We start from the raw sequence: 144,179 nt of genomic DNA, 5'->3' as shown, positions 1-144,179 counted from the left end.
TAGGGATTACGTTAGCTCCCACGTTGCAGGCCATGGTTTCCCTTAACTATGAGGCGGCTGGCAAAAAGGTGAGAGACGAACTAGGGAGATGGAACAAAGGCACGCTTTCCTGGCTTGGTAGAGTGGCGGCGATCAAAATGACGGTCTTACCCCAAATTCTGTATCTATTCCGGGCACTGCCCTTGCAACCACCTAAGGGCTGGATTCCACAAATGCAAACTGACGTATCCCGATTTGTGTGGCAAGGCCGTAAACCCCGAATGCGCCGCACTCTCACGACATTGACACCGGAAACTGGAGGACTGGGAGTTCCCGACCTCCGCAAATATTTCCAGGCGGCCCAATTAAGATATCTGGTGGAATGGAGCAGGTGGGAGTCCGATAAACACTGGCTCTTCCAGGACCAGGCGGTGGCCGGACGCCCTTTACAAGAGATACCCTTCCTCCGCCGCCCACACCGCCCCCCGAATCTCTATGCTTCTTACATAACGCGGGTCCCGTTGAAAGTATGGGACGCCACGAATCGCACATTTGACCTCACCACGTTTCCCTCGCCTTTCACACCGATTGTAGACAATCCCGACTTCGCACCGGGGATGGAACAAGGGGCCTTCTCACATTGGAGGGACAAGGGCTGTAGGGCACTCTTCCATATGTACGCGGCGGATGGAATTATCCCCTTTCACAGCTTTAAAGATACTTATCAGTTAACCGAATCTGACCGCATGAGATACTGGCAGGTATGACACTGGGCCTTGCAGCCGAGTGTGAGGGATTCTGCAGACAGGAGGCTCCTCCCATATGAGCGATGGCTAATTACCCGCACCTCGGACTCCAAACTTATCACTGACCTATACAAACTGCTTCAGCTCCCGTCTTCCCACTTCTACATTCCCGGTAGGGAGCGATGGAATAGAGAACTGGGGAGAACGCTTAGCCTTAAAGAATGGGAACGTATTTCATACAGAGCACGACACTCAGCCTACCACGTGGGCCTCACAGAAACCTTCACAAAAATATCCACCTACTGGTATCACACCCCAGAAAGACTACACGACATGAACAGGCTACTTAGCGACAGATGCTGGCGAGAGTGCGGGCAGGTTGGCACATTGACACACATCCTCTGGGACTGCCCAGTACTGCAAGCCTACTGGTCGACAGTGATAGACGAGATTGATAAATGCTTCGAGATTGAACTGCCCCGTTTTCCAGCGTATACCCTACTGGGTCTACCAAATGACTTAATGTATCCACTAAAATCTAAGAGGGGGAGGCAGATTGCCATTATGCTGGGTTCTGCGGTACAAAACATACTGATTCATTGGCGCACAACTACCACTCCCTCACGCACGGGTTGGCTGCACAGGTTGTGGCATGTTCTGGGGATGGAAAAAATGTCTCTCACGCTAGCAGGAGATGTGACTGGTTTTGAGGAACTGTGGCAACCCTTTCACTCGCTGCTGGCTTCAGAATTCACCGAAATCACATGCCCGAGGTACCTCAGGTTACTGCGGCTTACACCCCCTTTGTGAGGCATGGTTTCATTTGGGATGAGACTGCCAGGGACTCACGGACGTATGCGGGGTGGGTGAGAAGAAGGATGATTGATTGCTTTCATGCTACACGGCACTGGACGGGGAGGGTGGGGAGGGGGAAGTTTGTTGGGGCATGTTGTTCTATTAATAGAGGTACAAGCCCATAGGGCAATGCTTTTTTCTTGTTCTCTTTTTCTTTTTTATCTTTCCTTGTATATGCCTCTGTGCGAAGAGCAGGACATTGAAACAGCCCTGGGGCTGGGTCATTAGCATTTCTGATCTTGAGTTGCCTCTTACAGTACCCATTGTATGTTTGTAAACTGCTTTCTATATGAGCTGTACCTTTCTAATAAAATGCTTTAAACATAAAAAGGGGCCGAGGGCTTCCGCGGGGCGGGAGCCCGTTTTTGAACTTACCGGTTGCTGTTTGGGGACCGCTGTTCTTCACCCGTTGTCTCTGGGGGTCACTCGACCTGTAGAGCCACAAACCTGCAGGCAGGCCCGAGGTTTCTGTGATCCGCCATTGTTGTCCGCCTACCTGCCATAAACTACAACCCCCAGCGTCCTGTGCAGCGCGCATGCCGCGCACCGCACCGTGAGCACCAGGAGGTGCTCAAAAGGGCCCGAGGGCTCCCGCGGCGCGGGACGTGCACGGGCCAAGGACGGGCCAAGGACGGTCCCGTCCTTGGCCGTCATCAACCGGAAGAGGCTGGGCTGGGCCACTGCTCTTGACTAATTTTTTCTGATAATCATCTAAGGTACTGTGTATTATGCACGTAAGGGAATTTCACTTAAGGTCTTCTCAGTTTGCAAGGGAACCTGAACTTGTGTGGGTTTAAGGGCTAGTTTTTACTGTTTGTATTAAGTGTATAAGAAGTTGTCTCTGTATGACTAAACTAATATGGGGAAACGAAAAACTGCAACTATTCTGCCGTAAAAGAAACAGGTAAAAATAGAGGAGGGGCCTTGTTTATCGCTAATGAACTATCTTACTGGCGCAATAAGTGCCATTGAGAAGCAAATATCAAATGTTGAAGAGGCCATGACCTCAGATAAATCTAATAGCATAGAGGCTCCTATTGTATCTACTAGTGTTAGTAATAATACCAACATACTAATTGATTTGAAAATGGAAAAGCCAAGTAGCACAGATGGATCTGAAGTTAGAAACGGATGTGTGGTAAATATCTCAGAGAGTGACCACCAGCCGCCCCCGAAAAAACAATTCCCATAAGCAGAATATGGAACATAGTTCAAAGGATACGGCTACAGTAAACTTAAAACAAACAAAAGTAATAAAAAAGGGTAGGATATCGGCACAAAATAAGATTTTTGGGTAGGAGCAAGCCCTAGCCAGTTCTGATGCACGATTGCAGAATGAAGTCGTAAAAGTGAAAAATAAACTGGAAGCCTTAGATACTTACCTTAGGGATATCTTAGGAAATCTAAGTGGAAGACTGGGAGCAATTGAAGATGTGTTGTTTGAATCTCACAGTAAATGTGAACCACTTCCTAAATTCACACAACATGTGAGAAAGGACGATACCATTTTAAATTTTGGTACACATTTACAATCTCATAACCGAAGTCCACAACGAATAATGGGAGGTGGGACTTAAAACACGACGATCAGCTCCAGATCAATGACACACAATGGTTGTAACAATAACCAGAGTGAGGGGCATAGTACCTCTGATGTATGGAGAGGTTTAGAGTTTGAGAAACAAGTGCCATACATAGATCTACCTCCGGCTGTAACTCCGTACGTTGTGGTACTAACTAACATACCGAGGCTCCGCAAAGGGACCAAGGAGAAATGGGAAGGTCCAGAACAGGCTTGACAGACAGTTTATTTAACAAGTTTATAATGGCTAGAAGGGTGTGTTGTATTGGAAGGGGACAAAAAGATCATGAGGGAGACTGTAATTCTGTATTTTAAAACCCCTCAATTAACTGAGACAATCCTGGGCAGGGTGCTTAGTAACCCAATCAGTGAAGACAAGATTAATATTGTTCCTTTGGGTTATTTTGATAAACCTAGCCAGTTTGGCTTTGATACCCAGAGAAAACCCGCTCTGCTGATATTTCCCAGTACAAGCTATGGACTACCCACTTCTAACCGTTTTAACACGTTATTGAATTCTGGAAGAAGTAGATTGACAAAATGGGTCTGTTATTGCTAGTCTGAGGGGATCTCCTACGATATCTAGTGTACTTAGTGGGATTGAATACAAATGAATCATATTGTCAATGCTGGTATAGGGACTAGTGGAATTACGGGAATAAACAAGAATGATGCGCTTGGGAATATTATGGAAAATGACCTATTACTAAGTGTTAAATCTGGGAATCTTGATAATATCGATATTGCTCATAAGATATTGAGGGATCCTATTCCCGGGTCCAGTACAGCGGAAAGCTTATATCCGAAAGAGCCCCTATAGGGAACGGTAGATGCAATTATATGTTTTGGAACGTAGCTGGGTTAAAATCAAAAGTGAATAATGTGCTATGGTCCCACTTTATTCAACAGTTTGATGTTTTTAGCTTGCAGGAAACATGGGTGACAGAACCAATTCATATTAATGGTTACAGAACCTTTCACACCAATGCGATAGCCTCCAAACATGGTAGAGCAAAGGGGGTGCTAAGTACGTATATTTCAAATTTAGTTAAGTTTGAAAAAATAGATTTGGTGTGTGAGGATAGTTTTTATCAAATCATTAGTTAGAAGGTGGATACTAACTGTTTAGTAATACCTATGAATTACAATAATAATATTCCCAATGATTCACGACAAGGGGTTCTGAAGGTTAAACGTGGACATCTGTATAAGTTGCAGGACTTAGGAAATAAAGATGTGATCATATTATGGGGTGGAGATTTCAATTCTGCCCTCTGTCAACATTCGGAGAACGGGAACTGTGGTGTTACGTACGATATGGAGATTTTTCTACCCCATTTCCCACAATAATCTATACGGTGAATGTTTAAATGAACTAATATTTGAGCTTGACCTGGGTCTTGCAAATACCCTAATTAGTCACCAAGCGCCTCTGGGCCCTACGTTTATTGGACATTGATCCTCCTCCATAATAGATTTTTTGTCTCAAATCGCTATGGGTCAATTGTCGAAGATTTCTCCCAACATCAAATTGTTCTGAGTGACCATCTCCCACAGAGCGTAGGATTATTGTTATTTAAACAAAATGAAGGCAAAGTTAACAGCCAAGATATAATTCTAGAAAATATTGCTTTAACTAGACAAAATGGCTATAGCTTCAGTTGGGAGAAGGTGAAACCCTCAGACTTTCTGGCCGGGTTGGTAATTAATTGTAACGAGGAGTTTATGACATGCTTGGAGGAAAATGCTCCATCTAAGGATGTTATCGATAGCTTTTCTGTAATTACAGATTACATTAAAAAGGTGCTTACCATCAATATAAGGCGTAGGCATAATCACAAAGGGAGAAAGGGTTGGTTTGATTCCAATTGTACCAAGACCTATAGAAATTTAAAACATGCTTTGCATAATGATGTCAAGGATAGAGATAAAATTAGAGTGGCACAGAAAGAATATAAATTGGCCCTAAAGGATAGAAGAGAAAAATTGAAAGTAGAGGCCTGGATTACTCTTCACGAAGCATCAATTGCTAAAGATCTCTGTGCATTTTGGAGGGCAGTTAATGCACCATTCCTCAAAGATAAGGCCGTAACAACAATTGAGGTTGCTATCCCCGAGAATAGATGGAAAGAGCATTATTCGCTTTTATATGATGTTGCATCTCCACAAGTACATGAGATCAGGGGTATTGAGTGTGAGCACGATATATTAAATTGGGACGACATAGAGGATCAAGGTCCGGCGCTTAGAGATCATGGGAATGCAACATTATTCGAGCTTAGTAAGGTAAATCTGGCCATTGCTTCTAGCAAGGGAGGGAAGGCCGCAGGGCCGGCCGGACGGTGTCCCTATTGAAATTTGTAAAGCAAATATCGCTTTATGTGGCCCCTTACTCACGCACATTTTTAATGTATCTATTTCAACTAGTTTTAGCTCAACATGGTATGAATCTATCCTTGTCCCAATTTTTAAAAAAGGGGACAGGAACAACCCAGCCGGTTACCGTCCTATATCGTTGTTAGACTGAACCGTGAAAATTATAGGCCGGGCTTTATTGAATAGGTTACAAGACTGGGCAGAAGAACGGTCAGTGATAACTGGCCTACAGTTTGGTTTTCGTAAAAAGTTAAGCACCATAGAGCAGGGTCTAAACCTAAATATTTTATTGAATAAATATATTAAGGCAAAAAAGTGGCCCCTATACTTGGCCTTTGTCGATTTATCATCGGCCTTTGATTGTGTAAACCACAATAAACTGTGGCTTACTCTAGAGGAAATGGGTGTCGATTCTTTTTTAATTTCTTTTATAAGAGTTTTATTTAGGGGCAAGGGCACGGGTTCGGGTTGGGACAGGTGGTGAATGCACGAGACACTTTAAAGTAAAACGAGGTGTTAGGTAAGGGTGCGTTCTTGCACCCTTCCTTTTTACCCTGTACATAAACAGTGTTGAAAAGGTTCTAATTAAAGAATGTAGAGACCTACCAGAGGCTGGTAAATGGCCCATCCCCGCATTATAATACACGAACGATGCGGTCTTAATGGCGCGCACTCTCCTGGGATTACAAAAGGTGGTTTCCAGCTTTGCAAATTTTATGTTAGATAGAGGTCTTACAATTAATACCTCTATAACATATGTAATGATTGGTGGGCCAGTATGTTTTAAGAAAAAAATCGATTTTTATTGATAGTAAGAGGATAGAATCTACAAATACTTTCTCTTACCTTGGAATATTGTTTGATCGTACAGGGTCATGGGTGCAGGCTGTAAAAGCAAGGAGGCTACTTTACATTAAAACCCTATCTGCTCTTTCCAATTTTAGCAGGAAATTGGGTAGACGTCCTGTTGTGGAACTAATTGAAATGTATAAAGCGAAATGTGTTAGCGTAGCTACATATGGAGCAGGCATATGGGGGTATGCGGACGTGGTGGGTTCACTCCAGGTAGCTGAAAACATGTTTTTAAAATACTTATTGATGGTCCCCAAAAGTACCTCCTACTTTGTGTGCCATACTGAATTAGGTTTGACCTATCTTGAAGATATTATTAAGATTCAACCGTTCCTGTTATGGCACAGGATATGGATAACAGAGGAGACACATTTTAACAGGGATGTTTTAGTAGATAGTAAGGGCCTGGATGTGGCAATAAGGATTGGATGGCTGTCTTATGTCAAAAAGTTTTTAAACAATTTAGGACTTTATGAATTTTATGATAAGCCATCCTCTATGGCTGATATGAGTAGAAAAAATCTTAAGATTAGGTGTCTGAATTTTTTGGCAGAACGGAGACTGTGTGCTGATCTAAATAAAACCTCGGTTCAGGCACACAATCTCACATTAATCCCCTTCTGTCTTCAGCCATACCTACAGATGCATTTGCGCGCAGCGTTCACGCGCAGCGATCGCTCCCCAGTCGCGCCGAAGGTGCGCCAAAGGTAAGCCCGTCTAAGCCCATCCACGCCAAGCCCGCGCCCAGCGCCAGACCCCCTGGCCCCCGTCCCACCCACCCCACCCGCATTACATACGACGCCTCCACCCTCTTAGCCCTTAATCCCGGCCGTCTCCCCACCTGCGCCCAAGCCGCTCCTGGACACACCCATGGACCCTTCACATGCAACTCCTGCAAGTATGACGGCACCAAGACCAACTCCACATCCACGAACACCAAACAGAGATCTGACACCAACCACCTAAAATGTATCTTGCTCAACACCCGCTCGGTCCACAGACACGCCATCGACCTTTGGAATCTACTACACACCATCTCTCCGGACGTCGCCTTCCTAACAGAACCATGGATGAACGCCTCCTCAGCCCCAGACATCACCATTGCCATCCCGGACGGCTACAAGATCATCCGTAAGGACCGCACCAAGCAAACAGGAGGAGGCATTGCCATCGTCCATAAGAATTCCATCCGCATCTCAACCAGCTCAGACGTCAACCTCGCTAGCGCCGAACACCTTCACTTCCAGATCCACACCGACCCCAAGACCACACTCAGAGGCACCCTCCTCTACAGGCCACCTGGACCCCGTGCACAATTCAGTGAAGACATCACTGACTTTATCACCCCACACGCCCTCCCTTCCGAGGACTACATTCTACTGGGAGACCTCAATTTTCATCTGGAAAAGAGCAACGACAGCAACGCCACCACCCTACTGGACAATCTCGCCAACCTTGGACTCAAACAACTTGTTACCACCCCCACTCACTACGCAGGTCACACACTCGACCCCATCTTCACCTCCAGCAAACATATCTCCTTCAGTCACACCACAGTTCTCCATTGGACGGACCACAGCTGCGTTCACTTTGTCTACAAAAAGACCACAACCCACAACCATCCTCAACCTACTCTGCGAAGAAACTGTAACAAAATCACCATCGACCAGATCTCCTCATCGCTTCTTCAAAACCCCCCTGCCCACTCTTTGAACCCCAACCAAGCAGCCATTAAATTCACTCAATGGCTAACCAACAGCGCCGACAACCTAGCACCTTTGAAAAAACGTCAAAACAAACTAGGCTGCAAAAACGCTCCCTGGTTCAACGATGATCTTAAGAAATCCAAGAAACTCTGTCGCTCCCTCGAGAAGGCCTGGAAAAAAGACCCAAACACCAGCACCAAGGACGCCTTCAAAAACGCCACCCGCACACACCACCAACTGATACGGACTGCCAAGAAAGCTGCACTTAAAGACCGACTAGACAACAACGCCCACAACAGCAAGGAATTATTCAACATCGTCAAAGAATTTACCAACCCCTCTGCCAACTCCAACGACATCACTCCCTCTCAAACCCTTTGCGACTCCCTAGCCTCGTTCTTCCACGACAAAATCGCAGACATCCACAACAGCTTCGACAACCAACCCGGGGACCAACCCTCCCAACCTTCTGCCGTACCCTCACCCCCCTCGAACATCCTCAACGACTGGAACCCTATCTCCACCGAGGACACCATCCGCCTGATGAACTCCATTCACTCTGGTTCCCCTACAGACCCATGCCCTCACCATATCTTCAACAAAGCAGACTCCATCATAGCACTACACCTCCGGGACGTCATCAACTGCTCCCTCAACTCCGCCACTTTTCCGGAAAGCTGGAAACACGCCGAACTCAGCGCCCTTCTGAAAAAACCCACAGCTGACCCCACCGAACTCAAAAACTACCGCCCCATCTCGCTCCTTCCATTCCCGGCCAAAGTCATCGAGAAAGCTGTCAACAACCAGCTCGCCGCCTTCCTCGAAACCAACAAATCCCTCGACTCCTCACAGTCCGGCTTCCGAGCCAAACACAGCACTGAGACCGCCCTCATCGCAGCAACAGACGACATTCGAACTTTACTGGACAATGGAGACACAGTCGCCCTCATCCTCCTTGACCTCTCCGCAGCCTTCGACACAGTCTGTCATAGCACCCTTTACAACGCCTCAGAAACATCGGAATCCAAGGAAAAGCACTTGAATGAATCACCTTGTTCCTTACCGGAAGAACTCAGAGTCCGCCTTCCACCATTCAAGTCAGAGGCCACTGAAGTCATTTGCGGCGTGCCACAAGGATCTTCACTCAGCCCCACCCTCTTCAACATATACATGAGCCCCCTCGCGGCCATCGCACGCCAACACAACCTCAACATCATCTCCTACGCTGATGACACTCAACTGATCCTCTCACTCACCAAAGACCCGAACACCGCCAAAACCAACCTACATGAAGGAATGAAAGAAGTAGCCGAGTGGATGAAGCACAGCCGTCTGAAACTGAACTCAGACAAAACAGAAGTCCTTATCTTAGGTACTCCCCCCCCTCCGCCTGGGATGACTCTTGGTGGCCTGAGGCCCTTGGAAAAGCACCCATCCCGACGGACCACGCACGGAACCTAGGCGTCATCCTGGACTCCTCACTCTCGATGAACAGACAAGTCAACGCCGTTTCATCATCCTGCTTCAACATTCTTCGCATGCTCAAAAAAACATTTCGCTGGATCCCCACCGAAACTAGAAAAACGGTCACCCACGCACTGGTCACGAGCCGTCTAGACTACGGTAACACCCTATACGCCGGTACCACCGCTAAACTTCAGAAAAAACTCCAACGCATCCAGAACGCATCAGCCAGACTCATACTAGACATCCCGCGTAAAGACCACATTTCTAGCCACCTGAAAAACCTCCACTGGCTCCCCGTCAATAAGAGGATAACATTCCGCCTCCTAACCCACGCACACAAAGCACTTTACGAACTTGGACCCGAATGCCTCAACACTCGACTTTCCTTCTTCACCCCCTCCCGCCAGCTACGCTCCTCCAACCAAGCCCTTGCTACTGTACCTCGCATCAACAAAACAACCATGGGAGGAAGATCCTTCTCCTACCTGGCAGCTAGGACCTGGAACTCACTTCCCACTCACCTTCGCCTCACTCAGAACCACCTAGCATTCAGAAAGCAACTTAAAACTTGGATATTCGACAAGTAATTCCCCACCCCTCCTCAAGCGCCTTGAGACCCTCTGGGTATGTAGCGCGCTATATAAATTATTTGACTTGACTTGACTTGACTATGCCTGTTGATGAATGATTATGACCGATTCCTACTTATGCGTTTTCGCTTGGGTTCCCTAAACAGATTAATTAGTTTCCCATTAGCTAATGATTGGACAAAACAGCTCTGCAAATGTCAATGTGATGACACCTATGAGCAGTCTACAATACATGTGTTATTCTTTTGTAAATCCTATTCCATTCAGAGAAAAAAATTGATTGTCCCTCTTTTAAAAGAACTAGGAATGAGGTATTGCCGCCCTGCGCTTTTGGTACTCCAGCAATTAGAGTCAATTTATGTTGTTTTTTCCATCACGATCTTTTAAAAAAAATGTTTTTAGATTGAGAAAAACGATTATATTGTGACAAAGTTTTATGATGTTTTTTTAAATGAATATATTCTAATAATAATGTATGATGATATTATATGTGCTTTTATGGTTATATATTTATGTAACCGAATAAAGTATTATTATTATTACTAGCAGCCCGCCCCAGCGTTGCCTGGGGCAGAAAGGGGCTGGGGGCAGTACACCCGCTCCCACCCGACCCCCTCCCGCACCGACTCCCTCCCGCCCCGACTCACTCGCGACCCCTCCCGCCCAGACTCACTCGCGCCCCTCTCCCGCCCAGACTCACTCGCGCCCCCCTCCCACCCAGACTCACTCGCGCACCCCTCCCGCCCAGACTCACTCGCACCCCCCTCCCGCCCGACATTTTCATTTACTGCTGCCTCCTTCTTTCCTCCCCCTGCATCACAGTCTCACTTTCCCTTTCCTTACCTGTGCCGCCGCTCCTCACTGCACAGCCGCTCATCACTGCACCGCCCTCCTCCTTGTCGTCATCACGCACGTCGCGTCGCGGCCAGCGCTAGGTCCCGGCCGGCGCTACTTTCAGGGGACTACTTTGTTTACAAACGTAATTTTTTTAATTTACTTTTTTTTAAAAATTATATAGCCTATGTCCATCTACACACCCTGACATTTTCATAGATGTATCGGGTGTGTAGATTGGCGCTGTGGTTCCAGAGTTTACCTGGCCAAAAGGTGCAAGTTCTCCCTTTATAATAGTAGTATAGATTGAGCGCCGGCTGCTCATTTATTACTATTTCCCTCTTTTGTTTTTTTGTGGGTGTCCTGGCCCCACTAGGAACCCCCACAGCTTGTCCTTTTTGTTGGGGGCTGCATGGGGACCCCCTGGGATCCCACGGTCCTGCTGGCTCCTAGCACGCCGCCCCAACTGTAGGGGTCGACACAGAAGATGCCACACTTTTCTCTTAATTTTAGTTTTTGAGTGGTTGCCCGGTTCACCCCAGGGCACCCACAGTGTTTCCTTCCACTGGGGGTCATAGGGAGAGGAAAATGGGCCCTGCGAGCTCCCATGCCAGCACCCATCCTGGGTGGGGCGGGAACTGGCTTGATTCGCAGGCTCTTGCCACAGGAAATAACAGTGTACCGGTGATGTGGTCCCCAGGACACTGTGCTGCTTCAGGCCCCTAGAGATAGGGTTCCCAGTGCCATTAATGATTTCGGGGAGGGGGCTGCACATCCCCTCTCTCTAAAAAAAAATATTAATTACAAGCACCCAGGGGATGGGGTCTCCATGATGATTAAATGGCTCAGGGAGGGAGCCATAAGGCCTGCCCATTAAACAAAAAATGCACCAATACCCCAGGTCGTGGCCCACCACAGGGCAGGCTTCAAAATGCAAAGGGCAAGAGCCCATTTTTTTTTTAACATTTGTTTTACCATTACAGAAAATTGCATGGGTAAAATGTGTTTTGGGACCCCTTTTTTCTCAGCCCCAGCTTGAAGGATCACCTCGAAACTTTCTAGGATGGAGCTGAGTTGGGGAGGGGGCCCTAAAGGGTGCTATAGGGAGCCTATCTTCCTTTATTCTAAGAATGTTTTTACATTATAAAAGTCAGAAAAATAGATCTTATTTACACCACAAAACTACTTATAGAAAGCAGACCCAGCCTCCTTCCACGGCCAAATAAAGTAGAATAGGGATCAGACTCAGAGGTCCTTTAAAGTAGGCAGAGCCGAGGATATTTCACACCAAAAGCTCTTCCCTCCAGTCCAGGATACAACCAACTGGAAAGTTGTGTTTTACATAAAGTCAATCATAGGGAAGGGGAATCCCAAAGATCTACCAGCTTTTCTCCATATACACAACTCATGCTATCCAAAGCAGAGATACCTAAAAGTCCACAGAAAATCACGAGCCCTGGCATGTCACTTCCTCATTCAAGTGGGACCCCAGGTGGGAAAGTGAAGATAGGTTAAATATTGAATATGGTTTAAATAATTGGAGAAGAACCCCTCCGAGTTGACTGGAGAAGCTGAAACCTGCCTAATTTCATCCGCAGAACTGAAATCCAATGAGAGGTGATTGGAGCCTGGTCAGAGCCCATCAAGAAAATGATTAAAAAACTCTGGGTGAATACCTGATGAAGACAGTTGATCGAGGATTTAAATACAATAATCCTTAATTAGCAGAATAATATTTTGGGTTTCATTAGATTTCATATGAAATAGCACAGCGTGATCAAAGCCATCTTTGCAGTTCTCACAGTATCACATGTTAATTCAATCTGGCTTGATATAGATTTATAAAATGTCAAAATGACTTTCTTGAAAACATTACAAAATCAAGTGTAAGGGAAGCCAGGAGACGTAAAATGGATAGAGTGAATTACAAATAAAAGAACAACATTTACATCAATTTGCAAAACACAGAGAGGACTCGAGTTGCCTCACAGGTTGCTCTTGGTTCACAGGTCTTTAGTGGGACGTGACATGCAGTTTAGCTCGTCGATAGCACACACAGCACAAAAGCATCTTTTTAGCAGCACTGGGCATTGCGTGTTTCCCTAAAAAGGATGGAATGGTGGGGATGGTTTTGTAGTGGTGGGGGCGGGATTTGTTACTGGGGGCCGCTTTTACAGCAGTGTTGCAATATCGGCCCCCAGTAACAAAAGCTACTTCAAACAAAATGAAAACACTTTACACCAGTATCATCCAAGCTCCACAAAGGTAGAAAACTGCTAGACTTTCACGCTACCCCATGTAATGTGCATACAATTTAATTTGAACCATTTTCCGTCAGTGATTACCTTAAAAAGTTGGTCTGGCTTGGCCCTCCTGGTGTAACTGTGGACAACCCCCTTTTACATAGCCTTTCAGGGTTTCATTGCTCACAAATCACTTTTCAGTAGCTGACGTTTCCCACCAGCCGATCTGAGCATTGTGATACAACTAAGGGGTCTATTAGAATGGCGGTCGGAAAATCACACAGCGCGGCATAACCGCCGGTCCAATTAGTATTCTCCGCAGTCGAAATCCGACCTCGGCGGTCAGATTGCAGCATTTAACATTGCTGCGGTTGCTGCTGCCAGCAGCACCGCCGTGATGTCCAAAAAAGCATGTTCTGCATATCCCTGCACAGCGTGGCAGGCTCTGCACAATGCCTACCACCTGGTACAGGTACATTACCCCACTAGTGTAGCCACACCCCCCCCAAACACATTGGGGGCCCGCAATGGGCCCCCAGAGACATTCTCTGCATGCCTTTTCATGGCGGTCCCACCGCCGCGGAAAGGCTGGCTACCGCCGGCATCATAATCATGGCGGCGAAGCCTGGCACTGCACCGGCCCCATTTTAGCGGTCCAGCTCCGCAAGCGTGCGGACTGCTACCAGCGGAAAAGTGACGGACGGAAAATCTCACCGGCGCGGTCGTCACCGCCATGCTAATGGGACCGGTAGTTTTCTGAGTTGCGATCGCGGGTGGATGACCACCGCCGCCGGCCCGGCGGTGGTCATCCAACCGCCATCCTAATAGACCCATAAGTGTCTACCAAGGCACTCTAGATCACCAGTTGAAGTAAAATATTGCAACATTTACTACAGCAGCAAACTAATGGAAATTTGGCACCTGTTCCACCTTCCTATTGCCCCATCCTTCCTTCAAAATGCCATAAAGTCTCCATTTCTAACACACGTTGCGGTAGAGCAAGGGGATGCTGATCCCATCCCACTGACGTGTATTTTAACGCACAAACGTCCCAGACTGCACGATCATGACATTAACCCAGTGAACACCACGATAGATGCATGGAGGACACTGAGTAGAATGGCACGATGCACACCAATCTACGCCCCAACACTTCCCTTAGCTCACCATCCGGCACTGTCTGTCACACAAGAACAGGTGGGAATGGACCTTCTTAAACGTGCTGGCATCGATACCCTAGGCGATTTGTATAGAGACGGGCAGTTTATACCGCTGGACCAACTAACATATATCCAAAATCCAACTCTCTTGTTTAGTTTCAACTATTACCGATTACAGAGGGCGGTGAAAGAACATTTTCAAACATTCCCAGCAGAACCACAAGCTCTTGCACCACTGACACTTGTCCTCACCACCCCCTCAGCATCACACTTGGTATCTCGATTATACCGCAGTGCGCAATCTAGCATTGGGGGTAACACGACAAGAGCCAGGGAGAAGTGGAACACAGCGCTGGGGGACACCCTCACGGAAGAGGAATGGGAGGCTTCCTGCATGCTAACGGGGATGCTGACACCAAACGGCAATCTCAGGCTGATCCATTATAAATATTTGCATCACATGTATCATACGCCTGAAAGACTACATAGATATGGTCTAAGGGACAACTCCAACTGTACTAGGTGCGGACAGGAACACGCAGATTTCATACACTTGGCATGGCACTGTGATGCGGTGGCGCGTTACTGGGATCAGGTGGTGCAGACACTCAACACTATCTTGGGGGCCTCATTGACATGTACTGCTAAAGTCTGCCTCCTGGGGTTAGTGCCACAATTGAGAGCGAGGCGACGTAAACTGTGTGTGATTGCACTACTGATGGCGAAGAGGAGAAGATCCTTACATTGGAACAGTAAGCGGAAACCAAGGGTAAAAAACTGGCTAGAGGACTTGACCTATTGCAGAGATACTTTAGTCACATACGAGGAGGAGTTACCTATGGGATCCCGCCCCAGAGACTATTGGGAGCCTTTCAGACAATATCTGGTGTCAGTGGCATCTGATGATGAAACGTGCTGAGCGCACAATTACTACGGGACATCTGCAATTCTGTGAAATACATGGCGGGGCGATGAGGGGGGGAGAATGTTGTGACACAGTGCCTTGAGTTTTAAAGGGGGTTATTGTTTTGTTGTTTTGTCATTCCCCTAAGGTTACAGGGGTTCTGGCTGAAAATACTGAAAATGTGAGACTGACCAAGCATATACACCATACTGATGCATTGTCAAATAATGAGCCTACACTGACACAGAACAACGCGCCGCCGGACCTATGGTTGTCGGCTGATGGGCTGTGTATGGATGAACCTCTGATTTACTATTCTGAAACATGGACAGCCGGCCTTCTCAGGATGTAGGCGATATGTTTGTACTATTTCTATAACAATGTGCAATAAATGTCTTACACAAAAAAAAAAAAAAAATGCCATTCAGTCGTCATGTTTTTTTATACGACAATATCGCCCTGCTATTTTTAGCAGAAATCTCTTATACTTGATGGCAGAAGTAGTGCACAGATTGCCAGATTAAGTTATTGAAACATTAGTAAATAAATGTAGGTTTGTGACAGATTATCAAATGTAAGAATCTAAATGAATTACTATGTAGAGAAATGAACTCATTCAGTTACAGTCGTAAAATGGAAGAGTACTGAAAATACTCCAGTAAAGAGTTGCATATTTAACATTTTCTATATAATCAATTTGTTTTTTTTAATCAATGAAATGTTTACGCACAAATGTTTTTCAGATACAATTTATCGAACAGGGTATTAAAAATGCAGAAGTGAAAAATTTGTCAACATACATTTTTTGCAAGACACATGCAGACTATGTCTCGACAAGTCATTATGATGGCTCAAATAACAAGCATTGGCAATCCCGACGGGTCTGGCTTTAAGGGAATGTTGTACGGTAAATATGAAGCATTACAACTAAGGGCCTGATTCTGATGCGGTTAGGAAAGCATTCCCATCTAGGGCCCGACTACGATGCGGTTAGGAAGGCCTCCTAACAGCATTTGCTCCTTCCATATCGGATCGGGAACTTGTTTTTCCGACCGAAGACTCAATTACGATGCGGTTAGGAACATATGCTCCCATTGAAGTCAATGAGAGTCCAAGCAAATCGTATCTGGAAGCATCTGGATGCATTGTACTCGGTCAGTCGGACTCTCCCAATCCGAGTGGGTCGGAAACCATTTCCAAACCGATTCGGTCTGTAAGCTTTCCAAACCGCATCAGAATCGGGCCCTAAATAGAATAGTAATGGGTATGTATTTGTGTGGAAGCAAAGAACTGTAAAATACCATTTGTGTAGATTAAAAGGTCAAGTGACAGTTGCACTGTCAAGCAAGAACTAAACATTCATTTAGATTAATGACTGACGACCTCCCATCTGTGTTGCTGAAAATGAAAAAAACAGATCATCTAATACAATAGGATGTGTGTGCCGCTGAAAATTCTAGCTCAGACACCTGGATAAACAAACAAAATGACCACAGCTGTGTGGAAGGCAAGCACTTTTTTGTATAAGCACACAATGTCTGCCTAATCACTCCTGGCTATCAACATGTGGGCAGAGGCAAAGCCCCTCACTAGTAATGCTTACATAATAGTCTGGCCAGACCATAAAAGCCAATTCAAGACACTGACTGGTGATGCACCGAAGAGGGAAGGCTTGCCACTGGCTATGACCTAGTGTAAGTTGAAAAGTGCCCAGGTAGCAATGGTTAGTATTTCCAATGCCTTTGTGTTATATTCCATACATGATATGAATGCACTCTAGCAAATATTAAGCCTGCTCATTTGTAATTTTAACTCTTTAATGGGTAGCCTAACTTACCTGTTGCCCCCTAACAAATCTGAAAATGTCTTTGAATATGTACTATTTTCTTTCCATAGCTGCAACTGGCTTAAAACTGCCCCACTTAACCAACAAAATAAGCCCAAAGAGATAATCCAGAACAGTTGCGTAGCTAGAGCTTTTGCAGCCCGGGGCGATCCCTGAGTTTGTCGCCCAGAGACCACATGTAAAGGTTAGTGGGGTTGGGGTGGAGGGGGGAGGCGACAGACGACAACGGCAACCAGGAGAGGGGAGGCGACAGACGACGAGGGAGAATTAAGTTAATTAAAAAAAAAAGAAAAACATACTTTGCGCTCGCCGCCTCCAAAAAATGCCTCCCGGGGGGGACCACCCCCATAGCTATGCCACTGACCCAGAACTTCCCTCCTCTTTGCAACATTTCTGTTCACAAATTTCAAGTTGATTGAGTTTTATTATTATTTTACCTCTCAAAACCAAAATGTATTTTTGTCAACATGCGTTTTCTTAATTTTATAGAAGTTATTTCAAAATATTAGTGTTATGAATTGTTGAACCTTGCTGGTTCGTTTAATAACATGTTCGCCTTAGGCTTTCTCTACATCTGTGCATTAGAAGGGGAACCACTATTGCACCATAGATGTGGATGAAGAATTCATTTATTCTGTCGATCAGAGTATTTCTTATTCACTCTGCAATCGATCTATTTAATTAAAATGGGCTATAATGTTTCCATTCTGAATTTGTGTGATGTACACTGTCGGGACCTAAGTTTGAAAAAAATATTAGCAGGGGAGTAGATAGCATAGGCAATGAATGCAAAGTCTCACAGAAAGTGACGTACGAGGGAGTTATATCACAAATGTGTCATACCTCTTTAGGTAAATGTTTTGGATACACTATATAACGAACAAGCTTTTATCATAAACTAGTCAGGCTTTCCATCATAAAGGTAGCAATGATTTTGTTTCCTACAAGTATTCTTTAACTCGAGTTACAGAATAAAACACATCTCTCCACAATAGTGAAACAGACTCAGTGCTGTGGTTAACTGGAGAGACATTGTCACCTGTTTAAAGCACTAATACACAAATCAATGCGTCCAATCTTGGCAGGTCCTACCGGTTGGGAGCACAAAAACCCAATTTGCCCCCCCCCCCCCCGACCTTTTTGTGCCACTGTAAGTGATAAAGTGAAAGCACTCAGAGGCCTTAAATACAGCCTGTGAAGCTACATTGGCAGGGTATGCCTTGCCATACAATGGTTGCAAGGGCGCGATGGTCCACTGCTCAGTGCATGTTATAGGGTAAATAAAGTGTACCCGCCACTCTAGGACGTGGGAAAAAGTAACACAGCACTTCCCTGTCGAGCTGAATGGGGAACACATCTCATGTCTGACAAAAACGAGATAAAAGCATTGGAAAAGCCAATAGGTCTTCAATGTGGGATCAATGAGCTTTGCCAATGACTCTTGGCAATGCTAAAAGCATCATCACAATGCATGGCCAATCAAATTCAAACAAATGCGCAATGACACAGCTGCATTGGCTGTGTCATGTTGTTGTGGGCATGAATGATAACGTGTGTGTGTGTGTGTGTGTGCACAACATGATGCAGGGCCATTTTTTTTATTCAGGAGATGGATCGGTAGATAAAAATTAAGTATAGTGAAAGAGTTTTTTTGTTTTGTTTTTTTAAGGCAGAGAGGGTGGCAGCAATTTACTGCCCAGTCCTCCCCAAAAAACAAATGAAGAAATACATTAATTTTTTTAAAGGGCATGGGAGCAGCATAGGAGAGGATGCGGGGCAGCCACGGGGAGTGGGCAGAGGAAAAGCAGCATATGAGGGAGAGCAACAAAGAGATTTAGGGGAGATGAACACACGCAAGAAAGTAACACAGCACATAAGGTGGTAGATAATTAGGTAGTGGGAGAAGCACATTCGAGAGCTTGCAACACAAGGAAGACAGCAACATGGACGGATGGGGACAGATATTTGGTTGGGAGAAGCACACAAGGGAGCCAATTGGAAAACATACACACTCTCAAGGAGTGTTTAAGCGTAAAGAAAAAAGTAGTTCCCTAAGAGGGAGTAGTGGATAGAAGTGAAAAAGATTAGAAGTAGACCAATAGGAGAGATGTTGAAGATACTGTGCTCCAGGAGAGCTATAAACACAAGATGGAAAAGATGAGACATGGAAATCCATTGAATAAGAAGCAAGCAAATGATAGCGACAATAACACCAACAATGGTATGCGACGAGCCGGCTGTAAAGCCCCAGTAAGTGTTTGGTGTGCCCGCAATAGGTCTTTTGCAACTAGAAAGTTTGCGCTGTCTGATAGGCTGACCTAAAGGGTGGAGAGTGGTGTTTACTTGTGTCCTCTTTTGCATATGTACAATTTTGTTAACTTTATTCTTTAGTTGACAAAACTGTCTCTGATTTTGTGTAAGTGGTATAGTGACCAATGTGAAAGACTTCTGAAAGTTATTATAGTTAGGAAGAGGTATTAGAAAATATCAGTAAGCCTACAGTTTCTTGTGTTGCTTGGGAAATCTGATGCGGACTTCAAATTACTATAATGCCTCAGATCAGCTTTGTTAACCTGTAGTATCAGGAAAAAGCAATGAACTGTGCTTCTGCCTGAATCGAATATAGTCAAAGAGGTGTATAATACATATTATAAGTACCCAATTATCACTTTGATTTTTGAATAACAGTGGCACTATGATTTCAGTAAATAACCAAAGTGCAAAACAAGATGATTCAAACTGTACAATTATCATATATATTGGAACACAAAGCTTGTATGTTTGGAAGAGTTAAGAATCAATCATCCAGTCTTGAATCTGTACAAAAAAATTAGAGTATATAAAGAGATAAAATGCAACTTAAACTCTGTAAACTACAACCTGTAACAATCAATCGTTGTTTCTTTGCTCCATATCTTTTAGACTTTGAACTTTTTTACCAACTTAAATTCTTAATTTCCTATTGGTCCTGAAAGTCTTCTAAGTCTTCACTTAGTTCATCTTCTTCCTTTAACACAACTTGGTGTGCTTATGTACAGTTTATTTATTTTTCAGAAATAGATGTTATTTCTCCACAAACCCAAGGTTATACATAAATTCAACAGAACACTGCCTTACAGAGTAAAGAAAGTCCCCACCAAGTACTTCTGATGCACTTCCTTAAAATATGATGAGTATTAGGACCACATTGGCCACACAGCTTTGCTATCATTTACGAACTTCCAACAAATTTCCTCCACAGCAACATAGTGAAAAACATTGATGACATCATTTCACATCAAAAGTGCTTTCAGCTAATGGGCCGCAGCGACATAAGGTGTATAGAAGAAACATAACTGAAAACTGAACTCGGTTTGAAAGTACAGAATACAACAACAAACACCTGGAGTTATTATTCAATATCTAAATAAACATAAAAACAATGCTAAAAGCAACACTATTGGCTTACAAACATCACAGTTTGCACCAAGTTTGGAGTGGAGCACAGCAACCCTAGAACTTATGTGCACACTGGAGGCCCTTAGAAACATTTAGTAATTACATCAGAGAGGACCAGGTGCAGACACTGCTTAACAGGAATCATCACACAAAATCTCTATTCTACAATATTTTAAAAGTCGAGGATATCACTGTAGTACTTCACAATACACTTCAATAGCTGCTCTTGCTTTCGGTGGATGGTTCCAAGCGACTTCTACCATCTTGCCTATTCTGAGCCTCTTCCCCTTCCATTCTGAATACTGTGGGTGATTGCTGCCGATTCCTGCATTTTGTCTGGCTCAATTTCTTGCAAACTGCCAGTCTCTTTGGCTTCCTCCTCCTCCATTTCCTTAAGCATTTGCTCTTTCCACCTTGTTCCAGATCAACCACATTTATGCTAATCTCCATGACTCTGTAGCAGTACAAATTGAGGTTTTTCCGAACAAGAGCTGCTAATTCGCAGATGAAAATAAACCACTTGCTCTGCGTTAATTCAAAATGGGCAACCCCTTCAATACAACAGTTGAGATTTGAGTTGCTTGCAAGACAGTAATCCAAATGGAATGGTGCAATGGGGAAAGTGTTCTCATCCAAAAAAGTTTCCAGGCAATGTTTATCAGTAGCCCTTTTTATTTCTTTTTGCTTCACTTGAAATCCAGCAATGTACATATAACATCCAGCCAACATGTTTAGTTCAAAACATCTCTTTTGAACTTCATCAGGTCTCATATATGTCGTGCTCTGGGATATTCACATCTCATATTGAAAGAAGGAACTCCCATGTTGTCCCAATTAATATAAAAGGTTAGTACGGGATTCAATTCCTTCTAGAAATGGGTCATATTGGATCCAATTATGATTTCCAACACATTGATCCATCAGTACGGAAACAGGAATTATTTGCCCGTGATTGATACCATAATGAATGAATGACTGACTGAATGAAGTCACTTATAACGGGCACCTATCACTCCGAAGAGCTTCTTGGAGCTGAGTGGCGAGTAAACTGAGTATCGAGGAGAGTGTTCTCTGATAGAGTTGTTATCAGATGATAGATAGAGCCAGGCTATCTGGGACTGCAAAGATCCAGGTTTTCAACCTTTTCTTAAAATGGCTTCTGACTGCTTGAGTCTCAACTGGATGGGCAATTAGTTCCAGGCTTTTGTTCCTCCTCGGGCTTCAACCAGCAAACAGGGTTTCTTCAGTTCTGATGTCAGATTAGAACAGAGGTCTTCAATCTGTGGGGTACGACCCCCAGGGGGGGCCTGGAGTCCTTAAAAGGGGGTCGCAGATTCTGTCAGAGCAAGCAGTTCCTGGCGTTGTGTTAAAACCTGGTTTGCGATGTCAACATAATCGGCGCCACCTTGTCCCCACTCAGGCCTGTACGCTCCAGTAATCAGCAGCCATTTTTAAAGCCATGACCCCTCTGCCCCTCGCCGATCACCAGCGCGTTCCCCTAGCGCTGCGAAAATCCCCCCTCCCCCGCACTCTCTGACCACCCCCGCTCTCTCGTGCATGGACCATACACCCCCCCAGCGCGACCCTACCTCGGAAGCGCATTTCACCCCCGACCAACACCTCCCGTCCCTTGATGAACCCCCTTCCTCTGCCCTGCCCCGCTCCCAAAACACCACCTGGTCCTACAGCTGCCATTTATTGGCCCCCTTACAGTAAGCAGCTGCCCCGATTCAAAGGATCCCCGACTAATCAAGGCCCCCCCCCCCCCCCACCCCGTGCGATCCGATCAGATACACCCATTCCGGGAATCGACAAGGTATCCTGCTGGGGAATAGCCATCACCTACTGTGACCGGGGTAGGGACCTTTACTGAAGATATGTGTGGGAACGGGCTCAAAGTGGGGATTCCAAGGATGTCTTACCGTACATCAAAGCCTTAACAAGAATGTGCCACACGTAATAAAGCTATAAACCTGTGTATAAAAGGCCAGGCCTCAGAGACGCAGTTAGAGCACCTACCGAAGACATTCTGTGTGCGTGTCCGAAATGACAGGCTCTCCTCATGAGAAATAAACCCTGTTCTTGCATTCCAGCTTCCAGGGCCTGTCTCTTTATTTGGTAACTATTTGCTATAGGAAATTAGAGGCGTCCTTGCACCAACAGAGTGGGCATTCGACAGTAACTGGCTGCTTTTCCTCAATTGGCGTCCCAACGCGGAGCCCATCAGCGACATGTGGGTTCAGTGAGAGAGGTCCTGACGACGGGGTGAACGTCTAAACGATTGGAGTATACCTGCCTGGAGAGGACCCTCGTCTGGCTGCCGATCGAATGAACTTCACCGATTCTGAGCGAACCTCTCTTGAGTGACCTGCTGTCCTGACTGGGACCCCACAGGAGAGCTACGGTAAAACTGGAATAAGAGGACGATCGGGCGCTGGAAGGGGAAGGCGAAGAACTGTCCACGTGGTCCGGGTAAGGTTAAGTAGGACGTTTTATACGTCTGATTGGCAGGATGGTTTTCTCCACCTGATTGACTATTTGATTGATTATTTGTATCGGAATTGTTTGAAAATACTAGTATTACTCTTCGAATTGTTGGTTCTCTTTGGAGATTCTCTGCCTGCAAACGGAGAAGAACAGAATAGGTTCTCTCTTCCTTTGCAGGTAGTGAAGGGTAGGTAACGCAGACTTTTGTCCCCGTTGTAATCCGTCGTGCCTACTTTTCACTCCCACTGATTGATTGTTTGCCCGAACATTGTTTGTTCGAGGATTGTTCTCTTGAGATTCTCTCTGTCTCCAAACGAGGAAGAATATAAAGGTTCTCTTCCTTTGCAGATAGTGAGGGGTAGGTAGCGCAGACTTTTGTCCCCGTTGTAATCCGTCGCGCCTATTTTTATCTCCCCACTGATTGATTGATTGTCCGAACATTGACTGTTTGATATTGGTTCTTTGGAGGTATTCTCTGCTTACAAATAACGTGGAATAGAGATATTCTGTCTAGTCTTTGCAAGCAGTGAAAAGATAGGTAGTGCGGACCTTTGTCCCCCCTTTTGTAATCTGTCATGCCTATCTTCTCCCCACTGATTGGTAATTGGTTCTACCCGTACCGTTTATTAGAGGTAGATCATCCGGCTCCACCGGAGGGCACCCCTAATAAAAAGGACATGTATATAAAATACGGATTAGCTGCTGTATCTTTCTAGCAAACTATAACATAAAAATCGCTAAGAAAAACGAAAGAAATCGAACAAAATCAATAGGCCACTGATGAGATCCTTTTTACCCCGCTAAAATAGAAGTACTAAGAATAGCCCCTTACGAGAAATATGAAACTAATGGGAGGAGCCAAGTTCGAAGCCGCGATGGACGCAAAGCAGCTCGACTCCTCCGCCCCCGCTGCCCAAACATGTCTGCCCCACCGCCCACCACGCCCAATAACGGCAAAACGGTACAGATAAAAGTCAACAGATACCTACCCCCATTCCGGAAACTCCCGAAGTACAGCAGGTCCGCGGCTACGCCCATCCGGAAGACGAGGCCCCCGGCACGTATAGGGCGGGGCCTTGCTGGCAGCCATCGGCCGAAGAGGTCGTTGGGTGGATGGCCCCGAGGCACCACGGCCACGATGTTGTTGTACTGGCCTTCCCATTCGTCCATCCTGAGGTGGCATCCAGCGAGCCACGGGTGGGGGGGGCGGGGGGGTGAATGCCTTGCTGATGACCCCCCACCCCTCTTATTGCCTGATCCGACCATAACATATACCTGCGCCGGGAGACGGCGTGGGGTGCACTGGGAGGGAGAGGTGGCGTGAACGAGCCTCCCCCACCTCCCCAGGTGGAGGTTCCCTCAGCTGCACCTCAGCGCTTCACTCGGCCAGCTGAGTTGCGCCCGCTCTTGCGGCACAGTGCCTCGCTCGGCCAGCTGAGTTTCGCCCGCTCTTGCGGCACAGTGCCTCGCTCGGCCAGCTGAGTTTCGCCTGCTCTTGCGGCTACAGCGTCTCACCCGCCATTCGGCTGAATTGCGCCCACTCTTGCGGTGCAGCGATAGGCGGCTGCCACGGAGCTCACGAAATGGCGGTAGGCTCCACAGAATTGGGCCTGGCCTGCAAGGATGGCTCTGGGCAACCCTGGAACTCGGACGCTTGCCTGCTAGGGCATGGGCCCCATTCCCGAAAGCGTCCCCTCAGCCTTGAAGATTCTACAAAAGTCACCGGGGCCCCCGACTCCCGCAGGCTTCCGGTGGGGAGCGGCTGCCATAATTGCTTGCGGAATGGCCACGACGTAGCCACGAGATGGTGGTGCTCTCATGCTGACGCCAGCTTCAGTCTGAAACATCCTGAAACACTGTAGACTACCAATTCGATCAGTTCCGGTGGAGCCCTAACGTGACCCGGTAGGGAAGAACTTGCCCTCCCCTCTTTTGACTGATGGTTCTTGTTGCCTGTCCCTTCTGTTGTCATTTAACGGAACTTTTTTGGACTGCCGAAAGGGGTTCTGGTCCGACCGCTGGTTGGTGGAGACATTTTGACTATATTCTGGACCTGCCCGGCCTCGCCCAAAATGGCGCCGGTATAAATGAGACTCGCAACTCCTTGTTGTGTACTGGTGGCTCAGCCTTGATATCACGAGATATGTATGCAGTTTTGAAGCACATGGCGGGCGGGGACGGGTACTGATTGAACATTTGGACATCCCTATTGATATTAAGTTCTGATGTATTATTGATTACTGTACTATTGAAAATTCGAATTGACGTTACTCATGGTACTTGCCCGCAAATGTATATCTAGATAATTTTATTGTAACTGGTCCTGTCGTACTTTGATTATAAAATTTATGTCCACCGATTCCGCAACTGTTAGACACCTTAGTTCCTGCAACCTAATGGCCCGCCCGTTACGTTTTTCTACAGTGTAAATATCCCCTCATCATATACGATTCCAGTTTGCTCCGTGGCCGGCCCACGTGGTTATAGGCCCGTATTTGTATACTGACATTTTCACAATAAAGGTTTTAAAACAAAACATGGTAGTAGCACCTAGATTGGTAAAGTTTTGAATAATAGCCACTGTTTTCGAATAAGTAAAAGGTAAGTGAAATAAAGCAGTCCGATTACATGACGGTTAAAAGGTACAGTACGCAGAAATGCTGTAAAGATAAATGGTCAAGGTCTGTTGTGTTTTTCACTCCTGCAGCATAAAGCGATCGATAAGAATCCGCTATTTAGACCTATCAGCAACTAAGACAGTAGACCGAGCCTCTTTTGCTCAGCGGCCCCCTCGTGGGATGAAGAAACGCCCTTTTTTTTCGAAATAGGAATATTTACTTGCAGGACAGTTGTAAATTTTCCGAGAAAATACATTAGCCTGGAACATTGTTAGTGATAAACTCTAAATGCATCTGGGTCCTCGGAACCCAAAGACTTCGTAGTCTTTGCTCTACATGCCACGTGTATCAGGGAAGTTGTTTCAGATGCCCCTAAACCACTCCTAAGGAATACCATCTAACCCCTCTAGTTTCCATGCCCGGCGAATAGGAACGACCCTGTACTACTGCAGACCATTCCTCTTCTCCGAATGAGAACATGGATCCGTCACCCCCTCACTTTACACTGACCACCTCTGGTTTTGACCCTTCCCTGCACACGGTCTGTGATACCACACTCGAGCGATCTATGTAATAAACAGCCTACCATTGATTGTCTTTTCCGCACTACCAGTTCCTCTGGGCTTAAACGTCGAGATGCCAGGGACTGCGTCCCGCGGAGATAAGTCGAGTACGTGGTAAGTAAAGACATTTTTATGTTTATGCGCGCTGATGTGCTTTGAACGCTGCCCCCTCCCCTTCTCTCCCCCCCCCCCTTTTCTGCAGGTCGCATCAGTACTTCGACTGGACTATGGAGAAGACCTAAGACTCACCATGTTCCGCGCGGAAATTAGGCTAGCACTGTAAGAAGGTACATTGTATGCGGGGGCTACCCCTAGGAACGTGAAGAATTTGTGTGGTATGAATGTGCGCGTGAATGCCCTGATGCGTATAGCTTGACTAAATAAGTTTTGCACACGTCTGGATCAATAAGAGAATGCTTTGTGTGTGACTAAAGTAGTGATCGAACAGTCGATGGAATGGGGAAAGTGGGCCTGGACATGGTGCCTACATACAACGAACAAACAAAGACATAGCACTTCCTTACTCAGAAACGACTGTCTTTCTCTGAAGCTAGCGACTGGGAGGATGGCCTGCATCAGAAACTTGACGGGTTACCGCAGTATGACAGAACGTGACTCCAGCTGGCACCCCAAATATGCAACCAAACTAACGCACGCCAATGAGTGAATTCATACGCTGACTAAATAAGAAAAAGTCAAGGAGTACCCCGGGTTGAGGTTCATCCAAGTCCCCTCCACCTAGAAACTAGGAATGTTGTCAATGTTATAGATTTACCCCCTTCTTCTTGCACCCTCATAGACATAGAAGTGAAAGCTGCACCATTGCTCCCCCGACTGACCCCCTCCTTTGCCTCAGCTTGGATCATCATTTGCTAAAAAGTTCAAAGACCCCACCGTGAGTATAAGCACAACCGGATTAGTCCCGACCAATTGACAAAGAGTAAGTATTTTCAACAGAGGCCACCAGCTAAGGTTGCCGACAATTAGGGAGGAAGAAAAAGGTAAAAAGCGACCCCCAAATGAATTACGGAGAATACTGAAAATACGCAGCACGTATAGAAGGAGGAAAGGAAAAGAAAGGTCCCCTTGCCCAAAATGGCTCTGTGTCTTCGTCTTAAGTTTCTGTGTTTGATGTATGTACTGTCACACCCTATCCGGTATATGTGTGTACGTGAACGTTGAATTTATGTTTTCCCTCGGCTTGTGTTCTTATACGTAAACCTGACCCGTGTTGCTCTATGTTGTGTGTGCACCAAGTAGCCTATTATCGTACACGTTTGTCTTTCTCTCTCCCTCGTTTTATGTCGTTCGTGTACCAAATAGCCTACTTGATGCGCACGTCTCTCTCTCTCTCTCTCTCTCTCTCTCTCCCTTTCTTTCTTTCTTCCTCACTGAAGGCCCCTTGCCCTCTTTTATATAAATAACGACACTGTACCTCCTCGGTATATGTATAATTGGCTTAAACTCGACCAGGGTTCGAACAAATTAGCAGAAGCAAAACGACCGTATCTTGCCACACTACTACCTCTCCTTTCTGTAAAATGATGGAACTTAATTGGCTGAGAAAGAAAGGACAGGTAAGACGACTGATGTCCCCCAATCTGCCCCTTATTACGGGGACTATACGTCAGTGGTTTTTGTTGTTTTAGAGCTCTAACAACAACACCTCCATCGCTCAGATCGCCCCGCCCATTGCCCAAAAGTAAAACATCTAAACACCCCCATTCCTCCAGAATAGTCCCAGTTCTGTACTAGCCGTCCCTGGATATTTTAAGAAATAGCTGATTACCTTGTTTTTGAAGATGCATCGCTTAAAACTGATAGAGGTTAACCATCGTCTCCAGCAAGAAAAATATTTAGCTTGTGTTCCTCCCCGAACAGATACTTGTGAGCCCATGACAATAGCACCTCACACTTTTTCATAAACTTAGCAGTCCCTGGAGAAAAATATGAATCAACAAGGCTTGTGCTAGAAAGACGAGTCTCTACCGGAGAAGCCGGTTCGAATTTCGATAGACCAGGTAGTTGATAGATGTCAGACTTCCTGCCACGTTTGTGAAGTACAGGAATCAACACCTAGCCGACCTGATGATGGAAATTTGCAGGAGCACTCGCAAACCTGCGTCACAGCAATGATTTATGAGTCAGTAGCATACACCGATGTAAGAGTTAATAGACATCCACCATAGAGTGACCGATAAACGTTTCCCCAACTACTTGGGGTTGGGAGAGAGAATGAAGTATGTAAACGTCTTCCCTACCAGTTCCCTAAGATCTGTTTTTTTTTACTTATTCAAAGATAACATGCGGTCATCGGAGGAGAGGGGACGGACGTGACGCACAGCCTGGCTGCGGATCGTGGAACACCTATGGCCTCGACCAAGGGGGAGCCTCGGATTAAAGAGATGCGGGACGAGGCACCATTCTCAACATGGGAAGTGGTAGAAAGAAGGGCTATCCAGAAGCCCCCTGCTCATTGGTCAGCTCGTGCTTGAAGTCCCAGCCCGTTGAGCCCGATTAATGGACTCATTCATAAAAGACTCTGCTCTCCTTGGTCCGCTTTTGATCCGATCCCACTCCACCCCCCTCTTCCCTCGGCCTCCCAAAACACACCCCTATCCCTCCCCCCCTTTTTTTTAATGGGATTTTTTTTAACTTGACTTAACGAAAGAAGAACAACATGCGGGTACCCCGTCTAAAGGTACCTATGATAAAATTTAAGGAAAAGGACAAAACAGGACTGTGATCCGAGAGCAAAGAATGGTCAGACCCTGCAACGTGAAAAATTGGGGTTGAGCTGGACCTTAGCTCCACCGCCGGTGCTCAACAGTGCCAACGAAAGAAGAAGAACAATGAGAGCCTACCAGTGATGGCTCGCTGTAATAAGGACACTGGAAAGAAGAACTCCCTTTTTGGACATTACCCCCCCTCTGGCTGTAACTCATGTTGAGTCTAATTCCTCTTCCAACCACTTTCATATTGACTATCTCCCAATCGAGTTTGAGATATTACATCGGTCACTTCCAACTGTACGGATAACTTTGTATAATGACATTTGTATAACATCAGCCGTGCACCTGAATATGCTGTCTAGTTTGATCCACACGAGGTCTAGGCCTTAAGTAATGTACGTAATATCCATTGTTCTGCCAGAACGTTTTACTATCATGTTTTTATTCAAGCGAGTTTCCCTCCTCCTACCTCAAGGTCTGACGTATGACGCAGCTGATGTAATTTTGTATGCGCTACCTCCTCGCCTCTCACATCAACTACATGTAATTATGTACAATGCTGTCAAGATTATTTCTGTCCGTCCTAAGACTCTGAATTGAGAAGAGAGAACGCATGAAATCATTTACGATGTCGAGGTTAAAAGTTTTAATGAAGATGGATGCCAGCTAGACAAGCTGGCTAGATATGTTGAAAAGGGAGGACTGTTAAAACCTGGTTTGCGATGTCAACATAATCGGCGCCACCTTGTCCCCACTCAGGCCTGTACGCTCCAGTAAGCAGCAGCCATTTTTAAAGCCATGACCCCTCTGCCCCTCGCCGATCACCAGCGCGTTCCCCTAGCGCTGCGAACACCCCCCCTCCCCTGCACTCTCTGAGCACCCCCGCTCTCTCGTGCATGGACCATACACCCCCCAGCGCGACCCTACCTCGGAAGTGCATTTCACCCCCCGACCAACACCTCCCCGTCCCTTGATGAACCCCCTTCCTCTGCCCTGCCCCGCTCCCAAGCCACCACCTGGTCCTACAGCTGCCATTTATTGGCCCCCTTACAGTAAGCAGCTGCCCTGATTCAAAGGATCCCCGACTAATCAAGGCCCCCCACACCCTGTGCGATCCGATCAGATACACCCATTCCGGGAATCGACAGGGTATCCTGCTGGGGAATAGCCATCACCTACTGTGACCGGGGTGGGGACCTTTACTGAAGATATGTGTGGGAACGGGCTCAAAGTGGGGATTCCAAGGATGTCTTTCCGTACATCAAAGCCTTAACAAGAATGTGCCACACGTAATAAAGCTATAAACCTGTGTATAAAAGGCCAGGCCTCAGAGATGCAGTTAGAGCACCTCCCGAAGACATTCTGTGTGCGTGTCCGAAATGACAGGCTCTCCTCATGAGAAATAAACCTGTTCTTGCGTTCCAGCTCCCAGCGCCTGTCTCTTTATTTGGTAACTATTTGCTATAGGAAATTAGAGGCTTCCTTGCGCCAACAGCCTGGGCATTCGACAGTAACTGGCTGCTTTTCCTCAGTTGGGCTGACTGAGGGTGCTCACGGCGGAGGCCTCCCCCCCCCCCCCCCCGCCCCGCCCCCAGCAGGGAGGGACAGAGATGCCCTCCCATGAGCGGGAAAGAAGAAGGAAGAAGACGTAGAGAGATACTGACCCCCCTCCCCCCATGAGAGAGGCACAGAAAAGGTGGGTGGATTAATGATGGGTGGAGGATGGATGAAAGGGTGGACTGATGAAGGATGGATGGATGGATGTAAGGATGAAGGATGGATGGATGTGTGAAAAGGTGGGTGGATGAATGAGGAGTGGATGGATGAAAGGGTGGATGGATGAAAGGGTGAATAGATGAAGGATGAAAGGGTAGATGGATGAAGGATGGATGTATGGATGTATAAAAGGTTGCATGGATGAATGATGGATGGGTGGATGTGTGAAAAGATGGGTGGATGAATGATGGGTGAATGGATGGATGAAAGGGTGGATGTATGAATGGAAGGATGAAAGGGAGGATGGATGAAGGATAGATGTATGGATGGAAGGATGAAAGGGTGGAAGGATGAAGGATGAAGGATGAAGGATGGAAGGATGAAAGGGTGGATGGATGAAGGATGGATGTATGGATGGATAAAATTTTGCATGGATGGATGTGTGGAAAGGTGGGGGATGAATGATGGGTGGATCGATGGATGAAAGGGTGGGTGAATGGATGTATGGATGAAAGGGTGGATGGATGAAGGATGGATGTATGGGTGGAAGGATGAAAGGGTGGATTGATGTATGGAAGGATGAAAGGGTGGATTGATGTATGGATGGATAAAAGGTTGCAAGGCTGAATGATGGATGGGTGAAAAGGTGGGTGGATGAATGATGGGTGGATGGATGGAAGGGTGGATGGGTAAAGGATGCATGTATGGATGGATGGAAGGATGAAAGGGTGGATGGATGAAGGGTGGATGTATGGATGGATGAAAGGATGATGGGATGGATGGATGAAGGATGGATAGATGTGTGAAAGTGTGGGTGGATGAATGATGGATGGATGGATGTGATGAGGTCTAACAGGCGCATTTATGGTTGTCAAAAGTTGATGATGAGGACTACCAGTTTCTAGAAACTTTTGTCGGAAGGGGGTCCTTACGCCTAAAAAAGGTTTTACAAGGGGGTCTCTGCATCAAAAAGTTTGAAGACCTCTGGATTAGAAGGAATTCCAGTTTTTAGAGACCAGGACAGCAAATAACTAGGTTCCAATTGTAAATTTTTGGGAATTTGAGTGGACGAACGTGACTAATCGCATTCACCTATTGAGACATTTGTAGTGTAGGTCTTCTGGTTTAAGACAGCACTTTTGAAAGCAATCCTAGCCTCAAAGGTTAACCTGCAAAGTTGTTCTATGACAGATTGGCCATGAGTGAATGTATTGCCTCTGGTTTGTGTTGTTGAACTCTGGGTGTTCTGGGATTTGAAGTTTAAACTCAGTCACCGTACGGTAGTAATCAAGACTGGATGAGAGATTATTGGCCTTGCTGATGGCCAGGCTTTCGTTAAATTGTTGGACTTCTTGGGAAAAAAGTAAATAAAATAATTGAAACTACCAGAGACTTGGTTAATGTGTACCCCTGTTGAAGGTTATTAAATAAATAAGAGGTTCCCATTCTAGCTACCTAACGTGTAGCATAATTGGAGTCTCTATAGTTGCTTTGTGGTGCTCCACTCTGCCCTGGTAACAACACTCACATACCAAAACAACAACAGGGAGAGTGATGATACTGCATGCCAAAAATGCTGTTTGCCACTACAGAGCTAAATAGTAGAACCCAACAATTTCATGCATAATTGTTTGTACAAACATGGTCTCATTCCAATGTTGAAGCTGAAAAAAACTGATTAAGGGGCAGAAAGTTATGAAGAACGTGCATTTTCACACAACCAACAGATAGCATACCTTAACGGCCCGAGGAAGAAAATCAGGGAAGAAGTTTTAGTGATTGGAATTGCAACCTGGTTGGCCAGCGATGTACATTGGAGAGGTTATGCGTCATATTTGGACAAACACCTCAAGTAAGGAGATTTATTTTAGAGCTAGCAAAAAGAATCTTAATTTATCAGAGGTCCTCATGCTTAAAGACTACGAAGGCCACAGGAAGCTAGAGCTGTGTAATGCAGCCTGGTGGAGAAGATGCAAAGTGTGTAAGATTGTTTGACCAGCCCAAGAGGGCCGGCCAAACAGACCTGCGCACTTAGGGAATGTAAACCACTCCACCCCCTGCTCTTTCCAGCCCGACCCGAGAGCCACTGGCTCAATAGGAAAACTAAAATGATAATAACAATATTTGTTATCATTTTGTTTTTGCTTTTGTTTAGCGGAGGATCCGCCAGTGCTTAGCGGGATAGATTTACATGACACCCCAGCCTAGAGTAGTGGACACTTTGAAAATGGTCATTGATGCTTGCTGCCCTTGGCAAAAATTGGCATTCTGCCACAACTTTCTTTCCCTCTTTGTACAGAGCCATACTTGATCGTTGTAGCAGTCATCAACTATCACCTATTCATCTCCTCAAATTGTTGCCACCATTGGAGGGCACTTGGCATTGCCAACCCCTAAAACTGATCAATATATTTGGATTTGAGTTTCTTCTATGACTGGTGCATTTAACAGGCACTCAAATTCTTCTACTGAACATCGAGTGACAACACAAAAACTTGATCAAAAGTATTCACTGGGGCAGTGCTTAATCGGAGGTGAGGGTTGCCCAGTGAAGCCCACAACCACCAGCACTGATTTTAGAGGACCAGCAGGTATTTTACCTCAACAAACTTTGAACCAGGGCCTCAGAGATGAAAAACACAAAAGGGGGAAAGAACAAGGAAGAGAAAAACGGAAAAACAATGACAAAGAGAGAGAGAAAGTAAGGAAGAAAAGTATCCTGCACGAGTGAGATATAGAGGCAGGGAGTGTCTGGTGGTGGATTAACTCCTTCGATGCACGTGACAAGGTCAACTCGTCATGGGCGTTACCTGCGCTGTGCATGTGACGAGTTGACCTTGTCACGTAACACAGGATTTTTCAAATCGCAGCGCTCTGCGGGAAAACCGCTAGCGCGCATGAGGTTAAAGAGGCTTGAGGTAGAAGCAAGAGTCTCAGTCTTTGTATTTAGCACCCTAACCTTCCATGACTCCGGCCGAGTTTGTCTGAGGTAAAGTTTGAGCCCTGGCACTCAATCTTTTACAAATTAAGCACTGCACTGGGGCCATCCTTTTCATGTAGCACCCAGAAACAAGACCGACTGTTTACATTTTGTTCTGTCTCGTTGTAGGAATGCACTAATTCATAACGCCATGATGGAATGTGCTTGGACAATCACAGTTTATAGAAATGCATTGTCTTCATATACATTGCACTATGTCTCTATATACACAATGGGGCAGAGTATCAGTGTTTTTTTCTCCAGCATGCTGTACCTTACTCCACGCTCAGGTGTTACTAATATATTTCCATAAACATGACGTGCTTACGCGAGCATTAAAAAAAAAAACGTTGTCAATCAGAAAACATTTTTTTGTGAGGAAGCTAGAATTTCATGAGTAGTCACCCACAAGCCTGGACTACGAGACAACTATTCTCTGTAAAAGCTTTGTGAATTAGGCCTCCATGTTCAGGAAAAAGGAGCAAGGCAGAACTACTCATAGATAAAGCTTTGTGAAGATGAGCAGAGTATTGGTTCCAGCCTCCACAGCATGCAGAAATGTGATGTGCAGAAATACAACAGTTTCTGATGGGCTTGTCTTGGTTTTTGTATGGCTGCAGGAAGTTAAAAATGTTGCTTTTCCCTCGCACACACGTACACATTCTTGATCCATAAGGGAGAAAAATGCAGGCAGGATTTGGATTTCTATTTGAATAAATGTTTGCATACGAAATGGATTTGCCCTTCTGAGCCTAGGCCAAGGGACCGAGAGCACAACAGCTCACGCGTTTGAAGTGTCAGTCATGGCAAACATGATACTCAATAAGCAAAGGAACACTATTCATGAAACCAACCCAGAAGAGTGGTTCCTCTGAGAAATGTTAGACTGTGGACAAGGGCCCCAGTTACAGAACAGGCCACGGTCCCGGTCTGCGCCAGGTGCATCTTTCAAAAAGGTGTGCCTGGCACGGACCGGCATAGTGTACCCACAGCTGGCCTGAGGGCAGGGCATTCAGTGAAAGACCTCCTGGTCACTTCCAATCCACTCTGTGTTTCACAGTGCAGGCGGCACGCACCTTCAGGGAACAGAGACCCCCCCCCCCCCCCCCAGCAGGCAGGTGTAGCGAGCGATTGCACCCGCTTCAGGGGGATGTCTGTTGGGGGGGGGTCTATGGGACCCCCTCAAGAGGGCTGCTCTCAGGCAGCCCACTAACAATGCACCACCTCCAAAAGGCCTGCATCCTATTAAGCTTCATCTGTAATAGGATGCGGGCACAGAGAGAAAGATGTTCCCTCATTGGTATGGGAACCTATCCCCATACAAACAAGAGAACGCTGTCTCAAGATTGTGCTGGCGCCTACATGTGCGACAGTTCAATCTGTAATAACGATGGGGCTGCAGAAGTGCCTGTGACCTCTTCTAAAACACCATAGTGCCCAGGGGACGCACAAAGCAAGCGCACACGCCCATTGCAGCCCTTGGGGCACTGTGAACAATACGGCCCCTGTTATGCTTTAACCTCACACTGCATTTTTGAGGAAATGTTTGGGTCACATTTATACACACACAAACTGAAAGAAATTTTTAATAATATTTGAAGTTAGCTTTGCCCAACTATCCTGTTATGAGAACCATATGCATAGTGCCCAGCCTGATTTAACGTCCCTGTTAGGGCTCTACTCTTGGGCAACCATAGACCTTCAACTCAGAGCTGAAACCTTACTCACTCGGCTATCATGGTCAGTGAAGCTGTTGGGAAGACGACTTACCTTCTAGAAACCAATCCCCGGCTCCCACCTCTGGCCTGGGAAATAATTGTGCAAATGATTCACCTTCCTTACCCACAAATTACTACGTTGAAAAGCATAAATAAACTAAGACCGTGATGCCAAACAGATTAACGCCAACACAGCCAAAAACCTTAAAATGATCTTAACCACTCTACAGTGGGCTATAATTTAATTTTTGCTCACTAGTTTGATGCACTGCAAGCAGTAATTAACTGTAGGTAAATTAATGACTATCAATCTTTTATGAAGACACTATTGCAATTTAACTTAGTGATTGGTGAAATACTATGATAATGGAGCAATAGAAGTTTAAAGGTCAGCTGTACTAACATTAGTAACAACGGTTACCAATTAGCAATTCTTTGCAAATCGCTATTACTAATGTACTAAAATTATATCTGGCCCTTATTTCCTATTTACCGATTCGTGGTGAGTCACAAATAGACCTACCTCATGGATATTAATGACGTAGGTAGTAATTTGTGACCGACTATGATTCGCTACCATCACAAGGATTGTGGCCTGCTGAGGTCAGCAAACCACCATGTCTGTAATTGCTTTTAAATAAAGCATTTTTTTTAATGCACTGCGCTTTCCTTAATGGTAAACAAGATGAGTTAAAAAAAATATTAAAACTTTTCGTTTTTCTTTTTTAATAGTAGGCAGTTAAGAGTGGTCTTGAAAAATATTTTGACAAACATTCTCAAAGGGGAAAGCATCCCAAGGGCTGCCCATGTACGCTTTAAACCTATTACCTCACCGCTGTAACCTGCAGCGTAACCATTGGAATCTAGCACACACACAGTTTGTGTGCGGAATTAGATGGTCTTTAAGTAATCTATTGTGAGCCCCACAGGTGAAATCAATTTAGACTGCAATGAAGTTTGAACAAAACATGTGACTGCAGTAGCTGGTCCGAGAAATGAACATAAAAGAAATGCAAAACCCACATCATTAATGCATATTGTGATCTCCTGTTCAAGCCACAGGGACACAACAAGCTACAAGAGGTCTTTCCTGCAACTGACCAGCTGGCCATTTCCAACTGGAACTACCTTGGACCCTACCAGTTGCTTTCAATGGAGTGAGTCTTGACCTCCAAGTGCTGTACCCGAGGTCTTGGCTGTATCAAAATGCACACTGTTGTGTTTTGACTTTATTACAGTTTTGGAACTTCATACATATTTTACGCATTGCATCTAAGTTAAGCCGATTTGCTCTGTTCTATGACTACCAAGGGGTTGAGCTCAGGTTAATTTAGTGACGTTAACAATCCACGCTAGCAAGCATTGTGGTTATTGCTTGAGGTAGGCACCTACCCACTGAACTAATATCACAATTGACATCCCTTAAACAACAAGGTAAAGGCTGTTAGCATTTTTGAGTTGGGTGTTCATCTGGTAATCTCTTCTAAGTGATACAAGCTGCTCTAGTCAGTTATGCAATAAACCGAAATTGCCCAGGTTTCAAACCATAGTGCTTCCTAGCTTCTTTAAATATCAAAAAAGTCCCCATTGAACAGATCGCCCACAATTTCACAACCTTCTGTATCCATGTAGTCTCCATTTCCACCTACAAATGTGTTGAAGGACCCATAACGCAGCTCAAGTTGAAAATGGGAGCAATTTTTATCACTCTCTTTGAGGCCCAGACCAAAGACATTAGCATGACCAAGAGGGTAAAGCAGATCAAGGAGTACCTCAGGGGTACAGCCCAGGGTAGCCCGCTGACATTAAGTTTTCCTTATTATGGTGGTAATCTAGCAAGTTTGTAGGACATTAAGATGAGATGCTACATAATACTCAAAATCCAGGTGGAAAAGGACTCCCTGATCCCGCAGCAGCTTCAGAACGCTTAATCTGATTCTAGGAAGACAACCATCCCAAATCCAGTATCGTGTGTATCCCCATTACCTGTTTGTCTGAGCTTTTATCTGGAATGCTGAGAGTGAATGATGTAATAGGCTGTTGGTGTGGAGTGGTACCTGAGAGATAGGGACGGCTGGAGGGAGGATAGATACCAGACACCACCGACCTCCTGTTGATGTAACTTCAGGACCTAACATGAAAAAAGAACTTACCTCCTACCACAGTGGCTCTAGACCCTTATAAGAAGCCCATGTCCTATAACTTACACTGCACTACACTAGTTAAATACCAATTGGTGGCAGTTAAGGGGGTGTGTGCTTATTTTTTAAAACACTGCCTCACTCGGGAAGGTGTTCGAGAAACCATCTTCTAACTATAATTTCAGGAACCTCAAGGTTGTAATTGACGGAGTGCTAACATAACGGAGGAAATAACCCTAAGACGAGTCGGTGGTTCAGCAAAGTAAATTAATGATGATCACATAACTTGATTGATGATTTTTTCATTGGCTTCCATTTTGGGTATTAATAAATTTAGCAAGTAATACATTTAGCAAGAATCAAGAACACAGAATCCAGTTGCTGAGACAATAGAAATGAGGTGTATAGAGAAGGCTTCTGTATGAGGACTTTGCAGAATTTGGTGCAAAAGCCTTCACAGCCAAGTACGACAAAGAACAGTCTCTGATGCCTTTCTGGTCCAATGTTTGCTAATAGATGTGCTGAACAATGACGCTTTTCTGTGTTAGCCAGTAGAAGATGAAACCTTTGAATATGCTCTCATCATTAATTGTCTAATTTCTTTCTCCTCCCCTAAACCTCCGACTTACTTGTTCTGTTACTCTGCGAAAAATTCAGTAAAAGCCCTTCACTAGGCTCTCATGGGAACAAGGGGTCTAATTAAAATTAGGGCTCCCGGTTTTATGGTATTTATTTTTTAGCCATTTCCGCCTGTATTTATCCATATTTATTTTTGGGCCATTTTATCTGTATACATCCATATTTATTTTGTGTTTAGCGTATAAATGAAGTTGTAAAACTGTACATTTCCATATCTATTTAACTGATAGACGTGCACTCATACTTTGATGTCTGTCGTGTTTTAGCTATTTAAGTTGCCAAATATTATATAACAGTACATCCCCTGGTAAATAATAGCATTATACCATAATTGTATGACATATGACATTATATAAAGAAATTCCATCCTGTTTTTTTAATTTCCAATGCTGTCCATCTGCTCAGCTGCTGGCCTATAATTCATGTAAGACAGCACAGAAATTCACTTAAAAGAAGCACAGTTTTCTGTATTTATCTACTTTTAAAAATAAATTCAGACAGAAAACACATTATCTTCTGGCTGTATTTATCTGTAAAAATCCGTAAAAACGGAAAACAGGCAGCCTTAATTAAAATCCATTATGCCGTCCACAAGACTTACGGCAACAAAGGAGCTACCTTCACAACCTCGCCCCAAGTCACACTCCAGGGGGCAATGTTCTATTGATGACTCTGCACCTTGGAGAGCAACAAATATTCAAACAAAAAAACTGAGACAGGCCGCTGAGTGTCAGGGCCCCAAACTTTACAACAACGCCTCTTACTCAGGCTTGAGAGCAGATTCAAACACTCTCCTGTTCAGAACACATTTGAAGACCGAACCCTTTATCTGTACACTGGCATCAACGAGAGATGTGGTGGTGTAATACAGAACAGTGGCGTTCCACCTTGAAGTTTCACCCTGCACCTAGCTCCTGTTTCTATACCTTTTATGACACCCATTGTATATTTCAGTCTTCTCTAGGGGCTTCAAGGCGACAAGCTCAGTGCTTTAAAACATCTCACTCAAAATAGTCTGTGTATGTGTATAAATGTGTGTTTTGTTAGTTATTTTGCATTGTTGATTGCCATGGAGTGTATGGTTGCGTGTGCACTGAAACATGTCCTGAATCTGTGCTTGGGCAGGCTGGAAGTGCACTCTAGCACACCGGGGCTGTATTCTGTGATGAGATGTATGTTGTGGATATACATTCTGACTTTTTTTTATACAATCACACGGAGCCACATCCAACAATCACAGCTATGGATTCACACACAAAGATCACATCTGTGACCATGATATTGATGTTTAAGCAGCCGAGTATTTTGGTTGTGTGTATCTGACAAAAGTACACACAGGTCACCTTCCACTTCCACACACATCCTTAGGCGTGCATACACGCTGGTACGCACTGTACTTTGTGGTTTTAAGTTATTATTAATTTTGCAAAGACTCTATGACCTGTCTAGCAAGCTTGTTATCCATTTTATTGACTGGCAATGATACTGCTCGATTGATGTTCGAGCTGCACACAAACAAAGAACCAGGAAACAGCACTAACGATCTGTTTTCATAGAAACAATCCATTTCTGTATTCTGTTCCCGTCTCTCTATGGACAAATATTGGCTCCTGGGACAGGCAAAGTGTAATGCTCATAGAAAAGTATCAGTTGAATAACCTAACTGGAGAAATACAGGGTTTTTATGATTCTCGTGTCTCAGAAATAACTTGAGCTTAGCCGAAAAGTCTGGACTGGGTGGGGAGTGATATAACTCTTCCCACCTCTAGTAATGAAGGAACTGCAATTCGAGGATGTTGATTTGATTAAAACATGTATATTAATATCAGGTAGATGTATTGGCTGCCTTAAATTGGTGCTTTTCCATACATCAGTAGGTTACCTGCTGCATTTTTATCACCCACTTCCCGCTGTCTACAGTTCAAAGCAGACTATGACAAGCTGGTATTGGTGGGAAAAGTCACAAAGAATCTTATAACCGTATCACTGGGGCAGTTTGATGAAAAAAAGCCCACTGTGTATATGTATATCTTCACATATCAGATAACAAGTTCAGATAATTAAATGTGAGAAGGCATTAATTGCGCTGTGGGTCCACAAATGTGTTTTTCCCCGGAAGCACAATAGTGGTAGAGCAAGACCAAGCGCCATTCTGAGTCACAAATGGATGCAGATGGATGCTTACTTACTGGTGCATACCCAATTCCATTATGCAGGGATGGCACAGGGGCATAAGGAATGCCGATAAAAAGGCAGAAATATACCCTGCCATCAATGTTTTGGGCACCACTACCTATATCCGTCATAATATTCCAAATGGTAGACGTGCTATGCAATCCAAAAACCACAGTATAATATAAGATAAAGTTGGAGAAAAGTAAGACAGCCTAATGCATGATGAACAACAATTTAAATGCATGTAGGCAAAGCACCTGTTTTGGGGGCCAAAAGGTGCTCTAAATTCTGTTAGCCTCCCTGTAACTGGAGATGTAGGCTCCAAGCTTTCTCTATCACTGGGTGTGGAATTCCAAAAGAGGCCCCTTTCAGTTTAAATAGATGAACGGTCCTTAATTCAACATGTTAAGAAGTAGGAATGTTTAAGGAAATATTCAAACTGTCAGCTGGCGTGAAAGGAGAGGTGGGCAAGCCACTAAAAGTGCGAACCTGAGGTCTGGCTCAGCTCGAGGTCCTCTAGGAACCTCGAGCCCATAACAAGCTGAGGTTTCATGTGGTTTCTGGCCCTCCCTGTACCCTCAAGCACAAAGAGGTCAAACAAAGCATTAACATTTGAGGTAAAAAGGAGAGACAAACAGATACCCATTTAGTGGTTGATTGGTACAAAGTAAATCCAGAAAATCTAGATTAATTGCTGCTTTACATCTTAACCCAACTGTGCGATTTTAAGCCAATATTTGATTTCAATGACCCTCTAATTACTGCATATAAAAGCATTTTCAAATACGTGAGTTCAGAATACCAGCTGTTCAAAAGCTATTGAGTTTGATTTTTTTTAGTCTATGATGTTGCTCTGTCTATAGAATCTTCCCAGATACAGGATTCACATGAACTGTCTTGCCTCTTTATTCACTAATGGCAAAGTCGCCAGGGTCGGGGGCAGGAATGGTTCAAGGTTTGAAAACTAGCGGGGCAGGAATGGTTCTAAGTTCATATTTAAAAACTATTGCTTATAATAAGTACTGCTCAGTATAGTGCTATAATCTGACGCATTAATGTAATAGTTTACACATTTTAAAGAAATACACTTTATTTTTTATTTTTGAAGAGACTTTTACATGGTCTGTTGTATGATTAGCATGGCAAACATTTTCAGGACTCGTGCACTGGCTGTAAGAGCCAAACCAGACCCTTGGCTTTGCTCTCCCTGTTAATTTATTGGCTTGCCCATCTCAAGGGCCCATCCCCTAGACCATGTGTGGCATAGACACCAACACCTAACACCTACTAAAGTAATGGGAGTATGGCTCTTTCTCCAGTAGCACACAAAGAAAGCTCCTACCCCGGCCTCCACTAGTCTCGGTTCTGGATCAGAAATTTCCAAATATGCCTTTGTGAGATGCAAGTTGCTCCTAAACATGCTTCCATACTTTTGTAAAATTAGCCGCTTGAACGCCCCTCTTGCAGCTCTTAAATGAAAAATTCTAGTGCAACATAGATTCATGTCCAGGTCAGTAGCTTGGTAAATTGCGTCCAGTGTAGGGGCCTGTGTCTGACCACCCAGTCACAAGTTCAAATTCTGGCAGGTCCACTCAGCCTTTCATCCTTCGGAGGTCGATAAAGGGTAACAAGAAACATCTGTTATTCAGCCCCAAGATACCCTTCAGAGAGAACTTGCGCGTTACAAATACACGTTATGTTATTCTAACTTAGAGAAGCCAAATTAATACACATTTGTCCCAATGCATTCAAAGTTCAGTATAGTCAAAAATAACTGCATTAAGAGGCCCCGGGGTGGTGCACTAAATGTGATATTACACAGTCCTCTGGTGCGCACATTTAATAAGTCCAATTACTTTACATGACAAAAAATATTTTGTCAGATTTATTAGAAGAATAGTCCGTGCTTGTAAATTTAGCGTTTCATCGGAAGCAAAAATGGCAGGTGTGAAGCAATAACAGGCTTCCCAGAAAATCGTGAGGGCGCGCAACAGCGCTCGCGCGCTTCTTTCCTGGATAACGCCGCTTTGTCAATTGATAAGGTGAAAAAGGCCTTAACAAATCTCCGAACACGTCCCCCGAGGCCGCCCCATTACTTGCCAGCATTGGCTGCTCGCCTGTGATAGGAGCGGGCCAGGCGGCGCGCGGAGCCAGCAGGCTCGAGCCTGCACGCGGAGAGCTTGCAGCCAGCGTTATTATTACCCAGGGGAGCCAAATATATTATCCGTCACGGGCAGGATTGATATTCAAAGGGGATTGAGGGGGAGAAAAGACAAAAAAAAGAATACATTTAAAAATAAATGACTCCGTGGCTGGCTGTTAACATTGGATTTTCCTCTGATACAGCTGAACTCTGCTTTAAAACAGGAGACCATTATATGCACAATGTTAGCGGATAATGCCGAAATAAAGGGACCACGGTGGCATTATCCTCCCCCATCCCTAGTAGATTAGGAGAGGCATAAAAAAGGCACTGTTTTCATAAACCGAGAAGCTGTTACTGGGCTGCTGGGAGGGGATAGAGGGAGCCCACAGGAGAAACCATGTCTGTCTGGCCTGTTCATATGAACAGGATGCAGACAAAGTTAAAATATAGGAAAAGGGAGTGAATTCAATGAAATGCGACCACTAACATTTACCTCAAAAACGAAGACTTATTTCTGGCTGCATTTGACAAAAAATGAATGCAATGAAACGCGATCACTAACATTTAACTCAACGCCAAAGACTGATTCCTGCATTTGACATACATAAAGAATGAATTTTTAGCACACTGCGCGTGCCATGAGCAGATGGGAGCGAAAAAAAGCAGAACTGCAGTTTTTTTTTTCTCTATTTCCGGACTCAGCTGCATCTGAAAGACAGGCTGTCAAAAAAGCATCATATTGTGCTGGAGAATCTGTAAGTAAAGCTGTCATTCATCCTTACTGGAGAAAATGGAGGCCAAATACACAGAGGGTGGGGGCGTCAGGAAAATGACATTGTACATGCAGCCTGATAACACAGAGTGACCCGGCCCAGCAGGCTGCACTGCCAGCAGCAGCCCTCTGCTTCGAGTCTCTGGCTGCCTTTCTCTCCTGCTTCCCCCCTGCTATCGGCAGGACCTTACCTCGTCAGCATCTCCTTGACCACATACAAAGAATTTATGAGGGGGAGGGGGGCTGAGGACAGCTCTCATCTGCTCGGTTAAAATGCCTGTCTGTCTTGATTTCTTTTCAACAGCCACCTTATTACCAGGCAGAGCGAATGCGGTGGAGGGGGGTTGTTGGAAGAACGAGGGCGGTGCAAAAGAAATATCTGTTTGCGGGGTGATTTTTATCGCCACGGATAATATTGTGCCATGAGAGCGCGCATGAAGTCGCCAGGACAAGGCTGATTGCTTAATTCTTGAGCTGAAAAGGACTGCTTGCTGCTCCATAGCCCAGTTTCACGGGGTCTTTAAGGGCGATGGGGAATCAGGGGAAGAAAATGGTCACTTTTTGGAGCAATTCACGTGCATCATGAGCCTAGACTAACTAAATACCCTAATGAGCGCCTAGACGCCTTAGGGTATTAGTTGCGCTATATAAATAAATAAACATACATTTAATTTTGTAATTCTTATAATTTACAAACCGGGACCCAGAGTGCATCAGACTACGGTACAGAGTTGTATGTAAACAGCAGAGCAACCACTTTCAATTTACAAATTACTTTATGAATATAGAAATCCAATTATGGACAGATCGTGTTTGTAACTTAGTTCGTCATACGTTAGGGCATGTTTTACGCCCAACTGCGTCAGTATAGTTTCTGGAAAAGTAAAAATTCGGATATTAAATAAAGGAATGCAACTATGGGGATTTATTTAGCACAAGCCTTCCCGCTGGCAATCCAAAGAGGTTATTTTCTCAAGGGAGAGTGTTACAAAACAAATACATAAATAAATACAGACAAACTAAGGGCTGCACACAGGTGGGACAAAGGGGACACGTGTTTATGAGCTTGTAACTTACTCTGCGTATTCATTATTTATTTTTTTAGGGTGTTAGCTGCATTAAACAGGGCTGTAAAACGTGAATAAAGTTGAGCATCACTGCTCCTAAAATCAACTGAGAAAAAAAAATAAAACGCAATTCAGAACATGGAGAGTAGGGACTTTAGTGCTGCCCAATACGAAAAAAATATGCTACATTTCACCAAGGCCACGGGGCAAAGCCATCCTCGTATAGTTCCTTCGACGACAACCTGACAAAAGTGAGAATTTACAAGTTCTAAAAAATAAAAATAGAACAATCCTGTTGCTTCTCCCCAAGCTACAACCCGTGTTCCACGCTGCACAGAGTTGAAACAGCTCCTGGCCTGCATACTACGGATTTCTTACAGAGCAATTTCCATACAATGGCCCGCAAACTTTCAGTTTTCTTCAATGCAAGCTGAGGCACAAAGGTCATAAAGCGGCTCCCGAGCCTGCGCTGATGAGAGCGTTGATCTTAATTCGAGAACAACAGCATTCATATTTGTCCTTGTATGTCAAGGATTACTACTATTGAAAGTGTTTTCTATTATCAGCTGTCGCTCTCTCTGCCTCTTAATCTCTTTATTTATGTCGCTCAATGGCTCCCCTCTTACTTTCTTTCCCACTGCCAGAGTGGTCCACCCCCCTCCCTTTTCTCGCCAGCCTGACCACCTGGACATAGCAATGGAGCTTTGCCTGGGCCTTGGCTCCCTGCCAGCCACCAGCTGTGCCATTGTGCGCCTGGAAGCTCACTGAAGCCCCTGTACTTGGATTGTACCGGTTCTGTTTGCTGCAACCTCCCACCCCTCCTGTGTCCAGTCCCAATTGTCCATGCGGCCTCCCTTGTGGGATACTGTTTTGCAAATTAGTAAGCACTGGAAGTCCATTAATCACAGTTCACGTCCTGTGTAAAGCCCACACAAGGGATGGAAAGAAGGGGAAACGGTAGGCACGCTCGTCGCCATGAATGGGCTTGGACGGTGGTCCATTCAGATCTCTAACGAGATCATTACCGCTAACTAAATACAAACCTGACCCCTCGACCCTCTGGGAAATTATGAGAGGCCACTGCAGGACATTTATATGTACCCCGGCTCGCCCCGCTCTGCCTAGGTTAGATTTAGGGCCTACGATCGGTGGGCCTATGATCATCACTGGTATTGCTGTAGGGAAGAAGGGGTAGCGCGCCTGGAGGCCTCTGTAGTGCACCCCTTACTCATTTGCCTCCCAGACCCAAGCCCCCCTCCAGGCTGTGCACCCTTTACAATTCCTTCTGGGATGTGAGTCTCCATGGCCGAGACCACCTGGGTAGCTACGCGGCTTCAGCGAAGCACTCAGCAATTGTCCCGTTGTCTCCCCCCTCAGACTCTCAGGCTAAAGAAAAACTGGAATGTTGCCTAATCCACATTTAAACGACAGAGGAGGCGTGCTGCATTGCTGAACCGCCTTACGACAAGGACTGAACGAGGAGATCACCAATTCTCACAACCATAAGCCTATGAGAGCGTACAAAACCCTAACCCATCAATCATATTGTATTGTATTAGTGTGGCTCATATTCTAAGCAAAGCCCAAAGTACTTCTTAGATTATTGAGTAAGTAATCCATATGTATATCTTGTGTGGGACTTTTAGTGTGATGTTCATTAACATTTTCTTCTAGCACAGTACAATTATCTCAATCTACCACTGTCGTAAAGCTTCCACCTGGGTTCTGAACTAACGCACTATGTAACTCAAAATCTGAGATTACAATTTTATAGCAGCACTGTTCAGAAATATATACTAAAGCATCGCCTTGTCTGACTCTTCCATGCACCCACTCCTTTAAGAGAAGAAATTAAATTATTTTGTGTATGATCTGGGTTATACTGGATTCCATGCTTGGCCACAGTGACGGATTCAGGGCAAATGACTTAACCTCAGTGTCCCACTTTCTTTAACTGCTAGAATTTTGTGCAAAAACATACAGGAAATTAATCCAGCTGTTAGCAAAAACACTTCTACTAGCTGCTGTTTTTACACCTGCTTTTTCTAGTATATTTTTTCATTCATTTAATTGTAAATATCGACTACAATTTGCATTACATTTCGACATATATTTTCCCCCAAAAATTTTAATGTAAAGATTTGTGATTTTTTTAAATCTTTTGTTCACCTTTAAGCCCCCATTCCACTTTCTGAACCCTGCACGTTAAAAAAAATATATATATATACGATGTTGTTTGTGTATTAGAAAAGAGAAGCATTGTACGAACTGAGAACAATGAACCTCCCCCATCAGGAACGAATAACCTTTGCTCAGCTCATTGGTAATAGTAAATGGCCATCCACTTTTACCTCCCCATTTCTCTTTGAAAATCGAAGAATGAAGGGACATCCAATGGCAGTGATGCAACTGATTACCAGATGCAATATTCCTTGCCCTTTCCACTGAGGCACGATCCAATTAATTTCTTGAATGGAATGAAGTGGCAGAGTATCTGTTGCAATTGGGTCGAACTAAAACCCAAACACACAAAATGGACACTAAAAAAGCAGGTCTTAGAAAAAACACCAAACATATTTTGCATAGTTAATAAGAGCAATCCCCAGCAGAGGCAATAACTAAACCTAACCTGCGGTGAAGGGTAGATAGTACTGAATCAATTCGTGCTGACACAGTAATGCCTTTCAACTTAAATGAGCTTCGCCGAAAAGTAGATCAAAGTGCAATGTGATAAAAGAGACCTATGGTTAATATTTACATACCATGAATCCACATAGTACCAAGAGAACAGTGACAATGCTAGAAGATTTGGACACTTTTTAATTGTATTAATGGTTATATAGTTTACCTCCTCATAATTCAATATAGCTAACTCATTCAGAATGTAAAAGCCAAAACTCGAATGAACAAGACCTATGGTTTATAAAATTACATTTTGCAAAACTTTTAACTACAGGACACTTTGGATAAATGTAATGTTTAGCAATGCAGGCTGGGCGGGTCAAATATTATGAGAAATGAGACATCAGTTTCTCAGGGGTTCAGTCCTTGGCTAAAAATACTTGTGTCATTTCCATTTTTTTTAGAAACCTTTATTTTTCAGTTTAATATTAAACAAAGATACAGCAGTAGATAGACTAGAAGACATGCAACATAGCGGGCATTTTACGGGAAAGTACTTCAAGAACTAATTATCATCGAGCACACAATTTCTGAGAGCCCAACCAGAAGACAGTCAGTCACCCTCCATACGTAGGCACTTCAATACGATCAATCCCCCTGATTGGATTCCAGTTACCCAGCCACATGAGGCCCATCACCCCCTATGCTCCTAATATCAGAAGAGGTGGTGGCGGTCTCTAGGTCTAGAAGCATATCACAGAGGCCCTGCCAGACTGTGAGGTCCTCAACCACCTTATTGTCTTGCCTACTGAGCTTTATGTGAAATTCCTCCACTAATGCCCATTCCTGGAGATCGCCATGCCAACCGTCAATGGAGGATGCTCACGTCATTTCAAATTAATCCTCAAAGGTGAATTCTGGTTAAACATAAAAACTATTAACTCATGGAAAACATTTTATGTAGGTGTGCCTGCCCAGGGTGCAAGAGAGTTAGCGGAAGTATGAAAAATTAGTTTGCAGAGATTTAATGAGTGGTGCATTTTTTGTAACCAAAATATGAATTCCAAGTAAGAGTATACATGAAAAGCACTTAGGAATTAAATGCCAAACTTGCAAGAGTTAACTTAAACTGAACATGCGCATGGATAGGGATATACAATGTTTAATCTTAAGAAACATATCTCTCTTCTTCTCATCACAAACCCATCCATTTTGGCGAATTAGAGTGGCAAACGGTAATCCAAACAGGAAATGTAATTGTTTCTACTAATAAAAGATATTATCAAACCAGGTTTAGTTAAATGGCTTCATGTTATGCTTTGAATACTTTAAATTTAAATATAAGTTTAGAGATACAGAAAATATATGAGTTGTTAAAGTAGATTACAGCATAGTTAGTTTCTAGGTAAAATGTGGGGTTAGCAAAAACGAATGTAGTAGCCCTGATGAAATATCCAAATCTTCCCAAATCCAAAGAATATAAAATGCCGCTACAAGTCAACTTTGGAGCCAACTGCTCAAACCCATGTAAAACGGTCACCTAAATACAGTATACAGGACTGCAGAGCTTTTTAAGTTGTCATTTTAAATATCTATCTAAAGCTTGCAGAGATTAAACTAAATATTTTACTAATTATTGAGTGATGTGGTGGCCTTTTGAAAGTGTGTTCACCCTTCAGTTCCATCCAAAAACATATGTAAGAAACATTGGCTTCCTTGTTAGATGACACGACTGAGGGCAAAGGAAAACACGGTTCATTAGCTCATCACTTTAACTGCTAGACAGGGCAAGTTTGGCACAAAAAGCTGGAGTGTGTGTTGAAGCTTGCACTACAACAGAGGAATTCATTTCCTACTCCATACTGCAGAGTTTTAACAACAACAGTAGAAGTTGTACAATATACACCATGTAGTATACAAATGTATCAACTGTCTTCCCTGTTCTCACCTCTTATCTGAGACTCAGCAAACATTGCTCCGCTTGGCATTGTGTTCACAGGCCTGCTCATGTCGCCAAAGCTAACAGTGATAGTCTCACTGCAATACATTCAATCAAACTTGATCATCCTAATATTGTTTTATGATCCTCTTGACTGGAGGACCACATGAAAATGAACTTTGCCCTGAGATGTTCTATTTCCTAATTCCAATACAATGTTGTTTGTGTCTGCCTAAGAGACGTGAACAGAGAGTCAGTTTATGCTTCAAAATGAAGCTTATACTGCTACATAATAATTTTCTCTTTTGCTTCTTAGCACTTGCCCCAGTACAATGTACTGGAAGAACAATCTTTACAAATCTCTGGCATACTATTGAAACTTCGTTTGAAGACCGGGAATTATAGTCATATTGCTGTAATCTGTTAACAGAAAAAATGCCCACAATCTGAGCAAATTTCTGATAGTGTACCTACGACGTTTCTACCATAATTCAAGAGTTTCCATGACTTTTTAAGGCAAAATCTAGCAATGCAAAATTGCATAAGGAGTCAGCAGAACAAAGAAAACACTTCCTAATAAACAAATCCAATGGATGCGAAAAAGGAATACAGTGCTAAATTAAATAAAGGGCATGAAAAACAAGCAAAGAATGATTTATTTATAAAAACCGGTTTCACCTTACTTGAAATATATTGAAAATATGATTATGTTCAAAAGGAGAACAAACCTAGAAGTACACAGTATTCGAAAGTACCAGGGCAAAAGACTTTGGATTTGTTTTGAAATCAAAAGCGATGAAGAAAGACAACCTAATGGCTTGAATTTAGAAAACAGCAGAAAAAATGTAAAATGCAGACACATCAATACCAGGCAGAACAGTGCATCATATAAACGTAATTCGCTGGTAAACAGAAATTGTCATCTATGTGATGTCACAGTGATTTTGATCTGCATGAAAGGCAATCACCTTGAGGAGGAAAGTCAATGCACGTGCATGATTGGGAGTAAAAGAAAATATACACTGATTACAGTGAAAAGAGTGTGGTATTAAGATGATGTTGACTGCACAAGCAAGCAGTGTGTTGCTCAAAGTAAGACACAGGAAAACAAGAAAAATGCAGTTCAAGGGATAAGCTAGGTGTTCTTTTCCCTTCCCTTGGTTCACAACGCAGCCCATATTGGGGGAAACCAGTGAGTGGAAGCCCCTGTAGCCCTGGGTTGCTATGACAGTGGAAAGTCAACTTGCATGGTCTGTGATATTGAGTTACAGAAGCACCAGCCCACTTTCATCGTCCCCATCATCAAGTAGATACTAGCTTGAGCAGGCCATTCAACCTCTAGATGAAACACAATTTTTTTTTAAAGATACAGTAGCAGCTGTTCCTTTAGCCTCAGCATCACATTCTAAAAAGCACATGCATGAGCAACACAGGGGTAATCACCTGGCCAGGCTCTCATTTATTAGGACAATACCAAAAGGTCTTTGTTTCTAGATATTAAGGATCTCAATTGATGATTGTTCTGCAGCCTAATTTTCTAATAGAACAGGACATTACTTTGCACAGATTTGGGAGTGAGAGTCAACACATTAAGTTCCATCCCGACATGTTAGAAGCCAAAGTATATTTTTGCAGTGTTATGTAATATGTGCCCTCCTCAGAACTTTGGTAACAGAAGTCTGCAGGACTTGCAGATTCTGGAAGCTACAGTGTTTTCCCATTTACTCCCAGGACCTCTTTAGCTGCATGGCAGTGGCTGCAGGTAGGATGAGAAGGATGAGGCTTGTAGTGTCTCTGCCTTCCTTTCTCATGCTCTCCTACAGGTGGAGCACATACACCTATTTATTGTCTTCGGCTCCCTTCACTGCCTGCCGATAAACTGGCATGGGTGATCGGGCACAAAGTGTTCGGTCAATAAATCAATGTATTGTACCTAGTGATTTTGAAAGGGCTGATTTGCGGTTTCTGTCTCACAGTTGCACACCATCGGGTAGCATCTACAGTATCTGAATGAAGTAGGTCCTAGGACACTGTTTCGTCAGGCTCTGCCGGCTTATTAAATATTGGATTTGATCCTAATTGTCCACGCAGCCACTGGATCAAGAGGATGTCTTCAAGGCGAAAAGGGAGTGACAGAGTGAAAGAAAGAAGGGGGCAGAGAGATACAGAAAGATAGAGAGAGACAGCATGTGTGCATTTGTGGCAGTTTCAATGGTCTTTTCGATACCATGAAAACAATATTCAAATAACAGTACAATAAACTAAACACAGAATAACAGTAAGCAAACCACCACATTTACTTCATCAGTAAATGGAAATCATAGTCAATTTGAGGAGTATTGTTGTCACTGCTTTCATGGTGGAATCTGGTTCTTGGATTAACCTACTACAGAAGGCTGATAAATTTAAAGTTCCATGCATCTAGAAATATTTTTTCCTTCCAACGTGTGGTGATGGCATTTTTCAGGAGTCAGTTGTGTGACTTGAGTATCTGTGCCTTTGATAAAGCAGCAAGGTAGACAAAATGTTGCACTTTTCTGGGCCTTTTCCTATCCAATCACATATGATATATCCATATTCACTACCAGGTGGATTACAGCTAGAGGAGCCAAGAAAACAACTCTGCATGTATTATTGATGACAAACACACCTTCAGCTACAGGGGAAATGTAGCACCCATTAGGGGGTTCACAGGTATTCACACAAATTCTGTCAGATTACAGCATGCTTTTTTACTGTTCCCTACCTGCCTGCACCATTATTGTGCAAGAGGCTGTATAAGTGGATTCACTGAATTCTTGACAGCAGCGATAAAGGAAACTAAACATCTCCATATTCCCATACAAAATGTGCATTTTTATCCACCAGCAAGAGAACAGGAAATTGTATTTTTCACGATGCCATCTCATCTCTCGTGGCGAACATTTTGCCATCTTCATCCACAGATGTGATAATGTGCCGCACTTCACGTGATGTACTGAAATTAAATTATGAGGCGAGGAATCAACTGGAGTCCCAGGCACTGGAGTTAGCAATTAATAAAATGCCACGCAGAGATTCAACAAACAATGGGGCATTAGGCAATTACGATACAACAGGAGGTTAACCACCTTGCAATTCAGAAATAAAGCAACCCGCACTTCAAACGCTGAGCGGCTTTCTAACTCAGCATTAAACACTCCATGATGCAAGCACATTATCAACTTTTTAAAGTATCTCAATTATTTGCACTTGCTCTTAAAGTTGGCGGCTTCCTTTCATGCTTGGCACTCAGTCGGGAGAAGGCTGGGAAAATGGCTGGCGAGAAACTAGACCCTGCAAGCACGTTTTGTATTCGTTTTATCCGTTGCCCAGGATCTGCATCGCCCTCCCTTCCCCCCACACAATATATTAGCTTCATGACCAAGATATGTAAAGGGTAGAGAGAGCTGCAGAACAAGGGAGCGTGCGTTGTCGTGGCAAAGTGATCAGAGAGTGGCGGTGAATAGGCCCAATTGTGGACTAATGCCACTCAGAGTAACAACTGTATCCTTCCGCTGGCAAGGGCCCAGCAAACATAGCGTGCGCGGGGGCTGCGTCAGCGGCGGCCATTATCACCGTCCTTTGAGAGCGAGCAGCCGCTTTCTTGCTCATTATGACAAAGAGGCTTTTCCAAAAGGTGCACCCCGTCTGGTGAATGGCCCTGGGAATAGTGAGAAAAACAAAAAACAGAATCACAGCCCCCTGTGCCAAATAGCATTAGGCAGGTTTCACGTTAGGTGAATTAAAAAAAAAAGTCGAATATTTAGCCCGCTGGTCTCCGTGGAAACGCTACCAAACTCCCGATGTTCCCCATCCTTCCTCCTGCGAGCCTCTTTTAAGCATTTCGCACAGTGCTTATTATCCATTTCCTTGCACTCACCTCGCGCTCACCTTTACTTCAGACGCGGCGCGCGCCGCAGTCCGCCGCGAAACAAGGCCCGAATGAGAGGCTGATTAGAATGATCCCGGCTCTGGCCTGACCTCTCTTCTCTGCAGGTGAGAGTGTCCCTCATTCACCGGCTAAATGAAGCAGAAACGATGGAGTGTTTGTTTTCCTGGACTCCGCTCTCCTCAGCCCGCCGGCAAATTTACAGCCACGAATATGAAGTGTTAATGTTCCCACTGAGCATCTCATTGTCAACAAAGGCGTCGGGTCCCTGAGAGAGGAAAAGGTTAGCTCATGCAGAAAATGACCCTTATGGCGTGATTGTCTCCAGACCCTGGCCAGCGGCGAGCTGGCAGCTTGCGTGCCCTGGTTGCCAGTGCAGTGCATTTGGATGGAGGTTAACGCAGAGCCCTGCATATCGGTGCAAAAGTGGAACCACCTTTAATGTCTTCTTGTTTAGTCCCCTGGATAACTCATGCCAGGACTCAATCAACGGGGAATGACCTTCTCCACTCCAGTGGCTAACTAAGTGACTATACCTCAAAACTTAAATCTCATTATTCCAAACTTAGACAAGGGTCACACACTCCAAGCAATGCGCGCGGAGAATTCACGGTGCTGTGGACCGTGAAATTACTTTGCTTACCCTGTGCACCCTGGCCCCGCCTCCAACACTGTCAGTCAGTGGGCACAAAAAAGTGAGTTGGCTACAGTTTGAGGGGAAAGTAGGCGACTTTGTAACAACTCAAATAATACGAATAGAACGGATTGGACTCTTAGGGAAAACGATGGACGTCGTCACTCAGTTTTTGCAACTCAGTTTGGGTGAAAATGGGTAGACAGCATTTGCTGTGTGGATGCCCACAGGGAGGGACCGACGCGGAGGTAGAGAAAGTCTGCACACATTAAAAACAATTTAAATATGCTGCGTTTTCGAAGAGTTACCCAATAAAAAAACTATCTCCACTGTTGGGAATGTACTTACGCTCATGTGAGCTGTCACGAGCGCTCAGCTGTGTCTGTAGCTCGTGACAAGCTCGTGCATTGAGTCAGTGTGTTATTTCTTGAATAGGTAGAATGTGGGGAGTTAGGACTCGGGACTGTTGTCTGCATTACTAACTGGGAACTGAAGACGTGAAGACTGAATAAACTCCGTCTACAACCACAATCTTCCAGTGTGATTATTATTGACTTCTCTACATCCACGCTTGCAGAATCGGTCTACGCCGGTACAACTTAAATTGCTACAATTACACATTTAAAGGGCCCTCTGGAACAATAAGAGCAATGGAAAACCATCTAGAAAGATTTTACTGCGAGACAAAAACCCTTGCTGAAAAGCAGTGTCATTTGTTTATTTATTTATAAAGTTTTATTTAACGTAAACTTTGTTGGACAAGTAAACAGACAGCTGCACGTTTATTACATCTAGTGATCATATCCATAAAGACGTATATATTTATAAGCATCCAGCAAATTTGACATTAGACATCATAACTAAAGCTGCTCTGATACTGAGAGGTGCCTTTGTGGCATGGTGCAAATTACACACAGGAAATAAATGAAAACTTGTTCTCAAATGGTGCAAATTTCTTCGACAACTCAGTTGTGCATGTTTGCAAGGATACTTCTGTGACACACCAAATATTTACTCCATTCAGCGGCTGACAGCTTTAGCAGACAATAATCCATAGATCATTGAAGATGATGTCACAAAGAATCCATCCACCCAAGAGAGATCAAACACTTCCCCCATCTAATGTAAAAAAAAAATAGCCCCCCTACTAGTTTCAAAATGCACCCTAACTGGCTGCCCTGTGTGTAGACAAGGTTCCTCTGGAGAGCTCTCTCCGATTACAAATGCTCAAAACCACTGATAAATGCTTCGAAACGCAGATAAACATCTCTCCAGGTAAGTCTTTACTTGGTTCCCCTACCAAATCTTATAGGTTGAGATAGTAGGCCCTTAGCCATAGGGAAATGTTCACCAGGCAGTCAAGATAGATCAGAGGGCTGACTTGATGAAAACAAGCATGGGGTCAATAGCAAGGGTGGTTCCTCTTCCTTTAGTTTTCTGCCCCACATTGTTTGGCTTTCAACTTCAATAAATAAGATGTCATAATAAAAAAAGAAATACATACACATTCTGTTCTTATTAACTTTTAAGCAATTAAGACAATTGCTTGATCTTGAAAACACACTGGTGCACCGGATGTAATGAAATACTGATGGCCATTCACGCCTATTCTGTTGAGCTGCTATCGATTGCGAAGTGGACAAGCTCCCCGAGGTCTGTGATGTCATCAGCCGGGCAAAGCAATAGCCTTCTGTGCTAAGCTCCAACTCTTGATGGCGTTTTGTTAAAGTTATCCCCTGCCGCTTCAGGCTGAAGACCTACTGCACCAGGGGCTTCCTGGCAATCAAGAGTGGAGCCAGGCCCCTTCCCCACCTCGTCACAGAGTGGGGTGGTGTTACTGACCGGTAAAAAGGTGGAGAAGGGTGGGGTTAGATGCTGCAGCCAGGCAGCTGTGCACTGGATTCTGCGCAGTGTACCTGCATGAGTTTTGATGAACCACTGCTCAAAATCCAGTTTGCACCTTTCCACGCCATGCGGAGTGCACAGCAAAACTGACCTTTGAACAGTTATAATTAAAGGGTTTGTTGCATCTTTTGAATCCCCAGTCAAGCAACAGGCAATTTATTTACTTACCTGATTTAAGATAAAAGTGATGATTAAGACAACGAAGAACAACAGGCTTTTTGTAGTGCCTGTCGTGTATAGTTTTTGTGTATTTCTACTCACCATAACATTCCACCTAACACTGAAAGGTCCATGCTCAGGCTCTTGCATAAATTTTGAGGACCCAGAAGCACACTTGCACAGTGTGCATGTACCACATAGTAGGCAAACCATTTTGAGAAAGTAGTTGTCACATTACTGAGGTGTTTCTAAGGCCTTACATTGGCCTTATCGGTGGGTCACCACAATTTACTGCATCTCAAAGACTTGGTGTAGTGTTTCGCCATCTCAGAGCCAAGGTGCGTGGGCCAAGTCATGCTGCTTTGATATGCCCAGGGATGCTGTTGTGGAGGGCACAGGAGCTATAGTTAATGAGCCATAACAGTGCCAGCACAGAGCAACCAGAGACCAACAGCTCTTTGTGGGGAGAGACACAAATTATTTCAGGTCACACTTAAATTATAATATAACCAGGTGCATAAAAACAGCCACTCATAACCTCATAGCTGCTATGGAACGTCCAGCTCCAGTGCTGGACGTTCCATTGCGCAGGTGAGGTTCGAACGTTCAACGGCCGACGGCAGCACTACGGAGGTAGTGGTGCCATCGGACGCCGAACGTGCGCAGCACCTAAGGGGCTAATATAGGTTATAACCCACAAACATAACATACATTAATCATTATCATAATAGCCACAACAAAGAGTGCATTAAGAATTTTGCAATAGACTCATGTTCTGCACTTCATAGTGCATCCATCACACTGTAATACATCATTAACAACATCGTAGGGAAACCAAAAATCATCTTCCTTAAATGTGGGCAATTTGTACTGGTCTTTCATGGAAGGGCTCCGTTCCCCAATAGTAGAAAGGGGGAGGGGCAATTAATACCACACCAGTGATCCTCACAATAGGCCTGACATCAGTATTGGGCGAAGGCTCCGATAAACTGGGCCAACACTAGGCCCCTAGCACAGATTATCAGAGACCCTACCGCATGGGCTGTAGTTGGCAGGCCCCCTGATGCACATTATCCCTTCCCAGCCCACAACTGAGGTAAAGAAAAAACAATAACAAAAAAGTAGCAGATCTAGTATCCAATGGTGCTATGCTTGGACCTTCCAGGTCTAGATCTACCAAGCTCAGGTGGGGTTGTCTGCAGGAGCAAAAAGCCCAACTGTGTCAGCCACAGGGCTTATAAACTAACCGGCTCCTCCCTCTCGCAATGCCCTGCAGTGCTCATCTTTCGGATCTACCAGAAATTGCAGTTTTGCTGCCACCAGTCCCAATTTCACCTCTCCGAAGGGAAGAGAGAAGCATTGCTGGTGCATCACTAGGACCGCCCTTGTCTAACCTTAAATCAAGGCCAACTGGCCATACTAGACATTGGCATTTGTCCTTGAGGCTGGAAGGGTAGGGGCACTTTTATTACTGGTGGCCAGTTTTGCAATTCAATATATCATGAAAAAGTGTTGTAGAATGCACAATTTTTGCAATTTTTCTCAAACTTTTCTTGGAGGGGAGAACCTCCTACAAGCCCCATTATAGTGGTCAGACTCGCTCGCTCACTCTGTCCAGTTAAAGATTAGGGCCCTTAGATTTCACCTTGTTAATTCTGAAGATTGACATTTTCTCATATTTTGGTAGCTCCCTAATGAAAGGTACCAGTGACCTCACTGGCACGGACAGTGAAACAATGAAATCACCAGCGAATATGGTTATATTGAATTCAACTAATTGATTCTTTTTATGTCACTATTTATTTTACTCTTATGCAGACAACCCACCGCTCAAAGGATAGTGCAAAAAACAATGGGAAGATGGGGCACCCCTGAATTGTCACCGTGTCAACATTATTCTGAATTTTTCCATTGATGCATACATGGGCTGTGGGGTATTATAGATTGCCAGTACTCTTGCCTATTCCTACCTCTCTCAGTGTGTCTCCTAAATAGGCCCAGTTAACTCGGTCAGAGGTCTTGTCCGCGTCCAATGACAGGAGGACTAACATCTCATCCTTTCTTACTAGGTCCATAAAATATCTTTTTTTCATATTGCCTCTGAATTTCTTGCCTATATATATATATCCATCAGGTAATGGAAGCAAGGTTCGCTGCACACCTGATGTATTCCAACTCCCCGCCTCCTGGGCGTGGCCCTCCCACGGCCTCATGGTCGTTGTAGTGTGCAGTTATCAATTCCTCAAGTGGGTATGCTACTCATCACAAGTCGATTTGACAGTTTATGAAATGCCTCAGTGGGTCGACGTCCCCTCCTGTCAGCCACTTGCCTCGCTTTCCAGGCGCAAACATAAGCTTCAAGGCGGCTCCATCCTGCGTTAGGAACCGTACCTGTCAAATCGACTTGTGATGATTAGCATACCCACTTGAGGAATTGACAACTGCACACTACAACGACCATGAGGCCGTGGGAGGGCCACGCCCAGGAGGCGGGGAGTTGGAATACATCAGGTGTGCAGCGAACCTTGCTTCCATTACCTGATGACACGCCAATGAGGAAGGGAGCTGATGACTCCTGAAACGCGTCTGGCGATACTTTTAGATGACTTTCTTGACCCAGCTACCTGCTTGCAAGCCGCAAATAAAATTCGTGAGCTAAATTTGATGTCTGAGGCTTCACTCCTTTGGGGCTACCTGCATGTTGGAATATATATATATATATATATATATATATATATATATATATCCTGCTTGCTCTGGATGCACCAGCTTGGCTAAGTATACCTGAAGCCTTATCGCCAGGATCCTGGTCAAAAGTTTTGCATCCACATCAAGATAGGCCTGTTGGAGGCACGCTCAAACAATCAATCGTCTTTATTCAATCATTTAAAAACAATTATAAAAGAACAACAAATAACATTCAAAAACAAGCAGCCTACCCAATCATATAATCCCACATTACATTAAAGTATAATTAATATCACATATGACAAAAGTTTTAAAAGCTTTCTAAAGCAAAAATCCCTCTGACTAAGCACGATTCTGAGACAGGGCGTAAAAAAGCAGGGTAACAAAAGCATGGCATCAAGCATAGGTTCAAAACATTAAAGTGTTGCAATAACTAATAGCAGATATTGAAAAGAAGCTCACTCTTGAGCAGATTACAATTAAGTATTTGTAGGCAGAGTAACGCCGGTCTACACCTCGTAAAATGTTGTCTTCTAAGAATAGGAAACAGACATTTGCTAGTCATCGGCTGATAGAATATACAAAAGAACAAAAAGTGTAATAAGGTCTGGGCAGAAATTTAATCACATGGGCAACAGCAAATACTTGAGCTATCATATTGTCCCAAATGGAAGCAGAATTGCCACCTGAGGGAGCCCAAACTAAACCTAGTCAGGAGCATCCGCTTCCACAAGTGTGGGACCAAGTCCAGATAAGGCTTCAAACCAGTTGAAGTTTGAATCAAGACATAATCTAGCATGGAAGGTTTAATTAACTCCACTTTGTGTCTTGCATAGTGCTTTGCAGCCAAAAAGTTATTTGTGATCCACGCCTTATCCCATGTGGAAAAAGAAAATTCGACGATCTACAAAGATTAAGGGTGTTATTCCTAGTGTATTTAAGCCAGGAAATTTTATCCCCCAAGTCGCAAGATATATAGGGCCCCATTAGGAAGTCGGGCGGATCGCCACCGACCGCATGGCGGTGGCGATTCGCCCCGTCCGCCACTCATTTTGCCCCGCCATATTACTATGGCGGGGTGACGCGGCGGACGAAAGACCGTCCGCCGCTTTTCCGCCAGGTCAAAAGAGTTTAATATGGTGGCGGTGTCTGTTAGACCGCACGTAGCACTTAAAACATTCTGACGACCAACTCCCAACCCTTTTTACTGTTTCTGCTGGTAAGCCAGCACCTGCCGCTAAAGTCGCTGCCCCAATTCTAAAAGAGTGCGATGAATAGCCAGATAAGTTCAATTCCAGCTTAGCCAATGCCAACCCAAAAACTGCCTTGAATTGAAACTGTGACAAGCAATCCCCCTGCTCATGTATGAACAGGACCTGATCCATCCCTATGGGGCGAATGGCCAAGTATGACCCCATTAGAGCTACCGGGCAGATTGTTATGCCGGGTGCAGGACAAAGACGGATCGTGGTACCCTTTCCCAACGGGTCAGTTTTTGATTTCCTAAGGGTTACTACCAATCTCCCCTGCACCAGTTTGGTGTTGCGAAATTGAAGGCCCCCCAACTGATCAGCTCTGGAGGTCCCAACCAATTCTCCCAACCGAAAGGCCCCATAAAAAGCCAGCGAAAAAGCGGCCCCAAATAATATTCTCTCATATGATGAGCAGCAAACCATAGGTAGTAACCCCCAGAATGTCGCTCAGTATCTTAACATCTAAGGGCCTCCTGCAATCCCTTTTGGCTCCTTCCAGCCTGGCCCACCTAGACAAGGTGTTTTTGCTGACTTTGAATGTTGCACCCGGGTCGCGTTCGCCTGCCAGCTTAGCGAAAAACCCTACCGCGGTCACATGTTCCCTAGCATAAGAGACTGGCCTGCCCTGAGCCCTCAAAATTTGTAAGAAACTGCATATTGCATTGGCCGAAAACAGGCCCACTACCCCAGCCTGCTGTACAAACATCCTGTAAGACATGAAATGCTGTTGGTAAGATCTCCTAGTGCGATCACTCAGTGAGGCACCTAACGCGGGGCTCCAATCTTCCACAGTGATGTTGGGAACACTGTTATCTGCTCCTCTGCCTGCAGGTGGTACCTCCAGAACTCCTGCAACTTGGAACGAAACAAAGCATCAGCAGCCTGATTCTCCACACCTGGGATATGTGCCGCTTTGAACAGCAGGTTCAGCCTCAAGCAAGCCAACACCAAGTGTTTCAATAATCTCAGAACATGTTTACATGTAGCCCCTTGCCTATTAATTGTCTCCACTACTGCCATGTTGTCTGACCAGAATATCACTGATTTGATCTCAAAGAATTCAGCCCACAAGGTCACTGCCACTATGATTGGGAATAACTACAAAAAGGCTATGTTCCTAGTCAAACTGCTCTCATGCCACGCAGCCGGCCAATCGCTCCTGCACCATTGAGATCCCAAAATTGCTCCAAAACCAATGCTACCTGCGGAGTCTGTGAGCAAGCCAAAGTCAGCACTGGAAACAATTGGTGTGGGCCAAACCACCTTACCATTGAAGTCGCTCAAGAAACTGCGCCACACTCTCAAATCCTCCCTTACCTCGGCCTGTAGGTGCACATGATGATGCTTCTGAGTCAATCTTACCATTGTCCTTGCTATAGACCTTGAGAAGGGGCGCCCCATCGGGATGATACGAAGGGTGAAGTTCAGCTGGCCCACTAACACCTGAAGTTTATGCAAGGTAACTTTAGCCCCAGCAATGCTGTGTCAATTGCTTGGGAAAAGGCAAGCACTTTGTCAAATGGCAACCTGCATTCCCCGGCTACTGTGTCAATCTCAATTCCCAGGAGGGACATGCATGTGTCAGGGCCTACAGTTTTGCCCGGCGCCAATGCTACTTTAAATTCCCCAAACATAGCGACTAGTTGAGCCAACGCCTGAGCACACGCATCTGATATTGCCGGGCCCATGACCATAAAGTCATCCAAGTAATGCACCACGTCCCTGCACTCTGTCCTGAGGGTAAACAACCACGGCAGCATAGAGCTAAACGTCTCAAAGTATCTGCATGAAACTGTGCAACCTATTGGCATGCACATGTCATAGTAAATTTGTACTTTATTACACCTTCAAAGTTTGCACACAGCACTCATCGCCTACAACCCGGAGGCCGGCGGCAACAATAGATAGCACCCAGATCTCTGAGCATAGGTCATATACACAGCCGTAACGCCAGCATCCCGGGGGCCTGGCGGCACACTCATAGGAAAGAAAGAATAAACAAAAACGAGTTGTGGAAACAGCTTATGACTGATATCAAAAAGATAGGATAGTCAATACTGGTGCTGACACTCTTGATCATAGTTCGGTGTGCAAAAATAATGCAGTCAGTTCGCAAGTGCTAAACCAAGTCTCGGAATCATAAAGACAAAATCTCCTAGAAGGGGGAGGAAACCATAGATGCAATAAACTCACAGCTAATAAAAGAAAAAAAGAAGAAAAAGAAAACAAAAACAAACCCCAACCCTACAAACAAGCCAGCCTACCTACACCTGTGTCTACCCACCCACCCGCACTAACTACCGCGTCTATAGACGAACGAAGGACCCACAGCTATGGACCCGAGGGCCCAATGGAATGATGCAGATTTAAAAACGAACCACTAAAGTCACCCTCCCAATGTAGCCATCCCAGGGATACACACCCTCTGCTACTCAGTTGAGACCAGGATGGAACCCGCCAACCACTTCCAACAGGGGAACAGTCAACCACACATCAAGTCAACCTCCGCCATCGCCACCCCGCCCTCCTGCAGTTCATCCAACTCCTCCCCTTCGGGGTCTGACTCACTATCCCCTCTAGTGCACTGGTATTCCCTATATAACCCCCAGAAGTTCTTAGGTCGACTCTTTGGGGGAAGCAGTTCATTATACACCTCAGACTGCGTGCAGCAATACAGCAAATCCGTCTCCCAGCGCTTTTTAGTAGGAACCGGCCCCCTCATCCAGCACAACGCAATCAGGCGCTTGGCCGTCAGCAAAGCCATGTCAGCGAGTCGCCTCATCGCCACAGGCAACGGTTTAGAAAAACCCAGCAACGCCAGCGCCGGGCAAGGCAGAACCTCCGTACCCAGCATAGAGCTAAGTTCCGCAAATACCTCCCTCCAAAACTTATGGAAACTAGGGCAAGTCCAGGACATATGTAGGAAATCAGCCGTGGGAAAATGGCAACGCTCACACTCCGCCGACTCCCGCAGACCATATCTATGTAACCTGTCCGGTGTATAATAGACCCGCTGTAGGTATTTAAAGTGAATCAGGCGATGTCTACTATTGAGTGAAATCTTTCTAGTATTCGTACAGCAGTATAGCCACATCTCATCCGAGATCGGCGACTGAAGATCACTCTGCCAGGCCAATCTGGCCTTGGGGGGAGGGTACTGCCGGTGCCTATCTCCGAGTTTCTTAAGAATAGTTACCAATTTACGGGGAGAGGGGTTCTTAATAACGTACGTAAGCTCAGGCACTTCCTGCGGCTCTGCCAACTCCGGGCCCAGCAATTCCTGCAACGCTCTGCGGACCCGGTGGTATTGGAAGCCGTGCAATAGCGTCACCCCAGGGTGGGATTGGAGGGCCTGCTGCGACGTCTTCACTATGCCGTTCAAAAAGAGGTCCCCCATCTTGTCTATGCTCAAGTCCCGTAACGCCTTCAGGACACCCTTCTCCGTTAGCGGGGCCAACAACACCGCCCATTCCACTCGCAGAAGGGGAGAGTACAACAGCGCACTCTCACGGGAGCGGACCAGCTCATGCCAAGCGTGGTTTGTGGCAGCAATGGAGTCCAAGTTGCCGACCCTGCGATCGACAGGACAGCATATTGTGGCCGGGAGCGGAGTGGGGTCCTCAAAGAGGCGCTCCAACTTCACGTGCGGGATGCCAGGGTCCCCATGGATCCAAGTGTGGAGATGAGCTCCCTGTGCAATCCTGTAGTACCTTTCTAGGTCAGGAGCCCCCAGACCCCCGCGCTCATAGGGAAGCAGGAGAGTTTGCCATTGAACCCTCGGCTGTTTGCCCCCCCACGCAAGTCTAATAAGCGTCTGAGTAAGCTGACGAAAAAAGGCCTTGGAGAGTACGACAGGTATGTTAGCAAAGAGAAAGAGGAATCTGGGGAGAACCACCATCTTCATAATTGCAATCCTACCCATTAGGGACAGCGGGAGCCTGCACCACACCTCAACGTCATCTACCAGCTTGGAGTAGGCAACCCCATAGTTCTCACGTATCAGGATCTCGGGATCGGTGTGTATACGGATCCCCAGATAACGTATGGAGTCCGTGGTCCATTGCAGCGGGTATTCCGAGTCGAATGGGAGAGTCACCGGAGTCAAAGGCAACGCCACAGATTTAGTCCAATTGACCCGGAGGCCCGAGAGGGCCCCGAACCTCACCACCTCCCGCAAGACCGCCGACAGATTCACCTCCGGGTCCCGGACATACAACAAAGTGTCGTCTGCGTACGTCGAGATGCCAATCTGATACGAAGGGAAGTTGATCCCCTCGAACCCGTGGTATTCTCTGATTGCGCAGGCCAGGGGCTCCGCCACCAGTGCATACAAAAGTGGGGAGAGGGGGCAGCCCTGCCGAGTGCCCCTGCTGATCTCAATCGGGGCAGTGACAGAGTTCCCTATCTTTAGCCGCGCAGTTGGCTTGTAGTACAGGGCTCCTAGCATCTGAAGGAAGGGTTCGCCAAGCCCATACTTACGGAGGACTCTGAGCATAAATGACCACTCTACTGAGTCAAATGCCTTTTCCATATCCAGGAAGATAGCCACAGCCTTATTCTCTTGCCGGACATGCTGAATAGCGCCCAGCACCGTGCAAATGTTGTAAGTCAAGTTCCGGGCGGGGACAAACCCAGCCTGCTCCGGGGCAACCAGGTCCGGGACCAGGAGAGCCAACCGCGTCGCCAATACCTTTGCATACAACTTTGCATCTACATTAATCAGCGAAAGCTGCCTATATGAGCCACATTCGTTGGGGGGTTTGCCTGGTTTCGGGATGGTGATGAGAAGCGCCTCCCTCATAGACTTCGACATGCTACCTTGTTGACAAATGTCGTCAAAAAGGAGCATCAAGAAGGGGACCAGCTTATCTTGAAAGGCCTTGTAGAAGGCCACCGTAAGGCCGTCTGACCCAGGAGCGCTGCCCGACCTCATCCCCTCTAGCGCCTCCGTGATCTCTTCTTTCTGGATCGGGGCCATCAGAAATTCCCTCTGCCAGTCAGCCAGAAAGGGCATCTGGATGTAACTCAAGTAGTCGTCTATTTCCTCCTCTAGGTGGCTCGATTTCGACGTGTACAACGTTGTATAATAAGTATGGAATTCCGACAGAATATCTTGCTCCTCCGTCACCATATCACTATTAGCTGTTAACAACTCCTCGATCACCAGGGGAGGCCTGCTATTATGCATCAGCTTAGCAAGCAGGGAGCCAGGGCGGTCCCGCTCCCCATACGTGCGCGCTGTGGCATATTTTCCCATGTGTCTTTTCTCCCTGTCCGCCTCCTCATGAAATTCCGCTAGCAGGGGTTTAAGCCTGTCAGGTATGTCCGCGGCTCCAGCACTTCCCGCCTGACGTTCCAGACCAGACAACTGTGTTTCCAGAAACTTCAATTGTTGCCTGATAGCTTTAAGCACCCCTGAGTGTTTAGCCATCGTCATCCCCCGGATGTACACCTTAAATGCATCCCAGAGAACCTGAACACTATCCACCGACCCCACATTAGTCGAAAAGTACGTGTCTATGTCCTCAGCAAGTTCCCCTCTGAAGGCCTCGTCTAGCAGTGAATACGGGGGGAACCTCCAAGTGAACGGGGGTATCCTCCTAGCCGGGGCATCCAATAGCAACAGCAGTGGCGAGTGGTCAGAAAGCGTGCGAGGCAACACAGCACACCCCTTCACTGAGTCAAGGAGGGATCGGGAGACAAACCAATAATCAATCCTCGTGTGGACATTATGGTAGGCTGAGTAATGAGTGAAGCCCCCCTTCCCCGGGTGCCTATGGCGCCACACATCCAGCAAATCGAGTTTCACTAGCTCCGTATGCATAAGTAATGCCGATGCCGCCGGGGTCCTAGGGGCACCCGCCGATCTATCCAACTCTGGGTTCAACACAAAATTGAAGTCTCCCCCCCATAGCATCTTAGAGCCCTCATACTGTCTACAGAGGTCCGCCAGTGAGGTGTAGAAAGCTGGAGTATCGTAGTTGGGGCCATACACATTCACAACCAACAAATCGTGGCCTTTCCCCACGCACCGGGCAACCGCATACCGACCCTCCGGGTCCACAACAACCTTCTGCAGTGACAACTGAGATTTGGGATTTGCCCACGTAAGCACACCTCTTGCATGCGTAGTGAACCCTGCAGTAACACAAGCACTCCCAAGACCCCTGGTCTGTAATATAGGACTGGTCAGAGGCAGGTGGGTTTCTTGCAGCAAGGCGAGATCAACCCGGTGCCGCTGCAAATAGGCTAAAACCTTCCTAAGTTTACGAAAATCATTCAGCCCCCTCACATTCCATGATATCAGTCTGAGAGAGTTGGGGCCACTCTCCGGCCCTAGGGACTCAACATTCGCCATTGTAGGACAGGGAACAAATCAGAGTAGCACAGATGGTACAGTAGACACATTCCAGTAGCTGGCCCAACCAGACCCTCCCCCCAACAGTCCCCGAACAACCCACATGACGGGATCAACAAAAGAAGATTAGAGCAAGCGCCCACCCACCCACAGCCGACCAACCCCAACCCGGTCAGACAGGACTCACCACCACCCACCATCAACCCTCCCCAATGAAACACACTACAAACCCAAAGGCCCTCGTGGGAGCCAAAAGCCGAAAGCGCGGGGGCAGAGGTTCCCAGCCAGACAGCAATTCAATCAGGACAAGGACCACAGAACTCGGTGGCTCCACCACCTCGCCCCCCAGCAACATTCGGCACCCTCACCAGCCCAAGAAAAAGAATATCAGATCCCCCACCCGGAGGAGAGCCTCCCCCAAAGCTATCACCGAGGAGTAAACCATGTTGATGCCACAGCCTCATTGCAATCTACGAACAGCAAAGTCCCACCCCACAATGTCAATTAAGTAGGTTCATAGGACCTGCAGCTGAGATAGATGCACAGATGAGGCCCAGCTGAGGGCCCCTGGCCGATTACCCCTGGCCGTCCATAGAAGCGGCCTCCTCCGCATCCTCACGCTGACCCCTTGGGCTGTTGCGTTGTTCCTTGGCCCACTCCTTCAGTGATTTTTTCAGGTCAGTTGGGTTCGTGAAAAAGTGCGAGTGCCCTTGTTTATTGATTCGAAGTCTCGCTGGGTACAACATGGCGTAGTCCAGCCCCAGGTCTCTCATCTGTTTCTTATACGGGGCGAAGCGCTTCCTCTCCTCTTGCACTCTCGCCGTGAAGTCCGGATAGAGGGAGATGTTCATGCCCTCGAATTGCAAATTTCCCTTCTCCCTTGCCAGCCGGAGCTCCAAGTCTCGATCCCTATAGTTCAGAAGTTTGGCAATAAATCGGCCGCGGCGGAAGTCCAGGCTGCGGTTTCGGCCCCAGGGTGCGATGAGCCCTCTCGACGATGAACATAGGGGAGAAGACCTCCTCCCCCAACAGTGTCTGGAGCAACTTCTCCACAAACAACTCCATTTTGCCAGTGTTGGTAGATTCCGCCACCCCAGTAATGCGTACGTTGGAGCGCCGTGAACGTGCCTCCAAGTCCTCCGTCTTGTCCTGTATGACTTGGAGTAGGCGACCAAACTGCTTGCGATCTTTATCCCAGTCCGTTTGGGCTACCTCGGCTTCCATTAACCGCCGTTCCGCCATATCTAGCCGCTCAGCGTGTTTATCCACCCTCTCAGACATGCGGTCCATCCTGAAGGACAAAGCGTCGATTTTCGTGCCAATCGCCGCCATACTGTCTTGTAAGCCCTTCTCCATGGCACCCAACATTTCTCGGATGTCCGCACACAATGAACTGTCGGCAGCCGTGGGCCGCGGTGAGGCATCCGGAGCTGGCCCCTCCGCACCTTTCGCCTTCCGCTGATCAAACGACAGTTTTGGTTGATTCTTATCACCCTTCCCCATAGCGTTCCTGGTGGACATTCAATAAAGCGCCCTACTGCCAGTAACGTTGTCGCCAGATAGTGCTGGTGGGGCGAAGAGGGGGCGCTGGGGAAGCGAGCTCCGCAGGGCGAGTTGTTGCGCAGCAAGAAATGCAGTCAAAATGGCGGCCGCGGGCCCCGAGACACGAGTAGGCCCAGGTGCCAGAGAAGCACGCCACAAGTACTCACACGAGGCCAGGCCCCACCAAAGTCAAATAAACTGGGCCCTCACACTCCAGTGCACTCCCAAGCCACTGCACCACAGCAGTCTCCGAGGTGCCCCAGGTGCAAGCAACTGCCGACGAAACTCTCCGCGAGGAGACAGCGATCCACTGAGGGTCTCCCGCACCCTGCCAGTGCACCCCAAAGCCTCAGCAGTCTTTCTCCATGAAATGCACAACCGTGGGCAGGTCCACCACAGCCGCTCCCGGGAACACAGCTCGAGAACACACAGCAGGAACTGTAGTGTAGCCACCAAGCTGGCGGACCGACTGCACTCCGGTACCACTGGCCGCACGTAGCATGACGCAGCTCGGGCAGCTCCTCAGGATAGACCCCGGATTACGGCCTGGTCCGCCACCGCGCCCTCCTTCGAACAGCGGAGCGAAACCACCACCAAATTCGACCGGGGAAGGGTCCACCACCAGGCCGGGGGGGTAGAAGGAGAGTCCGCCACAGATTTCAGGGCTGGCTAGGCGCCAAAAGGATAGATTTGTCGAATATTAAAGGGGCTCAGGCGAGGAGCTCAGCGCTCGCACGTCTTTCATGGACGCCGGCAAGCTCCGCCCCCCCATGCACATGTCATAGTAGAACTGGTAATTCAACTGGAAGCCTAGCAAATGATAATCGTCCGGGTGCACAGGCAAGAGCCCAAAATGTCTATTTTTTGGCGTTTGGCCCTAGGTCGTGCAGCTTTTGCAGTGCCGTATCAAAGAAGGAGTAAGTCACAGAACACAAGGACGGGACAATGGCGTCATTCACTGATGCCCCCCTTGGCACTGACAAGTTCTGAATCATCCTATACTGGCCTGGCTCCTTCTTAGGGACCACCCCCAGTGGTGAACACACATAACCCGGCAACGGGGGAGCAGGGAAAGGGTCAGCCACCCAACCCAGAGCCTGTTCTTTCTCAATCTTCTGCAACACTACTGTGGGGTGCATGTGTGCTGATAACAAATTATTGCATCGATCAACAGGGGGTACCCCCTGTGCTGGAATGTAAAAGCCCCTAGCAAACCCCTGATACAAAGACTTGTCTGCGGGCCTGTCTGGGTACTGATTCAGCCAAAAAATCAATCTCCCAACATCTACTGGCGTGGGCAACTTATGGCTGTGGAGATTTGTTCTCTCTGCATTTCTCTTTTGATTTTTTAATACACTTGAACTCAGGGTGCGAGGAATGACCACAGAATGCACAGGCGTGTTTGAATTTACATCGACCTGTAGGCCAGGGACACACTTTCTTGTTTAAGTTCCCCACTGCCTTACCTGCTGCGGTCACTGTTGCCTCTGCTGTGGCGGGGGCCACTTGACCCGTGGCCTGACTGGCAGAGCTTAACTTTTGTCCTGAATTTTTCCCAGCAGCGCTACCTGTTTGCTAATTTCACTAAGCGTGCTCGCAGCTGCTGATTGCGGTGCCCACGGTGCCACTGCCCCGCCACCGGGCTGAGTTCCCCCCGCCGGCGCTGCCAGCTGTGCCAAAAGTGTAGCCACTGAGGCCAGGATACTAGCTGTGGGATCCTGGGTTCCTCCCGCTGGTACCTCTGGTTGTGCTGGGGCGGGAAGGACTACTGCAGCTGGTGCCACCCCTTGCACTGGCAAAACTCCCTCCTGACCTACTGGTATGGGAGGCACTATGACTGGCACCGTTTCTGGCATTGCAGGGTTTGGAGTACTGGGCGCAGGCACTAACGCCTTCAAGGCCCCCCGATTTCTGCCAATATTGCCCCCACATCATTCCTTGAATCTGGCTGTGGTGGTGCGGCAGGAACTGGCTGGGGTAATGGCTGGGGAGGCACTGTAGGCAATGGCATAGAGGGAATGCTAGGTATTTGCTGCACGGGCAAACTGGGGCCAGGGTCCACTGGTTCTGACTGCGGGGGAACCGTCGGGCCTAGGGGGGCCTCAGGCACTACAGACTGCCCCTCATGCAACTCGACCTTCCTGTTCCTTTTTGCCCCACTCCCGCCTTTTCCTTTCCGTGGCTGTGACCTAGGCCTCAACTAGGGGAGGGGAGGCTGCTTTGGGAGGACCCCATTCCTGCAAGGGCGGTCTCCTAATCCTGTCCCTGGGGCCTGCTCCTCATCAGACTCGCTCTCCTCATCCTCCCTGCTAAACTTCGCCAATAATAGTTTAAGCAACTGAGCAATCTCTGGGTCTTTGTCCTTCCTCTTGCGGCTGCCTCCCCCCTTGCTGGCAACCTGCAACCTAATGAGTGGTAAACGCCTCCACGCAGGCCGCTACTCTTACTCGAGCCCCAAATGTATATGTATTCTACACTACCTGCCCGCTCCCAGACTACAAAAATGTGATGGCAACAGTGCTCAATGCAGACACCACAATAGGTAAGTTTCCTTCTTTAAAACAAACCACTCACGCTGCCCCCTACGCTCTGTCCACAGGCTCCTAGAAGCACCCAACTATTACTTCCAGTAATAGACCCCCTTTGTGCTGGCAACAGCTCGCAATGTCCCCACTACCATCGGTATGTCTCTGCTCTAAAACAAACTAGCGGTGCTTGATGAGGGTAAGTTTCGCCGCTCTTGCGCTACCCCTACGCTCTGTCCACAGCCTCGCAATGCCTCAACTACAACAAAACCAGCGGCGCTTGATGCAGGTAACTCCCGCCGTGCTCGCTCTGCTTCCTACGCTCTGCCCCCCAAGGCACCGGGTTGTGAGGAAGGCGCTGAATCCAACGTGCGCCAAAATCTTGCAGGATACCCAGGCAGCCGCAGACGGCAGATGATGCCCCGAAACAGCAGTCCACTTCCTTGCCCCTCCCGCCTCCCACAGCTTCCCAAGGCCCCCCCAAGACCCCGACACCTAACCTCACGAGTAGGCCCGAGTTCCCCCAGTATTCTGCTTCAACAGCGACGCTTCCACCTCAATTTCCAATGCACTCCCTAAATGGAGCCTCCGACATGATGTCAACAGCGGTCAACAGGAAACTGCTCCGGCCTCCACACAGTCCCAGGCGTCCACGCTGCTAGCTTCCGATCCGGGTTCCGTAGTCCACGAGGTACCCAACGACGCCTAACTGATCCACAAAGTTTGGTAAAGTTAAAGTTAAAGTTAAGGGTTTTGTAGAGCGCTCTTAGACCAAACGGTTTCTTGGCGCTAAAGACAGATGTACCAGGGGACACAGGGAGGCAGACTACTCGGCAAAAGCTCGGTGGAAGAGCCAGGTCTTCAGCACCCTGCGGAAATCCATATAGGAAACAGAAATCCTGATGGTGAAGGGCAAAGAGTTCCAAAAGGACGGGGCCAGAAAAGAAAAGCTCATGCCACCATGTTTCTTCCTTCTGCAGCGGGGGATGCACAGAAGGTGTTTGGAAGAGGACCGAAGGTCACAGGAGGGAATGTAAGCCTTGAGTTTAGTGCTGCGAAAGCAGGGGCAGTGCTGGCGAAAGCTCTGAAAATCAAACAGCCAAGTTTAAAAAAAGAATGTTCAAAGATAGGTAACCAATGTAGCGCTTTTAAAAGAGGGGTGACATGATGGTGTTTAGGGATTTTATAAACTAGCCTAGCAGCCTGATTCTGGATTAGTTGAAGACGGCGAAGCTCGTACGCCGGAATACCGACATACAGAGCATTCCCGTAATCAAGACGAGATGTGACCATGGCAGACAAGATGAGTTTCAATGCCACATTAGAAAAAAAACGAGAGATTTTACTTATGATGCGTAAATTGAGAAAGCAAGATGAGACCACCGCACTAACTTGAGAGTGCATGGAGAGATCACTGCTAACTTGGATGCCAAGGCTTTTAACAGAAACTGAGGAAGAGGGAGAAGGTCCAAGAGAAGAAGGCCAAAAAGAAGAGGACCAGGGACTGGGGGCACCCCCAGTAAGCACTAATTCTGTCTTATCAGAATTGATCTTAAGGTTATTAGCACTCATCCAGTCACTGATAAAGGTCATAACTGATTCAAAGTGAAGGACAGAAGAAGAGGAAGAAATATTGAAAATGAGTTGGAGGTCATCGTCTTAATTAAACACTGTGACGTCCAATTAGGCCGGGCCCTAATGGCACGCTCTTCAAGCCTCACGCTTTCCATTCTCTTGGAGTGAGGGGGCCTGGAAGGCCCCTTTCTAAAATCGGAGGGACGTAGTGGTGGAGCATCTGCAAGGAGGATCATAAAAGCATTACATGGGAGAAATCACGCTTATACCTCCGGCATTTAATTTGAACAAAGGCATCGAGCATACAGACGTTCTAGTTTAAAAAAAAAATGAGACTGTTGATACGGAGAACAACCGGTCAGCTGAAATCCATCTTATGCGTACACCGTGACACAGGTGTAAAATAAATATATTTCTCTACTTTGAAGACTGTGTTGTCCGACAGTCCACCCTTTACCTACCTTCCATTCCCATCAAGGTCGACTCACGGCACACTCAAGGGGGGACAAATTTGGTTTAAGTATTAGTGCAACAGAGGCCTCTGTCATTGTCTTAGGCAACACCGCATTGCTTGCCACTTCATTGATGACTGCTGTGAGATTTCCTAGCAATAAGGTCACCTACGTTTTGTAGAAGCTTGAATGGAAGTCATCCGGCCCTGAAGTTAATGTGGGTTTAAAGCATTTTATTGCAAGGACTGTCTCTTTTGTTATCAGAGCCTCAATCTCCTTTGTAGTTTCTGGGAGGAGTTTTAAAAGAGCTACCTATTCTAGATCTGCTTCCATTTCATCTCTGTTTATAGGTGCCTTTTGGAGAGTTCTGCTTAATACCCTTTAAATCTATCAGTTTTCTCATTCACATTGTCCACAATGCACTATCGCAAATCTCTTTCACATAACTTATAGTCTGTCTGATATACAGTTCATTGCCTAGCATATTTCCCACTTTATTTCCTCTTTCATAGTATTCATAGTATTTCATGTCTGAATTTGCTGAAATGTGGTGGGGTCTGTCTCTTCAGAGGTTCTACTCTGTCTCCTTTGTTAAATATTCTTCTTCCATATTTTTAGTGAGTACATTGTTTTATGCTTCTTTTCTGTTCCTTCAAGTTTTGCTTTAAGCTTTTTAAATAGTGGCTCTCTTATAAGTCTTAGCATCGAAGCTAGGCAATGAATCAACCTCTCAGTTATGCATCAGGGAGAGCTATATAATAGATGTACCTACTTCTCCAATGTCATTAAGATTGAGATAGTGTTTCATTTCCTGTGTATGTTTTTCAAAACCACCGGTCTCCAATATGGGCTTTGAAGAGTTTCCAAACACCCCCAGCCCTTTGTCTTCCCTCCCTTCACCAAGCAAAGGGAACATGTTATAGTGCGATGATCGGAGGAGGCTAAAGGATCATGTCCTGCATCATCTGATTGGGTAAGTAAGCATTTGTCTATGAGGTTGTAGGCTAAATGGGCAAGGTTTTTGTACACTTTGAGAAGTGCAACAAGGCCACTAGAAGAGGGTGTCTGTGTCACCATATGTGGACAAGTCCTTCACCTTCTAGTCAATCACTTCCTCTAGCCACTGTTCCTCCAAATATATTTTGGGCCATGTCTTTCTCCTCATCCATAACCATACTTAGGTTTCCTCCTACAATAGGAGAGCCTTGTGCCCAGTCTAGGATTGTGTGTTGTATTGCATGAAAAGGGACTTTTTTGCTCCATATTAGATAAGTAGATGCATACTAGGGTTAACAAGACCTCCTTATGTGTTCATTGAATTGCTATCCACCACACTTCTGTGCCCCTTTTGTTTTACTGTGAAATGTGTATTTTCGTGAATTAAGATGTCAACTCCCACAATTATTTCCGTCCTTGATGAAAGATGAGAAGTAATGTTGCCGTTAATGTTTTGATCTGCAACTGCCCAAATCTGCTTCTACAAGGTGTGTTTCTTGTAAAAAGTCTATTGCAGTGTCTAATAATTAGAGTTCATGTGGTATGCCTATTGTTTTAGTGGGAGTATTTACCTGCAGATATTGTAATTGTTGGTCTTAATTGTGCTAATATTACGTGAATTGCAGTTATTTTTATGGTTCTGTCACCCTTCAACTTGAGTCTATCTAGACATCTTGGCTGGGTTATATCGGTTGATTCACTGGTTGGGGATCCTCCCTGGCCCACCTCTGCTAACCTATGCCTAAATGTGGAAAGAAAAATAATCCTAACAAGCAGCAACTATGCAACCTAACCCCCCCCCCCCGCTCTTCTGCCTTGCCCCTTATTGCATCAGAAATGTTCTGATGTCCGTATCATCCTCATTGCCGAGGTTGTTGGAGATTGCCTGTCAGTCTGGAAATAATTTTGGCCATTAGGGGATGGTATATCTTTCTGCTTGAGGGCTTCTTATTGTGGCATGGCTGTGATAGCCGCTGTGCTGCATGGTGAAGTCCTTTGCCATGAGCTGTTGTGTTGTCCAGTCCTCCTTTCTGCTTTCCTAAGCTGACCTCTGGTGTTGTGATGGCACTACCAGGATTGTCTTTTTCTGTTTTGTGCCTCAGGTTTGCAACCAGGTGCATTTTCTTTCCCTCCACCTTTTAGTTTCACATCTTAGAGGTGAGAATTCTTGCTGACTCTACCTTACATATGCTGGCACACAATGATAGGGCTGTAGGATTCACCATGCTGTTGCTTCGATATTTGTTCCTGAAGGAGAGATACTTGTCTTTGGAGTTGGACTCTTGTTTGCTAGGCCTAAAGTGCATGAGCTCAGACACTGTTTTGGTGTTTTCAACTTCTTATTCCGTGCTTTTTTAGGTCTCGCCTATGCAGCGCCAATGCATAAGCAAAAATACCTTTTCCGATCGCTTTGGCTTTTCAGCCAAAAACGTGCACACGTTCCATTGCCATAAATGGTAAAGCGTGCACGTGAGGCGATCTACTTGCGGGAGCGCGCGCCGCCATTTGGCAGCAATTATCGCTCCCGCAAGTGCAGCCCCCCCTTCCCCCTTCCCCCTGCTGCTGCGCATGCTTGTTTGTTTGTTTTGTCAGTCACTGCTCATATTTGTCTACAAACCGCACCTACAATAATCTGAATTGTATTGTTCCTGCCAAAGGTTGCAGCTACAGTTGGAGGAAGGAAAATGTGCATTTTGACTGTGAATTTGTGAATAAAAGGGAAATAAACAAAAGTTAGTAATAATTAAATTCACATTTGGGAGAATTGGTGGCATAAGGAATGTGAAAGAATACATTTGCTTAGAGTTTAATAGATAAATAATCTTCAGTGATTTGGAGACTACAGACGTAGAGGATCTGGGGAGGCTGCGTGCACGGGACAACCACGATTCAATCACTAACTTCTGCGCTGCGACGGCCTCCTCCGGGCTTCAAGCCTTCAGTTACAGTGTCTACGGAGTCATTTCTGCACTTCCAGGTCACCGTGCTGTTTCCGGGTTGCTGTAGGAGGTGCAGAACGAACAGAACGGGAGAGGTCACATGTGCTGCATGCCTGGGGCGCTGCTGGGACAGGCAGCCATGCGCCAGGATATGTCCTCGCCCGAAGGCACTCAGAAGGTACGATAAAGGAGGAAGGAATGGTGGAACTAAAAGTAGTTACAGGCAGGAGCGTCTCATAACTATGGAATGAGAGTGCATGGTGGGGACCACAAACAGCAGCATAATGCTCAAGGCCCATTTGCTATTTAGCTTCCTCCTCCAGGCCGTCATGTATGGCACCATTTAACATTTTTAGCGTTTTAGACATCCGCACTATGCAATCTGGGACTTTTAAATCTTTATAAAGACAGCGGCCATGTTCTTCGAAAGTAAAGCATGAAGAGTGTTGGCTCAAAAAAGAAGCCTGAATGAAGGCAACATACGTAACACTTGGTCATAAGGCCCCAGAATAAAAAAATTCCATTAGAGTTTGTATATATTTCAGAGATTTCATTATTTTGTTTACTTCATCACAATCAGCGTACAACATCTCATTGAAGAGTTGGCATGCCTTGCTAGCAAGATAGTCCAATGGCTCTATAAGACAATGTTGTGGTATCCTAGGTCACATAACCTTGGATAACACCACACATGTCTTCTGAGTATTTTAAAATCAATGGTTCTCGCTCCTGATAGCTCAGCTAATTAGCCAGCACTATGCGCTAGTTTAACCATAACGGACATTTCTATACTCAGTTATGATGTGTATGCTTTAGGTTATCCTAAATGTGTGCATGAATCTGACTATGCTCTTTGAAAAAGCGCTTAATCTGATTGAAACATGGGTCAATATATGGAAACACAAAGTAAGACGACTCAAATGACATAAAGAAACCTTAAATATGGTTATGTAACTAATTGTGGATAAGGAAAAGTATGAAATACAGAGATTAGGGAGCCCTTGGGCGTTGCGTGCCTGGCTAGGCTCATAGAACAATGTCCCCAGCTTAGCAAAGAAGTACAAGATTATTTATCCAGAGGCTGAGCATAAGATACACACTGCTCTATCATCAATGCTAAGTAACTCGACTCCAGTATAACTGCTAAACATCTTAGAACATTCCCTATCCGCCGTTAACATTATCTTGCCTTCCATAATGATTTAAATTTACTTAAAAAGAAACAGAAGAAATCGAACACACAATATCAGGCTAAGCTAAGTAGTAAAGGCCATGCCACTGACCATGAAAACAAGCATTTGCAATGCAATAGGTCTCTCATTTGTGAAATCTTAAGCTATTGGCGTTGTAAATGACAATGCTTTTTATTTATCTGTTTTCAAACTCCCATTAAACCACAAGATCCTGACCGATGTCCTGTCCCTTGATAAATCTAACAAAATTCCTTGGCTGGCCTATCTGGCAAAGGCTTTTGCTGATTTAGGCCGCCCGGAGCTTTTTACCTCTCCGGAGTCCATTAGGATCCAAGATCTTGACTCTGTCAAAAAGTCTTTTATGGGAAGGAAGGAGATGTGCCGTGAAGAGAGTGAACTAGCAAAGCCGGCAGTGAGGGATCATTGCCTGCTGCTTAGTTCACCTTCACTTGCACCATACCTTGGTTTTGTTACACTTCCTTTCCACAGGTTTCTTTTAACCAAATTTAGATTTAATTTGCTGCATTATTATTTAGGCTCTTTTAATAACTGGCAGAAACCAGAACTAGCCCCGCCCTGTAGCTGTGACAAGTTCTCAGTGCAAGATACAATGCATTTTGTCATGTTTTGTGGTTTATATTTAGAGCCTAGGAAAAAATTCTTGTTGCCAATTCTCGAGAAGGCCGGCTTCACACAGGTGAGACCGGCTTTGCTCTACTTACAACTACTACCTAACCCTCACATTACTTTTTGCGTAGCTAAATTCCTGGTAGCCGCCTCAAGGGCGAAAGCTACCCGCCAAGATTAGTTATTAATGTTAAACATATTCTTTTAACTGTTTATTATAAATCTTAAAACTGTTGCTAGATTTCTGTATCATGTGTATTATGATAAATGTTGTATGAAATGTATTTTAAAGTTCATCTCTTTGTATGGTTTTTAAATAAGCCGAATAAAGATATATTGACTGACTGACTCATAGAACAATGTCCCCAGCTTAGCAAAGAAGTACAAGATTATTTATCCAGAGGCTGAGCATAAGATACACACTGCTCTATCATCAATGCTAAGTAACTCGACTCCAGTATAACTGCTAAACATCTTAGAACATACCCTATCCGCCGTTAACATTATCCTGCCTTCCATAATGATTTAAATTTACTTGAAAAGAAACAACAGAAGAAATCGAACACACAATATCAGGCTAAGCTAAGTAGTAAAGGCCATGCCACTGACCATGAAAACAAGCATTTGCAATGCAATAGGTCTCTCATTTGTGAAATCTTAAGCTATTGGCGTTGTAAATGACAATGCTTTTTATTTATCTGTTTTCAAAACTAACACATAGATAAAAGGTTTGTCATTTACAATGCCAGTAGCTCAAAGTCTCGCAAATGCGAGACCTATTGCATTGCAAATGCTTGTTTTATCATGGTCTTTGAATCCATCCTGTTCTCCTGTGCTTTGCACTCTCTGGATGTTCTTTAATTCCATGTGGGTGGTGCTTTGTATAGGCTTGAACACTTTACCGTTGCAATGGTTTCTTTCCTGTAGTGTTGACACTACTCTTCTGACCTCATAGAGGTTTCTTAAGCACTGTGTCTGTGCTGGGGTTTATGCAACAGCCTTAATTAAGTTTGCATGGAAGCTTCCACTTCTTCTGTTAGGGCGCTTTGGCAATGCCCTCCACTTCTATTGCTGATGCGCAAGTATCTTAGTATCTTGACTATTGCTGGTGGTTTGAGCCTGTGCATACAAGGGTTTCCTATAGCAGCACCTACAAGCTGCTGAATTGGGGCTCGATATGCTTCTTTCGCGCTTCGCAGTCGCAGCTGTCACCTTGCTGAAAGTTTATCGATTTGTATCTGGTGTCCCTCACCTTCAGCATTCAGTTAAATGGCTCACATATTTGTGCGGCACTGATAAGACAGAGTTTTACTTCTCATAATGGTGGTTTGGTTCCCCAATCAACATTTCTCCCTCGCTTTAATGTCATATTGTGGGCTGTTTTCCCTGGTAGCGGTCTTTAGCACTGACTTCATGGTCTCTGCTGAGGATAGCTCTCAGTCACCATCATCCAGTTTCATGCCCAGCACTGCTCCCCCTCTTTGCTCCTCCTGCGCCTCTAATTCTGCTGCTTTCCATATTTGAGGTCAGCTAGTTTGCACCTTCTTGGGATTTCTGAAGACTCACTGGCATTTGACAGCTCAAGCTTTGTCATCTTGAACTGGGCCTTGCCATCTTGATCTGGGCCTTGCAGCGCCCTTTTATTACAGTTGCGCATCTCTGGGCACTGATCTGAATGCTCTCCATCGTGGTGCGTAAGCCACCTGTTTCAGAGTTTTCCAGATGCCTGCTTATTTAACCTACACCAGAGCCAATGGAATTATACGATTCTGCGGCTGCAGTTTTTTTCGCGTGATTATGCATTTGTTGCGTTTGCAACATAATTCATTATCTGCTGCATAATCTGCACATTTTGTTTCTATCCCAAACAGATAAAAAGTTACTAAAATCGTGGTGTAATGGATTTGTGTGCAGTGAAAGGATCTTCACAAAAGTTAACTGGTCATATTTCGGTTGCCTATTTCTGTATTTTGTTGTTAAACCGGTACGAATGGGATGAAATATTTGCCCAGCCAATTACAAAATAATGAAGTAATTCTATTAAAAATGTGCTCCATTATTTGCCTTTTCCTGCCACATAATTTTGCCGACTACAATTTAATTTGGTGCTCCCCTAATGCCTAATTCCAGTGGCCCTGACCTACACTGTACTTTGACATACTCTAATTTCTAATGCTTGGGAGTTTTCTGAACAATGTGCCTTGTAGGTGACCGGAGCGCAGCTCTAACTTATTCTTCCATCACCACTGCGATCCACAGGACATGTCCCCCAAATTAAACACACAAGATGACTGTGTGCCATAATTGGTGCTTCAGGCTTAAAAAGCAGTATGCTCCGCATGGATGGAATTTACACCAGCCCGGAAGCAAGGAATAGGTCACAAAAAAGCTTATATTAGAAGTGGTTCACTCTCCAGGCTACAACAAAAATGAAAGTAAGAGCTGACCAGATACGACGAATGGGCATCAAAATCCAAGATGGCCGTTGAATGGGGAAAGGTTCCTCAATTTAAGATGGCTGTGACTTGCCAGCCATCTGATGCTTAGTGGTAAAGGAGAGAATGTAGAAGACCATCACTGGCTGCATGACCGGTCGTCCTCCACGACAGATAAAAACTATGATGGCATTCGGACTGTAGAAAGAGCCATCACCCACGTCAGGCATGGTCTCTACAACTGCAGGAATCATTAGGTCAGAGCAAAGACTATTCACATATTTATGTATTCACTTTAAGCTCCTTATCGTGATTTTCTTCATTTTTCTGTACTACATGGTATAAGGGAAGGAAGCTCCCACTTGTGATCTGATTACCTGAAATGAGAGTTTATACATTTTTGCATGGGGGTTACTTAGTTATAGTAAGTTCACTTTCGTCTGCTTTTCAGGATCTTGGTTTGCTGTGTATTCTTCCGTGACTGATTTTCCTATAGGTTCTTCCCCTTTATCCAGGCATCACTGTTGTGATGTTGCATTTCCCAGCTTAACTACGTTTCAGTCCTCTGAAGTCTGCAACCAAACAAAAGCACCCATTTTCACACTTACCCAACCTGTCATTAATAAAAAAAAATCAATGAACATATATTTACAGCACTGCACTGTAAGCTGAGTCTACTGTTCGAAGTAGAAAACATTCAAAGGTTTCAAAAACGATTTGCTTTTACTTTGATCTTTGACAGTGAAGTGTTTGGCTTCGACTGAGGCAACCATTTTCCACAGTCAGGGTCTCTGGATTGAGTAGTGTTCCCTAGAGCATCTGCAGAACGTTTTTTGTTTGACAAATATGGGTAGAAGCCAGCAACATGGGGCTTTAAATGCACTAGTTTGTTGCTAAAGTATTACTTGGGCCTGCCTAAACATTGATTTTGTATGAGGCAGAGGATCTTGACAATGATTTGGGTATTGCTGGGAAACATGAATAGTGATTTTATGGTTGGGGAGACGAGAGTCCCAGGGTCACTGACCCTTTTACCAGCCATCAGACTTACTGCAGTGTTCTCATTCACCTGGAAGCAGGAGGTTTGAGTTTTTGACATCTTCTGGTGTAGAAGATCTTTTGGCGAAATCAGATAAGGTATGTCCTAAAGAGGTGACCCACAATTCAACTTTTATGTTGATGCATAAACACTAGTTTGAACGTAGGCGCTGTGTTGGCCTTTTGTGCTGGTGTTCAGATTGCTTTTGGCTGCATAAATCTCTTTTAATCACTTTTATGAAACCCAGAATAGGTTCGAGATACAAAACTTGCAATGGAACTACTATGATGAGTTTGTCAAACAGGTTTGTTACCATTGTCGAGGAAACCATGATTTCTGGTTTGAGTTTCTTCTTCCCCTAGCTTTGTTCTATTAGTTCTCTACTGTCTGACAGAAAATCTTGTGCGAACGACTCAAATTTCAGGAAAATGTGAAATGTATACAGAATTAGAATGGGGCACAATATGATTTACTCAGCCGTCTACAGCTGCATCAGACAGCTGGAGGAAAGCCCCCGGGCTCATGGTAGAGCATCTTTTTGTTGTTCACCCTGAGTGTTTTTGCTGCGCGTGTCCACACTGACAGATCTCCAACCAATAAATATTACTAAAAAAAGATATTAGGTCTGTGACACTCATTAACCGTTATTTAGCAATAAAGCCCTGGAAATAATGACTCACTTGGTACAGCTATTTATAAACAGATTGTTAGAATACAATTTGGATGATTGGATAATTATAACGTCAGTGCAGCCGCCGCCCGTGGAGGGAGTTCCGGTGGGGCAGAAAGGCGGGTCGGGGGAGGGGTTGGCTGGGGGGTGCTAAAAACCGGAATATGGATAGTTAGAGGTAAGTAAACAATTTAATTAATAAAACGAATTTCGTAGCACGCTGCATCGTATTTTGCAATGCAGGGCGCGCTACGAAATTAGTTTTATTTATTCAATTTTTTACTTACCTCCAAATATCCATATTTTGGTTTTTAGTACCCCCTACCCTGTCCCTCCCCCGCACCGCCTTTCTGCCCCACCGGAACTCCCTCCACGGGCCGTGGCTGCGTCGGTGCACTTGCTGACAGACATTATTTCTGTAAAAAGCTATCCATCGAAAAACAATTAAATGTACCCCTTTATGAACAAGACCACTTCCAAATAAAGAAGCGTTTCGGCAACCATTTTAGCACCCAACATGAACCAAACAAATTAGAGATTGACTGTGATTCTAGTAGCGCTGGCGCTTGGTAGCAAGCAGGACTGCTACAAGTGTTTTCTTCTTGTATTCCTGCTAGCCATTATTTTAGCCTGATTAGGAAAGCGTTTTTTAGAGTGTACTGCTTTTAAAACTGTACTAGTGTAATCTACTTACTTGCCTGCTTGTATTCCTGCTAGCCATTATTTTAGCCTGATTAGGAAAGCGTTTTTTAGAGTGTACTGCTTTTAAAACTGTACTAGTGTAATTTACTTACTTGCTGTGCTCGCTCACTCCCCGGTCCACCGCAGCTACCTGTGCTGTTTGTTTGTGGAGGGAGGCAAGCGGCACAACTTCCTGGTTGCTCCATCGGAGGCGGCCATATTTGGTGGGTTGACGCGCTAGTCTCCCACTCCGCCTAACCTACTTAGCTCTCAATTACTCGCGCAGCGGTGACGCGCAGCGGTAGCGCCGTAGACGCGCCGGAGAGGCGCCAGAGAGAAGCCAGTCTGCGCCAGTCCGCGTCCTGTCGCTCCGGCGGTCCGGCAGGTATACTGGTTTGCCATGACTCTCCCCTCCTACACTTATGATGTCCCCTCATTGCTTGCCTTACGCCCTCCCTTACGCTCTCATTGTGCCCATTTGTTTCATCCGTCTGATATCAATTATCTCTGTAGGAACTGTAATTGGAATCCCTCTATCCTAAATATAGGTATCCCACACCCTTCTCCAGCTCTGGAATGGAGATTGTATCTCCTAAATTGCAGGTCCGTATGTAAACACCACACGGAATTACATACAATGATTGAAGAGCTCAACCCCCACGCACTTTTCCTAACGGAAACTTGGCTTCACTTAGACAACGATCCAGCGATTGGGTGGGCCATTCCCCAGGGCTTTACGCTCAAGAGGCTGGACCGTCAGACTGGGAGGGGCGGGGGACTGGCTATTGTCTATCGAGACAATTATAAATGCCGTATTACCCCTACCACCTCACCTACCTGCGAAAGTGTTCATTTTTCGTTAGATTTCTCCCCTACTACCACCTTTTCAGGAATATTAGCCTATCGCCCTCCAGGTGCTTTAAAAAACTCCATCGCTCAAATAACCGATCTTGCTGCTAGCATTGTGCTGTCTTCACCCAACTTCACTCTACTGGGGGACCTTAATCTGCATCTTGATGACCCTCACAATACAGCAGCCAATACGCTCCGCTCTAACCTTTCAGCACTGGATCTTCATCAAAAAGGATTTCATATAACCCACAATAGAGGCCATCTTCTGGATCACATTTATAGCAACAGCGACGATCTTACAGTGCTAACCCCGATTCCATTACCATGGACCGACCACTTTTTGGTTCCTTTTATCTGGCATACATATTCTCCCATCCCCATTTGTCATCTTGCTAAACAGCGAGGTAGGAAGTGGTCTTCACTCCCCCTCTCTGAATGGGAAACTGCACTGGCCAGAGACCCCCCGAGAAAAGCCCCGAATGCCAATATCGCTGCCAATAATTTCGATAGCTGGATCTCTTCCTCTCTGGACATGGTCCTCCCTGTGCGAGTTACCAATGTTACTAAAAGACTGAGACCTGCTCCTTGGTTCACTCCTAACCTTAAATCGAGGAAACAACTCTGTCGGAAATATGAAAGAGCCTGGAGACAAGATTACTCCCAAGACAAGAAAACTAGTTATAGAGCGGCCATCAGGCTCTATAAACGGGAGCAAAAAACAGCACAAGCCTCTTATTACGGCAGCAAAATCGAGGCTGCCGCTAATGCCCCAAGGGAAATCTTCAAAATCGTTAAAACCCTTACCTCTCCCCCTACTGAATGTCCCTCCGTGGAGGGTGCCCAGGATCGCTGTATCAACCTGGCGAACTTTTTCTCCCAAAAGATTCAGACTATATACTGTTCTTTTGGAGAAGTCGATAGCACCCCGGACCCCTCTTCCCCTACTTTCCTGTCCACTGCTACTCCTTGCCAGCTAAATACCATTCCTCTTTTAGATATGCCTACTCTGGACAGACTTATTTCTCAAATTACCTCTGGTTCACCCAGTGACTCAGCATCCCCCCAGACCCTTCTGAAGGTAGTGGACATAATCCGCCCGGTCATACTGGACGTCCTCAACACCTCCATCACCACAAAATCCGTACCCCCGTCATGGAAGTGCGCAATGGTGAGGGCTCTGTTGAAGAAGCCCAACCTGGACCAGGACAACCTGGCGAACTATCGCCCTATCTCTTTGCTCCCTTGGCTGAGTAAACTATTGGAGAGGCACGTGAACAACATCTTGATGAGCCATTTGGAATCAAATGGGCTCCTGCGTGCCTCCCAAACAGGGTTCCGCCCTCGACATGGAACCGAAACCGCTCTCCTAGCGGTAACGGAGGAAGCTAGAACTGTGTTGGACCAGGGTGGAAAGGTCGCCATTATCTTATTAGATCTAAGTGCTGCGTTCGACACAGTCAACCATGTCACGCTTTTAGAACGCCTGGCGGACATGGGTGTGTCGGGCGCAGCCTTAGAATGGCTGACATCCTTCCTGGCTGACCGCTTCTTTCAGGTCTTCGAGGGCGAGGTGACATCCCCTAAACACCCTCTCAGATGTGGGGTTCCTCAGGGCTCCTCCCTGAGCCCCACTCTGTTTAATGTCTACATGGAGCCCCTAGACAGGATAGTCCATCCCTTTGGTGTGCGTATTGTCACCTACGCAGACGATACCCAACTGGTGGTCTCCTTAGACCACCAGGAGGGATCGTCCAGCACCTTAGGCTCCTGTCTGGAGGCGGTTTCCAGATGGATGCAATCCTCATGTTTAAAACTCAACGGGGAGAAGACAGACGTCATCGTGCTGGGCAATTCCTCTCCCTCGGGTTTTGCATCCTCCTGGCCTCCATGTGTAGGCCCACCCCCCACGCCCAAACCTCAAATAAAAAGCCTAGGGATTTGGCTTGATACCGACCTGAACTTTTTGGTACAAGCTACGAAGACTGCGGCTACCTGTTTTGGGTTGATGAGGATGCTACGGAGGGTGCTCCCTCTGCTCCCATTTCAGGCAAGGAGGATCCTGATCCAGGCCCTTATACTATCTCGCCTTGATTACGGGAATGTCCTCTATATGGGAGCTCCTGCCTATACCATCCACAGGCTCCAAGTCGCCCAAAACAGTGCAGCCCGTCTACTCTACAACCTTCCCCGTTGGCAGTCAGCGAGGAATGCTTTGAGGGAACTTCACTGGCTTCCTATAGCTGGAAGAATACAATTTAAGGCCATGTGTATTTTACACAAGGCCTTCCATCGCACCAGCCCTGCAATTCTTCAGTCCCTGGTCACTCCCTATGCTCCATCTCGTTCTCTTCGGTCCAGCTCCTCTCAGTTGGCTACTCCCATCAGAGTCAAGAAGGCTCGATGGGGTGGCCGCTCCTTCTCACACACTGCGGCAAGGCTATGGAACACCCTCCCTCTGCCTCTGCGGGAAACTTTAAACCATCTCTCCTTTAGGAAAACTTTAAAAACACACTTGTATACTACATTCTGTTGACCTGCCCTGAGCCCTTGCTAATTGAATTTCTGTCACTAGCGCTACGAGGCCTCCGGGTAGATAGCGCTATACAAGTACTGCTTCATTCATTCATTCATTCATTCATTCAGAGATGGACTGTGGTCCACTATCATGCCTAGTCTCAATAGCGATTAGTGGGGAAAAAAACACCCCACCCTGCTCCACATCCCACATTTGTGCTAAACAAGCTTAACTATTTAGGTTCAGAGATCCCTTTGGGGTAGACCCAATACACAGATTTTTCTGGGCTTCATGGCGACTGTGTATATAGTTCTATTTCCACATTATTCACTTTTTTCTGAGGGACAAGAAATAAACTAGTATTCTATTATATTTGTTTGTCAATAATTTATAGTGAATAATATTTCTTACTCTATGGTGCCCAGGACTGTGTTGAATCCTTTACCCATCATTTCTACCAGCTCATTTGAGGGTCTCAAAACAATCAACTTCATTTTATCTGCACACCAGGGAGGGGAACTCTATAAACTCCCCTTTAGACACTTAGACAATCCAAGTCCTTACGAGTCGGGCTCGGGTCTTCTACTTATCACTGGATAAATCATTTGGGGCGTGACTGATCCACGGTAAAAGTATGTTGTACATAGCAAGAGCCCCAAAGCAGTGCATCCAGCCGAAGCACTATTCAAAAACGTTAATCAAGATTAAATTCAATCCAAGAAAACAATACGGTCTCAAAGAAGGTTGAACTTCAGTCCCCCAATATTTAATTTGATGGGATTATGCCTATTTAATACAAATATAAACACGTGGTACATTTTCATATGTCAAAACCGAAAAGCGAGTTTGGGCCAACAGTCTTCTATTTAGATAATAATTAAACATCACCAGCAACAACTTATAAAAAACAAAAACAAAATGATTACTAAGGGAAGGCTTGGGGATGGCGGGTGGAAGTAAGTGGCATTGTTGCAAAGGCCTTAAAAACTTTTTTATTATACCACTAAAGAACAGGTGGTGGGTGACACCCTGTGAGAAATGGAGTCTCTAGTTGGCAGTGGTTTGCACCCTGCTCAAGTAGGGACCTTCACTCTAGTCTGGGAGTCACACATCTAAGATAACTCCAGTTCACCCTGTTGGGAGCTTGGCACAACCTGTCAAGTTTATTATCTCAGAGGCAATGTGTAAAGTATTTCTACATACACACAAAGTAACAACTCTACAAAATTAGTCCACGCCAGTTTAGAAAAGTAGCCAATATGTATCTTAATAAAACAAAAACAAACGTACAAAATCCAACATGCACAAGCAAAGATATCACTTTACAAAGGTTAAACAAATGTAGTCCATAGAAATCTATGGATGTGTCAGATTTAGCACAAAGTACTTGGGATACGTATAACTTCAAAGATGAAAAAAGGCGATGGGGAGGTGAGGCACCAGAAAAACAAAGCCATAAGTCGGTTCCGTACTGCAAGGGGAGGTGATGCGTCGGTTCCTTACAGCTACGCAGGGGAGGTGATTTATCAGTTGCTTACTGTTGGGGGAGGTGATGCGTCGGCTACTTACTGGAAGGGGAGGTGATGCGTTGATCTCCAGACACATGGCCTCGGTTCCTTACTGTTGGGCAATGTCAATGAAGAGACAGCGTCGGTGTACAATGTGTCAAAAATCCAGACGGGATGTGTCGATGCGGCGAAGCAGGCGCTGCGTTGATTTCACAACCACTAAGAAGGCGATGCGTTGATTCTTCAGCTGTGAAGCAGGGTCTGCGACAGAGCGGGTGCCATGGACGCGGGCTGTTTTTCAGGAGCACAGGCGCTGCATCAATTCTTTGGTCACACAGCTATGATGTGTCGAATTCTCAGCTGCACAGTGGTGCAGCATCACGAAAACGGGCACTGAGAGTCAATGCATGGATTCTCTCACCGGATTTCACTTCCAAGGGTTCAGGAACTGGATTTGGCACCACTTGGCAAACCATGGCTTTCAACTGAAAAGCCCAGGCACTGTTAGGTGAAGTACTCAATGGCCCTGAAACTTCTTAACAGGAGGCAAACACGCACAAGCCCTCGGAAGCAGGATTCAGAAAAAAAACAAGTCCAGTCCTTTCACTCCCTGGGCAGAAGAAGCAAGCAGCAGGCCAGTACAACAAAGCATCATGCAGACTGTCAGTCTCTCCTACAGCACCCAGCTCTTCTTCCTGGCAGAGTGCCCTTTAGTCCAAAAGTATTCGGATTTGAGAGTGTCAGAGGTCCAGTACTTACACCCCTTTCTATCTTTGAAGTATTCACATTTCAAAGGAAAGTCTTTGTAGTGCACAAGACCATGCCTTTCACTGACCTTTCTCCAGACACACTAAAGGGGAGTAGAGACAGGTTGTGTGAAGACAGGCACATTCCTATTCAGGTGTCAGTGACAACTCCTCCCACCACTCTAGCTCAAGAAGGGCCATCAGCTTGGTTATGGCCCATTAGGATATGGAAGGCACATCTCGGCTCCCTTTGTATGACTATCTAGAGCAGTGATACTCAAGGTACCGCCTCGGGGTTGCGTGCAACACTCAAGAACTTTACATGTGGCCCCCTCATTCACAGAAGCACTGGGCTGCTGTTTACTCAACTCCACTGAACTTAAAATAGATGTTAACTGAATAGGCAAGCATTTACTTAAATGTTAATTGAATCTTACAGCAAATGTGTAAAATATGATAAAGTAAATTCAAAAAGTGTATTTCATTAACCTGCAGAACCATTTCACCTCGAGGCCAGACTGGGAACCAAAACCGTCCCTGGCAAAGAGTTTGGCCGGCCCTGGTGCTTGTGTAAAGCTTTGTGCCGCTTTCTGCTTTAGTTGCAGGCGGCCAATATTGAAACTGTGCTGCAAAACCAGCCACTGCTAACAAAAACAGCCCCCACTGGTCTAAAACTAGCCCCCACCCTGGCGGCCCATCATGGAAATGCCGGGTGCCCACTAGGGCCAGTCCGGCCCTGCCATTAGTGAACTAAGAGGCAAGTCAGTTGTTATGTGCACCTTTTGGCCAGCTTGCTATTACACAGAAACAACCTTATAGTTTATTAAATTAATCACAGAAGGTTTTGTACAGCGCAAATCCTGAAGTCTTATATTTGGAGGTCTACGTATATGTGATAATGAAGCTAAAGGAAGGAAAGAAAAATAAAACAATTGCCTAGGATCACACAATTTGATTGGGTGGGAAAGCCATGATTAATCCAGATTTTCTGGTTTCACATTGTTCAATTCAGCCGCTAGATGTACATGCTCTGCCTCACCTCCACCCACCTTACCGCCCCCTCCACCCTTGGCAACCACCCTACTGGCATCAATGCGGTCCTCAGTCACATCACAGACCAAGCTTTTTGACCCCTGGGAAAATGTTTTTCGAGTACTCATGGTCTACAGTGAATACACAAGAACTCAACTGTCATTCTAACCCAGACATGGATTCTACAGACAGGCAGAGGCAAATAGGGGTTAAGCAGGAAAATGCACACTTTCTAAAAGTGGTACTTTTAAACACGCAATTGAAAAAACAACTTCAACAAAATATGTACATTTAAATTGTGAGTTTAGAGACCCCCAAACTCTATGGGCCAGATGTAGCTAAAATAGATTTACCGATTTTTAATTACCGAATTTTACCGATTCGGTAATTAAAAATCGGTAAATCTAAGGGGTGGATATGTAGGTATTCCAGATGTGCTGGAATACCGATTCGGAAGAATTCGGTATTTACCGATTCAGTAAATACCGAATCGGTAATGCCCATTCATTCCTATGGGCTGAAGCCCATAGGAATGAATGGGCATTACCGATTCGGTATTTACCGAATCGGTAAATACCAATTTTCACAAGGGTGCAGGGGGTGTCACTTTGACACCCTCTGGCACCCCCAAAACAGGCTCGGTGCCATGTGGCAGGCATACATGCCCTAAGGGCAGGTCTGCCTGTCACATGGCATAGGTGTGCATGCACACATGTGCATGCACACCGGAATCGGTATTTTACCATCAAATTGGATTTGATGGTAAAATACTGATTCGGTAAGGCCTCTGGGACTCTGAAGAGTCCCACCTACATCTGGGTGCCTCAGAATCGGTAAAATTACTGAATTTTTATTTTACTGAATCAGTAAAATTACCGAATCGGTAATTTTACCGATTCGGTAAAATAATGCCCCCTACATACCTGTCACCCATTTACCGATCGGTAACGGCCAAAATCGGCCGTTACCGCTCGGTAAATGGCCTCAAACGGCCACCTACATCTGGCCCCAAATCTCTATCAGCTCCCAATTTGAAATTACACTTAAAAGATATTTCAACGGCAATCCCCATGTTACCCTATGTGAGAGAGAGTCTTTGCAATAGTGAAAAAACAAAATTTGTGGTATTTCACTATTCGGACATGCAAACCAAAAATGTCCTACCTTTTAAATTCACTGCACACTGCCCATGGCGCTGTCTTTGGCCTACTTTAGGGGTGGCTTACATGTAGAAAAAAAGGAAGGTATTTGCCTGGCAAGTGGGCGCACTGGTCAGGTCAAAATGGCAGTTTAAATCAGCATAGGCAGACACTGCAGTGGCAGGTCTAAGACATGTTTGAAGGGCTACTCATGTGGGTGGCACAATCAATGCTGCAGGTCCAATAGTAAAATACACAAGATGATGGACGGAATGTGGCACAATGGCAAAACATTCACCCCCAGTCACAGATCTGGGTTTAATCCATCCTTATTTTTCTCACCAAACCACCCCAGTTCAGATATAGCCATATACAAATCAGTCTTGACCCAGTGCCTCATGGGAAAAGTCCAGCCCGAACTGCCAAGCCATGTCTTCCCTGGACCGAGTCAAGCATCCTAGGACCCGTTTCTGGCTCCGGTCCAGAGAAAACATGGCTTGGCAGTTCGGTCTGGACTGTTCCCATGAGGCACAGGGTCAAGACTGATTTGCATATGGCCATGTCTGAACTGGGTTGGCTTGGTGAGCAAAATAACGATGGATTAAATCCAGATCTGTGACTGGGGGTGAATGTGTTGCCATTGTGCAACATTCCGTCCATCATCTCGTGTGTTTTGCAGGTCCAATAGTAGCAGTTGATTTACAGACCCTGGGCACACCTGGTGCACTTTACTAGAGACTTACTAGTAAACCAGATATGCCAATCATGGATAAACCAATCACCAATTCAATTTCACAGGGAGCACTTGCACTATAGGGCTGGTCAGCAGTGGTAAAGGGCACAAAGTCCTAAAACTAGAAAAAACGAAATGCAACACAGTCAAAAACAGGAGGTCAGAAGCAAAAAGACAGGGGAAATCATGCTAAAAGATGCTAGGTCTAACACACCCCAGAGCATAGAGAATCTTTACCCTCTTTTAGGACTTGCAACGTTAATGAAGCGCTCAGTAAAGGACTTCAGTTAGTTATTGAAAGGCATTTTTCATCGCACTTCTGTATTTAACATTGGCTGTAATTAGATTGACTCCCACAGTAATTATGATACTTTAAACAGGAGCAAAAGGAGTGCATAAAAAGACACAGTAAACCTCCACAATGTACCAGCAATACGTTTGCTGTTGTTTCAAGTATACCTTTAAATCGAATGGCGATGTGTTGCGATGATAGTGTTATCGCTGTTGGGCAATATCACGGTCTTTAACAGTTACTGCTAACCGAGGGCACAGCAGTGCTTTAAATGAGATTGGTACTATAAGGTACTCAGTCTCAGCACTTATTTAATTTGGAAGGGGTGCTACCTGCCCTTCTCAGTACTGCTCCAATGCTTTTAATGGGAGTGTACCAGCACTTCTCAGCAGCAAACGGGTACTCTGGGAAAAGGAGTCCCTGCACTTCTATATTTCCATTTCAAGTACTGGGACACAGGTAACTAAGCCCTTTACCCCTGCGAGACGTCGAGCTCTGCCATCAGATTCTGAAACATATTTTGGAGAAATCATCAATAAATGGAAATATCAAGTGATAAAGGTAACGAAAGATGTTTGGGAGATAGAAGTTGAACAAACAGCAACATCTTCAGACAGTCTAGTGAAAAAGAAGCCTGAACTAAGACATAGGGCAAAAAGGGAGTACATGGAGAAAAGTGCATATCTTGTCTCTTGTTGACAATAATACAAAAGCAGAATACACAAATTGCCTATTTAATGGAAGGAAGGACTATTCAGAACGAAAGGACTAACACCCGGGTCACTTGCCTATGCTCTTGTATTAGAGTTAGGCATTCGACGTTCAACAAAGTTGAAATCTGTGTTTCTCGCCATAAACAGGTGTTATCACAGATCACAATACTAAGTTCTTGCACTGTAAACACAATCTGCAATACAACGTTTTTTTTTAATAAATACCTTACCTGTTATATGTCTTTGAGGGTATCACAGTTTATCTGGAAGAGAACTGAGGGATCAAGTTAAAGAGCTCAGTAAAAATGCCCATTGGCAGATAGGATTGCTTCTGTGATTAGGTAATGTAAGGATGGCAGACCTGCCCCAAGACTTACGACTACGTGAAGCTGTGTCAGACAGACTAGGAACCTGTCAGACAGACTAGGAACCAGACATGCAAGAAATAAGATAGAGGATGCCCATACATAGCTGAAACACTGGGTGGAAGCCATGGCCACTTTGCAAAGGCAGAAAAGAAAATCAACACCATACTGCGGAAGCCCCATTGATGTAAAAAAAGGATAACTGGATCAATTTCTGCACTTGGCAAACTAGTCTGAGCAGGAAAGGACAATGTGGGTCCAACATTCGTAGTGCCTAAGGAAATTACTGCTCTTAGATTCATTATGGAATTTGAGATGGATAGCAAGCAAAGATCCATGCTATACAGAGTGCTTCTATAAAACAAAATAGGGCTGCATAAACGAAGACAGCAGTTCTTTACCTTTTGACTTCTGTGTATCACCACTGGAAGCTTGGTACCCCTGACTAAGCAATTTCTATGATTTCAATCTCAAAACAATTCACAAAAATTCAGAAGCAAATATAGAGTAAACAAATACACACAAAAAAATATTTATTTCACAAGCAAAAAATAATAAAAAAACAAATTTTAATTAGAAGGTCTGAACTTTTTTTGCTCCTAATGCATAATGTCTTTTTGTTAGCACATACCAGTGTTCGATTGAGCCAACTTCAATTTCTGAACAGTAGCAGACCACCTGGGTAGGCTTAACAAGATCCCCAAAAGTCCATCACCCATGGTTGTGACCCACTTCACTAAGGAACTACTAGATGTGCTACTTGAACGTCAACATTACAGAGGTAGTATGGAGCATGATATGGATGCATACCAAACTAGTCCAGGAACAGGAGGTGATCTAATTTATCTGCATACATGGAAGTATGTGACACAGGTAGGAAAATAAGAGAGGAATGTATCAAATACAATTTTGATAGACTAGACTACATACTTATGGTGAGTGGCTGGGAAATAGCACAACTTTTTTGCAACAAGAAAAATACAGCTTCAGCAGTTCAGAGCAGCCGAGAGCGAGCAGCTGTTGTAAAATGGCAGTCACCATGTGAAAGTTGGTAAGGCGTTGCCCAGGCCCAGCAAAGACCTCAGTTGAGGTGGCTACTCTGCTCTTCAGCACTGCCCGGCGTGGCGGACCTGAGAGCAGGGAGCGGCAGACAGCTCCTGAGGATGAGGTGTTGTGACCAGGCCAGCATGGCAGATTGACCTGAAGATACAGCAGGCACAGCCGGGCCTGCTGGGGTGCCGAATTTGAGATGGCAGGAAGTTGTGGGTGGTCCCCCCCGGTCGGCAATCTCCACCGAACTGAGAGAATCGATACCACCCTTGTCACAGGAGGGAATTGCTAGTGGTGCAGCCAGCCTGGGGTGCGAATTAGCCGTGGGGCTCGTGTTGGAGTTCGACCTGACTACTTGTGCTATACGGATCTGTGGTGGCCCTTTGGAAAGCAGGTCTGCAACCTCCATGGTTGACTGGAGTGGGCCCCGTTAAAAAGGTTTCGTACGTAGGATGGACAAGTCCCCAGACCGTCCCACACTCTCTGGGGTGTACAACTGCAATAAAGGCGGCACATGATGTGGGGTCAGTGGTCCTGTCATGGACAAGATGGGCCCTCCCTAAACACCAAGTGCAAACAAACAGCATCAAGTATACCAGCCAGGTGCTCAACGCCGCCAGGACCACCGGAGAGAACGGGGCACAGTACCATACAGATTTAGCTGACAGCAATGTGATATTAGAAGGTATCCAAGCATCGCGATCGGTGCTAGATGCCAGGATTGGAGAGGTTGGGGTAGATATGGCCTTACTACGGCAGGACCAGTGCAATTCTGTGGACAGAGTCACCGGAGTCAAGGATCACATCTCTGAAGTAGGCATAAGGCAGAGGTGGTATGCCTAACCTCTGCCTCCCGACTCCTAGAACAGCATACAGAGGATGTGGAAAAATGCACACAGAGGAGTAATCTGTGCTTCATATGCTTTCCTGTGGTGTCAGAGGGGCCACCCGGAGGTCTTTCTGGTGCAGTGGATCTCCACCTTGGTGCCAGGGGAGCAGCTGTCGCACTGCTTTGTGGTCAAACAGGCCCATAGATCGCTGTTTAGATCGCTGGTGGCGAGACCACCCCCGAGTGTGCCCCGCCTTATGATCAGTAAAGTGCTCGAATATAGGGTTTGGCACTTGATCTTTAGGGTGGCCAGAGAGAAAGACAAACTGATGTACTAATCATCCAAGATTCTAATAATTCCGGATTACAGTCATCAAGTGCAACAGCAACACAAATCCTTTGAAGCTGTCAAACAAAATTTGCAGGCAATGAAAGTGTTCCCCACTAAACTCAGGTGGTCTATGTATCCAAATTCTTCTTTTTTGACACCCCGGAGGCGGCCTGGGAATGGGCAACACAGCAACGGCCTTTGCAATGTAACTCTCTTCCACCATAGGGGCAATTGATAACTGGAACTAAAAACACAGCCCAGGCTTGACCCAGGGGCTGCAATAAACACAGGGGTTCCAGAAAAAGGCGGGGCTCCCCAGGAGCATCTAACACGGACTGGCGAGGCGTTGAGCAAGGATCTAAACACATTGCATTGAGAGAGGTCGTCGGGCCGGACTGGGAACCACAACCGGCCCTGGCAAAGTGCTCGGCCGGCCCCCTCACCCCACTGGGAGGGGAAGGGGGCTTGGAGGTGCCACCGAGCTCTTTGCCGGGCCGTTTTTCGGCCGATTTTGGTACAGGGCGGCCCTGCAACAAAAACGGCCCCCAGGGGCCCAAAACCGGCCCCCTGCCCGTGCGGCGCACCGGGGGATTGCCCTGTGCCCGCTATGATCAATCCGGCCCTGGATGTCGTGGACACAGCACAAGCTCTTGAGGACAGGGGCACAACAGTGGAACCTATCGGGGGGCCATTACATGGGGTCCTCTCATTGGGCAGAAAAGGATGTTTTACAAATTTTCAGACTACTCTGGCCCGGGCATTTACTAAGTGATTAGCCAGCAAGACCATATCCTGTTTTACTGATTAGGTCTTTAAGAGGGTAAGGGTGGCCAGGTCGGAATAGACACTGTAGCCTCAGCCAGTCTTGTATTACGCAACTTTGACTCGTCTACCGGTTTGTGTTCCCGTCACCCTCCCCCCTCCTCAATCCATGCTGTGTCTCTCACCCTCCCCTCCTCTTTCCCTCCTTCATTCTCGGTCTACTTCCCCTGCTCCTACCCCATCCCCTGTGTCTCTCACCCTCCCCTCCTCTTTCCCTCCTTCATTCTCGGTCTACTTCCCCTGCTCCTACCCCATCCCCTGAATCTCTCCCCTTGCCTGCGTGTTCCCTTACGTATATATCCTTCTTGTTTGTCTCGACCTTACATGTAACTATGTTGCCATGCTCTAATAACTGTGTAACCTTTGTAACGATGTAACCTGCAACTATGGTCGGATACTCATGTAAAGCTCTCTGATACTTCCGGGTCTAGCCAGCGCTATATTAAACGTTTGAAATAAATAAATAAATAAATAACGTTGAGGCAAACACAAGGAGATGATTGACGGAGCGCTGAAACTTTTCAGTACTCCGTCCATCATCTCCTTGTGTTTGCTTTACTAATATTGAGGCGACAGATGCTTCTTTGGTGGAAGTGTGGGGAGCATATGGAGGCGTGTCACTGGGGTGGGATTTGGCTCTGTTGGCCGAGGTTTTGTAGTTAAGCATGCTGTGGTCAGGGCGCAACCCTGTATCTTTTTGATTTTCTGGTGTTCTTTGAAAGACACTAGAAAGGGGGCTACCCGCTTGGGTGCTACCAGTGCTTCTGCAGGACAACCCACCCCTTAGAACTCATCCCAGAGCCCTTCATGCCTGAAGGGGATCGGTCCTAGATTTCACAAAATGTCACTCACTAGAAGTCCTGCTACTGCAGGAGACTCATCTGTTGGCTGCCAACTTTCATTTCCTTGCGTAAGTGGTTGTCCATGGTGGTCTTCGGCTGAGACAGATACTCAGGGAAGATGCCTGGTGGTCGAGGGAGAAATTGTTGAGCAGGCCTACAGCCTAATTAGTGTGGATGTCACCCTGAGTTAGAGGGGGCTAACGCTGGAGACAGTGGTGACTGCAGTGCAGAGACTCCCTAGCGGACGCACGCTCATAGGGGGAAACTTCTCCGTAGTGAAGTTCCACTGCGTTGACCACGGGAGTGCCAAAAGGTCTACTCAAAAAGGACTGTCAGGGTTGGCAGCCTGGGCCTCTAGCTTTGGTCTCTGCGATGCATGGCACATCTGAAATCATATAATGTTAGAGTACACCCACACTTCAGCTGCCCATGGTATGAGGTCCCTTATCAACCTCCTTTTCTTAACAGGTACCAGTGCTCTCGCTACCACAGAAGCACACACGTTCTGGCAAGGGGATGTCCGACCACTTCCCAGTGTTGGTACAAGTAGGGGTCCGGTAAGAGGTGGTGGTAGGTGGGGTGCGGGAGGTGAGCCGCCTAATTTGTCGACTGAATGCTTGGTGCCTCACGGACAGGAAGTCATGCACTTCCTGGTGCAGGAACTGAGTTTTCCTACAACTGAACAAGGGGGCTGTGGAGTCCGCTGGACTGCTGTAGATGGCAGGGAAGGCTTTCATTTGGGAAATTGCCTTGGCCCACCTAAGGGCAGGGGAAAAGCAGACTTTGTGACAGATAACACAGCTAGAGGCCCATATTGCCCACCTGGAGCAGAAAAAGGGGATGGGAGGCAGAGTGTTGCCAGGTGGAGATCAATAGAGAGTCGCTGGAGCAGCTCTACCTCGATGAGGTGCGCCAGTGCTAGATTGCATCTACTAGACGTGGATGTATGACGTTAAAACGCATACTTTTACATCGCATACCATTACAACGTGATTTTTACAACACAGGATCCTTTACAACGCATGCCTTTACAACGCATGTCATTACATAGCAGATGCTATTACATCAAATGCCATTGTTTCCCACTAGACGTGTATACAAGTGGGGAGATCATTTCAGCAAACTACTTTACTGGCTAGCAACCGACAGAGTGGTTGATCAGGTGATTCAATTGATGCTAAGGGATCCTTAAGGTTCTGCCAACACTGATCTACCCAGACAAGTGTGGGTGCATACCGCAGAATAGCACTAGACAGTGCATAACTAGGGTTCATGCAGCATTGGTATACTGGAAATGCTAGTAATTTTTCTCCTTATTGACTTTGAGAAGACCTTGGATTCCCTTGACTGGGACTTCCTCTTGGAGGTGCTCATGAGCCTTGGCTTTAGGCCTCGATTTCTGTTATGTGTGTGGGTATGATGTACACGACGATCTATTGCTATTTCTATCCTGCCCAAGGGTCAAGGGGCCTTGGAATTTTTACATGCTCCACCCAGAGTGGAGGTCGCCTTTTCTCGTACCATGCTGCTAAGCTATGGACCCTCCCCCCCCCACACATTTGTCTACAGTCAAACTACATGAATTTCCTAAAGAAATTGAAAACCTTCCTTTTCCCTTGAACTGCTCATTGTCTGTTACTTCATCATTATCAGCGCTGGGATGCTCTCGGGTAACCAGGCGCTTTATAAATGCTACCTCATTCATTCATTCATTTACATGCTGGAACTTCATTGGCAGGCCTCAGGACTCTTAGTCAATTGGTCTAAGTCCCTGCTATTTCCCCTGTCCAGGTGTGCTGAGGTGGTAAACTGAGCCTCTCGTAAATTGAGAGTCCAGTAGCTGGGAATTTGCTTAGCTCTGTTCCCAGATCTCATTTCTGAATCTCAAGCCCCGGTTTCCAAAATGTGGACAGACCTAAGTAAGCGGCCTGGGATGGTTGGCTCTCTTTAAAATTATGCTCTTGTCAATATTTCTTTATGTCCACCAAAATTTTCTGTGTGTGACCCCCAAAATTGTTTGCTACGGTGTAGCCCCGAGTGCAGTCCCAATAAGGTTCCCTGTATCACCTTGGACAAATGTGTTCTGTCCCCTTATGAGGGAGGCCTGGTAGTAGAGGGCATGCAGTTGTAATACGGGATCTCACTGCTGGTGGTACTGAAAGATTGGATCCATGAGGGATGGGTGGACCCAGCTTTTCAGATCGAAGTGTGTTTTATGGAATGGGATACCAGTGTGGATATGGCTTTTGGAACGCCGATCCCTCGGTCTCTTCTGGAACTCTAGCGTAGTCTGGCTTGGAAGTCGGCGTTAAGATGTTTTTGGTGGGATTGGAAGGATGGCGACTCCTCTCTGGAGTGGTGTTGGTTGAGATTGATTGCCTGTTTAGAGGGCTTTGGCAAATGGGATTTGATTAGTATCTCCAGGCTGGGGGGGTTGTCTGGCAGAGGTTCTTTCAAGAACTACAGGCAGATTTCAATGCTCACAATGTTAAGGTTTCTACAGTTTCACCACGCTTTGAGGGCTCATGGGGATCCTAAGAAGAGATTTATGAGTATACACCCTAGAGGCCAAGGTGTACATGGGGCCCCTAGGGAAAGGAGGTATCTCCCATATTTATAAATCTTTGGCCGTTAACCCATTGAAGGCTAAATGGGATGCATGGGTGGGGCCATAGGAAGACAGTGAGTGGAGAGAGGAATTCATGATATCCTCCAGGCTCCAATTGATTCAACAGAAATGTATACATGTTACCATTATGATTGTGGAGGGCTCACCAGCGCCCTGCCCCACATGCACATGGTGCGCTGAGGAGAGCGCAGTTTTTTTTTCCACATGTATTGGACTTGCCCTGTGATTGTGCAATGCTGGGCTGCCATCTTCTGCTCCCCCACTCAAATCCTGGAGAGGTCTCTTGATGCCTCCCCCCACGTACAGCCATTCAGGGATTGGGGGGTGGGGGGGCTGGGGAGCCATTCCAGATTAGTTTGGGTTCTCTTACTGCCAAAGCTTGGAATTCAGCCAGCCCGCCCATATTATTGGCATGGCTTAGGGAGAGTGTGCAAAATTGGAGGAACCATTTTATGTGGCAAAAACTTGCCCTCACAAACACAAGAAAATAGGGGGCAAATGGTAGACCTACTATGGATTGCAATGACTAGTATGATACAATGAAATGTGAATTTCTCATCAATGCTGTACATGACCACGCAAACTGTATGATTTGTTGTTTTCACTCAAAACTCAATACATTTTTGGTTTATAAAAAAGAAAAATACAGCTTCAGGATTTTCAGGTAGTACAGATCTAGTGGTCGGGCTGACATACTTGCTTACTTAATATTCTTGGAAAAAAGAGAGCAATAATAAGAGAAGTTTATATTCCTAGCAATCTTTTCAACCAAGAGAAACACAGCAAAAGCCTGGAAATCACCCGCTGTTCCACTAGTATAATAACAATGCCTTTAAGATTTCAGAAAGTAAGTGATGTAGAGAACTGTCCTGGACATAATGAGGAACACAAATCAAATCAAATATACTTTATTCGGTTTTTGTGATACAAAACCATAAAAGTTCATAATACATACAATTTACAATCCAGATTATAATAAAAACACTTTAAGAGACCAAGATACAGTAAGGTAGGGTCCCAATCATAAAAATTCTTTTCCACTCCAAGGTTGAGACAGTATCAGAGGAGTTCGTGGTTAGTCATAGGAGTTCATGGTTAGTCATTGTTACATGTCCAGATGTTTCCCAAAAAATCATGATGCATTTTATGAATCCTGCCACATGGGGTATGATTTCGGAAGAGGAGGAAAACACGGAATTTTGGGATACAAGTCATGTAAGTCCCATATGGATATTGGGCCGTCTCTTACTTGAGGCGGCCAAGTTTTCAAGTAAGGGACAATATTTCTGTCTCTAAATCTCACAAGTACCAAGTCCCCAGCAACATCTTTGGGAAGGGAGCCCAACCAGCCCACCCTTCTGACCTCCTTATTGCTCCGTATAAATTATGAGGCAGTGGCCTATTTTTTGACAGCCGGAATTTGGTTTTATTAACTAAGTCATGTTGTCTCTCAGTTTTTCCAAGTGGAAGAGCAGGTACACCCGCAAGGATGCACACGTATGGGGCCGCTTCCGGTGGTAAATGAATAGAATTAACTTTGTTGTGACCTACTCTAGGTGCGGTCAGCTGGGGAAGTGAAACTTTAGCGGGGTATTTAGCTATTTTTTGCCCTGATGCACTAGGGCCAGCAGATTGTGTTTGACGCCTTTTATCCTGCACAAATGGTTTAGAGCCTAGGTGAGTAGGAGGTGACTTAGGGCGGTTGGATGTGTCACTACATTTGTCAGCCAGCGGGTTTGACTTGATGGCTTTCTCTATTCCAGAGAGCCTATCCCCTAACATGTTAATTTTTTCTAACAACGGAGCTATCATGGAGCTAACCATTTGTTCGATAACGGGTAGTATGTGCAAGTGGGGAGGAGGTGTTATGGCCTCTGGATACTCAACAGTCGGTGGGATCATTGAGGAATTAGCAGTGGGTGGGCTTAGGCACAGTTTTTGGGTTTTTAGGTCGTTTCTACCTTGATTGACACCGTTATATTTCCTTTTCACAGATGGGACCTGAGGGGGTTCAATACTTTGAGTGTTCGGGCTGCAGGTTTTGTTAAATATTATGTGGGATCTAGGAGTGTAGGCTTGTCTGGTAGTGTACTAACGCTTTTGGGCGGAGGGGGAGTTTCCAATGTAGCATAGTTGGTTTTACATAGGAGGTTTAACTTGTCTAACAGGGAGAACATTTGCCCAATACCTGCTACGCTAGTTGAATGGTCCCCCTTGGAGGTCATGGTGATAAAGGGATATATAGGCGGCGATATATGAAAAAGTCCACAAATATGGAGACAAATCGATTAGAGGGGGTCTTTACCTTCTTGATAGTAGGCCTTCAGTGTGGCAGCCAAAGGGGATGGCCCGTCCCGTCCTTATCCGGCCTTTGAGGGCCGTAGAGGGCCCGCCCTTTGCCCGGGCTTAGCCCCGGGCACGGTCCCGCACGCGGTCCCACGACGTGGGGGTAGTGTCCCTTTTGAAGCGCCTCCTGGTGCGGATCGTGGTAGGTGCGGCTTCGGCTGCCGCTAGGGCATCTGGGCTGGCTAGTCCTTCAGGTGTCTCTCCCCCTCCGCACTGCGGCCGCTGGTGGCTGTGGGCTGCGGCGGCGGGAAGGGGGGAAGGAAGCTGGAGCCCGGTGCTGCTGTGGCTGGTGGGAGGTGAGTGCAAGTGCCTCCAAAATGATTACGGAGCCCCCGCTCCACAGGGGTAGTGTCCCTTTTGAAGCGCCTCCTGGCGCGGAGCGTGGTAGGAGCGGCTTCGGCTGCCGCTAGGGCGTCTGGGCTGGGTAGTCCTTCAGGTGTCTCTCCCCCTCCGCACTGCGGCCGCTGGTGGCTGTGGGCTGCGGCAGCGGGAGGGGGGGGAAGGAAGCTGGAGCCCGGTGCTGCTGTGGCTGGTGGGAGGTGAGTGCAAGTTCCTCCAAAATGATTACGGAGCCATCACAATCCCTCTACAATGTTATGGGACCCTTATGGACAGACATCTATAATCAATGATGAAACCTCTGTGCAAAGATATACTGTAACTGTTGGGGTTGGGCAGTGGAGGCGGGGGCAATTGATACGGTGTTAGAGGGAGGAGAGTCGGAGGAACAATGTAGGAAGCTATAATGATGAAAGGGATGGAGACTGATGAATTGGCCTGCAGTTTAAGAAGGGGTGTTGCCCAAGCAGAAATTCCGAATGAACTTTTGTCTACCTGCAGATTGTTATTAGACCCCGACTTTAAGGCTGCTGTCCTGTTTTGCATGTTTTATTGTTGGCTGTAAGGCAATGAAAAACGTAATGTGTAAAAGCAGTATTCTTTACTGGATTTTTAATAAACAATTGACTAAGCCGCCAGTCGCGGCTGCCTGTTCAGAGAACCATCCAGTATGAATTCCAGTTTGCAAAGTAAATGTCCAGGTCTGCTTCAGCATCATGTTACATGATCTTTACACTGCTGCACTGTGCACTTAAGGTAGATTTTGAAATTTCCTCACTGACCATTTTCCTTACAAATTGACATATTGTGCGACACTGACTGAAGTTCAATGAAAGACAAGCACTGGATGAGGCACTATGTCAGGTTTAATTGTTTCAATGCATGCAGCGTTAGCACATTAGAACCAAACATGTGGATGGAGTTAGCATGAGCATTTGGCGAGGGCTTTAGTTGTAAAGGTATCCCTTGTGGCGTGCAATGCAAAAACTCAAGTGGAGGTGGAAGGGTACACTGAAACTGCCAATAGAACTGAGTGAGAAATTAAGACTTCACTGAGCGGAGACAAAACATACCTGACAAAGTCTCATGCCAATAGCTAAAAGAGCATAGTAAAAAAAAATATATAATGTAAAGGTACAGAGCCGAAGTCCACTCTATGTATACTGTTAACAGTACGTTTGTTTCACAAGTACAGGGTCAAAACCCAAACCTAATAAAGTGCCCCGGTGTGTCAATAAAGGAGCGAACCTGAGAGGTCGTCAAAAGAGAAGCTAAAGATTAGAGGTATGGTAGTACAGATGTAGATACTCCGATAGAAAGTACAGAATATGTACAGCTCATGTTGCAAAACCCCAAAATGAGGTGTGTTTCTTGGCTCACTACCTTGTTCAGTTGTATTACCATTGTGAAGCGAAGGGAATGCTCTGGTTGGCAAAGAACAGACTTCCAAATTTGAGGGAAGAAACAGCAAGTAAAAAATGTTTTGACTAAAGAAAAATTTAGCATGCAGCAGTTATTGATAATATAAAAAAAGCTATCACGATGAAAGACGATCCCCAACACTCTTGTAATAAAGCTCCTGCCGCCTGAGGAAATAATGCAAAGCATACCTGATTATTGTGATTATAAGGGTATGGAGAGAATTTTAAAATTATTCAACCAATGTCATGAACTTAAGGATGGTTGAGGGTGAAACCATTGTAGTTCCTCACTGACAAAGCATTTAGAAGGAATATAAAATCCTAGAGCCGAAGTATCACGAAAGTCCCGTTATGTTCATCAGTGCCTGCAGCCACAAGGCTTCATGACTGTATTAACTATTTAGTGAGTGGTTTAAAGTTATCACTCAGGTGTAGGCTTGCTAGGCTCTACCGGACAAGGGTGAAAAACCAGAATTGCAGAGGCATGCATTTACGCAAACTCTCAAGTCTGAAATGTTTTATTGAGGGAGAGAAGGTACTTCTCCGGAGAAGTAGGCAAGTGGCTCTCGATTCTAAATAACGTAGTCAAGGACACACACATCACCTGCTATCACTCTCTCGTGGGTAGGTAGCCAACAGGAACAAGTAGTAATTTCTCTAAATGAGTAGTAGATCATAAAATCCCAATAGCTCATTTTTCTCCCGTAGATAGTTACAGCTTTTTTCTAAATTAGGAAAGCATGATCTGTAACACCTGCAATTCGGGGGTGTGGTTATAAGACAGGCAGACAGAGATGGTGAAGCTGCAACACTAGAAAAGGTGGGGACAGATGAAAAGGGTGCCATGTCGATATCCTAGTGGAAAGAAAGATGGTGAGGACGAAGGAAGAGGTATGGAGGCACACAGATGCGTATCAAAACTTACTATAGACCACTAAACATCTTCTGCTGGGGAGGAAGCATACCTGAATTAACAAGGGGGGTATGTTTGAATGCTGTATCATGATTTACTCAATACAATTTTAGAAAAAGAAAAATGCTGTAAAACAGTGTAATACAATAAACAAAAATACAAGCTCAACATTCATAATCACAAAACATTAAAAGGAAAAAAGTGTGTCTTGCAATTAAACTGACATTATCCAAGAAAGTGCAACACTCGTTTATGTGACTTATTGACTTAATAGCAGATTTTCTGCCACATAACAACAAGAAGAGAACTTTGGGCATTTTATCCAACACACATAGCCGACATTGCTCGTCCCCCTATAGATCGCTGGATCTGAGTAACAGGGAAGGTTCATGGTTAATAATAAGTAAGTTCTGCAGGTATAGTTTCCAATTGCCCATTTCATCAATCCAAATAACCAAGCTGTCATAAGCCAACTTTTTCAGCCTTTGAGCCGTGAAAAAACACCTTATAGCTTATTTTTTAATTGCTATGAAATGGCATGTATTTAATTTTTTGAAATGTAATGGCCAGTGCCTCACATATACGTTCAAACTAAAGAATTCAATAGACTAAAGTGAGTTCTGGCCATTGTCACACTGCAAATAATAACGATTATAGCCTACAAATAACCTACAAATAAAAGCACATCTGAGTTATCAATCGAAAGCACATTAGTTTCAGTAATGTAAAAACAGTACCTCGATGAAGCAGGTCCTCACACAGCCTGCTTCATGGAGATACTATGCTCCCACGAGTAGATGCAGGCAATGAGACTTCCCAGTGATCTGAGAAAGTAGTAAGAGACTTACAGGCATTTATCTGACAGCACCAAGCAGCAGTGAGTACCAAAATGTGAAGAAGTGGCTTAAAATGTGAAATTAAATTTAATTGCAAGAAAAAAAAATCACTCGGAGATGCTTTTTTTTCACTACTAACTGTTCAATAAAATATTTGTAAAAACATGTGCGAGTGTGTTGCACAAATACTTTACACATTGTCTCTTCAGGTAAGCCTGATTGCTCTGTGCCAAGCTATCAGAGGATGAGCATAGATTATCTTTTAGTGGGTGTCCAGCTTACCCCGACTAGGGTGTGGTCCCTACTTGGACAGGGTGCAAATCTCTGACAACTAGAGATCCAATTTCTAACACCAGGGTACCTCAATGTATACGAGCCCCTTAGAAGATTCTATTCACATCTGTTGACAACCTACCACATGGCTACATCTACCATTCAAATCAAGGGCCTTTCAGACAGCTGTGTAAAAATCATATGTAAAGACTTCCAGGCACAAATTACATTTGTACCAGCTGTCACCCAATTTTTGTGTTGTTTACAGAAATACACAAAAGATTGGACAGAAGCCATGTAAGCAGTATTTGCACTTATTTTGTGTGCTTTATTTCTGCTTTTGTTTTTATCACTAACCAAAAGCATGTTCTGGAAAGCGAGAGCAGCCTCTGCTCGGATGAATTCTCAAATAGGCGTTCAAATTGAGTTGGTGCCCACTTTAGACCAAGACAGTGGTATAAAGTATCCCTGCTTTGCACTGGAACCTGGATCTGCATGAACATCCAAGTTATGTTCCCGCTCCTATCAGAAAATGGTTGTTCACTGGGTCTGCCTGGCCTTCAAGGTCTATTCTACCTGTGACTGCGTTTTCGTTCAGCTGGAAATAGCCCACTCATACTCGAGAGGCTACCACATCAGAAGCAAGTTTATGTACTCCTTAACAAGCCATTTACTTTGTTGATTCAAAGCGCACAATTCGAAGTATCTCATTAGGTCGGCCAATTCATGCGGTGCTTGCTCCCTGCTTATTTCTTCAGCAGCTTACCCGTCCACTGAATCCCACTTTACAAAAAAATATACAAGAGGTTAACAGTAAAACTGCAGCAAAGCCAGCCCGCCATCGACGGTTGGGCACGCGCAACGCGCTACGGCTCTCAAATCCCGTCGCACCTAAGATGTCGGGCTGTGACGCGATGCCGTAAATCGCTCGCGTGACACTGTTCACAAAAGGCCCCTAAAGAGCTCTGATTGAGGTCAGGGGGGCGGAAGAAAAACCTCACGCCAACTGGAAGCAGAAGCAGCGGCCTCGTCAGCGGTGATAGCAACTTTGCATAAATACATGGATAAACACATGCTATTCCGAAGGGCGGGCTACAGTAAAGACCACGTTGATTGCAGGCTCTTGAATCCTTCAGAAATGCAGTTTTCTGTAGCCCAGTGACAATTCTGCGGAGAGCAGAGTGGGAGAAGAGGAGTGGGAAGAGCGGGGAAAAAAAAAGAAAATCAGCCCGTTAACGTAACAGCTGTTGGCGCTCGCGCTGACATATTACTCCTGGGCCGTACGTCCTTAATGGGTTTTTTAAATGTGCTGCCATGTTCAGTTCATTAGTTGCCGGTGATCTGAAATGTCAAACTATTATCCTCGACAACGGTGGCCAAGGTTAGTATCTTTCAGAAACATCTTTCTAATAATATAACTGTTTGCAAGTGGCGAAGGTGATCCTCGCAACACAAAGGGGACGCGAAAGAATGGACTGCTGAAGTACATATGATTTCCCCTGCCTTTCACTAGTTTCAACCGTTGAGTTGGGCGCGTGCTGCAATATCGCCCTTAATACAAAGGGGCATTGCCTCGAGTCTCAGAGCCGGGGAGGAGGAGAGGTGCACGTCTAATTACGGAAGGACTATTTGACAAGAGGTACTTTTTTTTTACAGGCTATATCGATGACAAACAGCATGTTTTAGTAACACATTGCTTAATAGAAGATTTATTTGCAAAGAATAGAACTTCCTCCTTTTCACAATCCACTCTCCATGCATGCCTTTTTCGGGTTTGCACTGCAAAGGAGTAGCCATTTTAAAAATACGAAAGCAATCATCACTGGGTATATGAGTCAACCATATGGTACCAAGGACATGATGCATTATCAAAAACAGTAAATTTTTCGGTAAGAAAACATGAAAAATCGGCATGTCATGAAATAGAAATATAGAGAAAAATTGAACTTGTTTGGGGTACAAAAAAATAAGAAAAGGAGATAACGTTAGGAAATTATGTTGTTCCCTAAGAAAAATAAAAAGGCTTTATATTGAAGAAGTGTCAGTGTAAATTATTTTATCAAAACCACTCTGCTTGAGATTGGGATTGTATAAAATATATCTTACATTTTAAAATCCCCTTTTCTCTTTGATTAAAAGCATACCATTCTTTCAATATTCCCTCTGAGGGGTAGGATTTGCTCTATCATAAATCCGTATACCACACAGGCCGAGGTCACCAATATGTTCGCCTAAATTTGCTTCAAAGAATATGAAAGGCTGGAGGGTTTTGATGATCCCCCCCCCATCTCATTTTGCGTTTGACTGCCATTATGCATCACATTCCATGTGATTTCTTGTGAAAATGTCAATTCATCTGAAGAAAGTATTTTTTATGAAGCGCGCTGGCCCCGCAGCAGGGGATAATTGCTCTGCTCCAGGCTCAGACCAAGACTTGCAGATGTAGAAAAAGAATTAGCAAGGATGAGAGCATGGAACTGTTAATGATCAAAACACTTTCCCCCGCAGGTCCAGATACAGAGTCTGAGGGAGATAAGTCTATGTGCACACCAGCACAATGTCCCCTCTCCCCCCCCCTAAAAACACGATTATCCAGCCATCCATGGGAACTAGCGATTGATTCAAATGCAACAAAGCAAGCGATACAAATCAACGCAAGTTTCTTCCTTTTCCCCTTCGGTCTGGGAAAATAGATTTTCTGTAAATTCTTCACTTCTGTTTACAGTAGAGGTAAAGCTAAAACAGATTCCGTTAACCCAAAATTCCTATGATATAGAAGAAAAAATATCAATGCCTGTTTGTAGGAGTAATTGTTCTCTACAAATGTTTTCAAAGCAATACGAGAAAAAGCAATGCAGTAAACTTTACTAAAGTTTTATTTTTTTCAGTTGCTTTACTAGTCTCCTGAAGTTCACCTGGAAGCTGAAAGTTAGAAAATTAGAAGCAAAAGGAAAAGTGATTTCTCATCTATTCTCTTTTACTCCCAAACAGTCTCATGTCTCAACAGAATCATGCCGATTTGACCAAGGTGTTACATCAAGTGAAGAATGATCGACCCTTACATGTGGTCACTGACATCAAAACCACAAGTGTTTAAGCTCAAATTTTTTGTATGTGTTTATTTATAATTATGTTCTGTTTTCTAGGTTGCAACTACAGTCAGTCGCGTTCTATAGTTTGCGGAAACTCCCATACTATTCCCACCATCATGTTACAAGAAACAGAGAATATACTGACCTTCTCAACAACACCTATCGAGCTCGGACTTAACTAATGTTAGCCCATTCACAATCTATTCAGAAGGAACTAAGAAGACACAGAGGAATGAAACTACACCAGGTGACGTAAAGTTTAGAAAGGGCACATATATGCCTACACTAACTACATAATGCAAATAGAAGTGTTTATAGTATATCTGTTTGCACTAAAATTGAACCGAAATTATGAATATAAATAAATTAATACATTCAGAGCCATTGGTTTGCCAAAACTAGTTTCACTATGGACATAATCTCAGTAATTTTGGCTCACCATGGACACAGGGAGTAGTGGTTGTGGAGACCTGCGTAGAGTTGTTCCACGAGGTGCACAATTCTGGCCTACCAGCTCACTTGCTGCCCATACCTCGAAACTGTTTCCTGTTAAAGTGGGACTCAACTGAAATGCCTGATCCTGTTCATGTCTTGCTGTTTCCAGCTTCATCTTTAAAGTTTCTGTTGTGGACTTCATGGTTTGTGCACCTCTAATCTAACTTGGAAAGTATCATCTTGATTATGGACCTCAGTGGCTTGAAAGGTATACGAGAAATTAAAGAGAGACCAGAGAAAAGAATAAGAATAGTAAAGCTTTCCATTGCCCTCTATTCTTTATGCAGTCCTCAAACACAACACCCTGCCAAAAGGTTGAAAAAGCCTCTTCATAAAGGCCTTCTCCTCCCCAGTGAATTCATTGGGATCTTATTCCCCTTTCCATGAGTCTTCGTCTGAAATGCAACCCAACCTTCTCTGAAGTCGGTTTTTAAGGACACATACCTTCCCTCGCTCTAGCCTTTGTACTGCCTTCAACTCGCTGGAAAGGCACAGTTTGGGTGAACTCAATTTCTGTAGACTAACTGCTGCTTCGTATGGGCCTCTGGCCAGAACACAACACTACATAAAACATTGGAAAAAATATTACTTCACGGCTTCAGGAGGTGTATTCTAAACAGAGCAGATGGATAGAAAAAAACTTCTCTTCAGCTTTAAGCTTGATCTTCTTTGGTACCACTAATAGCAGCTTAGCAGCTGAACACGGCTTCCACCTGGGTGCACTGCTCACAATCCTATTCTTTATGGAGGAAAGAATGTGATCCTCAATAGCTTTATGTAATACTGAGAGGACTTTAAAGGTAATCTGAGACTTAAGAAGCAGCCAATGACAGTCGGATTCTGTATAACCTGCAGGAAGTGTAACAAGCCCTCAGAAAAACTAATTAATTAGAGTAAAATTCAATAGTCAAAATTTGCTACAATAACGGCTCAAGTAAATCGGGAAAGAAGCATATTGATTCTTTGAAACAGTTCCAGGTAGGTGCACAAGGAGCTAACTACTGCATTACCCAGGGTAGACATTGGATAACGTAGAATTGCCATCCAAAAATCTTTGCAATGGCATATCCCAGGGTCTCGATCTGCTTACCTATAAAAGAAGACCAGAGTTCTGGGAAGTAGAACAGGGAAAAAGCTAAATTTTTATATAATCAAAACACAGACTTTTGGAGGTCTTCCAACTCTAAACTGCTCTTCATACGTTAGGAAAACTGGCAATATCCAAGGAGAATCCACATGTGAACTTCAAAACAACCTGCATGGTATCATTGTACATACAAAATAGCAAGTCATGATGAAACAGCTGATGAAGAGGGTCAATTAAAACATTAAACATTGTGGTGAAAAAGACGAGATCTCTGTGAAACTGCGGACCACAAATTCGGGCTTATTGTTACCACCGAGACTTCTACTGTTGCACGTAGATCAGTTCTTTGTTTCAAAGAATATTTCTTCTTAATCTCGCTTGGCGTCGGCCGCATACAGAGCTCCCGCCATGCTCCGCAGCTAAGACGTCTGACGGCACTTAACATCATCGGAGATGGCGCGCAGCAGTTTTTTGGCGTTTGGCTTCGTTCGACCTGGGAAGCCAGCAGTGAAGGGTGCAGTGCTGTTGTATCGGCGCTGTGAATGAGTCCGGGGTTTTTGTTGGCAGCAGTAGAATTTTTGTATGGCTCTTGCCTGGTCGGCTGGCTCAGGAGTGATATTGTGGACGTCAGATTCACCAGCTGGGCCGGCTGGGTCTTGAACTCTCCTTTACCAGCAGAAATTACCCCACCTCCTTCCTTCATCAACTTCATACTGGTGAGTGAGCAGTGCATTGAGAGGTGCATGAGAGCAGTATTTATAACCACTGATAGAATTATCTTAACTGTTTAAGAAAACAGTAAAGAATCCTGCCAGTTATGAATCCTGTGGGACGCACTAGGCATCTCCAGGGGGAGATAGGATTATTGGGGCTGCGGAAGCGGCCCATGTAGCTATGGGTGCGGCTTGTAGCCACTGAGTTAACTCACAGAAACCGAGTAGTAGGTGAACGTGGATAATGAAACGCATTTCTAGAGATTCCACAAGTAAGCTTCCCTTTTCTAAAGTCTCCACAAAAGCAACCCACAAGCAGGGCAGCGTTCTGGAGGCCATGACAGCAGCCATACCGTTTTCTCCATTATCAGATCTCCCTCTTGCTCACTGGAGCAGAACAAGCTGTAGGGGAGAGATCAGGCACACCTCAGGGAGAAATAAATGATAAAGGTACAGCACCCCATATGTCAGCTCCAAAGTTGTTCAGCTCCATTTTGGATTCTGCAATTAAAGCTGTGAATGCTGGCTTATCGGCAGAGGCAGGGGTGAAGAAAGCTGCTGATAAGATACAGGGATTCAGAAAAGGGGGTGGTGATGAACAGAGTGTCTGAATTAAGCAGACCACTCTTACCCAGTCCAAAGATCAGGGCTTGATCCATCACCGTTATTTATCTCACTGCCCCATCCCAGCTCAGATCCTGGCTATATGCAAATCAGTCTGTCCCTGGCCCAGTGCATCATGGGAACAGGGCAGACCAAACTACCAAGCCAATTCTTCACCAGAAAGGAGACAAGCTTCCGGAGACCGGTTTCTGGCATTTCAGCCGTCGTCGGCCCGGCTTGCTTGAATCCTGATGGAGCAGTGAGTAAGGGACTCATGTCTGAGTATACCCTGCCAGAAACCGATCCCCGGAAGCTTGTTGCCTTCCCAGTATAAGAATTGGCTTGGTAGTTTGGTTTGCCCTGTTCCCATCATGCACTGGGACAGGAACAGACTAATTTGCATGTAGCCAGGTTCTGAGCTGGGATGGTGCAGTGAGCTAAAAAACGGTGATGGATCAAGCCCTGATCTTTGGACTGGGTAAGAGTGGTGTGCTTATTTCAGACACTCTGTTCATCACCACCCCCTTTTCTGAATCATTTTGTCCACCATAAGCGTGGAAGGGCATACTCAGATGTGAGTCCCTTGCTCATTGCACCATCAGGATTCAAGCAAGCTGGGCCGACGACGGCTGAAATGCCAGAAACCGGTCCCCGGAAGCTTGTTTCCTTCCCAGTATAAGAATTGGCTTGGTAGTTTGGTTTGCCCTGTTCCCATCATGCACTGGGACAGGAACAGACTAATTTGCATGTAGCCAGGTTCTGAGCTGGGATGGTGCAGTGAGCTAAAAAACGGTGATGGATCAAGCCCTGATCTTTGGACTGGGTAAGAGTGGTCTGCCAAATTCAGACACTCTGTTCATCACCACCCCCTTTTCTGAATCATTTTGTCCACCATAAGCGTGGAAGGGTATACTCAGATGTGAGTCCCTTGCTCATTGCACCATCAGGATTCAAGAAAGCCGGGCCGACGACGGCTGAAATGCCAGAAACCGGTCCCCGGAAGCTTGTTTCCTTCCCAGTATAAGAATTGGCTTGGTAGTTTGGTTTGCCCTGTTCCCATCATGCACAGGGACAGGAACAGACTAATTTGCATGTAGCCAGGTTCTGAGCTGGGATGGTGCAGTGAGCTAAAAAACGGTGATGGATCAAGCCCTGATCTTTGGACTGGGTAAGAGTGGTCTGCTTAATTCAGACACTCTGTTCATCACCACCCCCTTTTCTGGATATGATACAGGGGGCCATGAAATCTTAGACTTATCCGTTGTTCACAGTAACTGGACTGAAGGAGTCTCTTAAAGACGTAACTTCCCGCGATCCGGATCAGAGTAAACCCAACTCTACTTCTCGAGTATCTGATATTACTACAAATGTACTATCTATAAATCTTGCATCACTCACACGGACCTTTAAAGCAAGAGAGCGCCAGCAAGGGGCAATAAGGAAGGCAACTGTTATGTTAGAATATGTTATGTTAAAATATTTGTAGAGCGCATGCCTGCTCCAGCAAAGGGGCGTCCTAGCGCTAAATCTAGCAGAGTGGGTGGCAAGAAACTTAGTAATTGGAAAATAGGCATGTCTTCACCATTCTTCTAAAGGTCCAGTGGTTGGAAGTACTGCGGGCAGGAAGAGGTCACATGGCCGGTGCGCAGACTCTCCCCGAGGTGGCGTTCCCAGGGCAAGAACTGCAAACTCTTAGCATGAGCCAAATTATTCCCAGGCAACCTTATCTGCTGATAGGGGGGGGGGCAATGGAAACCAGACTCTCTCTTCCACAGACTTGTTGTTATACAGAATTTTAGATCAACTCCAATCGATAAAGGTTTCCTAGGCAAAAGCTAATAAAAAGACGGAATCCCAGTTGAATCTGATTAATCAGAATATGCTGAATTTGACAACACGACTTTCTGAGGCTGACCAGCAGGTTTCTGATATAGAAGATGCAAGACCAAAGCAGGATTCTTCCATCTATAAACTTCCAACTGAGTCAGTGGATTTACAAATCAAAATCGATGACGCTGAAAACTGGTCACGCCGTACAAACCTGAGGTTCACTGAAATCCCTGAAGGATGTGAAAACGGCCAAACTATGGTCAGCCTTATTTCTGATCTAGTAAGAAAATATCCTACCCAGAAGCAGAGTCTCGTGATCAGGATTTAACCATTACAAGAGCTCATTGTGTACTGGATGTTCAATCTTCTGGTTCAAAGTATCCTTGGATATTGTGAACTTTGGAAACTATCGAATTACGGATTCAGATACTTACAAATGCCATCAAGAATAAGGCTTTTCAGATTCCTGGGGAATTCTCCTTTAGGATTTTTTCCGATGTATGCGCTACGTCAGCACGCCACAGAAAATATTTTAAGAGATTAATCAGCAATTTCCAGAAGGCGGGAGCCCCTCCGGGCATTATACAGCAATTAAAACTCAAAGTTCTTTTAAAGGGCCAGGCTCAAATTTTTCATTCAGTAGAACAGGTATGCATCTTTTTGCAGTTCATTCTCCAGTCACGATAGAGAGCGGGGGGAGAGCATTAGTAGTTTTTGCTTTTTGAGATAACTGGTAGATCATGAAAAAAAGGATTTGGTAAGGTTAATATATTGTAATAAAACTGCACTTCTGGATTATTCTGTATTACTGGATGACTAGAGTTTGCCTCAGTCAATCGCTGGGTGCCATGTCAAGGCACCATTCTAGGGATAAGGGTGGGAGGGGGTTAGGAGGATTGGGGGGGTGTGGGTGGTGGGATAGGAGGGTGCTTGTGGCTGTTTAGGTGCCAGTAATTTAGGGAGGGTAGGGGATGGATGAAGAGGGAGGAGGAGGGGGATGGGAGGGAACATGGGTGTGGGGTAGGCATGAGGGAAAAATAGAAAAAAGCAGTAAATAATGAGAAACAGACACTGAAATGCCACGCAATAGGTTGAAAATTATTTCATGCAACGTTAATGGACTAAATAATAGATTAAAGACCCAGGAAATGCTAGCCTAGTTTAGATCTTTACTATCAGATATATTATTGCTGCAGGAGACACATTTAAAAAATCAGGGTGTACAACCTCAGATTCCCTCGCATATTCAACATGCATTTTTTGTTTCATCGCTGGCCTTGATCAGAGGGGGGGGGGGGGTCGCTATATTGATAATGCAGTCAGTTCAATCAGAAATTTTAAAGGTTTTTTTTTTCTGACATCATATAGGTTAACATGCGAGGGGGAAGTATTGTCAATACCATATTTTTGGATCACGCTTTGATCAGCCTATTAATTCCAGCAGACACACTCGTTTCGAGAGCCAGATAGAGCTTTAATAAGGCATTATTAATAGAAGATGGCTGGGTGGAGCACATGAAAAGCAACCTGGGGGAATTTTTAAAGTTTAATATTGATTGAGGATCAGACTTTGCAGTTTGAGAAGCATTAAAAGCATTTTTAGGGGGCAAGCTATTGCTTTCTCTGCCGCTCAGACAAAAGGAGAAAATACTACAAGATAATCTGAGTAAGGCGGTGGATAAGGCAATCTTGGTATACACCCCATCTAATAGGACGTTGAAAGTATTGAAAGAAGCTAAGCAGAGCCTACGTGAATTTTTCTTTGCAAGGAAACCCCTGAACCATTCCTCATACCTACAGCAAAGGTATGAAGTAAGTGAGTTTGTTGGTAGGTTTCTGGCTTGGTCCGTGAAATTTGGAAATAATTGTAATTATATCAAAATAATAAAATATCCCTTGCAGAACATTAGAACTTTCCCATCAGAAGTGGTCTAGACTTTTTATAAACATTAGGTCAACATTTATATCGGGGGATAGGTAGTTTGCATGAGACAATATAAGGATGGCTGGGGGGACATTCAAGTACCAACAAATGATAAAATCCCTTCCCAATGGTAACGCTCTGGTAAGGAAGGATTGCTGGCTGAATTTTATAAAGCTTTTCCTCAACATTTAGCATCTTTTTTGGTTTGTTTATTTAATCAGATTTTGAAAGGGTGCAGTGTTCCCAGTTCATTCATGGAGTCCATAGTAATTAGCTTTAACAAAAGGAGAAATAGGAACTAGATACCAATTCATATTGGCCCATTAGTCTCCTTAATAGTGATTATAAGCTGTGTACCAAAATTATGGCAAAAGGGTTCCAGCAGCAGCACAAAATATTATTTATCGAGATCAAAATGGATTTCTCCCTGGGAGATTTCGGACTTCAAATACACATTTTTTATACAAGCTATAGATTATTTTCCAATTGAGAATATTAATGCCTCTGCCATTTGACTCAGTGGAGTGGGAATTACTTTTTGCAATCCTTCGTAAATTTGCCTTTCCAGAAAGTTTCTATCGATGTTACGAATGCTATATTCAGGGGCCAAAGAAACTATAGTGATTAATAATATATCAGTCGGAGACATAAAAATCAGTTGTGGCTCTCGTCAGGGATGCCCGAGCTCACCCATTTTGTTTGCACTTTTTATAGAGTCATTGGCTTGTGCTCTTCGTTTAAATTAATCTAATAAACCATTGGTTAGCGGCGCGCCAAAACTTAAGCTATATGCGGATGATATGGTTTTATATTTAGAGGCAGATAAGGATAGTGTTCAGCCAGCTTTTAATAAAATGTCTGAGTTTACAGCAATAGGGGGCTACAAAATGAAACAAGTAAAATCTGACACTTTAATTTTTAATAGCTCCCCTGAGATACTATCGATAGCTATGTAAGCAGCATTTTCAGCTACACGTCCGATTAGATATCTCTGGATTAAGGTGACCTCAAACTATAGTGATATATACGCGTTAAATTATGCTCCTTTATCAATCAAAGCTTGTGCATTACTCAACCATTGGGATAAAGGTTCTTTTACAATTATTGATCGAATATTGCTTATAAAAATGAATCTTTTATCATTATTTTTGTTCGTTTTTTGAAATGTACCAATCAAATGAAAGGGCTTTTTTGGAGCCTTGGAAGGCGATATCCGGTATTTTATAAGAAAATAAAAGCAACCCAGGGCCAAGTGTTTAGTACTCTCCTTGACTCAAGAGGAAGGAGGTTTAGCTCTTCCTTGTTTGAGAACGTACTATCAGGCTACACTTTTAACCTGGCTGAGTTTTGCATCAAAAATATAGCTGTTGGAGATAATTATTATCTACACATTATGTTAATAATAGCAAACGTAGATTTGGTTTCTTTTTTTACAATCCAGAGAATACTGAAATGTATGCACCATAAAACACCTCAAAAAGTAGCAGAACGTGCAATTTATGTTTGGCAAGAATAGAAGATCCCATATTACCATCCTCATATGAAGTTAGATGGATGTTGGTTTGGGTTTGAGCTTTGTGTGTTCTACACTAGCACGTTGGGCAAACATTGGATTCCGTACAATAGGGTATTTTTTTCATAATAATGGTTTTATCAAATGGCAAACACTTCTGAATCATAATATATGCCGGTCGGATTCCTTTTGACCGACCCATTATGATGTAGTTGGTCTGAAAGGAATCCGACCGGGCTTTCAGACTGGCTTCCGACGGGCTCGGAGAGCCTGTCCGACAGTCGGAAAGCAGCCAGTAATCCCAAGGACGGATATTCTCGCCCAAGGAATTACGATGTCAGGTTGACACAGCCTCTCTGTGTTGGCTTTTCCGACACAAAAAGGCTGTTAGAACTCGACTTTGGGGCCCTCAGCACGGCCCCCATTGATTTAACACCTCCGGTTGGAGGTTAAGGGGGCACCATGTTGAAACCTGAACCTTGAGGTACCCGCCACGGGGTGCAAGGATGACCTGTACCTCCCATTTTACAATGGGAGAATGCATTCCAGTAGAAATGCATGCTCCCATTGTAAAGAATAGGAGTGCGACCGAACAGTGTTCAGTCGCATCCTAATTGGTCAGTCGGGACTGCCGACAGGATATCGGTCGGTCCCTTGACCGAGACGATGATGGGCGCAGGAAACTCCACCCGACATTGTAATTAGGCCCTTAATCGTGAACATAGATCACTCAGTCCAACACTCTTTTTCAGCTATACTCAAATGAAGCATTTGCGTTCAAGAAATCGTCTGAATGGTGCGGCTGAGAAAATAAGCCAAGCCTTTTTTTTATCTCACGGCTTAATGGAATCGGCAAGTGGTGCAGAATTCTGCATCAATATTATTGATTTAAGGTGGCATCGAATCACATTGTCAGAATAAGCAATACTTCAGGTTGCATTATTACGAAGGCACACTATGATTATTATAATTGTTTTAGTAGAAAAACAATTCGAGTTTCCAACTTTAAGCGTATGGGCTTTTTTTGTAAATGGGTGCTTATTATACACCCGTCAGAATTAGAAAAATGTACCATGCTGCCGATCCCTCTTGCTTTAGATGTAGATCTCAGCTGGAAGACTGGCTTCACATGATATTTAGCTGTCCTAAATTGAACAGGTCCAAGGCTGGGATTTTTATCGAAATAAGTAAGTGGACGGATAGAATAATTTCACCTGATCCAATGGGAGCCATTTTTGGCGTCCGGCTAAGTACTCATAATCTAACTACCAAATTGAACCAGCTTTTTTTATAGCCTCTCTGATCGCCAAGTCTTTGATTTTGGCAAACTGGAAGTCGGTAAAAATTCCCACCATGAATCAGTGGCATAATAAGATGGATAAGTTGTATGGTTATGAGCATCTGTATGCACAGAGTAGGTGCTATTAGGCATTTTAACAAAATGTGTCAAGGTGGCAAAAGTGCTAGGATTAGAATCAGTAAGTCATGAATTAGTACTGTTTTGTATAATATTTTGATGATAATCCAGTATCTCAGTTTTTATAATGTGGCCATGGGTATATATTTGGATATCTTATGCATAATTTTTATGAATTTATTTGGCATTGGGAAACTTTAATACTACCTATTTAAATATCTTGAATAATTTAGAGAACATTTTATCATGAATTATTAATTGTGTGATCTTATAATGATTCATAATTACTTAATAGTATATTTTGAATAATTTGTATAACAATAATATGAATTATTAATATTGAGGAAAAACTGCTGCTGCTTTTTTCCAATAAAAAGAAAAATGCTTCTTGATCTCTCCGCCCATCATCCTAGCGCCCTTTCCGCTCATGTAATTGCTGGTAAATTAAACTGAAGCTTTAGTTTTCAATCCCAACAAGTCTTCTAATTGGCGGTTGCTAAACGGCTTACCATCAAGGAACTGGAGCCTTGTAGTTGTCATTGTATTCTCTCTCTCATTACAAAAATAAAAACAAGCCATAAATATGGACGTTTATTTGACATTTGATTTGGAAAACCTGGTGAAAGCCCTGCGACGTACACTGGTAGTTGAGTCCCGTGGTTAATTCAGATCGTTGTGGATGTAGACAACCAGCATTTAAGCAGAATAGAGCTCATTAATCACAGCAATGCCCAATTAACTTAGGAGGAGAAAAGCCAGGGTTTCAGAGATTTTATGTGCAGGACAAAATAGTCAAGTCTAGCGATGTAGGCAGGCAGGGAGTTCCATAATCTAGCAGCAACCAGGAAATTGACCGGCCGCCCCATTTGACTTTCCGAAATCTGGGAATGAAGATGTCTCACCTGAAAACGATCTGTGTGACCTGCCTGGGATAAACCGGTTGAAGAGGGCAGAGAGATGTTTAGACCCTTTGTGATGGAGGGCTAGGGAAATCAGGCAAATAGCTTTAAAAGTGATGCGCTTCCTAACAGAAAGCCAGTGCAGCACTCTAATGCCCTCTCTGACAGACACTCGTTTCGGGGTATTAAGAATAAGATGAGCAGGTGCGTTTTTGTACCACTTGCAATTCATTCAATGAGGAGGCTTTTATATTCAGGTAATGGGCATTGCAATAAGCGAGTCTGGAAGACACAAAAGCAATGACCACCGAGTGACGCAGTTAAATTGGAATAAATAGAAAATTTTTCTAAGAGTCCTAATTATGTGGAAGCAGGTGCCCGTGGTGTGATTGACCTGCAACTCGAAATTCAGAGCGGTATCAAAGATGACCCCAATCTTTTTGGCTGCTTTAACAGGAGGCAGGCAAAGGGCCACATTCCACTGGCCACCAACTGGAAGACCAAATGGATTCATGTGCACCAAACACCAGCACCTCAATGTTTTCCATATTACGTTTAGGAAAATCTTCTTTCATCCACATGTTAATCCTGGTCATGCAAAGATTAAACTTGTTAACTACTGAGAACAAGTTACCAGAGATGGATACAATAATCTGTGTGTCGTCAGCATATGAGAGTGCTTGAAAACTGCAGGAACTTATCAGTATGATGAGAGGGTGACATACAGATTGAAGAGAGTGAGGTTCAACGAGGACCCCTGAGGGACACCGCATGGAAGAATAAATACCTTATCTTTAAAGCCACCACAGGTGACAACTCGCATCCTTTTGGTGAGGAAGGAATGGCAGAGATTAAGGGCTTTCCCACTGACACCTGCCTGGTGAGGCAGTGCCAACAACTGCTGACAGATCCAGCAGCACCAGACAGCCACCCCACCCTGATCCACCTGGCAACCGATATTATCAGTCGCAGCAATAAGTGACGTTTCTGTACCATGGCCACTTCTGAATCCGTTTTGCAAAGGGTCAAGGATGCCACATGCGATAAGGAGCTTCACTAATTCCTAATTAAGGTATTTCTCCAAGATTTTGGCAGGTGCAGGCAGAAGTGAGATAGGACAATAGTTTTCTATGTCATCCGGGTCAACACTGTTTTTTTTCTTTTAAGTGGAATAATCCTAGCTTCCTTCCAAAGTTGAGGGGAAAATCCCTGAATCTAGGGCATAATTGAAAACTTCCTGTAGAGTTTTACAAATGCAATCAGGAGCCAAATACAAATATTTTGAGTGGACACAGGTCCACAGGGGTCGCAGATTGAAAGGCTCATAAGAAGCGCCTTGGATTTCTGCTCAGAAATAGGAGGAAAGACAGTGAGCCTAGATGACTCAGTAGAGATGGCCAACGATTCCCTCGAAAAACTGAGTTCAGCAGACAAGGGAAATTCAGAGTAGATCTTAAGAATTTTGTCTCTGAAACAGATGGTCAATCTATAGCAAAATTCTTGTGAAGGGCCATGAGGTGCCAGAATTGGATGGCTGAGAAAGTTCTTTGACAAATTTAAAGACTTACGTAGAGGAGTTACCTGCCATTTTAGTTTCATCTGTGTAGAAGGTGGATTTAGCACGGTTTATAGCTCATTTATATTGACGTAGAAGAATTTTATGACTCTTTTTAATAATAGGGTCACAATGCAATTACCATTTACGTTCTTGTCTACGATAAGTCTTCTGCAACTTTTTAAAAACATCTGTGAACCAGGGCGCCGAAGATTTGAATCAGGTGCAGCGCATACTTGTTGAAGGAGCGACAATATCAAGTGTGGCCCCTATACAATTTTGAAATCCTTCAACTGAGACAGCCGGCAATGTACTTGCAGGACTTTGAGCTGAGTTAAGTGCCTGCTTAAGGCCTGCTAAAATTATTCTACTCCAGTTCCTACCGAAGACTATCTACTGGGCAGCTCACTTTAAAGGGGACTACCTAGTGAGAAGCCCAAATGAGCGAGGCTTCATTGACTGTCAGGGCGGGCGAATTAGAAAAAATGACATCCAGTGTGCTCAGCTATTTGAGTGGGGGCCTTCACCACCAGAGATAAACCACAGTTCTGCATAGATTACATTAATAATAAAGAGTCCTTGTTAGATGGGTCTTCTAAACAAAAATTAAAGTCGCCTAGAAAGGCAAAATTCGGATGGACCAGGAAGGGCTCAAGCACTTGGAACCAAGCTTCAAGGAAATCAGTACGGAGGCTCGGAGGGTGATACATTAGACAGCCAGTGAATACAGGTTTGGCCGCAATTTTCAATCTAAAAGACATCGCCTCCATGACATACGAGGTGTGCAGCGTAACAGCTTCTAAAGAACAATTAAATGAGTCCTTAAAATAATTACCAGGACGCTACCTCTACAGCCAAGACAATCTTGCCAGGATATGAATAGCCTGATGGAATAGCGGCTACCAGATCAGGGCCTGAAACCTCAGAAAGCCAAGTTTCAGTGACAAAAGGGCAGTCAACACGGATAGATGTCATGAGTTCAGTAATTTCAGTGTTATGTTTACAAAGAGAGCGTGCCTTAAGTAGCGCACATGTAATTTAAGGACAGATAGTGGGTTTAACTTTCCTACCTTTGAAGTTGCCTATAATGCAGGGCCGAATAGATATGTCTACCAACAGGTTAAAGTTACAACAGGGGCAGCTAGAGTTTCTCATTAATTAGATCAGTCTAGTGCAATCACTATTCTTCTCCCGAGGGCGGAGCTCGAGGAGCTGCATCCGAGAGTAACACACTAAAGTGGATTTGGAGTAATCTGGGCTGAAACAGGCAGCATCCCTGGCCCCATCCAGGTGCGGATGAGCACTGACGGGCTTGCATTTGGTGCGCCTTTGGCATGCCAGCAGCACATCAGCTACACTTCTGCGCTGGCATGCATCTAAAATAGGCACAGCCGGCCTGAAGACTAGCCCTCAAACCTCCAAAACGGCAGACTGATATTGGGAGCAGCCAAGAAGTGGGGAATACAATAATCCCTCTCTGCTCAAACAGCCATGGCTGCGGCAGACCAAAGGGCTTACAGATGCGAAATGCGGTACAACAAGGAAAAGTAAGAGCCCCCCCCCCCCCCAACATTGTCTCACTAAATAAAATGTGGTGATAATTAAAATTTACTGTATGTGGGGAGCCGGTGTCAGGCGGCATGTCTGGGCTGGAATGTGTCTGAAATAGACAAAGCCGGCCTGAAGACTCACCCGCCAACGTCCAAGATGGCAGAATGAAATTGGGAGCAACCAGGCAGTGGGGAATACAATAAGCCCTCTCCGCTCAATTAGCCAATGCTGCGGCGCACCAAAAGATGTGGCAGATTGTCCTTAAATGAGCAGGAGTGAGCGTCGCTGGTCTTCTTTTTTATGTTGAAAGAGAAGGAAGCTAAAGATTTGCATGCTCTTGGCCAAAAGGTATAGCAGTACCGAGTGTTTGTGCAACAGTCTAATTCTGAAGGATTGATTTACAGAAATTATATATTCCTGTGTGAGAAGAGTTTGATATGTGCAGAGCGCATTCATTGAGAAGAGAGAGGAGTTCTTGTTTTCAAATGAACGAAGTAAGTTGTGAAACAGCTGTTGCTAATTTTTGGTGCTGAAACACAAATAAAATTCCAAACACAAGTTTTGAGTTCGGGATTACAATGGCTAATATTTAAATAAAACATTTAAGGTTCTTAGATGTTGAAACAGTGAGATATTATCACCCAATGTTACAGTTCTCTGGCATTTTGTGAAAACAATGGGGATTGGGGAGGGGCCCGACCAGCGGGAGGCCTGCCCCCACCGGGGAGATTTGGGGCCAGTAAGGGGAAGGGAGGTGCACCGGATAACAGCGTAGAGGCTGTTGGGTTGGCTGGGCTGGTTGGGCGTACTCGGGCTCCTTTTGGGCTAGTTGGGCTGGGGGGGATTATAAGTACGGCCATTTTGTGTCACTGTCCACCATTTCGGTGGCAGTGACACAGCAGCCGGGCTAGGGACGGTCAGGGCGTAAAACTTTTTAGCTTAGTGCGGGTATCGCTTGGCCGTGTGGTGGTATTTCGGTTGTGGCAGCGATGGTGCTTGAGCGGTCGGTTTTGACCGGTTTGGAAGCGGCGGTGTCCCAGAAGCGTGTTGGCTGATGAGGTGCGGCGGAAGAAGTGCGGCGAGCTGATGGCTGGGATGGCGAATCCACGGGTGCAGGAGGCCTTGCGGCTCCTGGGGGAGGCGGGCCGCATGGACCTCGTGAGGCCCGACATTCAGATGAGGCCGCCGCGGCGCGCTGCGAGTAGCGCCGCGGCTGGGGGGCTAGGGCGCCCGGCTAGGTGGGGGGAGAGACTCTCCGCGGGGTGGGGGGAGGGGTGCACAGCGGGGCTGAGGGTTAGCGTGTGGGGGGCGGATGGGGCACTTTATTTCCCCGGCATGCTGGACTCCACTTGTTTTCCTTGGGAGGAGCTGATGGTGAGGCGCTCGGGTGAGCAGCCTGCGGCTCCAGTCCACCGAGGGGATGGGCCGGCTCTGGCTAGTATGGGCGGTCGCACTCCAACGTGGGACCTGGCAGGGGAGCACATAGTACGGCGGAGGAAGGAGTCCCCGCTGCCCCCCCCGAAGGGTCATGACAGCAGCTGGGGGTAGGGGGTGCGCTTTGGTGCGGCGGAAGCGAGTTCGACTTCTTTTTCAGCTGCAGTGCGGAGGGAGAGTGGGGATTTTGGTTGATTTGATGCGGGTAGGTAGGGAGAAGGCGGGGTTGAGCCGGCTGGAGCCCCTGGGGGCGGCCGGGAGGCCATGGATGTTGCTGTGGGGGAGTCGGAGGAGGAGGAGGGGGGGGGGAGATTAGGGAGGGGGAGGCGGGCGAGTAATTTTGGTGGCAATGTGTTGCAGGTACGGACCCGGCAGGACGCGCCCAGAGTGACGGCCCCCTCAGCTCCACTGGTTAAGCGGCGGGACCCGGCGCGCACGCCGACCTTGACGCCAGGTAAGGTTGGGGACGGAGCAGGGAGTGGTGCGGGCAAGCGGCGCTGCGTGCAGGTGTTGGTGGGGACGGATGCTGGTGGAGAGGATGGGGGGCGGCTGGTAAAAGGCAGTTATGTCAAGGACACTTTGGTAGGCACGGACGGGGGTGGCGCGGCGGTGGCAGCTGGGTCCGGAGATGGGTCGGGGGCGAATGGGGGGCCAGTGTCGGGTGGCGCGTCGGCAGGGGAGCCCGCGGCTGAAGGGAAGGAGAGTTGTTTGGTGCCAGTGCGCAAGCTCCCATGCATGGGGGTGGCGAAGCCCCCAAGGGTTCACTTGTCGCTGGCCACGAAAGAGGAAGGGGGAGTACATAGACATGTTGAAGCTGTTGCACAGGGAGTTGACGTTAAAGGAGGGGTCCAGAGAGGAGGAACAGGAATTGGCACGGCGCCCCAAGGTGCCCCTGACGATCGATAATTGGTCGGCGGCGTTCCTGAGATATACTAGCGTATGTTGTGAAAAGTATCCGGATCGTTCCATCGCATTGTTCAAGTACATGGATGTGGTGCGGAGGGCTCAGGTGACATATGGGGGGTACACCTGGTCCCATTATAATGAGAAAGTCCGGGCTCGAATGGCAGCGGATCCGGAGGCGAAGTGGGGGGAACTGGATTCTGACTTGTATCAACAGACGATGGGCGGGGCGAAGTTTGGTCGCACCGTTTACACGGCCAGCGGTTTGCCGCTCGCGCCGACCCCTTTTCGACCCGGGTGGGGCGGGGCAGGGAGACTCAGCAGGGTAGGCTACAGTCGGGGCTTGCTGTAACTTTAACAAGGGGGCGTGTGGCCGGCAGTTGTGCCGTTTCCGGCACGAGTGCTCCAAATGCTGGCGGAGGCACCCAGTGGTGCGCTGCTGCGGTGTTGGGGGGCCGCCTGGGCAGCAGTCTGCTGCGGGAGGACCTCAGAGTGGGGGGCCCAAGGGTGGGGGGCGAGAGGGGGCGCGGGGGCCGTGGTAAAGGACTCATATGCCGGATAAGTTGAAGAGGATCAAGCCTTGGCTGGCGGCGTATCCACAGGCGGATGATGCGGCAGTGTTGCGACGGGCTTTCCGGGAGGGGTGCAGGTTGGGCTATGAGGGCCCTTGGATTGCGCGCTGGGCGGACAATCTGAAGTCGGTGAATGCGCACGAGGGTGTGGTTTGGGAGAAGTTGCTTAAGGAGGTTAAGGAGGGCCGGTTGGTGGGCTCCTTCCCTGAGCCGCCTATGCCGTGTTTGATCATCTCCCCGATTGGGGTGGTCCCCAAAAAGGAGCCGGGGCAGTTCAGGCTCATGCAGCACTTGTCGTGGCCGGAGGGGGAGTAGGTGAACGATTTCATTTCAGCTGACCTCGCGTCCGTGTCGTATTTGTACGTCGATGTGGCGCGGAGGCTTGTGGCTGCGGTGGGCACGGGCGCGATGATGGCAAAGTGTGACATTAAATTGGTGTTCCGCTTGCTCCCGGTGCATCCGGAGGATCACCAGTTGCTGTGGATTCAGTTTGACGGGGGCATTTTCGTCGACAAGGCGCTGCCGATGGGCTGCTCGATTTCTTGCACGCTGTTTGAGCGTTTCAGTTCCTTGTTGCAGTGCATTTTTTCCAGGCGCACAGGCTCTGAGATGGTGACGCACTACCTGGATGACTTCTTCCTGGCGGGGCAGCCCGGTTCGATGGACTGCCAGCGGCTGCTGGACGGTTTTACGGACCTCATGGGGGACTTTGGGGTTACCTTGACGCCAGAGAAGATGCACGGTCCCAGTACAGTGTTGTCCTTTCTTGGTATAGAGCTCGACTCAGCGGCCATGGAAGCACACCTGCCAAAGGACAAGAGGTCTGCAATGTTGGCTTTGGTTGGCGATATGCTCGACAAGCGGAAGGTGACTGTGCGGGAAGTGCAGGTCCTGTTGGGCCATCTGAACTTGCGTGTTGCTGGCGGGACAGACGGTCTGCGGGCGGCTGGGATTGGCGTGGTCGGGTTTGACATTGCCGCACCACCATCTGCGGTTGTCGGCAGGGGACGAAGAAGGACTTGCGGATGTTTTTGACGTTTTTGAGGCGGTTCAACGGTGTTCCCATGGCGCCGCCGGATGAATGGGAATGGGACGTCACGTTGTATCCCAATGCGGCTGGAGTTGGAGGTTTTGGTTGGTACTGGACGGGGTGTTGGTGTGCGAAGCAGTGGCCGCCGCATTGACAGGAGGGAGGCCGTAGCATCGCGTTTTTGGAGTTGTTCCCGTTGGTTGTGGCAGTCTCAGTGTGGGCACCGGAGTTGGCGCACAGGCGGGTCTTCTTCAGGGTTGACAATATGTCAGTGGTGTATGTGGTGAACCGGCAGTCGGCCAGGGACCCGCAGGTTTTGAAACTGATGAGAGTGTGTGTGTTGCGCTGCATGGAGAACACCATTTTGTTTCAGGCTCACCACGTCCCTGGGGTGGACAATGACATTGCGGATGCTTTGTCTCGTTCACAGTGGCAGAGGTTCCATGGGCTAGCCACGGAGGCGGAGACGGCCAAGACACCGGTTCCGAGGGAGCTCTGGTCGGTGGGAGATGCAGGGTCGTTCAGCTGGTAAGGGCATCAGTGGCCGCGTCCAAGTGGAAGGCGTACGTTCAGGCTTGGGAGGAGTTTCTTCGGTCCGGTGCGGTAAGGTGCAAGGATCAATGGATGAGGGAGGAGCAGGTGGTCAGGTTCATGTTGGCTCTGATGGACAGGGGTTTGTCGCGGGTGACGATTGCAGGTAAGCTCTCGGCGGTGGCGTTCATGGGGAAGCTGTGGTGGGGTTATCCGCTGTCGGCAGGGGGAGCTGGGGGCCCGAGGGGGGCGGGGGTGAGTCAGCGGCAGCCGATCACGGTGGATTTGCTGGAGGGTCTGCTTTGCGCGTTGGCGGCGGTGTGTCAGGACAGGGGTGACAGTTATGTTTTCCACGCTCATGTCTTGGCTTTTCTTTGGAGCGTCCGGGTCTCGGAGTTGGTGGGCCCGAAAGGGGGTTCGGGTGTTCGGGTGGAAGATGTGGACATACGGGCTCAGGAGGTGGCGGGGCGCTTGCGTCGCTCAAAAACAGATCAGCGGGGGGGGGGCCCGGGAGGGAGTGTGCCCCGGGGCCTGGGGGCGGCGGTTGGCGGAAGGCCCGAGCGCGTTGGGGGAGGAGGTTTTCAATCGGCGGGAAGGAGGTCGGGTGACGGCGGCTCAGGCTCTGTGGGTTCTGCGGCACGCCCTGCGGTGGATGGGTGAGGACCCCAAGGCTTTTGGGACGCATTCCTTTCGAATCGTTGCGGCGACGGAAGCGGCTCGGAGGGGTTGGGGGAAGGAGGAGATCAAGCGGCTGGGGCGGTGGAAGTCGGATTGCTACCGGACGTACATCAGGTTGCGGGGGATGGAAGGGGTTCATTGACCTGCTTGTTTTTGCCCTCTCACGTATGTGTCTTTGCAGGTGCTGTGGCGGGGCCGGATGCGGCTGTGGTGCAAATTTACGTTGTGGGACACTCCTTTGTGAAGAGGGCAGAAAGGGCTGAGTGGGACAGGCACCGGAAATTGAACTTGGAGCGGGATGAGAGTTTGTTTCGATGTCATTGGCGGGGGAAGGGGGAATGCGTTGGCATGAGTTGATGCCCTTGTTGAACAATGTGGTGCGGGGGGCGATTGCTCGGATGTGGTGGTTATTCGTCTGGGAGAAAATGACCTGGTGCAGTGTAAGGGCTTGGCGCTGGTAAAACAGATGAAGAGGGACCTGTTGGAAATACGGAGGCAATGGTCAGGGTGCTACGTGATTTGGTCTGATCTTATCCCTAGGAGGGTCTGGAGAGGAGTGGAGCGTCAAGGGGCTATTGATAGGACAAGGAGGAAAATCAATAGGGAAATGAAGGAGTTTTGTGCCAGGGAAGGTATAGGTAGGATGGAGCATCCTGAGCTGGTTTACGGGGCGGTGTACTTTTTTAGGGAGGACGGAGTTCACCTGTCTCGGTATGGGATGGAGTTGTATGTGGTACAGTTGAAGGAGGCTCTGGATGTAGCTTTGGGGGTGCGCAGGTATCCTCGGGGGTGGAGTCCTATGGGGGGGTCAAAAGTCGCTAGCCGCTTTCGAGTGGCGTTGTTTTCCTAGTTGAAAGGGGAGGGTACTGCAGGAGGCCTGGGCTGTTTGGCAGGTGATGGGGGACACTGAGGTACACTGAGGTCAAGTTATGAGTAATTAGGTAGGGGGCCTGTTACAACTGGGGATGTTGTGTTTATGAGGCCCAGGTTGTGGTTAAAATGTTAGGGTGCACCTGCTTCCAATAAAGCGGCCTTTGTCACACCTTAATTTGTGTCTGTGGTCAGTGCTCCCCCCCCCCCCCCCCCTTACTGGTGGGCCCCAAACAATAGTGACGCTATAAAGAATTTGAAAAGTGAAGAAAATTTAATGAAAGAGAGCACTTTGGAATCATGTACATTTTTTATATTTTAAAAAATTGCAATGGAATAATAATTAATACATACGTCTATCGTTCTTCACTATATTGCTCATGCAGTAGAGGTCTCAAATTAGATTTGTGCCTTTGGTAGTACCAGCTACTATTATGGGGTGCCTTTCAATGCCTTCACCACTACATTTATAAGTTGCAATTGTGTTTTTTGTCAGGGGGGAGTAACAGCTTGTGAAAATGGATTTTATTGGACTTTGCAATAACGAGGTGGATACATCACAGGCCATAGGATATTGCATACGGGTATCGTAATCAGTAAAGACGAGAGAATCACAATGGGATTGACGTCACCAGGTGTGGGTTCAAGGAACTTGTAGTGTGCACCAATATATACTCGGAGTGGCGTGATAAAAGCCAGCTTGGCAACTCCAGTGCGGAGTAGGTGGAGAGAAACTGCAGCAAAAAAGCTGCGGGATAAGAAAAGTAAAGACATGTCCTTCCCCATCTCTGGGTATGCTGAGGGGAGTGAAGCACAGAGAAAGGACTCTAGAACTGGACAGCAGGGTGCAAGTGAAGGTGATGTGGTGCAGGAATAATTTTGCCATGGCCAGCATATCACACTCAGTGTATCCCAGTGAGAGTGTTGTTGGTGAGGGACAGTGTCGCTGGGTGCAGCTTACGGTGACATGCAACACTGCCAGATTTCATAATGTAAGCCTCACATGACAAGGAACAATATGTTTAGGACAGTTCCACTAAGGGAAAGAGGTGCAAGGGTGCACAAAGCAAGGCCACAGGCCAGTGTAGCGAGGACTGAAATGCCTACTGTGGCGAGGCTTAATGAGGCACAGGTTTGTAGGAGGGGCACCAGTGAAATCCAAGTACAAGAACACACCATACGTAAGCTGTCCAAACTTTGCTGGTCATTGAAGGGATGAAGATATAGACATCAGTGGATAGACGAACATGGGGGCGGGGGGGTACTGTGTACTTTTGGATGAGACGCAACATATGGATCACACTTGGTTCAATCATGCGAAGTCTTTAAACAGGGTCGCCAAATAATGTTAAAGGCACTTGACTGGTCATCAAGTCAGTATATGATACACTCATGTTCAGTCATTCTTTTAAACCAATTACGAGTGAGTCGAATCAGATTCCAAAATCTAAGTATACTTAATTCTGCAGCTTATAGTGCTGTTGCAAACCATCTTCTTCAGCAGGCAGTCACCCCCAATAATATTGGATATTTCATGCAAAATAACAAAGAAGGTTAAGACCAGAAATTGAAAGCGGAAGGAACTATGCAGGGACTACCATATCGGAGACCAAAACTGTGCAGGATATGGACAGGAGATAGATTTTCCAGGCCCCCACCTTCAGCCACAGGTAGACAGGCACATATAGGCTAAGTGTACTTTATATGGGGGATCAGTGCCACTCATAGTTCAGTACCATAAACAAGCTATATGTAACACTGGCCTCTCTGTGTCCCTTCACATGCAGCACAGAGATATCAGAATGGTCCTTGTCAGAGAATTGTATTTATCATTTCTCCTGCCATGTATTCATAAGGGTCTCCAACGTTTGGGTAGAAAAGAGTATATCAATAATGGTACCATACAGACCAGAAACCATACGTCTGAATGTCCAAATAAAAACAATCAGAAATATGCACGCAGAGGGGGACACGGGCAGGAGTTAAAGCTGGATTTTCATCAAGCAACAGCACTTTTTAATCTCTGATATTGCATCATCACTGCCTGCTGGTTCTATGTCACCCGAGCTGGAAACAATAACAACCACTTGTAGTATTATTACATTGTGCGTGGTACCACATATAACTGTGGTTTAGTATTGCTAATAGTACAATGTATAACTACTACCCAATCCATTTTCTTCAAGTATGCTGGCTACAGTACCTATCTCTGAAAACAAAGACTATTCAAGTATCCCCATATCCTCCTTCAGTTAAGGCTGTGCTGCTGCTGCCACACGGACCACTCGCTCTCCCCCCCCCCCCCCCCCCCCCCACGCTATTGCTAGCTCCTGGCATTTAAACCCCCACTCAAATCAGTGTCTTCAAATTTCTGGGTCAACTCAGAATGCTGTAAATGTGTTAAAGTGAAATCTGTTACTTGCACACGGAAAGCATCATGTGAAAGAATGTTAGTCATTGATGCAGTGCTTGGCTTCGCCCCAGGTCATCTAAACAATGTCTGTAATCATACACCATTGGTCAGTTTTCGTTTAGTTTAGCAGCAGTTTTGCCCTCCCAAGTGTCACTTGGGAGTTTTCGGGAACAGTCCCTACTTTATGTGCTATTTCCACACATGCATCTGCAGCCAGGGCAGCCATCTCCACACCACTTGTCGCCGTTTCAGCTCTACTATCTCCAATGATCGCTCTGACTTACTAAAAAACAACTAATCGAACCACCCTTCGTCCTCTCGATTGTCCTCGTTGGAATTATAATAGGTTCCTCTATTATTAAACAGTGCTAAGGGTAACGAGTTAGAACAGTATGTTGTGTACTACTAAAATCGGTGTGGGTATGTGTAGATGTGGCACCCAAGCTCGTTGTGCAATGTGAACTCAAATAAGACAAAACCATAAAATGGTGGAATGGAATTAATCCAGAGTTTTTACCACTGTATCAAATTAGCTAAAATATTGCAATTTGCCACCTTTTGTGCTGTCTAAGTGTACTAGCTCATACACGAAATGCCTCTATTTGAACTTTTTTTTTTTTAATATTCAAGTGGTTTCTATTTTGGATGGCACAAACTTTATTTTGTAACATTTTCTAGAAAACTACAACATAAGAAGCAGAGTGCAGCCATCATAAGTTAGTCATGCAGTGCAGTCACATTTTGGATTCAAACATTTGCAATATTCTTATCCAGTTAAGCTACTTTCGTCACAGTTGTTACAAAGATGATGTCCCCAATTACAAAACCTTAACGATAGATATTGCTGCAACCATATATTTTTCTGTGTTTTTGTAACGGCTCCACTTAGAAAAGAATGCCCATCTAATGCTGGTTAGAATAAGCACACGATAGGTTCACGTGTACACCGCCCCAGGGGTACCTCAGTAAAGGCAGCATGTATTCAAGGCCCCCTTTGGGTGATTCCTGTGAAACTAAACCTCTTTAAATACTCCACGGGGGGCAGTAAGATTATTTCAGTCTGATGCTGTACTTGTCTCTGCTCATCACACGCAAACTTTGCGCATTTAGTAGTGCTAGGCAAAGTGAGTTGCAGAATTCATCACACAGTCGCGACTGCCCATACAGAGCACTAGGGAAGGTACACCCCTCAAATGTGAGAAGTGCAGATGGACTCCTTTCGTGATGGTCCTACAACTGAAACTACAGAGTTCCAATAAAGAGCCAGAGTACTGGCCTCGCTCAAAACAAGCATGTTCCAGGCACTATACTGCTGAGCAAAACATATTTCGAATTCTTCGCTTCTTCATGCAAAAAGCTGAATTTGTAGACGAAAAAAGGGTCTGCCCTGCTACATGCTGTGGAAGCTCCAACAGAATAGTATGCACCCCTCCAATAATTATTAATCACTGTTTAAATTATATATTCCTTCTGCTAACATTGTTCTCTGCTCTGGATTCCATGAAGGTTTAATGCGTTTTAATGTGACAGACAATTTGTTCTTAGTAAATTTTTGCACTGCATATAACCTTTCTAGGTAGGTGAAGTAAGCTTGAACTGCTGTTGCTTTCATTTCTATGTATGACAAAAGCTTGCAGTGTAGTGCTCAATTCTGTACTTGTGACATATGAAGTGCCTGCTAAGCTTGCTAAAAAACCTTTCCGAATGCAAAACAAACTATTGTCTTTTTCAATGTTTGCCTTTTAATACCTTTTAACTCCATCATACATAAGCTATTTTGTTTCCACTTTTATCTTGACAATGCACACTTAACTCAAAACAGGAACTATCATATTATGTTGTGTTACGTTATAACGATTATGTCGCTAAGGCAAATCAGCGCTCTGATTTCATTTAGAAGTCAAATTGATGGAAAATACTGTTTCTATCTATTAACCACAAGGGTAGAGAGTTGATTCTGGGTTCTCTGGGTAGGAGGGAGGTAGAGGTGAGTTGGGGAGCAGTCCTACCCATTTCGAGCCTGCTGCCCTTACAATCAGCCTGACCAGTCCTTGCGACCCAAACAAGAAATGTCCCGTGCACACGATAAAATAACCCATTACCCGGATGAGGACAGATATGCCCGCACAGACCCATGCCTCCACTACCACATACAGAGCAGTTTACGAGACACGCCCGTCTCCATTCGTAAACTTTCCAGCTGTTTGGAATTATTTACCAACGCTGTCCTTTACATTCTGAACGACAAAACAGCGTTTCCAGCCCTGATGAGTCACAGCCGCTACACAGTGTGACGAAACACGTGTCGGCTTTATTATTTATCACAAACAAACTCTACTTGGATGTACTGATCATTCATCACGTCATTAAAACCCTCTATACCTAACCAGACTAATCTTTTCTGAATCTTATTTGATACAATTACGTAATCAAGGTCTTCACAAGAAAACCACTTATCTTATCGTGTGCACGGAACATTTCTTGTTTATGTTGGAATAGGAGACACGTCTCCTTACCTTGGCAGGGGCTGTTTTTTCCGTTGGGTTTGTTCCCCTGACCCGAATGCACCGGACTTTACGTTTGTAGCAACGATCCACACTAAGGGAACACGCAGAGCGCCAAAACTTCCTTACCGCAATCCAAACCCATTCTCCCACGTTGAATACACAGTCCTTGCGACCCCACTGGTACGGAAGAACTACAGCAAAGCTAAAGAGATGAATTTGGTTACAAGTAGTGCAAGTCCAAGAAGACCCAACACTTAAGAGAGGTAACTCATGTTCTATGCTTTGAGACAGTCTTAATGTGACTTAATCACTAGAGGAACACTCGTTCATATCTATATATCTTTCAAAGTAGACACTAATAAACATATCATTGTCCACAGTCGAAGGGCAATGACATCACCAAATTCTCCCGCTGATGCTCAGCAACCATGTCCCCAAATACTTTTCGTGGGACAGTTGATGGGAAGGCAGGAGGTAATGGTAAATGACTACATTTCAGAGCATAAAAGGGATATTTTGATTCAGGAAAGTCGAACAGTGTTATGTTTAGGAGCAAGAATGTATAAACGTGCAGAAATACCAACATTTTTGGAAGAAAAAGTAAGTTAGGGGTGTTCTCCCCCTACATGGGGAGTGAACTTTCTTTCTTATACATCATACTGTGTTTTGCTTTCTCTCCACTCCTCTTAATAAAAGAAGGGCTACAAGGAAGTATCAGACGTATGTACGTAACCTGCATAAATTATTTTTGGTATCTCTGTATTGGCCTTCAAGGGCCTGTTCTTTACCAGAACAATAATCAGAGAAGCAGCCTTCTTGCAAAAGCTGCTCCAGTGCTGAAAAGCCTAAAACTGTGAAGAAAAACGACAAAATACTGTGACAACAAAAGACGTACTCACCATGCCTGACGTCGAGTTTGCTGTTCTCCTCGTTTGTAGCTGACCTTTTCTTTCCCCCGGAAGCTGTGAATCACAGTTGAAAGGTTACATATAAGCAGTTCTAGGAACCCGTGATACACATTCGATAACCACCACTAAAGCCACTGGAAGAGTTCGAGCGAGTCTATTTTTACCTTTTTTATTGGAAGCAATCTTGGTGTTGTGGTAAGTGAGAAACAAACACTGGCAAAGCCAATAGTCCAAGTTTTCTATAATGAAAAGTCATTCACAAGTGTCACTAATGCACAGAATAGACACAGTGGGGCAAACAGCAGTGCATGTTTCCTTCACAAACAGAGCAGCTAAATAGATCACCAGGAGCCGAAAAGGCAGAGGCCGAAAAGGTTAGAGTGTGTGCAGAATATTACAGATCTCCTGCAAAAGGTGGAGGGGTAAGACCTTCCCCTCCACCTCCGTAATTCACGCTCGCTGACCCCCTTCAGGAAGGGACTCAAAACCTGGGTCTTCGACAGACACCGCAGCATAGCGGCTTTATTTTTTTATTATTAAGCGCCTGGATACGCTCTCGGGTGAGAAGCGGCACTTTAGAAATACCGCTTGATTGACAGATAAGCCTCGTTCAGAGGTCCTGGAAGGGGTGGGTGCCCCACAGAAGGACTACAGAATCGGAGTTCACTGATAAGGATGGAGAAAAGGGAAGGTATCCTATGGGGGAGAAGAAGCAATGGGGTCTGCTTCCCATTCAATCTACAGCAATACACACAAGATGATAGACGGAATGTTGCACAATGGCAAAACATTCACCCCCAGTCACAGATCTGGGTTTAATCCATCATTATTTTGCTCACCAAGCCTCCCCACTTCAGACATGGCCATATGCAAAGCAGTCTTGACCCTGTGCCTCATGGGAACAGTCCAGACCGAACTGCCAAACCACGTCTTCCCTGGACCGGAATCAAGAATCCTAGGACCGGTTTCTGGCTATCAGCCGTCTTCAGCCAGGATAGCTTCACTCCATGGGCGTAGTGAGCACGGGACCCACGTCTGGGCATACCCTTACCACATAGGGTGAACAGCAAAACACACAAGATGATAGACGGAATGTTGCACAATGGCAAAACATTCACCCCCAGTCACAGATCTGCGTTTAATCCATCATTATTTTGCTCACCAAGCCACCCCAGTTCAGACATGGCCATATGCAAAGCAGTCTTGACCCTGTGCCTCATGGGAACAGTCCAGACAGAACTGCCAAGCCATGTCTTCCCTGGACCGGAATCAAGCATCCTAGGGCCGGTTTCTGGCTATCAGCCGTCTTCATCCAGGATAGCATGACTCCAGTGGCGTAGTGAGCACGGGACCCACGTCTGGGCATACACTTACCACATAGGGTGAACAGAAAAACACACAACACGATGGACGGAATGTTGCACAATGGCAAAACATTCACCCCCAGTCACAGATCGGGGTTTAATCCATCGTTATTTTGCTCACCAAGCCACCCCAGTTCAGACATGGCCATATGCAAATCAGTCTTGACCCTGTGCCTCATGGGAACAGTCCAGACCGAACTGCCAAGCCATGTCTTCCCTGGACCGGAATCAAGCATCCTATGAGCGGTTTCTGGCTATCAGCCGTCTTCAGCCTCTTCCCATGAGGCACAGGGTCAGACTGATTTGCATATGGCCATGTCTGAACTGGGGTGGTGGAGTGAGCTAAAGAATGGTGATGGATTAAACCCAGATCAGTTGACTGGGGGTGAGTGTTTTATTTGCTGAAACGCTCTGTCCATCATCCCCTTTGGTATCGCTTTGTTCGCCCTAAGTTGGCAGGGTATGCCCAGGCGTGGGTCCCTTGCTCACTCTACCACTGGATTCAAGATAGCCTGGCTGATGAGGATTATAAATCCGAAACCGGTCCCAGGATGCTTGTTTCCGGTCCAGAGAAGACATGGCTTGGCAGTTCGGGCTTGACTGATTTGCATATGGCCATGTCTGAACTGGGGTGGTGGAGTGAGCTAAAGAATGGTGATGAATTAAACCCAGGTCAGTTGACTGGGGGTGAGTGTTTTATTTGCTCAAACCCTCCGTCCATCATCCCCTTTGGTATCGCTTTGTTCTCCCATTCAATCTACAGCAGGAAATGGAAACTGAAAAGAGAATAAATAGGCAAATTTTGTCAGCCCTGGTGTTGAAGAACAAGCAGTGTAGTCCTCTCTCAATAATCTAGATGTGCTCTTTGCCAAGGAATTGCATGCAACAAGATCATTGCACTAGATGTACCCCTGTGTGAACTTTCACATGATGAACTGCAATTGAAGCATTATTTTGAGGAATGCAAACAATTAGTTCTAGGATGGGCTACCCTAAGGACCTCTTTTGTACTATTGCAATAACTCTTTCTTTCATGACACTCAAGCACAGCTACAGCAGTACAAAAAACTGGGACTGGAAATTTCCTGCAAAAAGCAGTAGAAATGTGTTTTCCATCACTCATGTGTGAGATCTTCAGATACTCTATTTATTTCCTTTGAAGTCTGGTATTTACCTATAGCCCTGTATTTACTTTAAGACGGGTATTGTACAGAAATGAAAAGATAAAAATGCCAGTGGGTGCCAGACTCATATCCGCCATATGAAACTACAAGAGGGCTATTAATATTCTTTCAACTTAAAGACTTGAACACGTGATCGACCGACTACTGGGGTTTGGTAGGCACAGTATATTAGTCATATAATCAATCAGCCTCCACATCCCAAACACTTTAGTGGATAAGCCCTATGTTTGTGAAATCAAGATAAGTATATTATGCAAAGGAAATGTATAAATTGGCTTGGGAGTTAAATCGCGATAAATGGATAATCAAGTTCTCAAATTTCCCAGCTCCATGAATGAACTCATCCAGTCCTGGTTTTTACTGTTGCATGCTGGGATTTGTAGTATTGTTAAACCCCTTATACAACTAGGACCGCAAATCCCACAATTCAAAGATAAGATCTGAACTGGATGAGCTACACCTGCGTGGAACTGGGAAACTTGGGCTCTGTAGGGTAACAAAGCAGCAAAATAGATCCAGGTCATGTGGGTCAGTTTCAGCCAGTCCTGATTTTCTAGCCAGCAGTTACAGGGATGATGGCACATGTAGGCTCGTAGCAAAAAGAGGAAAGCAAATCTACAAATCAAAGAAGTGTTGTTGGCTATAAAGACAGAACAAAATCTGAAGATGGGCCACAGGGCTGGGCCTATTTCCAGGCATGAAAGCATCAACAACATAGAGCTCATGCCAGGTTAAAAGTCATTTTTAGTGTTCGGTGGATTGCCACGACTTTAGGAGTAGGACAGTGATTTATCTTGCAAATATTTTATAATAATACCTTGAGGACTTGATGACACCACAATATTCGTCATATATCACTGTCATTTTTATTTTCTATTAACGTTTCTTTATTGTCTTAAAAATAACCAATAAAAATATTTGAACTCGAATACATTGAGGACTTAATAAATTACTTGCGGAAACATTGCTATTAGCAATCTGCACACCATGCACACCCCTCACTCAGAAATAAACACAGACGCAAAAGTTGCAAGTATAGAAACATTGAACTAGGATCACCTACGGTTTAGCCACATGAGCCCAAAACTAAAGCTCACAATTATGCCACAATCTAATCACAGGTTCACGTTAGCTTCACATGTTCCGACACCTCTCAAAGATGTTCAATAATCATAGATGCGTTTCACCTTGTTTGGACTCCTTTATTGTGATGGTGACTGCATCTCGACTTAAGTGTAAAGAAGCTTGAGGGAGCTACATGTTTCACAGGTCCATGGTTGAGTAGTAGCCCGTCCAGTCCAGGTTTTTTTTCCTTTGCATTCTGTGGCTTGCAGTCCTTATTTCAGAGTGGATCAACTGGACTTAAAACTGCACACACACAAAAATCCTGGACTTGGTGATCTCATCTCACATGGACTGGAGAAACTTGAGAGCCTTTCTTTAAATATTGGCTAAAAAGACTAACTCACTGAATTTTTTTTTACAGGTGGCATATGCTACTTGGGAGCTATGCTCCAACACGACTAACCTAGTTTGTTTGGCTGAATTATCTGCTTACATCTTATGACAAAAGAGCCTTCACGTGTCCCGGTGTGATGTGACATGTTTGATCTTACACAAAACAAATACACGAAACTAGCAAATCAAATGGACTTAGGGAGAATACATGGCGGCTTCCCCACCGACGTTAGCTATGCCAGGCTCTGCTCTAAGGAGGCTTGATTTTCTAATCGATCGGGAGAATTAAGAAGGGGCAGGGGGTTGAGCAAAATAACTTGATAATGATTCCACTCCATTGAATAAATAAATGTCGGAGAAGCCGTAATGGCTGCTCGATTGGCAGCTGAATCAGGCTCTCCGTTAGCTCCGCCAATCCAGGTATTGATTTTGAAGCCGGGGGGCTGTGCGGGTCAGGCAGCGACGATATCGGGTTAATTACAGCAACACTGGCGGACATTGATAGGCCCAGCCGCGCGAGCTGAGTGATCAGCAGGTTATTGGCCCGGCACATTAAACAGTATAAAGAGACGGCCCTCGTGCAAACAACTCAGACATGACAATCGATACAGTACCGTGGCAGAACAGCAGCCGCCAGTGAGCGATATCCGAACTGCCGATATCCGAACTGCCTGTCAGTGGTCAGTCTGGAGAGGCAGCGCGGGCTGGGAAGCAGGGCGCATGGCCTGCTGGGAAATGAGAGACTTTGGAACCAGTCGAGCAGCCTTCAAAGTCCTGTCGGCTGCAAAGCGGCGCCAGGTCACGTGTGACGCTTTCAGCCAGTCTTGGCTTTAGCCCCAGTTTCTCATCGTGTTCTGGGACTTGTAGTTAGTTTCACGTTTAATATTGCTAGTTAGGAGGGGTGAAGTCAATCTCGCTTGGCATAGGGCCACTTAGCATTGAATCGTTCGCATTGCACCTCGTAATATTTCTCAACTCGCGGGGAGAGGCTCCTTTTAAATGAAAACATGCTGTGCGTTGACAAATCTTGGAGTGTTAATAAAAAAAACATGTGTGCTAGAGACTGTCAGGGACTGCATATCAAGGAAATCTGATTAATCTCAAATTCCTCACTTAACAGCATTGTAGGCATTACTGCCAAGTGCCCCTAAGGAAATTTTGATGCCCTCAGACAGTCCTGTGTTTTTTTTATCCAACAGCATGTTGCACTTTGAGATTTGTATTATTACTTTTAGCATTGTATGTATAGGCTCAAAAATACCATTGCGCTAAGTTTTATTGGACTAAATTTGATAAAGCTGTCCCACATAACATCGACCCAGTAGTTATGTTTGTTTATACTAGGCAATCATCTTATCTCCAAGTATATTTTCTTCATCACCAGCCCTGGCCTGACAGGTTTCTCAGGCCAATGTGTGATGTGCTGCTCCAGCCCAGGTTTTTTCTTTGGATTCTAGGACTTGTAGTCTTATTCCATTACAAACCAGGACTACAGGTCCCAGAATTCAAACAAAAAAATCCTGGACTGGACCAGTACATCACGCATGGACTTGGTAAACTTGGCAGCTATGCACCACATAGCTTATCTGAGGTATCATCAGAACAGCTGAAGAGACATGGGGCTCAGTCATCTCACATACAACCTTTTCAGATAATCATGGCTTTCTTTTATCCAATGGTATGTTGCATGCACTGTCATTCAAGCCAACACATATAATAAGAACAGTGAAACTACAAGTTCCAGTATGCAAAGTGATGTTGGCTAAAAAGCACGGGCTGGCTGTAAATATCCCACATGGCATGGGGCCACTTAGAGGATGTGCCCTTATCTGCCCAAATCGGAGTGTTTAAAACCTGTCTGCATGCTAATATTGAGAGCTCTGAAAAAGCAAAACACAACGTTTATATTGAAATATAATGTACTGTTTTGAAGAATTGTTAATGTAGTATTTTTGTGGAGAGCTGTTGGTAGGAGGAAGAAATGTGTATGATGTAAAGTAATATATATGCAATGTATATGTATTCTAGTTAAACTCAGTAGTCGTGCACTCCACTCCTATGATTCCACATTGCCCTTTATGACCGACATTTTATTTAATGAATGATAAAAAACAAGGTAAAACCAAAGCTCATGATTGTAAAGAAGGAATTCTCTTACTGGAATCAGTGTTGTCAGAACGCACAGCTATGTTTGCTACCAAAGCCATCATCTTATCTGAATGCCAATATCACTAGATGCCTCTACCGCAGCAGGAACACAGGTTTCACTTTTGAGCATTTTATCTCTATAATTTCATCCCGTTCTAATGTTTCCAGATATCTCCATGTTGCATGGTCCACGTGGTCCATAAATACCACTAAGCCCAATCTCCATGCAGGCAGGACTGTTCTTACTGTCCATCTCCACATCAGCTCTGCAGAATCTAACTTTTACTCAGGATTCTGTTTCTATTGTTCCAGGCTTTCTCCTTACCCCTTTCTTCTCCAGAGACCTTTATGTTTCTGACAAGGCTAGACTCCCTTGCCTCCAACTCCTCTGTAACAGACTTCCTGCTGCCATGTATGGTCTCCTGCAACCCCTCACTCATAGGATGGCTTCACTTTCTTTTTTAGGTTTTTTTCTACTCCTTTTTTGAGGTTTCCGCTGCCTCTTGGAACCAAAGGTGTCCTCAACGCCTCTTTATGGCTCTCTCCAGGAAAACCATACGATGCAGTGCAAGTCTATAATCTATATCTCCTGTTAGGTGACACATTTTGCTGCAAACCAGATTCATTCTTCCTTCCACTTTCCTTTTTCCTCCTGAACCATACATATATATGTGTGTATATATATATATATACATGTATAATTATTATTACAAACGGGATAGCCAGGGATTTAAGTGGGGTGAAAAAACTGGGGGGTCTCTCAAAGGGTTGTGGCCAGTGTAATTAAGGGTGTGGCTTAAAAACACGCAAGCTAAAAATCTGTGCTTAGCATAGTGTGCCGCCTCACTTGTATTTTACTGTTTCTGTCACTGCATCCAGATAAATGATACAAGTAACCTCAATAACTACAAGAAGTCAGGATTATTGGCTTTGTCAATGGTTGTTAGTTGTATAAGATAAATAAGCAGCAACTACGGCTTGAATATAATATTGAAAAAAGCTTTCACTTGAAGCCCTGGTGACACCAAGGCAATGTTGCTGCTCCTGAGTTTTAAAAAGAGAAGAGAAATCCAGAGAGAAAATGACTCTTGTTAAAGGATTTGCCCTCCCCGCCAACGCTCGCCTGGCATGACGAAATGCCGTAACTTCTCCACTAGTGAGAAGTGAGCAGTGTGAGCAGCGCCCTCTATATGCCTGCTGTCACTGCAGTCAGAAAAAAAACGGACCGCCTGTGCCAGGGCACAAAACAGAGCCCAATAGAGACCCTTTTCGAGCCCCTCTTTAAAAAAAACTGCCAGTGCTCAGCACCAGTGAGACCCGGCCCTCTTAAAGCCCTGTGCATAGCACAGATTTTAACTTTTGTTTCCACTTTTGCCTCCATTCCAGTTTAAAATGTATGAATATTGCCACAGCTGTGGAAACTATTGTAAGGACTCTCTGTCAGAGGTGTTTATCTGTTTCTGTTTTAAAAATAACAATTGTCCCTCTGCTTGTCTCCTGTGGATTTGGGTGACCGGAGTCCCGGGAAGAGATATGGGTCTAAATATTGCACTACTGATTAGCCAAATGAAGTCCGAATTAGATCACTGGTCCACACCGCCGGTGAATATCATGCAACACACCACACTTTTCAAAAAGAGAAGGGGCATGATTGGGCACAGGAACACATTATCTGCAAGGTGAGTGCCCCCGGGGTGATGGGAGGTCAGACGGATAGAGTGCACCCAGGCAGCAGTGAAAAAGAAAAAAAATGTATGCAGGTTCCTAATTCCTATGCTTTTTTGGTACCTGCTTTATAAATAGATAGTCATTGCCGATATTATTCTAAATGAAATATAACATGTTAAAAGTAAATAGAGTCCATCCTGCTTTAAAGTAGAATGAAATGTTTTTAGTTCCTATTATCTTTCGTGATCTGGATTTTGAAAGGGTAAAGCAAATCTACATTTGGAAGAAAGAAAGGAAGTATCCAAGCTAAGTACCCCTGAACGTCAAATCGCGTTAGCTTGAACCCTGCACTGGCTGAAGGTGCCACGCTAGGACCTGGGCACTCGGCTGCTCTGGAAATATTGGTTACCGACGCCAGCCCTCTCCAGCATGCACGAGAGGCCCTCCTGTCGTGAGAGTGCCCCATCCCGAAGGGTCAATGGCACACTCAGCTAACGCTCTCTGCAAATTATTTAACCGTAGAGCTTCAAAAGGAGACTGAGGCGGCCGTGTGTTCTCCTTTGCATGGCAATTGATGGTCGTTTTGTTTGTAAACGCATTAAGACAAACTGTCCTGTGTTAAAAATAAAAAAAAAGACCGCTTCTGGATTTGTTCAGATCAGAGCGTTGTTCCCGTTTTGCTTCACCAGTCCTCTTACAAGGCGGAATTTAGATTCATGTTGAATGAGTGCCTACCCAGAGCAAAAAAAAGTAGAAAGATTGTGGGTTACTGTGCGCTGTTGTATCCATTCCCTAGTATGTACTGCCATCTTGTGGACAAAATTATTTTGCGACGATTAGTGTAGATAAAAAAAAGCTCTTCCAATTTACTCGGAGCAAATGGGAGCCGTTGGCAGACTGGTAACGCTGCGGACCACTTGCCGACATTCTAGGCACCCCGGGGTTCTTCGTGGAAAAATCAGGTGTGTGCCTCATAGTCTCAAAGGGCTGGAGGGGGTTATGTGGTGTTGCTTTTATCGTTTCCACTAACAACCTCCCCACCCCCGGAGAAGCCCCCCTACCAGTTATGGCGAGTCAGATCTCTTTAATGTTCACTTGAAAGCGTCCACGCGCCTGGCCTAAATCTTTGTGAATCGTGCCTGCCTTTCGACTAAAGTTAGTGGTATACCCGATTGGACCGTATTTTGCCGTTAGGCTTCTGATCGAACTGTTTTTATGGAACAAAGGCGTATACACTAACTAGAGGGTCTCATGGGGCATTCGAACAGCCTTTGTAAAACATAATTATGGATTTGAGCTGGGCAGTGAAAAAACACCTACAGCAAGAAAGTTTTCAGCTGTTTTCCCGAGACAGGAGAACAGTCTCTTTTCCCATCTATTAAGAGGGACAATACTTCCTAAATGAATTGGCCACGAGGGAGGGAAGACTGGCAATCCGGCAGTTCTAAATATAGCAACATCACAAAATAAAATGATGGACGGAGTGTTGAAACTTTTCAGACACTCGCCCGACAGTCACAGATCTGGGTTTAAACTATCATTATTTTACTCGCCACTTCACCCCAGTTTGGACCCAGCCACATGCAAATCAGTTTTGACCCATGCTTGATGGGAACAGTCCAGTCCATACTGCCAAGCCAGGTCCTCCCTGGACTGAAAACAAGCATCCTGGGATCTGTTTCGGGGTATCACCCCTCATCAGCAAGGCCAGCTTGAATCCAGTGGCACAGCGAGCAAGGGACCCACGTCTGGGCATAACCATTGTTTTAAAAATAGTTCTCTTTTGCATAGAAAGAAAGTATACCTTCATCGAATGGCCACAGACAACATTAAACATTTTCATGGTCAGTGGCACCCTACCGAATGTGCTGTAGTCTTTTCCTTCTTCTTCCGATTGTCTTTGATAGAGGGATCCACAGGATCCAAGACCAGATTGCATGAACAGATTCATCATCATAATCTTCTGTGCCAGATTTAAAAAGACTCACCATTACTCCGCCCCAGCTAATTTAGTATTCTGGCTTCAGCCATAGCCAACTTGGAAGCTAGCGCTGACCCTTGCAATGGTGAGTCGAAGGCTGCAGTCTCCAATGAGTAGTTCAGGAGCTGCTAATGGCTTGTCTAAACCCTGACAGTGGCCTGTGGAAATGAAGCCCAGTCTGTCATTCAGATGATTTGGGAACACTGAAGAAGGTAGCGCCACTCATCTCCAAACCATTGGATTGGCAGCCTGTCAAGCCCATAGTGGTAGGGTCCCACACTAACACACAATTGAAGGTCTGCAGGGCCTTCAGCATGGCCATCTGTGTCCACTATGAATGTAGCAAACCTGCAACGAGACTGTTCATTTTTTGGGGCTAATCTATCAGTCAAATGTGTGTGTGAACACTCGGCCGGGAAATAAGTGTGACATCAGTAGCCAGAGTGGAGTTGTGATGGGCAGGTTGGTAACACTTGAGACGTTGTAAGTGGTAAGCGGTTACTTTAATGGTAGAAAACATAGGTAACAGTGAACCAACACTTGGCAGGCAACACTGCACTGCCGTTAGCCCCAACCGTCTCCCGACTCCCCGTTCAAACACCGCATTCCAAGTATGAGTGACCACAAGACCTCGAGGGTGCAATGCATCCTCGAGATCCCGTGGACATGAGCTCTTCATAACACATCCCCTCCCATTCAATAACAAAACAGAAAATGAAAGGAGAAAGGAAGGAAAAGCCTGGAACAAGAGAAGAGGAAAAGTAAGAAAGCCAAGAAAAGAAGAAAAAAACCGAAGCAAAAGTATGAGGAAAACCACAATGAAAGAATACAAGAAAATAAAAGATTATGAAATATAATCCTTTAGATACTCGGGTGGTCTACAAACTATACCGACCCTAGAGTTTGTACCATTCTCGAAGTTCACAACAGTGGTGCTCCTTTTACTGCTACAACTAAGAAAAACAGATTCCCCTGACGCAGCAGGGACTTGTAGACTGTCCACACTGGCCAAACTCCACATCATCTATGAACAAGTAGCCACCACAACTCACTCTCTTTTCCTTTCTTGAATAAACACCGCCTCTTTGGTACAAAGCGACTCCACGCCAATTCCAGCATTTGCCATTCTCAAGAATGACATACTAGTCAAAAGCACATAGGACTTTGTAGGGTCCTTAGAATTTTGCCAGACCCCTAGCTGTGCGCCCAGATTTGATCTTGACCCAATCACCTTCCACCACACATGCCTTGGAGCGTGCACTCATTAATTTATCAGGATTAAGAGAGCCATCTCTATGTACCAACTCTTTCAACCAGAAAGGCACCATCTTGCTCCTATCATAATCTCAAAAGGGGGCTTGGAAGTAGCTTCCTGTATGGTTGTGCGATGGGCCCACACTAGGGGCATCATTAGCATGGCGGGCGGACTTTGTTCGTCTGCCATAGCCCCAGGAATTGGTACTGCCCGCAATGCATGCGGCGGTCCCGCAGATACAATTAGGATGCGCCCGCAACACTGGCGGATGCATCCCGCATTTTTAACATTGCGGCGAGTGGTGCAGCGCATGCCGCAATGCCAAAAATACAAGTTGTGCATTTGAATGAACAATGTGACAGGCACCTCGCGGTGCCTGCCATGTTGTACATGCAAATGGTACCTATGGTACCCCCCTACCCCCCAAAATACCTGGGGTCCCGCTACGGGCCCACAACGTGAAAGACCGCATGCCTTTCCATGGCGGGAAAGGCAAATCCCGTATGCATCATGATATGGATGGCAGTGTCGAACAGACACCGCCACCATATTGAAAGCTTTTCCGCCCGGTTGACTCATCGACCGGGCGAAAAAC

The 144,179-nt window shown here is 45.6% G+C and overlaps 1 long non-coding RNA gene across 1 annotated transcript; it reads right to left on the bottom strand.

Moving 5' to 3' along the window:
* Positions 1-46,760: 46,760 nt before the first annotated feature.
* Positions 46,761-137,257, bottom strand: LOC147665641 (uncharacterized). The gene is made up of 3 exons (XR_015305013.1): positions 137,147-137,257; positions 132,518-132,580; positions 46,761-46,845 (listed from the first exon to the last, which is right to left on the bottom strand). It is a non-coding gene; the product is annotated as an uncharacterized LOC147665641 (long non-coding RNA).
* Between the last annotated feature and the right edge of the window lie 6,922 nt (positions 137,258-144,179).

This window comes from Lissotriton vulgaris, unplaced genomic scaffold (assembly GCF_964263255.1).
Source record: "Lissotriton vulgaris unplaced genomic scaffold, aLisVul1.2 SCAFFOLD_3708, whole genome shotgun sequence".
NCBI lineage: Eukaryota > Metazoa > Chordata > Amphibia > Caudata > Salamandridae > Lissotriton > Lissotriton vulgaris.
Note: the sequence above shows the minus strand (reverse complement) of the source record. Positions and strands in the feature narration are given on the sequence as shown.